At 46.3% G+C, this 142,500-nt stretch overlaps 1 protein-coding gene, 3 long non-coding RNA genes and 1 other non-coding gene across 12 annotated transcripts; 1 reads left to right on the top strand and 4 right to left on the bottom strand.

The window, feature by feature from the left end:
• Window positions 1-22,223: 22,223 nt before the first annotated feature.
• LOC113599469 (uncharacterized) lies at window positions 22,224-31,143 on the bottom strand. Of its 4 annotated transcripts, none has more exons than XR_008293272.1 (3): window positions 30,057-31,143; window positions 25,972-26,052; window positions 22,224-23,803 (listed from the first exon to the last, which is right to left on the bottom strand). It is a non-coding gene; the product is annotated as an uncharacterized LOC113599469 (long non-coding RNA). The 4 variants fall into 4 exon arrangements; XR_008293267.1 differs by having other exon boundaries at window positions 30,389-31,143; XR_008293266.1 differs by lacking the exon at window positions 30,057-31,143 and having other exon boundaries at window positions 22,224-22,859; window positions 23,609-23,803; window positions 25,972-26,857.
• An 11,938-nt stretch (window positions 31,144-43,081) lies between these two features.
• LOC113599470 (uncharacterized) lies at window positions 43,082-64,634 on the bottom strand. Its single transcript, XR_003420335.2, has 4 exons — window positions 64,197-64,634; window positions 63,211-63,278; window positions 44,804-44,982; window positions 43,082-43,656 (listed from the first exon to the last, which is right to left on the bottom strand). It is a non-coding gene; the product is annotated as an uncharacterized LOC113599470 (long non-coding RNA).
• Window positions 64,635-68,122: 3,488 nt separating this feature from the next.
• On the bottom strand, window positions 68,123-120,889 carry RPS6KA1 (ribosomal protein S6 kinase A1). 5 transcript variants are annotated; one of them, XM_053209522.1, is made up of 23 exons: window positions 120,657-120,889; window positions 101,076-101,120; window positions 95,455-95,626; window positions 92,759-92,875; window positions 92,412-92,493; window positions 90,626-90,706; window positions 90,354-90,433; window positions 88,432-88,538; window positions 87,649-87,686; window positions 87,214-87,356; window positions 86,735-86,805; window positions 86,331-86,419; window positions 85,250-85,314; window positions 84,897-84,999; window positions 83,311-83,441; window positions 82,178-82,303; window positions 81,864-81,953; window positions 81,313-81,471; window positions 71,425-71,586; window positions 70,865-70,941; window positions 70,489-70,606; window positions 69,436-69,573; window positions 68,123-69,097 (listed from the first exon to the last, which is right to left on the bottom strand). In XM_053209522.1, the coding sequence occupies exons 3-23, from the start codon at window positions 95,512-95,514 to the stop codon at window positions 68,975-68,977; spliced, it is 2,160 nt and encodes a 719-aa protein (XP_053065497.1). In that variant the 5' UTR covers window positions 95,515-95,626; window positions 101,076-101,120; window positions 120,657-120,889; the 3' UTR covers window positions 68,123-68,974. The 5 variants fall into 5 exon arrangements, with proteins under 5 accessions (XP_053065497.1, XP_014930569.2, XP_026915775.1 ...); XM_015075083.3 differs by lacking the exon at window positions 95,455-95,626 and having other exon boundaries at window positions 120,657-120,888; XM_027059974.2 differs by lacking the exons at window positions 95,455-95,626; window positions 120,657-120,889 and adding an exon at window positions 107,289-107,525.
• LOC113599471 (uncharacterized) lies at window positions 107,950-113,755 on the top strand. The gene is made up of 3 exons (XR_003420336.2): window positions 107,950-108,005; window positions 110,815-110,936; window positions 111,777-113,755. It is a non-coding gene; the product is annotated as an uncharacterized LOC113599471 (long non-coding RNA).
• Window positions 120,890-139,838: 18,949 nt separating the features above from the next.
• On the bottom strand, window positions 139,839-139,940 carry LOC113599655 (U6 spliceosomal RNA). The gene has a single exon (XR_003420572.1). It is a non-coding gene; the product is annotated as a U6 spliceosomal RNA (small nuclear RNA).
• Between the last annotated feature and the right edge of the window lie 2,560 nt (window positions 139,941-142,500).

Below are 142,500 nucleotides of genomic sequence, written 5' to 3'. Positions count from 1 at the left end.
GAAGACATGTAGAGGGGTCAATGTGGCTTAAAGGGACAGGAACTTCTGTGAAGATATATGAGATGACTTAAATCAGGGGAGCTATTCACAAGTTCCATTAACCAATGGCATGGTCCCCTAATGAATAAATGACAGTGAGAATTGTGCTTTTTCTGAGTTTTTATTTAATATTTCTAGCAGCTTTGTGAAGCTTTTAATTCTTTTTTTTAATGTTTATTTATTTTTGAGAGAGAGAGAGAGAGCGGGGGGGGGGGGGGGGCAGAAAGAGAGAGGCCCAGGGATCTGTCAGCAGGCTCCACGCTGATAGCAGAGTGCCCAATGTGGGGCTTGAACTCGTGAACCACGAGATCATGCCCTGAGTTGAAGTCAGATGCTTAACTGAGTGAGCCACCTGGGCACCTTTAATTCTTTATTTTTGCTTCCTTATCCCATTAATTGTGACAAGCACCAATTCTGGTTTGCCTCAGTTAACTCATATTTTCTTCCATTTTCTGCTTCTGCTTTAGGTAAGTTTTATGCTATGTGACGTGTATGTTCATATATATTACTGTATTCGTTTCTGCCCAAACTGCTTCTACCCAGTTAGCTATACTGTCCCATGATTCCACCCTTGGGGTTGGTTTTTTCCCTTGACTTTTTTTCCTTCAAATTTTCAGATTTACAGTTTTGTCTGTCACTTGGCCTTCTGTACACTTACTACCTTTTTACCTAGAAGATGTGAAACATCTCGTGTTCGTTGTGGTAAAGAGGTTTGGGATTCTAAGGGCTCTTCTTTCTTCAGATCCTGCAACCCATCAAAGTTGGGCCCCAAACTCAGTTTAACTAAAAGTCAACTGAGATCAATAATTCACCCTTCAAAGTTTTGCTTTGGATCTTTGTGTGAGGAGGAGGGAGAACTAGGGATGTGGGCTGTGAGCTATGACTGATGAGAGATTCTGAGCTACACTACTTAGACACTCCTGAAATCCTGACCCTTGAAAACTATATGAGATAATGTTAATAATTGTCTTAAGCTGATGACTTGGGGAATTATTTGTTATACAGCAATAGGTAACATACAGTATGCTAAGTGGCTTTCATTCTGCGTAAAATCCCTATAGTCTTTCAAAACACCTGTTAGCATTTCTTCTAGCATTTAAAATATCGAGGGGCGCCTGGGTGGCTCAGTCGGCTAAGCATCCGACTTCGGCTCAGGTCATGATCTCGCGGTCCGTGAGTTTGAGCCCCGCGTTGGGCTCTGTGCTGACTGCTCAGAGCTGGAGCCTGTTTCAGATTCCGTGTCTCCCTCTCTCTCTGACCCTCCCCCGTTCATGGTCTGTCTCTCTCTGTCTCAAAAATAAATAAACGTTAAAAAAAAATAAAAAGAAAACAACACTCACTTAAAATATCTAAATCTATACTTGTTTAATGTCTGTCTATCTCCTTCACTGGGGCAGAGACCACATCTAACTTTTCATTAAGCACAACTCCCAGCATTCAGGAGGCATTCAAATATATATATATATGTAAATAAATAATAACCAATAAAATAAAGAATCTTAAACCCAAGAGTAATTGGCTGCCAACATTTTGTATCCCTAAAACATGTTTATAATGGTGTCTTTTCAAAAATCATCCTTCATGTAGGATGAAAACATTTATGTGCCTCTATTGTAGCACTATCATATCAAATAGGAGTTGTCCATCTGTGAGCTCCATGAGGGCAGGGACTTTAGTTTATCACCTTTGTATTTCCAACATTTGCAAGTGCCCATCACAAAGATATTCAATAAACGCTTGCTGAGTGATAAATTAAGTGATCAAGTGGAATGACTAAAGGTAGACTTTCCACGATATGAGTCAAGACTTGAAATTGTGCCATATCACTTAGTACTGCAGTTTGCGGAATTCTTTGCTTTGTTGTAGTATTATCAGTTACACTGAATTAAAAAATGAAGCCCTATAAATAATGCCTCTTGACCCAACCAAATTTTTTAAAAAAAATTTTATGTTTTTATTTATTTTTGAGAGAGAGAAAGAGAACGTGAGCAGGGGAGGGGCGGAAAGAGAGGGAGGGAGACACAGAATCTGAAGCAGGCTCCAGGCTCCAAGCTGTCAGCACAGAGCCCATTGCAGGGCTCTAACTCGTAATCCACGAGAGCATGACCTGAGCCAAAGTTGGATGCTTAACTGACTGAGCCACCCAGGTGCCCTGACCAAACCAAATTTAATTTTTTTAAATGTTTATTCAATTTTGAGAGACAGAGACAGAGCATGAGTAGGGGAGGGGCAGAGAGAGAGGGAGACAGAGAATCTGAAGCAGGCTCCAGACTCTGAGCTGTCAGCATACAGCCTGACACAGGGCTTAACTCACGAGCCATGAGATCATGACCTGAGCTGAAGTTGGATGCTCAACCGAGCCACCCAGGCGTCCCTGGACCAAACCAAATTTAAATAGGAGGTCCTACTCAGAGAGACAGTAAATCAGAGCAAGGATAGTAGCACCTTTTAGTCCAAATGCCATCCCAATTCAGCAGGTAGAGAGCACAGGAAGTTGACATCTCATAAGACATTTAGATCCACGCACTAGTCAATCGCTGTTTATGCTAAACCAGCAAATCCAAGATTCTACAATTAGAAGGGCTCTCTTGAAAGATAATGCCATTCAAAATACTAGAAAGTTCAAGTGATAATAGGATTTGGATAACTCATGATACATGCAATAGTAAAGTTCAGAGCAAAATGCCTTGAGACTGTATGTAGTATTTACAGTAATACTTATAAATGGCCATGAGTGTAAATACTAATGTGTCCCAGAGCTTACTTAAAAAAAATTAAACTAAATTAATTTTTATTTTATGTTATTGTGAAAACTTACAAAAGAACTATTAAAGTCTTTCTCAAAAAAAATAAAAAAAAAAATAAAGTCATTCTCAGTGGGGGGCACCTGGGTGGCTCATTTTGTTAAGTGTCCAACTCTTGATTTTGGCTTAGGTCATGAACTCATGGTTCAAGGGATCGAGCCCTGCATCAGGCTCTACGTTGACAGCATGGAGCCTGCTTGGGATTCTCTCTCTTCTCTCTTTCTTTCCCTCCCCCACTCACACTCTCTCTCCCTCAAAATAATAAATACATTTTTTTTTAAAGCCATTCTCGGGGCACCTGGGTGGCTCAGTTGGTTAAGCGTCTGACTTCAGCTCAGGTCATGATCTCATGGTTCATGGGTTTGAGCCCCGCATCAGGCTCCACATACTGACAGTGCAGAGCCTGCTTGGTATTCTCTCTCCTCTCTCTCTGCCCCTCCCTGACTTGCATACACAGACTCTCTCGTAAAAATAAATAAATAAAATTAAAACAAAAAAAGTCAATTCTCAGTGGAAAAAGTACATCTAAAGTACATGTTATACCAGAACAGATCAATGATCTGTCCTGACTTCAACTAAAGCTGCTTATACCAATTACATAACCAGTATACATATTAAACCAGTATACTAATTAAACCAGTATACTAATTAAAACTAGCAAGAGTATCAGTTGATTTAGGGATGACTGAAAGTTGCACCAGTTAGTTTTCTTCTGTTACTTACAGTTCTATTGCAGTGGCTTCTAATATAACTTATTCACATTAATGTATCTGTATAGAGTTCCAGCCTCAAAACAATGATGGAATTATCCTTCACTAGTGATCCTTCTGTTGACACCTTCTCATGCCATATACAAAGAAATGCCACAAAACAATAACAAAAATGTGTCTCAAATGGCCAAAGTACCATGACCCTGGTCTATAAAACATAGACCCTGGTAAAGAGTCAAAGACAAAAGTCAACCTGATCTTTGAGGGTACTCCCATGCCACAACATTTTCATTTAGATCACCAAAAAGGGAGGGCATAGTAACACCCACGATGGATGACACAGCTTTGAAGAGGGCCTCCTAACAAAGTCAGAGGAGCCACCAACATATACCTGTGTTCGAATGGAATATTCAAGCACGATGCTCTACGACTGGGCTCTGGTTATATGATGTTGATAGAAAGAATATCTCAGCCCCGACTGTGGCTTGTCACCAAGAGTCTTTCATTGCAGTGGTCATAGGGAAGGAGCTTTGTTAACTGATAAAGCTGACAAAGCTGTTAATTAACAGTTCCTGAGAAGGAACCACGAAGGCCTGAATTACAACTTTCACAGAAGTAGCCAACTTCATTATGTTTCAATTTAATATATCCAATTTCATCATAAATTCTCAAGCTACAGTGGCAATAATTCATTCAACAGATATTTCTTAGGGGCACCTGGGTGGCTCAGTCGGTTAAGTGGCTGACTTGGGCTCAGGTCATAATCTCGCGGTTCACGAGTTCAGGACTCACGTCAGGCTCTGGGTGGACAGCTCAGAGCCTGGAGCCTGCTTTGGATTCCGTGTCTTTCTCTCTCTGCCCCTCCCCTGCTTGTGCTCTGTCTCTCTCACTTTCCAAGATAAATAATAAAACATGAAAAATGTTTTTAATAAAAAACATATTTTTTTAAAGGACTACGATTTCCCCGGTACTGTTTTGGATGTTAGGGATACAGAGGTAAACAAAGTGGACAAAAAACTCTACCCATAAAAACTTACATTTTAGTGGTGGGAGACAGATGATAAAAAAATAATTAAAATATAGGTAGAATATCTGCCCGATGACATAAAACAGGAAAGGGGGAAAGAGAATGCAACGTTAGGCAAGCTTGTGACTTTCAACAAGACAATGAAGAAATACCTCGGTGAGAAGGAAACATGGAACAAAAATCTAAAGTGAGTTTATGAATCAACTCAGGCTGCCATAACACAATGCCATAAATTGGGGGGCTTAGACAACAGACATTGATTTTCTCACATTCTGGAGTCTGGAAATCTGAGATCAGGGTGTCCTCATAGCTGGGTTCTAATGTTTATTTATTTTTGAGAGAGACAGAGACAGAATGCGAGTGGGTTAGGGGTAGAGAGAGAGGGAGACACAGAATCCCAAGCAGGCTCCAGGCTCTGAGCTGTCAGCACAGAGCCTAATGCAGGGCTCGAACTCACGAGCTGTGAGATCATGACCTGAGCCGAAGTCGGTCACTCAACCGACTGAGCCACCCAGGCACCCCTAGCTGGGTTCTGATAAGAGCTCTCTTCCTGGCTGGCAGAAGGTAAACTTCTTGTTAGATACTTACATGGCCTTTCTTGGGTGTGTGCACATGGAAAGAGACAGTGAGAGGACTCTCTGGTATTTCTTCTTACTTGGACACTAGTCCTATTGGATCAGAACCCCACCCTCATGACGTATTCAACCTTAATTACATAAAGGCCCTATCTCCAACAAATTCTTACACTGGGGTGTTAGGGCTTTAACATATGAATCTGGGTGGAGGACAAAATTCAGTCTGTAGCAGGGAGTAAGCAGTGCAGATAACTGGGGAAAGAATGTTTTAGGCAGAGAGTTTGGGCCAGAAATGTAAGTTAGGGAGTTTCAGCATATAGACAATATAGACATAAAGACATCAGGCTAGATGAAATCACCAGTAGAGTGACTGTTGAGAAAAGCAGAAAAGGAGACTGAGAAGGAGTAGCTAGTGAGTGAGGAGGAGAAAACCAGGAGAGTGTAGTATCATGGAAGCCTAATGAATAAAGCACAGTATTTCAAGAAGGAGGGGGTGAGAGGTCAAATAAGAATGAAGGCTGAGTCCTGACCATTGGACCAACAATATGGAGGGTACTGGTGACTTTATCAAGTGCAATTTTGTTGGAGTAGCAAGGGCAAAAGGCTGGTACTTTCAAGAGAGACCAAGAAGAGGAATTCAGTATATTGAGTAAAAGCAACGAAAGAAAAAATGGACAACTTGGACTACATCAAAATTTAAAGCTTTTCATGGCAAATGATAGATGCCATCAAGAAAGTGAAAAGACCAGGCACCTGGCTGGCTCAGTACAGCTTGAGACTCTTGATCTCAGGGTTGTGGGTTCGAGCCCCACGTTGTGTGTAGAGATTACTTAAAAATAAAATATTTTTGGGGCACCTGGGTGGCTCAGTCGGTTAAGCATCCGGCTTCGGCTCAGGTCATGATCTCACAGTCCGTGAGTTCAAGCCCTGCGTCAGGCTCTGTGCTGACAGCTCAGAGCCTGGAGCCTGTTTCAGATTCTGTGTCTCCCTCTTTCTCTGACCCTCCCCTGCTCATGCTCTGCCTCTCTCTGTCTCAAAAATAAATAAAAACATTAAAAATAAAATAAAATAAAATATTTTTGATAGCTTTTCTTTTTCTTATTTTAAAAAATATTTATTTAATTTTGAGAGAGCACAAGCGGGGAAGGGCCAGAGGGAGGGGGACAGAGGATCTGACACAGGCTCTGCACTGACAGGTTGACAGTAACAAGCCTGATGTGGGGCTTGAGCTGAAGTCACACACTTAACCAACCGAGTCATCCAGGTGCCCCTAAAATCTTTTTTTTTTTAAGTTTATTATTATTTATTTTGAGAGAGAGAAAGCACACACATGCACAAGCAGGGAAGGGCAGAGAGAGAGAGAGAAGTAGAATCCCAGGCAGGCCCCAAGCTGTCAGCACAGAGCCAGATGCAGGGCTCGATTTCACGAACCAGGGGATTATGACCTGAGCCTAAATCAAAAGTCAGACACTTAATAAACTGTGCCACCTCGGTGCCACAAAAAAATAAATAAATAAAATCTTTTATTTTTAATGTTTCATTATTATTTGTGAGAGAGAAAGAGAGAGAGAGAGAGAGAGCAGGGGAAGGGCAGACAGAGGGGGACAGAGGATTAGAAGCGGCCTCTGTACTGACAGCAGTGAGTCCAATGTGGGGCTCAAACTCATGAACTGTGTGAGATTACAACCTGAACCAAAGTTGGATGCTCAACCAACCGAGCCACCCAGGCACGCCCCCAAAAATAAAATCTTCTTTTAAAAAAAGTGAAAAAATAGGGGCGCCTGGGTGGCTCAGTTGGTTAAGCATCTGACTTTGGCTCACATCATGATCTCATGGTTAGTGAGTTCGAGCCCCGCGTCAGGCTCCGTGCTGACAGCTCAGAGCCTGGAGCCTCCTTTGAATTCTGTGTCTCCCTTGCTCTCTGCCCCTCTCCCGCTCACGCTCTGTCTCTCTCTCTCAAAAATAAGTAAAAAATGTTTAAAAAATAAACTATTTTAAAAAAAGTGAAAAAATAAAAAAAATTTTAAGGTGAAAAAATAACCTACAACATGGGAAAAATATTTACAAATCTGATAAGGGAGGGATACAGAATATATATTAAAAAGTTACAACTCAACAACAACAAAAAACAAATAACCCAATTTTTTTCAAAGGGACACAGGATTTTTTTTTTTTTTTTAGTGTTTATTTATTTTTGAGAGACAGAGAGACAGAGCATGAGTGGGAGAGGGGCAGACAGAAAGGAAGACACAGATTCCAAAGCAGGCTTCAGGCTCTGAGCTGTCAGCACAGAGCTGGATGCGGGGCTCAAACTCACAAACCATGAGATCACGACCTGGGCTGAAGTTGGAGGCCTAACGGACTGGGCCACCGAGGCGCCCCTGGATACAGGATTTAAGTAGATTTTTCTCCAAATAAGATATGTAAATGACCACTAAACATATGAATAGATGCTCAACATCATTAACCATTAGAAAAATACAAATCAAAACCATAATGAGATATCAAACCACACCCATTAGGAATGGCTATAATCAAAAAAGCAGACAACAAGTGTTGGTGAAGATGCAGAGAAATTGGAACCCTTATATATTGCTGTTAGGTATGTAAAATGATACAGCATTTTAGAAAACAGTTTGGCAATTGCTCAAAAGTTAAACAGAGTTATCTTATAACCTAGCAATTCCACTTTTAGGTATATATGCAAGAGAAATAAAACTGTATGTCTGGGGCAGCTGGGTGGCTCAGCTGGTTAAGGATCCAACTCTTCAGTTTCAGCTCAGGTCATGATCTCATGGTTCATGAGTTCAGGCCCCACTTTGTGCTCTGCACTGACAGCATGTAGCTTGCTTGGGATTCTTTCTCTCCCTCTCTCTCTGCCCTTCCCCCCACTCTCCCTCTCAAAATAAATAAATAAGCTTATATAAATATATAAAATATATATAATATTTATATATATTTATGTATATAATATTTATATATCCAAACAAAAATCTGTATGCAAAAAAAGTGTACATGGATGTTCACAGAAGCATTATTCATAATAGCCAAAAAATGGAAACAATCCAAATGTTCATCAACTGATGAATGGATAAATGAAAGTGGTATATTCAGACAGCAGAATTATTATTAAGCAATAAAAAGGAATCAAGTATTGACACATGCTACAACATGAATGAACTTGAAAACCCTATGCTAAATGAAAGAATCCAGTCACAGAAGACCACATATTGTATGATTCCATTATACAAAAAGTCCATAGAGCAAATCCATAGAGACAAAAAGATTAGTGATTGTGTAGGGTTCTATAGGGTGGGGAGTGATTAAGGAACAGGGGGTTTCTTTTAGGGATGATGAAAATATTCTAAAATCAATTGTGGTGATGGTTACACAACTCCGAATATGTTTAAATCATTGAATTGTATACTTTAAATTAGTGAATTTCATGGTATGTGAATTGTATCAAAATGAAGATATTTGTGTGTGTGTGCGTGCGCACACGCGCGCGTGTTTAATTGCATAACAAGGGCTTGAAGAACAAAGGTATAAATCTCCAGAGACACTCAACATCACCACTTGGGATTCAATTCTAAGTGTGTCTGACTCCAAAGCCTGTGTGTTCTTAACCATTCTTCTGAACTACCTCCTAATGATCATTTCCTTAAGTTAGATTTCCATAAGTAGAATTAATTACTGAGACAAAGGATTTGAACAATTTGTTGCAAGGGTTGAAGGAGTCCGTGTAACCATCTGGGCTTGCCAGGTACATGGCCCCCTTCTAGACAAAGTGATCCAAACTGCTCTTTCCTCTTTAAGGGCTACAACTCATACAACCTGTTTTGAATGAAACAGACCTTGCCATCACAACTGATTAAGACACAAACCAAAGGCAGCTACACACACCCTAGCCAACTGCCACTCAGGCAGTAGTGACAGCTCAGTGTTCAAAGGCAGCACTCAATAGTGAATAATGGCAAGTCAACCCAATCAAATTCTCTTTTTAGGGACATATAAATGCCAGGTGAACAAAGGGAAGGCAAGTAACCGAAGCCTGAACTGTTGAGCTCTTAGCAGCTGTGTGGTAAGTATAGAACATGAATTATTTGTAGAGAAGATTTCAACTGTCATCTGAAGAGTGAACCCAAACACCTCTTGAAAACAAGCTCACCCAACAAGGAACCCACGCACAGCACACTGAAGTCATTTACTACTACTGACACTAATAAACTAATAGTGATACAAAGGATACCACTACTAGTATCATCCATATGATACTAACCTAATCACATGAAGCATTCTCTAAGGAGATTTCAAAGAGAAACCACGTCATTTCATCAGGTCAAATCATTGTGCCAATAAAAGTTTCAAACCAATTGTATTTTGCTCAAGGGGAGCAGAAATGAACAGAAGTTAGAACATCTAATCCAACAAGGCCTCTAAACCTTCTAAATCTTCATCTCTCCCTCAACCTTAACACCCCTTTCCTACCCTGCACTCAGCTCGTGAATTTGCCTTCTATGTCACTGGGAAAATAAAGGCGATGAGATAGGAACTTTCTCGTTCTCTCACCCCCAAATCGACCATCCTATCTCCACCAGCTCTCCTATTCTCTGTCTTCTTTCCTGTGACAAAGGGAAAGTGTCCCTGTTCCTATTAAAGGCTAGTCAACCCATCTGGGCCCCTTATCCCATCCCCTTTAGCCTAGTCTTGGACTTTGCTCCTGAAGTTCTCCCTAATCTCTCTCACATTGCTGATTCCTCCCTTTCTATTGAAAACATGTAAACATGCTCTAGTATCCCCTTACCCATACTTAAATTTTTTTTCTGGGAATTATAAGAAAAAAAACTTTTGTTGGAGCAAGGAAGGCTTTGAAAGTATGATACAAAACTCAGATAAATTCAACTATGTAAAAATTAAAGATTTCTGGAGAGAAAAACAACGTAAATAAGGTGAAAAGACATATCAGCAACTCCTATCACAGAGGGTTAAAGTGCCTGATGTATTAAGAGCTTCTACAGATGAATAAGAAAAAAACCAACAACTCACCAGAACAATGAGCAAGAGGATGGCAGAGACAATTCAAAGAAGTACAACTAGCTTTTAAACTTTTGAAAATATATTCAACCTCACTCAAAATAAAAGAATGCAAATTAAAGAAAGGTACAACAAGAAACCATTTTCACTTACTAGATTGGCACAGATAAAAAAATTTGATAACACACCGAATGGGGAAACGCCTTCTCATCATTGCTGGTAGGAAATATACTGGTACAAATTATATAGAAACGTTTTGCACCATATCTGTCAAACTCACAAATGCACTCACTCTTTGACTCAGCAATTCTAAGTAATTTTATACTACAGATATATATTTCCACACATATGAAAAGGCCCATGTATAAAATCATTCATTGCAGTTTTGTTTGTAATAACAAAAGATTGGAAACCACCTAAATATTCATTAGTAGGATCACAAGGGAATTGAATAAATAAATTATTGTGTAATAACATAATGCAACCATAAATAAAGTGGGAGACCTTTTTGTATATCTATAGAGAACAATCTTCAAGATAAGTAGATAAGTAGAAAAGCAAGGAACAGAAACAGTACGTATAGTGAGCTACCATCTGTATATTTGTTTAAAAGGAGGAAAGGTAGAAAAAAATATATGTAAATATTTGCTTGTATATACAGAGAATATTTCCAGAAGGATTTGTAAGAGACTGGAAACATTGAAATGAGGGAGGAAAACAGAGTGACTGGGGGAAAGGTATGGGAATGAGATTTTCACTGTAAACAAATCATTTTGTACCATGTAATGTAATCTATTAAAAAAAATTTTTTTAAATAGGCTCCACACCCAGTTGGGGCTTGAACTCACAACCCTGAGATCAAGAGTCACATGCTCTGCCAACTGAGCCAGCAAGGTACCCCCAAAATTTTGTTTTTATGTAAAAATTTTTTTTTCTAAGTTTTCCCTGTCCTATCACCCTATTTCTTTATAAAACTACTCAAAGCATTTGTCTCTATTTGCTGTTTCTACTTTCTCATCTCCATTCTCTTTTTAATCCCCTCGAACATAGTTTTTGTCCCTGCCATTCTACTGAAACTACCTTGTCCAGGTCATTATAACCTCTATCTTGCCAGACAAATCCAATGGGCATATCTCTACCCTCATCTTAATCTCTCAACAGTATTCAACACTGTCAACTACTCCCTCCTTGAAGTCATTTCTTTTCTTGGCTTGTAGGATACTTCATTCTCCTAGTTTTCTTCTTGCCTCCTTAGTCACACTTCATCTTGTTGGATCCTCCTCTTCCTCTGACTTTTGAAGATTGACTCTGCCTTTGGCTCTTTTCTGCTCTATCCATACTTTGCCCTAGGTGATCCCATTTAGTCACATAGCTTTAAGTACTGCCACTGACCACCTGATTTATAATTCGGTTCCATTTCTCTTCTCTAAGCTCCTGAAGTCATAATTCTATATTTAGTTTTTCAAGGAACCATTAAACTATTTTCTAAAACATGGCATCGTTTTACATTCCCACCAGCAATATATAAGGGTTCCAATTTCTCCATATTCTTACCAAGAACTGTTATTATCTTTTATATTATAGCCATCCTAGGAGATGTGAAGTGATATCTCACTGGAGTTTTTATTTGCATCTTCCTAATGAATAATTATGTTGAGCATCATTCATGTTCTCGTTGGCCATTTGTATATCTTTTTTGGAAAAAGACTATTCTAGTCCTTTGCACATTTTTTTAATTGGGTTGTTTGGTTCTTGGTTGAGTTGTAGGAATTCTTTATGTACTCTAGATATTAATCCCTTATCAGGTATATGATTTGCAAATATCTTGTCCCATTCTATGGGTTGCCTTTTACTCTGCTGATAGTATCTTTTGATACACAAAAGCTTTTAATTTTGATGTTCAACTTATCATTTTTTTTTCTTTTGTTGCCTGTATTTTTGGTGTCATATCCAAGAAATCATTGCCAAATCCAATGACATGGAGACTTTCCTCTGTTTTTTCTTCTAAGAGTTTTATAGTTTTAGTAGTTACATTTATGTCTTTGATCCATTTTTAGATAATTTCTGTATATGGTGTAAGGTAAGAGTCTTTTGCTTGTGGATGTCCAGTTTTCCCACTACCTTTTGTTGAAAAGACTGTCCTTTCCCCATTGAGTGGTCTTGACAACCTTGTTAAAAATCATTTGACCATATATGCAAGGGTTTATTTCTGGATTCTATTTTCTATTCCATTGGTCATGCCTGTTTTTATGCAAAGTAGACTTTTAAAGATACCATTTTTAACTCTTCAGATTGGCAGTATATCAAAACATTGATAACATTCAGTATTGAAAAGGATGTGAAGAGATGAGGATTCTTACACAATGCTGGGGGAAATGAGAATCACTATGACCTTTTTGGAAAGTAATGTAGAGGTGTCAAAATTTAAGATATTCTTTTAATGCAACACATAGGATCTTTTTTATAGAAATAAAAAACTAGTGCATAAGTATGTGTGTACAAAGATATTTATTGTGGTATCATTCGTAGTGGGAAGAGGCTGAACTGAAAAAGTCAGGTAGCTATTCTCTCTGCATCTTTCTCTCCTTGCAGTCACATGTTTTCTCACTTCTGTTTTCCTCTGTATTCCTTCCTGGACTTGCAAATGGACCAACTAGATCACTGGGTAGGAGTCTCTCTGATCTTACAAATCTCAGTGTTCACCATCATCTTAGTCTTGAGTTACCATTTTGCTCATTTACAAATCTGCTATTTTTTTATGCCACTTTTTATAGTTTCTACTTGTCTGCCAAGTTTTTCAAGTTTGGTTTTTTTATCTCCTTGAACATAGTTCAGAGAGTTGTTTTATAGTCTGTGTCTAAAGATTGCAACATACAGAATCAATCCCTGTGGGTCTGTTTCTATTATTTGTTATTTCTTCTCCTTATTCATGGTGTCTTGTCTCCTTGTTTGCCTGGTTATCTCTGTGCTGGACACTCTATTTGAAAAAAAATTTTTTTTAATAATTTGATGCTGAGGATGACTATATTTTTCTTTAAAGAGGATTTTTATTTACTCTTGCTACTAGCAATTAGGGCCAACTTAATATAAGTTCAGGCCCTGAGATTTTTCGGGGCCACTTAAATGATATGAAGTCAGCCTGCAATATGAGGATTAGTTTCCTTCTGGTGTTCCCTTACACCTACAATGTGGCATTTCATTTTATTTTATTTATTTATTTATTTTTAATGTTCATTTATTTTTGAGAGAGAGAGAGAAACAGAGTGCAAGAGGCAGAGAGGCAGAGAGAGGAGACACAGAATCCAAAGCAGGCTCCAGGCTCTGAGCTGTCAGCACAGAGCCCAAGGTGGGGCTTGAACCCAAAACTGTAAGATCATGACCTGAGTCAAAGTAGGACGCTTAACTGACTGAGTCACCCAAGTGCCCTACAGTGCAGCATTTTAAACTCCTAGCCAAAGCAGAGGGTAAAATGTCAGGGTTACAACACTTTATGGACCCTGGACTCCAACTTTTGTCCCCATCAGCTCCCAAGGCTACCAAAAGTGCAGCTTAGATTGACAGTATGTCTCCTGAACTAGTAAATGTAGTAAATGCTACCAGACAAAAGCAGCATGAGTGCCAGGCTCATCACTCCAAATTTCTTATCTATCCAAAATGTTGGCCCAGTAATTCCTCACTATCTTGTTAGTTAGTTATTAGATGCTTCTGGAGGATGCTTTTTATGTTGCGTCCAGCTGGGTTAGCTGTCTTCAGTAAGAGGGTTGACCTGAATTACATAGTCTATCATCAGTAACAATGGAAGCCCATTCAGTTTACTTTATTTCTGCAAGAGAAAATCTCATTAGCTCCAGTCAAGGGCCTATTCCTACTCTTGTGGCCAGGGTTCTAAGGTCATTTAGTATACAGAACGTTCAATTGCTTTGAGAAGGGTAGGTTCCTAACAAGGGGATATGGGCATGGAATAAATGATTGGCATCTTTAATATACCAAATTACTTGCTGTTCTTTAAATGTACCCTCCTATATCATATTCCTGTGCTTTTTCATGTGTTGTCTCCGCAGCCAGGATTTGCTCCCCTCTGTTCACTAGGCAAACTCTTTTTTTATTTTCAAGACTTAACTCAAAGAAGACTACCTTATCTCAAAAACAAGCAAAGAAAAACAAACAAAAAGACACTTCTTCTTCTATACGCTCTTTGTAATGTGCATAAATCTTTTCATAGAAATGATTCTATCCTAAAGGATATCATTCCTATTATTCTATCCTAAAGGATAGGAATTATTTTTTTTTCACTGATGAGAACTGACATTGTGCCAGGCACATTCAACAAATATTTGTTGAGTAAATGAATGAATGGGAGTAAAGAACAAATGATTCTATAAAATTCCAACTCCAAAAAATAACTTATTTCCACGGTTTGTTATTCACTAGACCTTAATTCTTAGAAAAACCTTTTTCCCTCTCCTGCTAAAAATAAATAATACAGATATGTTTTGAGAAAGAGTAAATAATGATATCATTTTAGAAGCAATTGCCTAATTTCTTTTGCTTTACTAGATTTGGTACTCTCAGATTCTGACTCATTTTGTTTTCATGGTTGGAAGACAAGGCTTCAAACTCATTAGTTGGCTTTATGGCCGTTTCACACTTTGCCTACCTCCCTCTCCATTCCCACAAACAACCCCCCCCTTCCATTTTTATCTTTTCTTCCTTCTAAATTTTCATTCTTTCTTCATAGAAAGGACATTCACTGATCACACAACTGGTCAAACGCAGCAAAAGAAACACACAACTTTATATCCACAGTTCTGTAACTTTTCTGAAAATCAGAGGCCTAAAGCATACATCAAGTTTAATAAGGAGTCATAGCAATTTCTAACAAATTCGGAACATTCATAAGGGACCCCTATCAACCAGTTCTAACAGTTGCACTGCAAGGGGGAAGGAGCAAAATCTTTGTGAATACCAAGGAGATACCTTACCTTCTGAAGATCTTTTTGAGAAAGATTAGGAGGGCAGACAGGCCACACATTAGTAATCACCTTCACCAGCACAAGGGAAACAGAAAGTATCTGTTTAACCATATTCCCAAAAAAGGAGAGACTAGAAGAAATCAGACAGAAACACCATAGTAGCTTTAGAAGCTACAAGCAATAGAAGCAACAAAGAGAGAGTTGAGGTGTGACCAGTTATACAAAACTGGAAGCATACAAGAAAAAAATACCATTAAGTAGTTGTTTCAACTCGAATGTGAAGATATCCACTGTCTTTTTTTCATGTTTATGTTTATTTACTTATTTTTGAGAGAGAGAGAGAGAAAGTGGGGGAACGGCAGAGAGTGAGGGAGAGAGAGAGACTCTCAAGCAGGTTCTGCACTATCAGCTCAGAGCCTGATGTAGGGCTCAAGCCCACGAACTGTGAGATCATGACCTGAGCTGAAGTTGGACTCTTTAGAAAAGAATCAGTAGCCCAAAACTACAAAGCAAAATAAATATAATAGAGTTTTACCCAAAGAATGACTTACAAAGTGGATTTGCTAGGTTTTTTTCGTAAAATATGCTCATTCATTAACAATAAGAAACTTCTGCTATTCCATAGGTACGGATAATTTGAGCCATTTCTTTGATCTGTTGAAAGGCTGCCTTTTCAGTTGTAGCCTCAAGTTCCCAGAATCATTGGTGACAACCTAAGTGGATTTAATATCATTTCCCAAGGCTTGCTTGGGAATTTTCAGCCTGTGATGTTCAAGAATCTCAGGTGCTCCCACCCAATATTTGCATTTTTGTATGCAGAAGAAAAAAATTATTTAAGTTGAGGGGAGGGCTAAAGAAAAGAATGAGTAAACTAATACTTTTTTTAAAGAGGTAACTATTGATGGCATCAGGATGTGAAACCCCAACTATTGGCACCAACCCCACTGCCTCTGGGTTCCAGCATTTTTTATTTTTTTATTTTTGAGAGAGAGAGACAGGGGATGTACAGGGAGAGAGAGGGAGACACAGAATCTGAAGAAGGCTCCAGGCTCCAAGCTGTCAGCACAGAGCCTGATGTGGGGTTCGAACTCACAAATTGGATATCATCACCTGAGCAGAAGTCTGTTGCTTAACTGACTGAGCCACCCAGGCGCCCCACCAATACTTTAAAAAAATTTTTTTTTAATGTTTTTATTTATTTTTGAGACAGAGAGAGACAGAGCATGAGCAGGGGAGGGGCAGAGAGAGAGTGAGACACAGAATCTGAAGCAGGCTCCAGGCTCTGAGCTGTCAGCACAGAGCCCAATGCAGAGCTCGAACTCACGAGCCATGAGATCATGACCTGAGCCAAAGTGGGTCGCCCAACCAACTGAGCCACCTAGGAGCCCCCCTAAAATATTTTTTAGATAATACAAATACTATAAGCAGTAATTAGACAAAACAAATTCAGAACCCCAGTTAAACTCTTTGCTCTCAAAGTTGAAAATTAAGTGAAAGCAATTTTTATAATTCAGAAAAATAAATACTGTGGAAATGTGGAAAATATGGACTGGCTCAATTCTGTAATGATACATGATGAAATGCCATCTGTACAAGTAACAGATAACAGAACAAATCAATGGAAGTGAAGAATAATCTTCAAATGTAATTTAGACATTTTAGTTGCAAAGATGTTGATCTGCATTCATATGTGTTGCTAATTTAAAGAAAGAACTAAGTGGGGTGCCTGGATGGCTCAGTCGGTTGAGCGTCTGACTTCGGCTCAGGTCATGATCTCACAGTCCGTGAGTTCGAGCCCCGCATCGGGCTCTGTGCTGACAGCTCGGAGCCTGGAGCCTGCTTCGGATTCTGTGTCTCCCTCTCTCTCTGACCCTCCCCTGTTCATGCTCTCTCTCTGTCTCAAAAATAAACATTAAAAAAAAATTAAAAAAAAAAAAGAAAGAAAGAACTAAGTAAATGTCTTTCTGGATCCTAATGATAAAAATATAATAATTATTTCAATTTAATTTTCCACTCATTCATTCAAATATTTTTGGAGCACCTGCTATGATGTGGAAGACACTGGGGTTACTATGGGGTGGGGGTGGGGGGTTGAAAATAAAAGGTGAAAATGAGCTCCTAACTTCAGGGTGTATATATATATATATATATATATATATATATATATATATATATGTTTTTTTTTCTTAATTAACATAATTCACATACCATAACATTTATCATTTAAATTTAAAGGGTACAGGGTTGCCTGGCTGGCTCAGTTAGTGGAGCATACAACTCTTGATCTTGGGCTTGTAAGCTCGAGCCCCATGTTGGGTGTAGAGATCACTTAAAAATATAAAATCTTGAAAAAATAAAGTGTACAATTCATCAATGGTTTTAAGTATATTCACAAAGTTGTGCAAGCATCACCACTTTGTAATTCCAGAACATTTTCATCACCCCCAAAGAAAACCTACTAGCAACCACGTCCCATTTCCACCTCCTCCTAGAGCCTGTGGTGGCCACTAATCTACTCTGTCTCTATGAATTTTCCTATTCTGTACATTTCATATAAGTGGAATCATACAATATGTAGCCTTTTTAGACTGGCTTCTTACATTTAACATAACATTTTCGAGTTTTATCCGTGTTCTAACAAGTTTCGGTACTTCATTCTTTTTTATTTCTAAGCAACATTCCATTGTATGATTATACCACATTTTGTTTATCCGTTCATCAGCTGACAGACACCTGGATTGTTTCCACTTTCAGGCTATTATAAATATTGCTGCTATGGACATCTGTGTACAAGTTTTTGTTTGAACAAAGTTAACTAATACAGAATGATTAATCAATGTACTAATTATGTTTGGATTAATGCATCAATGTATTGATACAGAAGTAATGGATAGTGGTAAGCATCATGCAGTGGATTTTTATTGGTTTTGGCTTCCCAACTTCAATTCCTCCTTCCTATTAGTACAGTATCCGTATTCTCTTATGTGTAATAACATAAGGAAGCTTCTAAAGAAGCTGACTTCACACTCAAATCCAGGGTAGCCCTTATCGGCTTAAGTCCAGCACATCCTATCTCCATGGACATTGATTAGTTCAGTGACAGGCAAGTGACAGTAATCCAAACCGATGAGATATGAAAAGATCTTTGCTGGGGCTTCTGAGAAAGATGCTTCCTTGCTATTCTGAAGTAGCTGCCTTGAGAGATGTTCTTTTACTACTAGAGATGAGGGAAGCACATACAGCTCTCTTAGAAACTGCTACAGTCATATTGAGATTGAGCATATTGACCCATACCGAGCAAAATTTAGAAAATCAAAGATTTTGTAAAAGAAATCAGGTCTTTGGTAATATCACTGAGCCTCAATACCGAGGACCAAGTTTCAGGTGACGATTAACAAATTCTCTTAATTTATTTTAATGTTTATTTATTTATTTTGAGAGAGAGAGAGAAAGCATGATGAGTGGGGGAGGGTCAGAGAGAGACAGAGAGAGAGAGAGAGAGAGAGAGAGAGAGAGAGAGAGAGAAAATCCCAAGCAGTCTCCATGCTGTGCTGTTAGCATAGAGCCTGACGTGGGGTGCAATCTCACAAATCTGTGAGATTGTGACATGAGCCGAAACTAAGCCGAGCTTAACCAACTGAGCTACCTAGGTGCCCCTCCCTTAATTGTTTAAGCCAGTTTGAGTTGAGTTGTCTGTTGCTTACAATCAAAAGATTATATCATAATATTAACGGAAACTAAATTTTTATAGCACTTTATAGTGTAAGTCTAAGCTATGTGAATTCAGTGGTAGACACATTGGATACTGCCTGAGGGAGTCATGAAAGTCTTCCTGCAGAAAGTGACATTTGAGTTACAACTTGCAATTTAGAAAGTATTTACTAAGTACAATGGACTAAACAAAATTAGGCAGATTTCTTTTATTGCAAATCTTCTCAGAGACTTTAATATTCATTCATAATATATGCATAATATAAATTAAACATATATTCAAGAGAGGGAAATAATATACCATGTTTACTAAATTTATTTCACTCTGAACACCTAGTAATATCTCAAAGAATCCAGCTGGCTTGGTAAACACTGGTATGTATAATGTGTCAGTGGATGGCTAAAAGAGAAGAAAAGATCATCTTGGCCATCTTATTAGAAAATTTTCATGAAGATGAAGGCATTTGAAACAAATTTTAAGAGATTGGTGAATCCTGAACAAGTAGAATGGATCTAGGTAGTTTCTTGACTAAGACAAGTTCATCAATTAAACCCTTCAGTCAAGAAGAAATCTGAAAGGGTAGTCATCAGCAGTGTCATTCTTTAAAGTTTATCAGGAAGGCTTTTTTTTTTTTTTCTGGAGTCCTGGAGCAAATTCAACAAATAAAGATAATAGCTATTAGTAAAATAAGCTAAAGTGAAAACATTTTAAATGTATTGCCCACTGTATTTGTAGGAAATACTTGTAGAAGAGAGGCATGAGTAATGAGCGACTGATTTCTCTGTATTTGATAAGGCATCTAGTAATCTGTTTGTCACATTTCAGTTTAATTGTGAATGAACCCTGAGATACATACTACATCTTTTAAGCTCTGGCTATCTAACAGGAACAACTGATAGTTGGAGAAAACTCTGCAAACTCATAGGTTATAAACTTAGGGAATTAAGCGTTGTTACCTTATTAAGACAGAATCATTAAGTCTCTAAAAGCCCATTTACAATTATTCATGGTTAACACCATTTACCTCAAATGAATAGTCCTTTCTTTTCTTCATTTTTCCAAATCAGGTCTATGAATAACGGGGTGATTAAAGCTTGAAAAGGAAAAGAGACCAGAGATACTCACATACATATCCATTTTTTATTTTCCGAAGAAAATTGTATAACTTTGCCATAAATTGCTTTCAACAAAGGCTTAGTTTACACATAAAAAGATGGTGGGGACGTGAAGATGGGGGTGGGTTGGGAGATGGCAGTGGGAGATTAACTAATAAAAGAAACCCAAAGACTATTTCTCTGAAAAGCTACATGGCAGAAGGAAGAAAATACAAACATTGGCCTTAGGACAAAGTCTCCATTGACTTCTTACATCCATCCATCCATCAGTCAGTGCTTACCCAAACTCCCAGCTGAAGTAGCATTTTGCATACCACACACCTACCAATAGAAGGTCAATTTATCCTGAAGCAGGTAAAGCACATAAAACCAAATTCCTGGGCTGCAAAGATGCAAATGCTGACAAAATAAGGTGTTGACAGGGAACTTCTTATCAACAGCTAAGTCTTTAAAGGAGAAAAAAAATCTGAGATACTCCTCAAGGTACCAGATCCATACACCAAACATTTTCTTCCAGGTTTTGTTAACTAGGGGCTGAATTGCTAACAGAACTATCTTAAAAATACATAAATTATGAGAAATTATTATTGCCATTCCTCTTCCCTTTAAGAATTGCTACATTAGGGAGCCTGGCTGCTCAGTTGGTAGAGCATGTGACTCTTGATCTCGGGGTAATGAGTTTGAACCCCACGTTGGTCTTAGAGATTACTTAAGGAAATTAAAAAAAAAATCTACATTATTATTAGGACCCAAAGACTTGTTCACTACCCTTGTCTTTCACTTCCTTCTTGCTAATTCTTTTTCTTGATACTTTACTCTGTTCCTGTGAACCTGATTACCAAAGGTCTTTTTGAATAAACAATTCATATTTTAGGAATATAGATAATGGTATTTTTTCAGCAAGTCGAATACAATTCAAGACTCTACTTTTTGGGGCTTAACAAAAGATCACTCATTCATTAACTAATAATATTCTAATTCTTGTCAATTGTTTCCATTGGACTATGGAATTTTTTATGGTAGAGACAGATATTATCAACCACTATTTTTTCTTAAATTATTTTCAAAATACTGTGTAAGTATAAAATAATGCACTGAAGATACACAAATATACAAGGGTATCTTTCATTATCTTAAAATAAAATGATCTCAGCCACTCCCCCATTGTATCACCCCAGGAAGTAAAAATCATGGAATACAATTATTTCTTCACCTTTCACCATGGCAAAAATGACAGAATGCATAAGCTAAGTCTGCTCTGGAATGGTAAAAAGGCAAAACTGAGGAAATAAGGAAGATCCAGGTGATTGAGAATTGAGAGCTAAGTAAAAGATAAGGATAGGAAAGAGAGAGAGACTGACAAATAGACCCAAGTCCATATAATTACACTGTAGGAAATATAAGATCCAGATAAGAACATGGGTGCTGAGATAGAAAGAACAGGGTCCTGGGAGTCAGGCTATTGCATTCTTGCCCCACCTCTCAGATACCAGCGTTATGATGCTAGCTTCTGTTTCCTCATCTGGGGTATAAGGAAATTGAACAAACTGCCTCTGATATTCCATCTTTAACTTTCTAAGAATCAATGGAAGGCTCCCAAGTGGTGGAAGGTAATATAAGCCAAGATGGAAATTTGGAGGAATCTGAAGCCTAGCAAGACTCTCACAGAGGGAGTGAAGACAGGAACAGCCAAAGTAGGAAAAGAAACTGAGAGAAGTTGAAGAGTCAAGAACAGATCCCACATGAACGGTCTCCATTTTTCTACCAACACTCTAAGAGAAGAGAAAATAACCCAATTTAATAACCTAAAATAAATCTAATAATGTACTTACTGCTATTAGGTTGAGCCATATATAAAACTGTTGATACTCAGTTGTGACAAAACTAGCAATTTCATATGGTTCAAGTTAATTATTTTCCATTATCCCATTTGAAGACAAGGAGTCTTCATACCGATGATAATTAGCTGATTTACATAGAAAACAACATATTTGAGCCCTGAATTTCTTTATAAAGCTGATATTAGTCAGTAACTAGTAGAACTATTAAATGACCCACACCAACTACTGTGGTTAGATTACTCTCCTTAAGACTGTAATTCTGAGATGCTATATCCTCTCTTTCTCCCAGCATATTATGCCTTAATTTTCCACCAAGAAAACGGAATCATAGAATCACAGAAATGAAAACATACAATTTTATTTTATTTTTTATTTTTTTATTTAAAAAATGTAATGTTTGGGGTGCCTGGGTGGCGCAGTCGGTTAAGCGTCCGACTTCAGCCAGGTCACGATCTCGCGGTCCGTGAGTTCGAGCCCCGCGTCGGGCTCTGGGCTGATGGCTCAGAGCCTGGAGCCTGTTTCCGATTCTGTGTCTCCCTCTCTCTCTGCCCCTCCCCCGTTCATGCTCTGTCTCTCTCTGTCCCAAAAATAAATAAACGTTGAAAAAAAAATTAAAAAATGTAATGTTTGTATTCATTTTTGAGAGAGAGACAGAGTGCCATCGGGAGGGGCAGAGGGAGGAGACACAGAATCTGAAGCAGGCTCCAGGTTCTGAGCTGTCAGCACAGAGCCCAACGTGGGGCTTGAACCCACAACCTGTGAGATCATGACCTGAGCCTAAGTTGGATGCTTAACCGACTGAGCCACCCAGGCGCCCCCATACAATTTTATTTTTTTAACATTTTATTTATTTGTTTGTTTATTTGTTTATTATTTTTTATTTTTAAGTAACCTCTACACCCAGTGTGGGACTCAAACCCACAACTCCAAGATCAAGAGTTACATGCTCCACTGACTAACCTAGCCAGGCGTCCCAGAAAATATACAATTTTCTTGAGAGTACATAAAAAGACCTTGAGATGGCGTGACCTATGGAAAAAAGTTTAAACAATATAATAAACCATTACTCTATGGGAGAAGGGTTACAAGTAATACCATAGAAAAGAAACCAATTATGTACAGAAAAGGTTGGCAGTAAAGAAAGATGCTGAACCTACAAGAGAAAGGGGTATCCCAACCATAAGCTCAAAAACTTCAAATTGATCCTTGCCTAATCATGAAGGAACTGAAAGAAGCATTTAGTTATGTTACTGTGGTTCTCTAGTAGAAGGAACTAGCTCTAAGGAACCAAGAAACTAAAAAGAGAAGTAAAAAGCGGTGGCTCAATTTTTGCCATCCAAACACAAACACCAAAGGATCAGTTAGTGTTGTAAAAAGAGGACTGACATCTGGAGATCTGAGTTTGGGCCCTAACTCTCGTCACTAACTTGTTGCGATCTTGAGCGAGTCTTCACCTTCCAAAATATGAATTTTCACCTCCTCAAAGTGAGGGGGTGTAACAAATGATCTAAAACAATATAATTTCAAACTGACAGAACATTTCAAGAATAGTAGAAGGAATCTTAACTACAAAGAACACAGTAGGGAGGTGGGTGTGGGGGGATGGGTGAAGTAGGTGCTGGGGATTAAGGATGCACTTGTTATGATGAACACTGGGTGTTGTATGAAAGTGTTGAATCACTATATTGTGCACCTGAAACTAATATTACACTGTATGTTAACTAACTGGAATTTAAATAAAAACTTAACAACAACAACAAAAGAATAGTATGGGGCACCTGGGTGGCTCAGTCAGTTGAGCGGCCGACTTCGGCTCAGGTCATGATCTCACGGCTTGTGAGTTTGAGCCCCGTGGCGGGCTCTTGGGCTGGAAGCTCGCTCGGAGCCTGGAGCCTGCTTCCAATTCTGTGTCCCTCTCTTGCTCTGCTCCTCCTCCGCTCTGCTCTTCCTATGCTCATGCTCTGTCTCTCTCTCTAAGAATAAATAAAACATAAAAAAAAAGAATAGTAGAAGTAACTCCTCTTAAGTCTTTTATCCAAATCAAATTTTATTACCTCTGCTCCATATGCCTTATTATTCTACCTTTATATATATAGACTTATAAATATATGCATTTTTTCTGAACCATTTGAGACTTAGATATCATACTCTTTTACTCCTAAATACTTCCGTGTGTTATTTACTAAGAACAAGGTCATTCTCTATGCAGCCACAGTATAGATATAAAAATTGGGACATTTAACATTGATACAATACTATTATCTAATTCACGATCCATGTTAAATGTTGCCATTTGCACTACAAGCATTTTTTAGGGCTTTCTTTTTTTTTTTTTCCTAGTCCAGGATCAAATCTAAGGTCACACACTACATTCAGTTTTCATGTTTCTTTTGCCTCTTTTAATCTGGACCAGTCCCTCAGCCTTTCTCAGCCTTTCTCTTGTTTCCTGACCTTGACATTTTTGAAGGGTACAGGCCAGTGATTTTGTAAGATGGCTCTCAATTTGGGTTTGTTTGACATTTCCTCATGATTAGATTCAGTTTGTACATTTTTGGCAGGATTACCAGTGAAGCAATGTTGTGTCCTCAGTACTTTTTATTAAGAGATGACACAGGCTTGATGACTTGGTGAAGGTGGTATTAAAGAGGATCCTCCACTATTTCCCCTTTATAATTATTAAAGTAGTTTATGGAGAGATACTTCACCATGCAAATATCCTGCTCCTCATCAAACTTTCACCCATTTTGCCAGTTTCAGCATCCATGAGTGAGTTTCTCACTCCACCATTTCATCTATATTTACTAGTTGTCATCCTCTGATAGGAAATGCTTTCACTTTTCCTACATTTATATAATGATTTATTTACTTCTTTATATCAGTGTGGACTCATAGGCTCTTATCTCATTCAATGGTTTATAACCCGTTACTAATAGTAATTATTTTGATTAAAGCAGGGTTCTTTTTTTTTTTTTTAAGTTTATTTTATTTTGAGAGAGAGGGGACACAAGTTGAGAAGGGGCAGAGGGAGGGAGAGACAGAATCCCAAGCAGGCTCCATGCTGTCAGCGCAGAGCCCGATGTGGGGCTCAAACTCACAAACTGTGAGATCATGACCTGAGCCAAGCTCAAGAGTCAGACATTTAACTAACTGTGCCACCCAGGTGTCCCAAAGCAAGGGTTCTTAATCATTCTTTGTACCATGGACTCCTTTGTCAACGTGGAGAAGCCTACAGACCTCTCGTCAGAATGATGTTTTTAAACTCATTAAATATTTACAGACGACATTACATAGGTTTCCAAATGCAACATATGGAAATAGTGATCAAAATATTAAAAATTTATGATACAATGTGCTTCATTATTAACACAATAAATAACAAGATCTAGTAGTAAAGACTTCAGGGGTGCCTGGGTGGCTCAGTCGGTTAAGCATCCGACTGGCTCAGGTCATGATCTCTCAGTTCCTTAGTTTGAGCCCCGCGTCGGGCTCTGTGCTGACAGTTTGGAGCCTGGAGCCTGTTTCGGATTCTGTGTCTCCCTCTCTCTCTGCTCCTCCCCCGCTCGTACTCTGTTTCTCTCTGTCTCAAAAATAAAAATAAGAACATTAAATGTAAAACAGAGTGCAAACTCTTATCAACAGGTCTGCAGCAACTGCAATGTGATAGGAAATTATCTGTGATTTCTATCAGTGACATTCCCAAGTACGGTACTGCTAATACTGCTATGATTTTGTTACTAACACTGATACTAAAAGGAAGTGCTAAATTTCAATATTAGTGAAAACAAAGATGTAATTTTCTCCCCATCCATGCTCGTGAATTTTATCCTGGATGCCAGGTTTAGAACCCCTGATATAGTCTCTTGGTAATCCCAGCCTCCCGAAGGCCCTACCTTAACATCACATTATTATTCAAGCCCAAAGTTTCAGTCCTCCAACATAAAAGTTATCACACAAATATAGAAAAACTAGACACGACTTGAAGACACTGATTTGAATAAAAGAATAAATTGCTTTAAGAGTCCAGGGCCCTGCAGCACTAAGGCAAAAAAAGTGGCCCCCTGAAGAATGGCCTTGAGCTTGTTGTGGGTCCAGCAAGACCCAAGGTAGAGAAACGGAAGCCCAACTAAGAGGAATGACATACCCAGGATCCCGCAAAGAATGGAGTCAGTAGCAGCAGCCAGAAAAGTCATCTTTAGAAGGCTTGGTGAATGTACTGTGGCTTCTAAAATGAAGAAACAGAACCCTTATGAATTCCGGCTTTCATGCAGGACCAACAATAAAGATATGTTTATGCTAAATGACACAGAGGTGGACAATAAAGGGGAAAACAAGGCCTAAATTCCATTAGGAAAGAGCTGATGACTTGTGTCAATTTTTCTATAGGTTTTAGTCTACAATGTGACTTTCCCTTAAGAAATCAGATAGCGCCACTGTTGTCCCAGATTAGTGATAATAAACCACAGCAGCTTGACTCTACTGTCTATGGGCCACTGTTGCAGGTTATAAGTAACAATACAGTCACATATAAGAATTCTGAAAATGATCCCCAGATTTAATAAAAAGTAGTGCATTCTCACATGTAATGTTTTCATTTCACCTAAGAAAGACTATGTTCCTGAGGTTCTCACAATTTAACTTTGATTTTAAAAGTCAGAAACAAAATGAGATTGGGGTGCCTGGGTGGCTCAGTCAGCTAAGCGTCCGACTCGGTTTCAGCTCAGATCATGATCTCATGGTTAGTGGGATCAAGCCCTGCATTGGGCCCTGCTCTGAGCATGGAGCCTGCTTGGGATTATCTCTCTCTGCTCCTCCCCCCACCCCCACATGCTCTCCCTCTCTCTTTCAAAATAAATAAACATTGAAAAAATAAAATAAAACTCTTAAAAAAAATAGGGGTGTCTGGGTGGTTCAGGTGGTTAAGCATCTGATTTTGGCTCAGGTCAGGATTTCACAGTTTGTGATTTTGAGGCCCATATCGGGCTCTGTGGTGACAGCATGGAGCCTGCTTGGGATTCTCTCTCTCTCTCTCTCTCTCTCTCAAATAAATAAACTGAAAGAAAGAAAGAAAGAAAGAAAGAAAGAAAGAAAGAAAGAAAGAAAGAGAAAGAAAGAAAGAAAGAAAGAAAGAAAGAAAGAAAGAAAGAAAGAAAGAAAGAAAGAAAAAGAAAATGAGATTGAGCTGAAAACCTAGTTACTTATCTTACAGCACCAACCCCCTGAGAAGCATCAGTTTGCAGACCAGGATGTAACTTCAAGGTTGAAGTTGCAGTGAACTCTGGTTACAGAAGCAAGAGCCCAGCAGAAACATAGAGTATGTGAATGGAGCAAAAAGTGGAAAAATCATTTTAGAAGGGCAACTTCGAATGCTAAAGTTCAAATGCAATGCTTTCTAAATTGGTCAAAAAGTACTTTAAGATTTAAGTTACATTTAATCTCTTGGACTATAAATGATTTTCTTTGGGAGTGGGTGGGTAAGTTTGGAGTCTGTTTAAACTAATCACAGGATTCTCCCCTCCTCCTGCTTTAGGAAGTTTGAATTCCACTGCAACCTAGATGTTACCTCTGTACCACTGGTCTTCCTTAAAATTCCTCACCAAATCTATGTATGTAGGCAACGGCTTAAATGCAAGGCTATTTATCCTTCCTGAAATAAAAACTATGTTTGTGAGCATTCATGCAAAGTTAAATAGTACATAATTCCTAATGCTTTCCCATCTTTCTTCAGCATTTAAAATCCAAAGACCCGGACATTCTTACACTTAAATTTCTCTTTCCTGACATTCTTGTTGTCTTTTTTTTCAATATTGGACTGTGCCATTATTCACATTCCCATTAAATCACTGCCCACTCCTGCTCATTTTCTGTTTAGCTCGTTCTTAACTATTCATTGCTCTGTTTCTTGATCTACACGTTCAGAACCTGAGGACTGCACGTGAACAAGGGGAGAGAATTGTGGAAACCACAAATTAATATGTAACTTATGTGTTTTTTTTTAAATAATAAGAAATAACAATGAGTTTTTACTGATTTGAGCCTGTAGTAGTTTTATCTCCACTACTAGATTGCATTTTAAGAATAGCCCCGTCTTAGGGCACCAGGTTGGTTGAGCGTCTGACTTGGCTCAGGTCACGATCTCATGGTTCGATGAGTTCAAGCCCCGCATCCAGCTCGCTGCTGTCAGCACGGGGCCCACTTCGGATCCTCTGCCCCCCTCTCTCCATGTCTGTCTCCCGCTTGCACTCTTTCTCTCTCTCAAAAATATACAAACATTAAAAAATAAAAAATAAAAGAACAGCCTTATCATGTTCAGCTTTATATCCCACAAAAGACCTAGCACATAGGAAGCATCCATTTGGTGAACAATGTTCAGAAAAGTGTTAGCACGCCACACTCTTATCTACTTAACAAAAAAACTCTCTTGTAATGAATCTGGACTGGTTCTTAAGACCACCATCATGATTAGAAGACATCAGCCCAATAAACAATTTAGAAATATTTACAATAGAGGAAAATCATGATAAAAGTGTCATTTCACACAAAATGTAACAAAACAGATCCAAATTTACAATGCTTGGAATGAGACTCTCAAAACATTTGAATCTGAATTAAAAAAAAAATTTTTTTTAATGTTTATTTTTGAGAGAGAGAGACAAGGTGTGAGCCAAGGGAAGGGGAGAGAGAGAGAGGGAGACACAGAATCCGAAGCAGGCTCCAGGCTCTGAGCAGTCAGCACAGAGCCTGACTGGGACTGAACTCATGACCTGCGAGATCATGACCTGAGTCAAATCTGGACGCTTCACGACTGAGCCACCCGGGTGCCCCTAAATCTGAATTAATCAATCTCTAGATATACATAAAATTATACAAGTCTCCTGTTTCCTTCAGTTCCCAGGTATAGCTTTAAAGTTTGTGGTACCAAAAGGTTTACAGTAGTGGTGCTTCTTCAAGAATTCTCTAGGACATCTCTTGTCTCCCAAGGACTTGAGATAACTTTAGAGCTGAAGCCCAGGGAAAAAGTAACTTTGGGAAGAGGGGGAATTCAGGATAATAATATCCAACCACATTAACAAAAAGGAAAGGTTATCTTTATAAAATAAAGTATTAAATTTTTTTTCTAAGTTAATTTTTTTGAGAGAGGCAGAGAGAGAGGGTCTCTCTCCAAGAATCCCAAATAGGCTCAATGCTGTCAGCACAGAGCCCTACAAGGGGCTAGATCCCAAAACCATGAGACCATGACCTAAGCCAAAATGAAGAGTTGGCCGCTTAACCGACTGAGCCCCCCCCCCAGACGCCCCTAAAAAGGTCTTTTTTCTTAATCGAGGAGGCCAATTCCATCAAAATGTTTTCAAATCCTGAAAAATAAAAAATCTCAAAGGGGGGAAGGAATAAGAGAATTACAAGATCTAAGAGAAAACATTATACATCATGGTAAAAAAACGACCTTACATTGAGCAAATAACCTCCATCACCTCTAAAAGCCTGTGTCTTAAGTTGCCGACTTGGCCCTTGGCCCTTCTTCTGACGTAGTAAACGCTACCTAGTTGATTTGAGGTAAATTGTTTCTATGGCTTTTGCTAACCGGTCTGTTGTGGCTTGCCCTAGAGGTTTGAGGGTCCCAAGAGAAAGACTGGGGGACTGACTTTCCAAGGTTGCTTAAAATTAGTGGAAACCGAGGGTGTAATCTTTCCAGGGTCGGGGCGCCTGGGTGGCTCAGTCGGTTGGGTGTCTGACTTCGGCTGCGGGTCGTGATCTCACAGTTCGTGGGTTCAAGCCCCGCCTCGGGCTCTGTGCTGACAGCTCAGAGCCTGGAGCCTGCTTTGGATTCTGTGTCTCATTCTCTCTTTGCCCCTCCCTCACTTGTGCTCTGTCTCTCAAAAATAAATACATGTAAAAAAAAAAAAAAAATCTTTCCAGGGTCAGTTCAGGTTTGATTTGGGGAAAAAACTCGAGGAGTGTTCAGAATCCGGCCAGTCAGACCTCTGGACCTTAACTTCCCCATCTGTAAAATGGAGCAGGCGATCGCCACTCAGAGAGAGGAAGAATCACAGGATCACAACCCATGGCTCCGCCAACGTGAAAGCAGCCATCCAGTTAGGGCAAGAAGTAGGCGGCGCGCACAGAGGAGCGAGAACAGGGCAGTTCGCAGGAAGTGCTTCAGGGCTGGGAGGGGAAATAGAGGGCGGAGGCGGGAATGTGAAAACGGAGCGCTCGCTGCGGAGTTTGTACCGAAGCTCAGGGGAGGCGGGGCAAAGCTGAGGTGAAGGGGTTAGTCAGTGGATAGGCAAGATGGGCCACCTCCCCCGAAAAGAGAGGGTTGGGTGCGGGGGAGGCTCTGAGGTGGCGGCTGAGGAACGTGGGGGGAGGGGTGAAAGCGAACGCTCTCAGGAAAAGGGGCGGGAAGCGCGCGCTAGCGCGCGCATGCGCGCGCCTGGCTTCTTCAGCGCACAGGCCTGGGTTTCTGACCGCGCGCCCCGCGCCGACGGCGCGGACGTTAGAGAAGGAGGAGCCACGCGGCCCCTCCTCGCCGCGCCGGGATCTGAGCGTCCAGCCGCGCGTACCCCGTGGTGGCGGGTCATCACTTTTTTCTCCAGTGGGGGTTTACGTAGCCGGGAAAGGAAACACGTTTGACTCTGTTGCTTTTTTTTCGTCCCCTCCCCCACGAAAAATGGGACGGGAGGTCCTGGGCGTGTCAGGGAGAGTCCGTTCCGGGTTTTCCCGCCCACTTTAACTCCGTGAGCGCTTCGACTGCGCGGCGCTTCACTCCACCGGGCGCGCCCGAGCCCTCCGCCGGAACTCGTTCCGCCTCCCCCACACGTCTTTCTCCGGCAATGCAAAGTGGGAGCTCGGACCTCTTTCCCTGACGCCCTCAGTCCCGCTGTCACCTCCTATCTCTTCGGAGTTGCGACTCTGACTGCCCCTGGCAGCTAGAATTCTCTAATAAGGTCGCTCTGAGGGACTACTTGATGTCTCCGTGCGCTCGGTGGTGCGGCCGCGCTCTGAGCTCTTCCTGGAAACTCCCGCCTCGGGGAGCCAGGAGAGCCCGGCCGGGGGGGAGGGGAGCGGAGGGGACGCGCACGCCCCCCTGTCCCGGGGGAGGGCTCCGCGCCCCCGCCCTCCTCCCCGCGGGGAGGGGAGGGAAGGCGCGAGAGGGGGAGGGGAGGGAGCGGGGCGCGGAAACGGGGGGGGGGCGCGGCTTCCCGCCCCACCCCCCACCTCGAGAACAACGGGTTCCCGCTGCTGCCCCCTGCCGCCCACAGCGCCCCGCACCCCGCGCCCCTCCCCGGCCCCGAGATGGGCGTCGGGGGCGCCGCCGCCGCCGGGGCCGTGGGAACCGGTGCCGAGACTTACAAGAACTGACCGGTTTCCTGTCAGAAAACTTCCAGTTACTTTAGAGAAGCCGGTTGGGCCAACTTGGTTCCCGGCGGAGTTGGCCACATTTCACTACAGCCTGGTGACCTCCCTTCTACTTTAAAACAACGGGGAATAATCTTGGGGGAGGCAGTGGGTTGATAAAACCAAGAGCAACACCACGTTGCACCGCGGCGACTCAAAGGAAATTAAACAAAATACTGACTGTGGGGAATTTTTAAAGGGCTACCCAACAGAAGGAACTCGGGTTTTTCAAGTTGAAGCTTCTCCCCCCGCCCCCCGCAACTGTATGTACACAAAGATGTAAGTCAGGAGCGTTCACCAGAGCAGTACATCAGCTCGTGAGCTTGCTTGAGTTTGTAGTCCAAAGCACCTTCCCGAACTTTTAAAAAGGCGGTTGTTTCGGAATCCAACAGGAAAAAAACCAATTCGAAAGAGCCTGAAAAAGTTCAATTAGAATAGCAGCCACATTTCAACATTTCCCAGATTTTGCAATATTAAACTGTGAGGGTTTGAGCCAAATTTTAAGGCAGGAATTCTCACTGCCAAATTACAAATTTCTCAAAATGAGGGGTGTTCAACCAAATTGCTGCCAGACCCCATAAACAGGCACTAACAGCACTGCTATAATTACACCTTATTATCTCCCTCTCAGTCTTCCTTGATTCACTGCCGGGTAAAAATCCTCATCCCGGGTGTCACTAGCTGGCCTTTTTCTGGGGCTGAACAATCACACACCTCCCGTTCCTCAGTTCACCCGGTGCCTCTTTAGCTGTATAACTGATATGCCTCTATTCCGTTCTTCACAGTCCCATCTCTTCCTAAAATGGAACCCAATCAGATGGGTTCTTTTCACCCCCCCCCCCCCCCCAGCTTCCCTAGGGACTAAGAAATGAAGACGATGAAAACAAATTTATCGGAATTACTCACAAGAAACATTTCTTCTTTGAAGAAAAGGATTTAGGCCAAGAAACCAAATTTGTTGTTTAACTCAAGCCCCCTACAGGGATTTAGCATAGTGGGTTGAATGCAGTTAAACCAGCTTAATCACTTTCTTTGTTCTGGGCTCTTTGCATTTATTTAATGTTGTATTTTAACACGATTTGACACAACCTATACTAATTTCTTCTGTTAGTGTAGAGTCTGCATTGTAGACCGTACAACATAAGCAAACAGAAGTTTCTGCGGAACATTTGGCGTTTTGTAGAATTCGGTACTAAACTGCTATATGACCAAGACCAAAGCAGTAGGGTGGTTTGGGGGGTGGGGGGAAGGGGAGGTGGGAAGTCACGTTTTCATTTTTAAATCCACAGATTTTTAAAGCACAAAAGATTGGCCAAGGTAGACCACTGAATTCTTTGGATAAGATCTGTAGGTCCCCCGCTCTCACTAGGAGTCATATTTACTCATTTTCGCCTGGAAGTTTTGTTGTTGTTGTTGTTGTTGTTGTTGTTTCAATAGCAAGAAAAGAAAGATCATGCTGGATCTCATCCCCGCTAGATTTTAATTCTTCTAGCCTTTCTCCCTCTTAAATAACAATCCTACCCTGCTTCTCACCAGCCCCAGATTGAGGGGCATTCATTCACAAATGACTCCTGAGCCTCTTTCTGAAAGTCTGCTTCCTTATAAAGCCAAAACCTCAATACTAAGGCTCAATGAATTAAGGCTTGTAAAGATGCAGGCGGAAAACTTAAATGCCTGGAGAAATAATCTCCTTTCTGTTTTGGCTTTATCCAACATGCAGGAATATCTGTCCTTTACTATGTGGGAGCCAGACACTGTTCTAAGCTCTTTATATGAATTAACTCCTCACAACTGGCCTAAGGAGTGGGTACAATTGTTGCCATTATTTTACAGATGAGGAAATTAAGACACAGAGAAGTTAACTGGCACAAGATCACCCAGGCTGGAAACTTCAGAGACAAGGTTTGAACTTAGGCTGCTTCCGTTATTCTTCTCATCATCCAAGCTAGTTATTACTTTAACTATCCATAGAGTGAAGGGGTCACTATTCGTTCATCACATTTTGCATTCAGGATGTCCCCTGTAAGACTAAGTCCTGGGCCATGGTGTGTGTGTGTGTGTGTGTGTGTGTGTGTGTGTGTGTGTGTGTGTGTATGTGTTTTAAATTTTTTAATGTTTGTTTATTTTTGAGAGAGAGAAGAAGAGAATGCAAGTGGGGGAGGGGCTGAGAAAGAGGGAGACACACAGAATCTGAAGCAGGCTCCAGGCTTTGAACTATCAGCTCAGGGGCCCAATGCGAGACTGGAACCCCCGGACCATGAGATCATGACCTGAACTGAAGTCGGACGCTCAACAGACTGAGCCACCCAGGCGCCCTCTGGGCCGTGTTTTTTCCTCTGGAACTCCAGTAAAGTGAAATTCGTTGAGATCTGCTCATGAAAAGCATTCCCAAATCAAATTACTCTCTTGGAAGCCAGCCTCAAACTGCTAGCATATGTATTTGTAAATGCTAACCAGGACAGACGCGTCCAAACTCACCGGATTCAGAACATGCCTACCTCGCGTTATAAAGAAAAAAGATGGTTAGAAAGCAATTTGGATTCTCTGATATTGAACTAGGTAGAAAGCAGGAGGTGAAGTGGGAAGAGATAAGGTGATAGAAACCAAGAGAAAATGAATGTAACATATGTGCACATGCAGAGATCAGTACTACACTGCAAGAATGAAGATCAAGGTCATGCAGAAGAAGAAAAGCATGTGCACGTGTTATGACAGAACTAGAAAAGGAACATAAAACCTAAAAACGACATGGCAAGGGGAGGCAGTGGGGAGTCAGGTTGGGTTTTCCCCCATAGGGAGTTCAGATAAATTAAGTAGAATTTTAGGCTGGATTAAGAGAAATATAGCATCTAGAACAAGGGGGGGGGGTGGTGGTGGGAATCCACTTTATTCTGTATTAGACCACATCTAAGTGACGTGTTCACTTTTAAAGGGATGTAATAAAGAGCAACCAACCAAGATGGTGAGGAGACTTGAACCCCTGGGTAATGAGGAAAAGTTGAAGAATTCATGAGTGATAGAAGAACCATGTTGAAATACCTGAAAGGCTACTGAATGAAAAGGAAATTAAACTCATCCTGGGGCTGCCCCAAGACTAGAACTGATGATTAGGAGCTTTAGAAACACATGTTTTAGTTCAGAATATGGAAGAAGTCATGTAATAGACTGTCTTAGAATGTAGCAATCTCCATCCACATCCATCACTAGAAGCATACAAAACGCACGTGGTGGCTGGACTATATATAATGTTCAAGGTGCCTCTCATCCTTGCTTTGACATTCACTTAGACACCGTAAAAAGAGGAAAAACAATATAACGCACCTCATTAGTTTGTTGAGAAGCACTTAGCACACCGTTATAAGTAATAGCACTCACTAAAAGTCAGCTGCTAATAACATCGATGAAGTTCTAAGATTTAGTCTTTATAAATTTATCAGTGGGAGATTATTTAAGTCTTGTGTTTATAGATCACCTTTTTGGCATTATCAATATTATCCTGAATGGTGGCTTGGGTATCACTTAAGCAACTTTAGGATATCCCGATGCAACTAAAACTTATTTAGTAGCATCCGGGGAGCAATCTTGTGAATTCTACACCGTCAGGATCTTACAAGTTGAATTGTAGCACTATGCTGCGATTCCAGAGGTAAACGATATGATAAGATAATGTGAGGTGACTGTTGGAAGGGTGAAGAAAATAAACTTAATAAAATCTGGCAGACGGAGAGAACTCCAGCAGCACAGCTTTGTGTTAATTGTTGAAAAGCAACAGCAGCTGAGGTCAGCCTTACGTTTCACATACGAGACTCAGAGGAAATGGCTCATCTTGAGCAAAAGGTGTCACGAAGTCCAAGAAACCAACTGGGAGAGCTGGGTACAGAGACAAAGACAAGCCATCCAGTGATCTGATTACCTGCTTACCCTGGGAAAGTAGTTCTGTAAAAACGTTGCTATGTCACGGAGAATAAGGCTGACCTCAGCAGCGTCTTCAACAAAAAGAAAACGTGTGTGACTGCTAAGAAGGACAATGAAGTTGTCTTAGCATCACACTTAATTCCTCTTGGTTCCTCCAACCCCAAAGGGAAAATGGAGAGGAGGCAGTACAGCTGTAAAGCAGGACAAAGCTGGGGCTAGATGAGTGACTTGAGCCAATGGCTTTACCTCTCCAGGCCTCAGTTTTCCCATCTGTGGAATGGAAATAATAGCATACATAGCATCATTGTGAGGCTTATAGCATTTTTGTGAGGGATTATAGGATAGGTTACATGTAAAATATACTTAGGGCAGTGTCTGACACATAGTAACTAATACATTATCAGAATACAGTTTTATTGGAGAAGGGAAGAAATTGTGGCCACATGATGGTGTTTGCGATATAGCTTCTGCCATAGAGAGACAGCAACATTATACAAAGGGAATGGAGAGCCACGACCCCCACACACAAACCAACCCTCTCGGCACTAAAGGGCCTAAAGCTTAGAACTTAACATAATTTATAGAAGGCCAGCGGAAATAGAATTGCAAGTGTCCTTGCTCCAAATGCAAGGGAAATAATTTCCCTTCTCCCTCCTTTGGTTCTGTTTTTTTTCTTCATGCTTTAATCATTTTGACACCAAGCTGTACAAAAGTAATTTAAAATTAACATGTCTGACACTTGGTAGCTAGCAGAACCTGATTCTGAACCCTGCCCCCTCTCCAGGGCAGCCAGAAGTCTTCTCTGATTGGCTACTGGTCCTGCAGCAGCTGATGAAGGGCCCAGGAAAACACATCCAACAATTAATTTGCTAATTTAGTTTTCTGTTTAATTTGAAACCAGAAAATCCTCAATCACTCAGGAGCTTGGTTTTCTGGCTCAAGCATTGGCTTCTGAAACTTCTTGTTCAGTAGCGAGCAAAGAAACAGAAGAGAAAGGGAGAACGCTTACCTTTTTAGGTACATGCCATAACCCCATGCCCTTCTCTCAAAATGGTTTTCTATAGGATCGCAGCTCACAAATCTTTTTACAAGAAAAACTGAGAGTAATACATTCATGTTCAACGTAAGTAAACTGCTTCTTCAGTTATGGGGAATTTCCAGACCAATATGTATTCAGGATTTAGAAAACTACCTTAGGGTTACAGACAGACTCTTAGAGGGTTTCTACTCTAAGAGAAAGAAACATTGCTCCGGGGCGCCTGGGTGGCTCAGTCGGTTAAGCATCTGACTCTTGATTGCCTGAGTTCGAGTCCTGAGTCAGGCTCTCTGCTGACAGCTCGGGGCCTGCTTGGTATTCTTTCTCTCTCTCTTAAAATAAATAAACTAAAAAAAAAAAAAAAAAAAGAGGTATTGCTCTGTTGTGAAGCAGCTTTCAGGTTCCCTGGGAACTTTTCTGTTGATTTTGAAAGGAAGAGGCAAAGGCAATTTGTATTGGAGGTAGAAAAAAATTGTACAAGAGAGTTTAGTGAAAAGATACACACAGGTCTTTCTGGTAGTTTTTTTTCCTTTCTGGAGAGAGTTTCAGAATTAAGAGGGGGGCCTAGGGGCGCCTGGGTAGCTCAGTTGTTTAAGAGTCTGGCTTCGGCTCAGGTCATGATCTCATGGTTTGGTTCGTGGATTTGAGCCCTGCATCAGACTCTGTGCTGACAGCTCAGAGCCTGGAATCTGCTTCGGATTCTGTGTCTCCCTCCCTCTCTGCCCTTTCTCCACTTGTACTCTGTCTCTCTCTTTCTCTCTCTCTCTCTTTCTTTCAAAAAATGGATAAACATTTAAAAAAATTTTTTTTTATTAAAAAAAACACACACAGATTACTGGGTTGTCTTCTCCCTGAGATTCTGTTTTGTTCGGTCCAAAATGGGACCCAGGAATCTGTATTTTTTGCAGGTGTTCCAGGTATAGCAGTCTCCTGATGAGAGTTGGAGAATCATTGCTCATAGCAAACAGTGAGTCACTCGACTTGAGTATGAAAATTTGGATATAAACAATATATGTACTTATTTACATCACACAGTGACCTTATCAATGGGCATTGCCACTGCCAGACTTACACCTCAGGGCACAAATTGGAAGGCAGATAACCTGGTTAACCTTTTGTGGCATCTGGTATGTTTGGAATCCAAATCTCCTTTCACCTTATGATTTCTTTGTAATTGCAATTGCAGAGGTCAGGTTGATAGAATTGACAACATTGTAGCTGGTTAGAAACATGGATTCATTTCCCATCCTTTTCCATTTGTTGCAATCTATAGTATTTGAGGACTGATATTTACAGGCAGGGGGTCTTGGGCATGTGAAAAAAGCTGGTCGGATTCTGCCCCAGGCACAACGGGCAAAATTGGTAAAATGTTCCTGCCCAGTCCTCACCCCATATCCTAAATCCAGCTCAAGTGTTAAATGATGAAGGATTAAGCTGTGATCCCCTCCTGAGGTACTTGTGTTTCAGAGAGAATCCTCTGGAAGTGAGAGGAGAGGATTATCTTAATGACTCCCAACCTTACTTGATAGGCAGAGTGCCAGATCCCAAGATTTGGGGGAGCATTTTCTTAGAAGATGACCCCCTGAGTACCTCTTTGCTACCTCAGTACTCTACCGTCCTCAGTAAACAATGACCATGAAAGTTTCCAGTCATTATTCTCAGAGCTGAGGGAATGGGAGCCTTTTTGTTTAAATGTGGACATGTTGGTCTGCTGTGGCTGGTGTCAGAAGAAGCATCTAGGTCACAGAGTCCCATCGCCGTTTTGTCAAAATGCCATATTCTGAATTTTCCATATTCTTACACTACTAAATTCAAAGAGAGAACCCATGAAGTGTTTTTTTTATTCATTCAACAAATAAATTTATCAAGTGCTATTTTTTTTTAATGTTTTAATGTTTATTTTTGACAGAAACAGAGCATGAGTGGGGGAGGGGCAGAGAGAGAGGGAGACACAGAATCTGAAACAGCCTCCAGGCTCTGAGCTGTCAGCACAGAGCCCGACGTGGGGCTCGAACCCACAAACCGTGAGATCATGACCTGAGCCAAAGTTGGACGCTCAACCGACTGAGCCACCCAGGCACCCCTCAAGTGCTATTTTGTCCCAAGTACTGTCCTATATTCTAGAGATACAACAATGAACAGATAAAATTCGTGGAAGCTACATTATAGTGGAGGACAGGGATGAGGAAAGGACAAGATGTAAACAAAATAAATAGTTATATGGTTTGTTGAATGATGAATGTTGTGGAGAAGAAAACAGTCATAGAATGGAAATGAGAAGTGTTGGGAGGGGGGAATGTTTAAATTTTAAACTGAATAGGCAGGGAAGCACTCACTGAGAAGGTGTCACTGGAGTAAAGACCTGGAAGAGGTGAGGGAGCAAGCAAGCCATATAGATATCTGGTAAAAAAAAAAAAAAAAAAAAAAAAAAAAAAGGAATTCCTGGGGCACCTGGGTGGCTCAGTTGGTTAAGCTTCTGACTTTGGCTTAGGTCATGATCTCACAGTTCATGGGTTCGAGCCCTGCATCGGGCTCTGTGCTGACTGCTCAGAGCCTGGAGCCTGCTTCGGGTTCTGTGTCTCCCTCTCTCTCTGCTCTTCGTTTGCTCATGCTCTGCCTCTGTCTCTCAAAAATAAACATTAAAAAAAAAAAAAAGAGTTTCTGATAACTAGTTTAATACCTCTCAGAGCATAGGTTAAGAGTTAGGACTTGCAAATTCTAACCTAACTCTAGTATCTTTGCTAAATGCACAATAATTTCCCCTTTGAAAGTTACTCAACCCTTAAAGCTATGAAGTCTTCTAAGGCTTCGTTGAAATTTTCATATCAAAAAGTAAATTTTATTTTTTCCCCCTGAAAGCCAAACAGTACTACTGTAGTCACTTAGAGGTATGGAAATCCACCCAAAAAACAAACAAATAAAACTTCTTGCAGTTTTCAGCCCAAAGATTTTCATTTTGTAAATTTACTTTAACTTAAAACATTATTCACATAAATAATTAGACATCGGACTTTAAATGGATCATTTGTTTAAAACATAAAAAATAGTTTCTTTCATTCGGTTCTCAGAACAAATTGTGAAATGTGCAAGACTAGTATTATGCTCAGTTTACATAAGAGAATGCTAAGGCTCAGAGAGATTAAGTGCCTTGCCTTAGGTCACACAGCCAATAAGTGGTTGAGCCAGTGTTAAAACTCAAGCCTTTTGACTTTAAATCCCATGTTTCTTCCCTCTATCATAGCTGCCACTTCGGTTCCCAATTTAGGAAAACAGCTACACCACAGTATTTACTTACAGAATTTAAGCAGCCTCTAGATGCCCTGTGAAACCACATCTGTCACATAAAAAAGAAAAATATCAACAGTATATTGGAAAAGCTAGTTGCGAAGTTAAACTAAAAACCAAAAGGACAGACAGCTGGCACCAGTTCCTAAGGCCTCAGTTTTAAAGGCTGGAAGTCTAAATCACAGAAGAAATATTATACCTTTCTACCACTGGGCTCTGGTACAAGGAATGCTTTCCACCTTGGTCAGAAGAGATGCTGAGAAGCAGCATAATGTTCCATTAAGCACTAAAATTTATCAATACCCTAGTTCAGGCAAAAGGAGATATAGATAAAGAAGTGGTTATATTTCTGGAATTTGGTTCTTTCCCCCCATTTCCAAAACCACTATAGTCAGGACCCTTGTCACTTATTCCTCACGTTTCTGTAAAAGCCTGCTATCTGGGTTTCCTAACTCTGTTTCTCCTTTTTCTCTGACCTGTTTCTCAAACCTTTATTGTACATTCTCCAGATTAAGCTTCCTTAAAGTACTGTCATCCTTTTGCGTGAAAACCTTTAATGACCCTAAAATATAATTAATTTCAATAAAAGAGGATTCAGTCTAGCATTCAAGACCTTATCTAATGTAACTTACTAAAACTGACACAAGATGAAAGAAAAAATGTGAATTGCCCTATCTCTATTAAAGAAATTGAATTTGTCATCAATTATGTTCCATAAAGAAAGCTCTAGGCCCAGATGGTTTCACTGGCAAACTCTAGCAAGCATTTAAGGAAGAAGTGACATCAATCTAACACACATTCTTTCAGAATATAGAAGAAGAGGGCATATTTCCAACTTGTTAGAACGTCTCTAGCCAGCCAGATCTTTGACACTGTGGTCCCAACCACCGAAAATTTTGTGTTCTCTAATTATCCTACACACAACATGTGGCATGCCTTTGCTGACACTTTCCTTTTCTTGGAATGCCCTCCCCACTCCCTATGCCTCTACAAATACTTTGGATGGATAAGATTCTTGGATGATTTGAAGCTGAGGTCTATTCTTTTGTGTCACCTGCCTGTAAAGACAAATACATCCTTAAGAAATGAGCGCAAAAAAATTGAACCCATCAGTGTTAGTACTATATATATAGACATTAAGCCCAGCATAGTGTACAGAAGAAAAGAGTCAAGGGATTTTCTGATTCAACAGGGAGAAGTGTTTCCACTCAGCAACAAAAGGCACTATAGAATTGTGCAAAATGCAAAGAAAGTGAGATTTTAAAAAAAGAAAAAGAGGGGCACCTGGCTGGCTCAGTCGGTGGAGCAGGTGACTCTTGATCTTGGGGTTGTGAGTTTGAGCCCCACATTGGGTGTAGAGATTACTTAAATATAAAATCTTTAAAAAGAAAATTAGAAAGAATAGCAGCAGAATACCAATAAAAGCCTTTTATGTCACTCAGCCTTTCAACAAATATTTATGGAGAGCCTACTGGGAGCCAAGCATTCTGCCAGGCATTGAGCACACTCTTGGGGGTCCCTGCCTTCATAGAACTTACCGTCTAGTGGAAGAGACGGACGATACACAGGAAAACAGAATTATAAATTGTGATTAACTTTCCTGAATGGAAAGAACAAGCCCTGAAAAGAAAGAATAATGGTGGGAACCTGGGAACCTGTTTTTAAATTGATGGTCAGGAAAGGCCACTCTGAGGTAGTAGTTTCTCGCAGGATCAGAAGGCACCAGCCATCTGGGTGAGGGCCATTCCAGGCAGAGAGAAGAGACTATGTGATAGTTCTGAAACTGGAAAGTTGTCAAGTTCTTTATCAGCCAGATAAGAAGGTCAAGGTGGCTGGTGGGTTGGACAGGTAGGTGAGGCTCCACCATGAAGTGTCTTCCTGGATTTGGAAGGAGTTTGGATTTTATTCAAAATACAGTGGGAAGCCAGGTTATACGTTACAGGTTGTAAGTTAACGAGAAAAGTATTGAGAAGACGCGAGATTCATAATATTTCAAAAGGCATCATTTACTCCCAGGATTCAAGGGACGTCTGTTGAGTATTGCTCTAGTAGGTATTATCCTAAGAATTTTCACATCCCATTCAATTCTCACCATAGACCTGTGAGAGAGTTATTACTATCATCATCATCACTTTCTTACTGAAGAAACAGATGCTCAAAGAGGTTCAGGGACTTGCCCAAGATCACAAAACCCAGAAGCCATGGATTTGAGATTTAGTTTCCCCTGATTCAAGGCCTCTGCTCATCCCATTAGATTAATCTAATAGTTACTCAGGCCCAACCAACATCCACAATATACTTGACTCCTCTCTGTTTCTCAAATACCCCCGTCATGTCCATCAGCAGTTCCTGGCACCTTTACCTCTAAAATCTAACCACTTGTCACCATCTCCATTGCTGCCACTCTGACCTAAGCCGCCATTGTTTCTTGCTTAGATTCCTGCAATTGCCTCCCAAATGTTGTTCTCCTTGCTTCTGCCCTTGTTCTCCCACCTTCTGTTTTCTACCCAGCGGCCAGAATAAAGCTTTTAAAACATAAATCATATCATAAAATATGTCATTTCTCCAGTAGCTTTCCATCTCAGAGTAAAAGCCTACAGTGACTTACAAGTCCTTACAAAGCCTGCCCCATGCTCTCCCACTTCCTTGACCTGTATCCTACATCTCTCCCTTGGCTCACTCTCTTCAACTACACTGGTCTCCTTCAAAGAGGGAACTCCTGCCTCAGGGCCCTTGCACTTGCTGTACCCTCCGCCTAGAATTCTCCTCCCTGTCATATTTGACTTTCTCCCTTCCTTCTTTTATGTCTCAGCTCGGGGAGTCCTTTCTGTCCATCCTTGCTAAACTAAAAAGCTCCATTCAAACCATAATCCCCATCTCCCTTAACTCTCCTCTCTGATTCTTTATAATCCCTTTTACTATTTTACTTATTTGTTTATTGTTTGGCACCCCCCCCCCCACACACACACACCCTTTAGAATCTAAGTCCCATGAGGACAGGAACTTTATTTTCTGTTCTTAGAACATGGTTTTCAGCTCCTAGAACACCACCTGGCACATAGTAGGTGCTCAATGAACAGAGGCAGATGACTAAAGAACAAAGCCTATTTGTTCAAAGACTAAGGAAACAGAAAGTCAAAGTCAGTCTTCTGAGGATGGGAAATCACTTTGTAAATTAAGTAGTGTGGAAGTTTCTTTCTTCCTGTTGGTTCTTTGAATTCTAAGCCTTAAGAACCACTTCTGAAATCCTTAACTAAATTGAGTGGACCCAAATGATCTTGGTTTATGCAATGCTGCCTTTTGGTAGGCCACCAACTACATAACTGATATTGCCAGGGAATCCTGTCTTGCCCTCCTTGCCTTCACTGGAAAGCCAGCAAGGACCCCTTCTCTTTTCTAAGGCACCCTTGCATGCCTTTGGAGTTTTAGAGTTTTTATTCTGGGCAATGGGAGTGATGGTCGATGCTCTATCTGTGGTTGGGATTCTATACAGGGAAAGTCATTCAATTAAATCAAGCAGTATTGAATTCTTAATTGACACAAATGAGACAGACAGACAGCTGGAGGAGTGGGGGAGGGACAGGGAGCAGGTGCTCTGCATAATGGAGAAAGAGGAGGGGCAGAATATAAATTCAAACTGATGTTGGAGAAGCTCATTTGCGAATGTAGATTTTGTGTCACAAGAAAGGTAAGTTTTGACACAGCTTGCTTTACATACAGCAGAATGGATCAGGTGGTATCTTTGCCAAGGATAAGACAACAGGTTTCAAGTGCTCGTGCCATTTGGTGCCCCCATGGCCCAGTCTGCCTCTTTTCAGGTACTGTCATTTGTGAGAATCACTCTGGGTAAAACCTGGGTTTTGGTTTTTGGTTTTGTTTGTTTGTTTCAAAATAACCTTATCAGATAATGTTTGAATAAAAGAGACCACTTTTTAAATTCCATTTCTCAAATACAGGGATCCTTAGTGCATGAGTTAGGAAGGTAAAGGAAAACCTGTTTCCAGATCTTCAAATGCCAGATATATGGGGCATTCCTGCAGAGAAGGCATGTCCCTAGACAACTCTGGAATTTCCTCTGAGAATGTTGGGGGCATTTTTCCTCTCAGCACCCTCTCGATCAGAGCTTTGACTCCCCAGCTTAGACAATTCTTCTCTGTATCCATGGGAATTGCTCCCATAATTAGCAGTGTCTCCTGCCTGGAACACAGACAAGTAAATGTTCAAACCTGGCAGCTGATCCTGGGAAGGAGAGCTGATTAAATCTTCCCTGTTGAGAGGCACCTCTTTGATTTATATGTGACACCTACATCCTCCACCTCAGGTTTGTCTGAGGGAAGCAGTTTCACCCACGTCTTCATAACCAGGGACCCTAATATTTAAAGACATTGAATCTTGGGGGCGCCTGGGTGGCGCAGTCGGTTGAGCGTCCGACTTCAGCCAGGTCACGATCTTGCGGTCCGTGAGTTCGAGCCCCGCGTCAGGCTCTGGGCTGATGGCTCGGAGCCTGGAGCCTGTTTCCGATTCTGTGTCTCCCTCTCTCTCTGCCCCTCCCCCGTTCATGCTCTGTCTCTCTCTGTCCCAAAAATAAATAAATGTTGAAAAAAAAATTTAAAGACATTGAATCTTAAATGGAGACTACTGGTTTCTCAAGTCAACTGACTTAGGAAAATGCATAGGTGATTTTTCCCCTCTCCTCGCCCCTTCTCCACTAAACACCACCCTGCATTTGCTGTGATGAAAACTCCTGCTGCACAGGTATCATCAAATGCCAGGGGACTTGAGAAATAAAAGGAGCTCAGAACACCACTAAGTACACATGAGTATTAACTACAAATGGAAGAGTGAAGGAGTGGGCAAACTATTTCTTTAGAAGTTTTAGTAAGACAGGCTGGAACCGTCAGGCCGCAAAGTGAATACTCTTGGTGGTATTCCATTCCAGGAAAGCTTTCTGCGGGAGGAGGTGGATTCTTATCTGGATGTAGCTAGGATTATGTGCTCCCATTCAAACATGTTCAGGAGAGACAATATCCATTTTCTCCTGACATCAAGGCAGCCTTTTAAGTTTATCCAGATTTATTTTGGTTAGTGCAATAAAAAAGCCAGGTTGGAGAGTTCTAACAAAAATAAAGCCATTGTATGTTTAAAATTTCCCACTGAAAGCCCGCTTTTAAAGCAGTTTGCTGCTCTCCAGCTCCAGCCAACTCGCAATACTTGCGTTCAGGCAGGTTGGCTGAGAACAAAGCAAATTTGCTTCGCACACAGCAGCCTAAACCTACACTCTTAGGACAAAAGTTTTCCTTAGCAATGTTTTGTACATGGCTCTGGTTAAGGGCCATTCACTTACCTCCAACCTCTTTCTCCTAGGAGACAAAGGCACCTTTGGGCTGCGGTGACATGGGAGAGTTAGAATCAGATTTGTTATCGGCGTTGCAGCCTTCAATTTCAGTAAGAGGCTAAATGTGTCTATTCCGACTACAGGAAGGCAGTCTTTAGAACCCCTGGAGCACTTGGCCAATTATGCACCTGCAAATATACCATACAGGACATTTCAGGTTCCTAAGCACTTTGAAAACCGATACTTAAACCGTCTCAAGGGATCCTATCACCCACCTCGAATAATAGCTGCTTTGGAATCTGTTGTTGGCACCAGAAAAAGAAAGAATCCTCTGAAGTCATTCTAAAGCCATTTTTATTGTGCATTTTCAAACAAAGAACCTCACCAAAAGAACTCGTTACAAAATCAGGGTAGAAAGTCAAACTCATCTCATCTAAGAGTCAATTACCCTGGCAATTTTGTGAAGGGATGGGAAATGAGTGCTAGCGGAGAGAATTGTGGGGAGAGGGTGGGATTGGCTTTTAAAATCCCCTGGGTGAGGAGGGTGTTCCCACTGACTCTAAACTCTAACAATTACAACAGGAGGGCCTCTGTGACTTTCTGGCTATAAACTTTTTTTTATGATTATTAACTGGGCGAAATCTAGAATATGTGGAATTTCAACCTCCGTTTGCTTCTTTCTGAGAAATTTGTTTCTGTACAGAGTACAATATAACCTAAGGCTCAGAATTTATATCGGCTACCTTGATATTCCTTGCTGAAAAGCCACCTTCTTACATGTCTTACTTCCAGTAAGGAGGCAGATGCCCTACTTGCTGTTTATCTCAGGAAAGAAATACATGTGGGAAAAGAAGCAATTTTCTCCTCATTGCAATTAAATTAAGCCATGACCACCTGTTGTGGGATTATCCTGCCATCTGCTGGTCAAAAGAGAAATAACAGCAGACAAACGAGATGGATGAGGTAGAATGTCCCTCAGCTGATTGAAGGCTTTTGGCATAGCTAAAATCTTCCTTCTTTTAAGAGTATCACTCTCTTTTTATTATTGTGAGGTAGCAAAAATGGGATTCATAGCAGGAATACTTATGGGGAGTCCAAGAAAGGTCGGTATAATCCTTTTTGAAAACAACTGGCAATATTTTATCGAGAGTGGGAGAACGTTCTTCACCTTGACTTCGTCATTCCACTCCTGGAAACCTGTTCTAAGGGATGAATTCAAAATTCAGAAGAAGCCGTGTGCGCAAAGCTGTTCATCACAAAGATCGTTTTATGTTGGAAAAAATGTTTAAAATATGCAACCCAAATATCTGCCAATTAGTAATTAGTCAAAACAATCCACTTGGAATATTCTGAAGCTGTTAAAAATAATTATATTAAAAAATTATCACTACACGATGAAGTGCTTATATTATAATACAACATGAAAAAAAAAAGCAGATTGAAACCTAAGCATGGGGGTGCCTGGGTGGCCCAGTCGGTCAAGCGGCTGTCTCTTGATTTCGGCTCAGGTCATGATCTCACGGTTGGTGACTTCAAGCCCTGCGTCGGGTTCTGCACTGACAGCTCGGAGCCTGCTTGGGATTCTCTCTCTCTCTCTCTCTCTCTCTCTCCCTCTCTCTCTCCCTCTCTCTCTCTCCCCCTCTCTCTCTGCCCCTCCCCCACTCATGCTTTTTCTCTCTCACTCTCTCTCTCAAAATAAATAGATTAAACCTAAAATAAGAATCCTAAGCATGGAAAAAAAATTTTTTTGGGAGGGGGGGAAGCCACACCAAAATATTACTGGTAATTCTTTGTGAGGCCATAAGGGGCTAAATATTTTTTCCTAGGTTTTAGTCTTTTCCAAATTGTCTTTAACAAGTATATATTAGCTTGTGTAATGGAGGGAAAACTCGTTTCCCCTAAAAGATGCCAAAGTTCTTATTCATTCCTCATTTTACTAAAAAACATTTAAAACCCCCACAAATCCTGCCTGACCATCACAACTCACTTCAGCTCTATAGGGCTCTAGCCTTTTATCTGTCAATTGCTTCCCTCCCCTCCCAGGGTTGTTCAAGGATCAATCCAATAATGGATGTGAAAGTACTTTGAGGAATGTGATATTCCATATGATTTGTTATTAATAATTAATTTTGTCTACAGGTTCTCCCCAGTCTTATCCATTACCCTGGTTTCTTGTCTGAAATCAATAGGGAAAATACAAAACCTTTTATTTCCCCCCTCACTCTTGGCAAAATAATACTTTGTAATCTTGATAAAAGGCACCACTCTCCATTCAGGAATCCAAGTTCTATGGGTGCCTCCCTTGAGCTCTTGATTTGGCTATTCTAAATGTCTCCTGTCTGATCTCCCTGTCTGGGGTGTCTCTTCCTCCACGTTGTTCACACTAGTGGCAGCCAGAATGATCACTCTAAAATGCAAGGTTGGCCAAACCATTCCCCAGCTCAGAATCCTTCAGTGGCTCTCACTGCTTTATGGAGTTAAGTTTAAACCCCTAGTCTTGGCATCCAAGATCTCCGTGTTGATCCTTCAAGTCTGATTTGTCAGGCTATTTCACACGTCTTTGATTTTGCTTGGGCTGTTCCCTCTGTCAGGAACGCCCTTTCTGGCTGTCTGCCTGATAAATCTGTCCCCATCTTTGGGAAGTCAGTTTAAGCATCAGCTTCTCTTGAGACCTTCCCTGAAACCCTGCCCCTTGATTGAACTGGCCATACCCTCCTTCCTACCAATGGCTCCCTTTCCCCACCATGCTTTAATAATGTCACTTATCATAGAGTTAGGTAATTTTTGATTTCCTTATCTGACTCCTTCACTAGATGAAAAGCTCCTTAGGAATTACAAATCTTGTACTAAGTGGCAAAGCTAGGACTCAAGCCCAGCTTTTCTAAAAGGAGGGAAAAAACCCAAACCCTGTAGTAGATATTATTATTATTCTTGCTCATCCCAGATCCTCTCAGATCTCTTACCAGTCCATCCCATCCCTCCTTTGGTTGCTGTTTGCTTTTGCTTCTACTAACCAGTACCTGAGGCTCTTCTAAGGAGGATGGTCCTCAGGCTACCAGAATGGCTTTGATCCTTCCCTCGTCTTCAGCAAATGACTAATTGGATGTGATGTGAGAGTTTGAATGAGAGCCCAGTTTACTTGTCTCCAGTAGAATTTATACTCCTGAGTTCCCTGAGGGATTAAGCTGTGCTTTTTGCAACTGCCTGAAATCTCGTTTGCTTGGCTGCTGCTGCTTCTTCCCTGTCCCACTTTTCCTACACCCTTACTGACTTGGAATATTTCTTTAAAAACATTTTTTTTTAATGTTTATTTTTTGAGAGAGACAGAGACAGAATGCAAGTGGGTTAGGGGCAGAGAGAGAGAGGGAGACACAGAGTCCAAAGCAGGCTCCAGGCTCCAAACTGTCAGCACAGAGCCCGACGCGGGGCTCGAACTCACGAGCTGCGAGATCATGACCTGAGCCGAAGTCGGACGCTCAACCGACTGAGCCACCCAGGCACCCCGGAACATTTCTTTAATAAATCTCTTATCCAGGAATCCTTGTCTCACAGTCTCCTTCTGAGGCTCCCCCGGCATCCACCTAAGCCTGTTCTCAGTTCCTACTATATGCTAGAAACTCTTGGATGTTGTATAAAGCTTGGTTATTTGTACCTCACAAACTCACTATGAATAAAGTGTATGTATTTAACTTTTTTACACCTGAATAACAGACTCAGAGAGGCTGGGTAATTTATCCAAAGTCACACGGCAATTGGAAGAGTCAGAGTTGAACCTAGTCCCTTTTACTCCAAAGGTATGTCTGGGGCACCTGGGTGGCTCAATGTAGGAAGCGTCTGACTCTTGATTTGGGCTCAGGTCATGATCTCACAGTGAGATCGAGCCCCATAGTGGGCTCTGTGCTGGGCATAGAGCCTGCTTAAGATTCTCTCTCTCCCTCTCCTTATGCCCCTCCCCATCTCATGCTCTCTCACTCTCTCTCTCTCTCTCTCTCTCTCTCAAAAGAAGAAAAAGAAAAAGAAAGAAAGAAAAAAGAAAAAGAAATAAGAATAACTACCCTATAGCATAGGTTACACTATTACTACAACTGCTACTTATTCAACAGGTTATTCTCCAAAAGGCTGTTGATTAGTCCTCCTGTTCGTATGTGCATTATAATGCTCAACCACAGAGACTCAGGATGGGCAAAACACTAACAATGAACCACTCACATAAGCCCTGGATGCGACATACTAAGAAGGAGCCGCTGATCAGATATCAATATTGTTATTTCCACGTGGGTAGATAAAAAATATTGACTTGTTCTCACAGTTCACAAGAGTAAATTCCTATTCCCCCTTGCGGCCATTCCTAGAATTACCACTGCCGCCTAAGTCCTGGACCTTACGGGACCAGACTTGTAACAGTTCCTAGAGACCACATTGAACTCAGAGGCTACGGAGCTGGAGTCCCAAACCCCTACCTGTCAGAGAAGGTGCTAATGAATATTTTCAGAATTTCAAGAAAAAAAAATCTAGCTAAAATCATTCAATTACCTGCGATGGGAAAACATTTAACTCTTTTAATCCTCATAGCAATCCTGTCAGTAGGTATCCCGTTAGGATTCCCTTTTTACAGATAAGGAAAAGGATTCACGGAGTAACTTGTCCAAGTGACAAATAGCAGAGATGGGTTTGAATCTGGGCAGTCTGGCTCCAGGGCCTTACATGTATCTCCCCTGCTGTGTGGTTGCATTTATTCTAGTCCTATTTCCCCAGCACCTTCTATGTGCCAGAACTCAAACTAAGGTCACACCACATGTCCTCACAACTGAGCTGCATTTTGCAAATGAAAAGGCTCAGACTCAAAGGGGCACAAGGAAGTTTTTGGCAGGGGTGGGGGTTAAAGAATGCATTCATTATCTGTTTGTGAAGATGGTTTGACAGGTGTATACAAATGTCAGAACTCAACAAATTGTTCTCTGTGCAGTTCATTATTTATCAGTGTTATCTCAATAAATCTGCTTTTAAAAACAGCATGGAGATATTAGGTTATAACCTTAGACTGGCAAAAATTAGAAAGCTAGGTAATGCTAAGTGTTTGCCAAAATGGGAAGAATATAGGGGCTCTACTGGGAATGTTAAATTAGTGCAGCCATTCTGGAGAGCAACTGTCACTACACGGTCAAATTCATTTTGACTATAGTCTAGGTCCCGGTAATTCTATTCCTGGGTCAATATAAAAAAGAGAAGAATCCCATCATAGTGAAACTGCACAAAATCGAAGAAGAGAAAATACAAAAAATGTACAGGTGAAGCAGACTTAAGCTACCTGATATCAAGATTATAAAGCTATGGCAATTAAACAGTGTGGTATTATAAAGACATATAGACCAACAGAATAGAGTTTGGGAACAGAGGCACACGCATACAGCCAATTGGTTTTCAGCAAAAGCGCCAAAGAAAGGATGGTCTGTTTCAAAAAATGGTGAGGAAGCAACTGATGTACATAAGGAGAAAAAACAAATTTAACCCTTATCTCATGCCATACAAAAAATAATAATTTGAAATGGATCACAGACCTATGCATAAATGCTAAAACTTTTGCAAGAAAACAGAAACTCTTTGAAACCTTGGATGGAAAAAGTTTTCTTAAAACAAAACAAGAACATTAACTATAGAAGAAAAACTTGATAAATTAGACCTTAATTTTAAGATCTTCTGCGCCTCAAAAGACACCATTTAGAAAATGAAGGCAAGCTGCAAACTAGGGGGCAATACTTGTAATATATATTTCTGACAAGGGATCTGTATCCAGAATATGTAAAGAATTCATCAACTCAATAATAAGAAAACCCAATGAGAAACAGGCAAAAGATTTGTACAGACTCTTCAAGAGAAGATACAGGAACTTCTAATAAGCACATGAAAAGGTGCTCAACATTTATTAGGCATCAGGAAAATACAAATTAAAATTAAAATGAGGGGTGGGGTGCCTGGGTGGTTCAATCGGTTAAGAGTCCGATTTCAGTTCAGGTCATGATCTCACGTTTCATGAGTTCGAGCCCCATGTCGGGCTCTGTGCTGACAGCTCGGATTCTGTGTCTCCCCCTCTCTCTCTGCCCCTCCCCGACTTGTGCTCTGTCTCTGTCAAAAATAAATAATAAATAAAACATTAAAAAAATTAAAATGAGAGGTGCTTGGGTGGCTCTGTCCATATAGCATTCAACTCTTGATCTCAGGATTATAAGTTTGAGCCCCATCCTGGGTATATAGATTACTTACCTTTAAAAAAGAAAAGTGGGAATGCAAGCTGGTGTAGCCACTCTGGAAAACAGTATGGAGGTTCCTCAAAAAACTAAAACTAGAAATACCCTACGACCCAGCAATTGCACTACTAGGCATTTATCCAAGGGAGACAGGTGTGCTGTTTCGAAGGGACACATGCACCCCCGTGTTTATAGCAGCACTATCAACAATAGCCAAAGTATGGAAAGAGCCCGAATGTCCATGGATGGATGGATGGATAAAGAAGATGTGAGATATATATACAATGGGGTATTACTCGGCAGTCAAAAAGAATGAAATCTTGCCATTTGCAGCTACGTGGATGGAACTGGAGGGTATTATGCTAAGTGAAATTAGTCAGAGAAAGACAAAAATCATATGACTTCACTCATATGAGGACTTTAAGAGACAAAACAGATGAACACAAGGGAAGGGAAACAAAACTAATATAAAAACAGGGAGGGGGACAAAACAGAAGAGACTCTTAATATGGAGAACAAACAGAGGGTTACTGGAGGGATTGTGGGAGGGGGGATGGGCTAAATGGGGAAGGAGCATTAAGGAGTCTACTCCTGAAATCACTGTTGCACTATATGCTAACTAACTTGGATGTAAATTTAAAAAAATAAAAAAGAAAATTAAAAAAAAGAAAAGAAAATCTTTTAAAAAATTAAAATGAGATATCTGTATACCTCCATCAGATAGCTATAATTTAAACAGAGCAATAATACCAAGTGTTGGTGAGGAAATCGAACAACTAAAACCTTCAAATGCCACGTGGGACTGTAAAGTGGTACCTACAACTATTTTGGAAAACAGCTCTATAGTTTCTTATAAAATGAAACATACGCTTAACTTATGACCCAGAAATTCCACTCCTAGATGCTTACCTGAGATAAATAAAAGCATATGTCTATAAAAAGTCTTGTATATGAATGTTTACAGCATAAACCTAGACCCAAATTGGAAATAACCCAAATGTCCATCAGCAGGTAAGTGGATAAATGAATTGTGGTATAATAAAACGAAACACTACCCAGCAACAAACGAAACTGATTTCTGCAGTAATATGGATGACTCTCAAAAACATTATGCTAATGAGGGAAGCTAGAAAAAATGAGTACATACTATATTATTCCCTTTACATGAAATTTTAGAACAGGCAACCCTATGTAACATCAAGCATATCAGTGATTTTCTGGGAGTGGAGAGATTAACAATAAAGGAGAATGAGAGAATTTGGGGACTAATATAATTGTTCCATATCTTGGTTGGGGTGTTTATTTTATTTTATTTTATTTTATTTTATTTTATTTTATTTTATTCTCTCTTCTTTTCTTTTCCTTTCTCTTCCTTTTTTTTCCTCTTCTCTTCTTTTCTTTTCTCTCCTTTTCTTTTCTTTATTTTAAAGAGCCCCAGTGGGGGGAAGGAGCAAAGAGAAAGAGAGAGAATCTTAAGTAGGCTCCATGCTCAGCACGAGCCCAACAACACCCCCAACTGTATACTTTAAATGGGTGTGTTTTATTATATGAAAATTAAAACAGTACATTTGATTTCAAAAATTAAAAGAAGGATAGAAAGGAAACAAAAGGAATAAAAGGGTATAAGGGAAGAGGAAAGAGGAAAGGGAGAAGCAGCATCACTCAGGCTCAGAAAGGGAAAGCGATTTATTTAAGGTCATACAGCTAATGAACTGTGGATTTGAGATCCCAACCTAGATCTAACTGACTTCAAATCTCGTCCACTCCTTCCACTCTCTTCCACTGCTCCCATCAGCAAATGTGGTTTGACTGTAGTTCACAGGGTTTGAAAAGGAAAAAACAACCCGAAGGGGGCTTTAGTGGTTTTCAAACAAACAGAACCATTGGTTGGGTTTTATTTTTTTTTTAATTTTTTTTTAACGTTTATTTATTATTAAGAGACAGAGTGTGAACAGGGGAGGGGCAGAGAGAGAGGGAGACACGGAAGCAGAAGCAAGCTCCAGGCTCTGAGCTGTCAGCACAGAGCCAACGCGGGGCTTGAACTCACAAACCGCAAGATCATGACCTGAGCCGAAGCCGGACACTTAACCGACTGAGCCACCCAGGCGCCCCCATTGGTTGGGTTTTAATCCCTCATTTCTCTGGACAGTGATTTGCCCAGTGTCACATAGCTGGTAAATAACAGACTGGGATAATAACTCTGCTTCTGTGTTCTGATGATTTCTCCATGGGACACTGTTTCTTCTACTTCACTCCTTCATTTTTCTCTGTCTCAAAGAGTTAAGAAAAGTAGTTCACAGAGTTAAGGAATAGCAAAGAAGAATAAGAAAAAAGATGGAAAAGCAATAGTGAAAGGAGTGTTGCAAACAACAAAAATAAGAGGCGATAAGAGCAAGCAATTGGACTCAAATGGTTAAGAAAGGCTTTCTGGAGGAAAGCCTTCGATGGAAACCTGGAAACACAGCCATAGGAGGTTTGTGAGCAAGAGAGTTTAGTTACCAGGGAGCAGGTGGACTTCACAGGAATATGGCTTGGGAGGCACCCCACCATCCCATTCAGAGTTTTTTCCTTTGGAAACCTGCCAACGTCAAAATGTTATCATCAGAGCCTTAATTTTTTAGGTGGAGATCATGTCTCCAGGAGTCCTAGGTCAGAGTAACTGTCCAGCACACTGAATGCAGAGTTCAGTCCTTGGCTCTTCTATCATTTGATAACTGGTGTCTACTTAGTGGTGATGCAGGGCATGAAGAGGTCTGGGGTGAGCAGTACTACCCTGGCCAGCCCCTGTGTGTGGACTTCTCAGGACCACAAAGACAGGACCTGTGATGCTTGGAGCCTGGGGATTGCCAACAATGAGAACGGACCCTTCATTGATCCCTTACCAGTAGTACTTAGTGCTAAAACAAACCAACCCACAAAACAAGTTTCTTTCTTGCTAACATAAAATCCAAAACAAGTGTCCCTGATTGACATGTGACCTTCTTTTTAGCAGTGATTCAATAACCCAGGCTCCGTCCACCTCATGGCTCTGCCCATCTTCACTGCATGGCTCCCAAAGTGCCCAGGTTCTTCAAACCACAGGAAGAAGAAAGGGCATGGAGAGGGTGATTTGGCAGACAGAGAATGTCTGTTCACATCCCATTGGCTAGAACTCTGTCACATGGCCACACCTAACAGCTAGGGAACATGGGAAATGTAGTCTGGCTGCCTGCTTGTTCAGGAAGAGGAGGAAATAGACTCAGGTGGGACACAGGCAGAGGGAACATTGCCTACAGCACCTAACAAATAAAATAATTACCATTGATTGAACAACTGCTTTACGCCAAAGATGGTGCTGGGCACTTTATTTAATTAACTTGGTCCTCTGAAACACCTCTGCAAAGTAGGTGTAATATAGAGGTGATGATAGGGGTGCCTGGGTGGCTCAGTCACTCTCTCTTTCTCTCTCTCAAAATAAATAAACTTCAAAAAAAACCTTAAAGCAAAGCAAAACAAAACAACATAAAACAAAACAAAACTAAGCTAAACTAAATCTCAGAGCTGTTGGGCGGCTTGCCCAAAAATCACATTGTAAAAACAAGATTTGGAGTGCTTGGGTGGCTCAGTTGATTAAGAGTTAGACCCTTGGTTTCGTCTCAGGTCATGATCTCACAGTTCATGAGTTCGAGCCCCGACTCAGTTCATGAGTTTGAGTTCTGCATCAGGCTCTGTGCTGTCAGCTTGGGATTCTCCCTCTCTCTGCCCCTCCCCTGCTCCTGCTCGAGCAGCACTCGTGCTCTCTCTCTTAAAATAAATAAACATGGGGGGGGGGGGAAGAATCATTATTTTAAAATAAAAAATAAAATAAAATAGAAACAAGATTTGAACCCAGGTCTTCAAATGCTAAGACCAGTTCTGGTACCAGAATTATCATTTTCCAACAGGATGACCTTCAGTAGGTAATTTAACACACAGATAATTTAACCTCATACTCATAAGTAAAATGAGTATAATCAAAGCCTTCTCTCCATAGGTAAGTAAGTAAAGGCATTAAATACTAATAAAGCATTTGGTGCAGTGATTGGCACTCAGTAAACGTGAACTATTGATTAGGGGATTTAAGTTCTTTTATACCATTTGATTAAAGTTCTCTGACATGCCAGTGTTTTTTTCATATGTAAATGGAAATAATATCTCCTTTGCTGTTTTTTTAAAGTTTATTTATTTTTAATTTTTTTTAACGTTTATTTATTTTTGAGACAGAGAGAGACAGAGCATGAACGGGGGAGGGCCAGAGAGAGGGAGACACAGAATCTGAAACAGGCTCCAGGCTCTGAGCTGTCAGCACAGAGCCCAACACGGGGCTTGAACTGACAGACCGCAAGATCATGACCTGAGCCGAAGTCGGACACTTAACCGACTGAGCCACCCAGGCACCCCTTTAAAGTTTATTTTTGAGAGAGAGAGAGACGGAGACAGAGGGAGAGAGAGAGAGAGAGAGAGAGAGAACACGTGCATGTGGGGGTGGGGCAGAGAGCAAGGGAGAGAAAGAATCTCAAGCAGGGTCCGTGCTGCCAGCACAGAGCCCCACTTGGGGCTCCCTCTCATGCACTGTGACGTCATGACCTGAGCTGAAATCAACAGTTGGACGCTTAACCAAGTGAGTCACCCAGGGGCCCCATCTTTGCTGTTTTTTTTTTTTTTTAATTTTTAAGTAATCTCTACACCCAATGTGGGGCTCAAACTTACAACCTGGAGGTCCAGAGTCACATACTCGAGCACCTAGATGGCTCAGTCGGTTGAGTACCCAACTTCGGCCCAGGTGATGGTCTTGTGGCCCATGAGCTTGAGCCCTACATCGGGCTTGTCCTCAGCCTGCCTGTCAATGCAGAGCCCAGTTCAAATCCTCTGTTCCTCTTCCCCTGCTCCTTCCCTGCTGTACTCTCACTCTCAAAAAAAAAAAAAAAAGAAAAGAAAAGAAAAAAAAGAGTCACCTCCTCTGCTGATTGAGCCAGCCAGGCATCCCTCATTTGTGTGTGTGTGTTGTTTTTAATAATTAAATGAGTTAAAGCCTTTAAAGCCTCTAGTAAAGTGCTTAGCGTGTGGTAAATGGGAGGAAGGAACAGAGATTGCCTTTTAAGAAATACCAAACTAAAGTCATATTTTTTTCCTCCAAAAAATTCGCTGTTGTGTAGGTGCCCATTTGTTGACTGACAAATGAGCAGATGCCAACATCACTGTAATGTACAGCATAATAAATTTCATTTTTCATTTTTTTAAATTTCATTTTTCTAAAACACGTTGCTTTTTAGGCAATCAGAACACTTGCCTGTCCCTAGTCAGGCTTTCTAGCTTCTTAGTTGGGGATCAGTAAATCATTTTCTTTTTGCCACAGTGTCCCTACAAAGGCTGTGGGGATTAGTCAAGACTCTCCTTTGAGATCCTGAAAGAAGGAAAGTGGCTCTATGACTGTGGTCATAGGAACAGTCAGCTACTTCTGAGTCTCCCTACCTCTTCAATTCTTAGGACACGTACTTAGGGCACACACAATTTTTTTTACTTAGGAGTTTGTGGCTTTTTTTTTTTCTAGATTCGTAGCTTCATTTTAGAAAGTTTGTCAAGTATTTAAAAAATACAAAGAATCACTGTTAATATTTTGTTGTCTATCATTTGGGTTTTTTTTTCCTATATGTATAAAATTGTAAAAATAAATTAATCTTATACTGTATTACACTTGCTTAAGACATTATATCATAAATATTTCCCCATGTTCTTAATAGTTTTCCCAAACAAAATTTTGTGTCTGTATAATATATCATCATACAGCTAGCTATACCATAATGCATTAAAAATTTTTTTAATGTTTTATTTTATTTTTGAGAGAGAGAGGGGGGGAGAGAGAGAGAGAGAGAGAGAGAGAGAGAGAGAGAGAGAGAGAGAACACAAGTGGGGGATGGGCAGAGAGGGAGACATAGAATCTGAAGGAGGCTCCAGGTTCTGAGCTGTCACTACAGAGCCTGACATGGGGCTGGAACCCAGGAACCTCGAGATTGTGACCTGAGCCGAAGTCTGATGCTTAACTGACTGGGCTACCCAGGCGCCCCCATACTGCATTTTTTGCATCACTGGTGTATATTTAAGTTTGACCAATTTCCCACCAATAAAATAATGGTGTGGGGTATAGTTGTACATAATTTCTTATTCTTATTCCTAATTTTTTCTTTAACATAAATTCAGTGGTATTCTGGAGCCTATTTGTACTGGCTCCTGAGAGCCAGCTGTGGGCATTGCTTCACAACTACACATTTATGTTAGTAGCTTCAAATTGGCCATTGTGGGAACATTTATATCACAAAATCAGTAAAGGCTACAAATCAAGGGCTGCTCTCCCTGCCCTTGTCAGTTGTTATTTTCCAGTATCCTAGTGTATAAATTCCTCAAAGTAGTATTTCAGAAGCAAAGAATGTGCGCATTTCATACACATTTTAAACATTTTGTTATTACCTTATTGCCCTCCAGAAAGGTGAGGCATTTCTACTGGCAACTTATGAGAATGAAGCAGAGTTGGTGTTTTAGTCAGCTTCCAGTGGAAGTGCAGATTTTAAGAGCAGAAATCAATGAAACAGACAATAGGAAAACAATATAAATCGTTGATTAAGCCAAAACCTACTTCGAGAGTATCGGCAAAATTGATAAATCTCTAGCCAGACTGATCAGAAAAAAAAAAGAGAGAGAGAAAAGACATAAATTACTAATATCTGGACTGAGAGATTTCAGGGACCTGACTCTAGATACCACAGGCATTAAAGTAACAGTAAGGGAGGGGCGCCTGGGTGGCTCAGTCAAGCGGTTAAGTGGTTAAGCGTCAGACTCTTAGGTCATGATCTCTCGGTTCCTGAGTTTGAACCCTGCATTGGGCTCTGCACTGACAGTGTGAGGCCTGCTTGGGGTTTTCTCTCCCTCTCTCTGCTCTTTCCCCGCTCGTTCTCTCTCTCAAAATACATAAATAAACTTAAAAAAATAATAAGGGTATAGTATGAACAACTTTATGCCAGTAAATTAGATGCCAACAACCTAGATGAAACGGACAAATTCCTTGAAAGACACAAACGACCAAAGTTCACTCAAGAAGAAATAGATAACCGGAATAGCTGTGTATCTCAGTAATGCAATGTTGGTTTAACATCAATCACTACATCAAAAGACCAAAACAACAAAAACAACAAAAAACATATGATCATCTCAATAGCTACAGAAAAGGCATTTGACAAAATCCAAAATACATTCATGATCAAAACTCTCAGCAAACTAGGAAGAGAAGGGACTTTAGCCTGATAAAGGACATCTAGGAAAATCCCACAGAGAACATCATATATAATGAGGAAAAATTGAATGCTTCCCCCTAAGATTGAGAATAAGGCAAAAATGTTTTAAAATTTAATATTGTTCCAGAGATTCTACCAATGCAATAAGCAAGAAAAACAAAGGAGACACATACAGATCAGAAAGGAATAGATAAACCTATCTTTATTTGCAGAGGACAAGATTGTCTATGTGGAAAATTCTAAGGAATCTACAAAAACAGCTATTAGAACTAGTAAGTAAATTAAGCAAAATAGCAGAGTACATGGTCAATATATAAAAATCAATTGTATTCTTACAAAAATCAATTGTATTCTTAAAAAAAAGCAACACACAATTGGTCATTGAAATTTAAGAAACAATGCCATTGACAACATTATTCAAAATATTAAATTCTTAAGGATGAAGTCAACAAAAGATATGCAACACTGATGTCTACAGAATTAAATAAAACCTCAACAGATGAAGATACACTGTGTTCATGAATTGGAAATATCAATATTGTTAAAATATTAATGCTCCTCAAATTAAGCTTTAGATCTAATGCAATCTCAATAAAAACCTGACAGATCTTTAAAATTTCCAGAATAACCATCACCTGGGTTTGAAATTATGGAAGTCATAAAGTAGTAAATGTTAGGAGCAGAGAATTCCAAGATAGATGGACCTGAATTGAATCCTAACTCTGTCTCTTCCTAACTGTGGGCCCTTGAGTAAATTATTTAATTTCTCATTGTTTAGGTTTTCTCATGTTGTTAGGTACAATTTTCATTAAAATTATGGGTTTCCCTGGGGCATCTGGGTGGCTCAGGCGGTTAAGCGTCTGACTTCGGCTTAGGTCATGATCTCATGGTTCATGGGTTCAAGCCCCACATCGGGCTCTGTGCTGACAGCTCAGAGCCTGGAGCCTGTTTCAGATTCTGTGTGTGTGTGTGTCTCTCTCTGTCCCTGCTCTGCTCGCACTCTGTCTCTCTCTCTCTCTCAAAAATAAATAAAACATTAAAAAAAAAAACTTAAAAAAAATTATGGGTCTCCCTTAAAAGACAACTTTGTGACCACTAGACAGGTAAAACAACAACAACAAAACTTTTTGGATACGAAAACATGAAACAAAATTAAAATTTGAGAAATGAATTGTAATTTCACCAAAATTAAAAACTTCTGCTCTTCAAGTAAAATGTCAAGTCTCAGATTGGAATAGTCCCAATACGTGTATCTGACAAAGGTCTTGTACCAGAATATACAACAAATCCTTTACAATCGACAACTTAATTTTTAAAATAGGGCAGAAGATTTGAACAGATGAAAGAAAATATCAGAATAACTGCGAAGCCCGTGAAAAGATATTCAGCATCACTAGTCATTAGAGAAATGCAAATTAAAACCACAAAAGGAAACCTCTTCCCACTCACTAGAATGACTAAAGCCGAAAAGACTAATAATACCTAAGATACCTGGAACTTTCATACATTGCTGGTCATAGTGTAAAATGTATTTTGAGAAGCAGTAATTTTTTGTTTTAATTAAAGGTTCTGTTTTGTTTTGTTCTTTGAGAGAGGGAGAGAAAACACAAGCAGGCTCTCGTATAGAGCCTGCCGCAGGGCTTGAACCCACAAACTGTGCGATCATGACCTGAGCCTAAGTCAAGAGTCAGATGCTTAACCGACTGAGCCACCTGGGCACCCCTGGAAAAAAAAATTTTTTTTATGCAGTTAAACGTACACCCACTCTGTGACACAGCAATGCCACTTCTATATATTAACCCAAGACAAAGAAAAATTTTTCCACACAAAGATCCTACATGAATATTCCTCTTAGCCCAAGACTGGGTGGAAAAGTGCCCATCAACACATGAATGGATTAAATCAATTGTGATATATTCACTCAATGGAGTACTTACTCTGCAGCAAGAGGGAATGAACCACTGATAACACGCAACAGCATGGATGGATCTGCACAGACATGATGCTGCACAAAAAGAAGTCAGACACAAAAGAGCACCGGCCGTTCTGATTCCATGTGTACAAGTTCTAGTACAGGCAACACTACTTCGTGGTGACAAAAATCAGAACAGTGGCTGTCTCTGACATTGAGGGAGATTGAGAAAGGAACACGAGGGAATTCTCTGGGTTATGCAAATGTTCTAGATCTCGAGAGTGTTATGGACTTCACCAGTGTGTTTGTCAAAAGTCATTCAACTGTACAAAGTGTGTGCCTTTTACTGTAAATCAAACCTCAGTATGGTTGATATAAATACACATGTGGAATTTCCTCTTGGTCTGTCAGCCTGCGGTGGAGTTTAGGAAGGGAACCCCCCCCCCCCCAGACAGCTCACAATAGGGCTGTTTACAGTCAATGACCTGCCACCCACAGGCAGCTCCTGAGCAACCCCCCACCCCCACCCCCACCCAGGTGTGCCCCTAGCCTCAATCTGGCTCCTTCCTGGTATCTCCAGGGCTTTTCCTGCTGGTCTCAGGACCAGAGGGAACTCTGGCACGCAACAGACATGGAGGGCCCTCTACGGAAACACACAGGGGCTGGCTTTGCAGTCAGAGATTTGGGGTTCCAATCCTAACAGCGGGGTCCAATCCTGACAGTGGGCTTCCTTCAGAAGTGGGTGACCTTGGCTAACCGACTTAACCTCTTTGACGCGCAGTGCTCCAGAAAGGCAAGGAGGATTTATCTTTGTATCGTCAGTGCCCAGAACATTCATGTCTTCTGCATGAACTCATGCCCAGTGCTGGGACAGAAAGTCTGTCCTGAGCACTTGTAAAGTAAAAGTGCTAGTTATGTGCTCTCCTGGAGGCAATAGTTGTTAACATTTTAGGGGGTCACAAACACCTTTCAAAATCTGAAAACCCTGTACCCTCTCCTTCCAGAAAAATACCAATATATATGCTGTTTTACGTATACATATAATTTCCATATTCCTGGGAAGCTTAATGGACCCCAAGTTAAGATCCTCTGGTTCTGGAGGGTCTCACCTAGCTCTGCAGGTTCTATCAAGCATTCTTGCAACTTGGCTACCCTTTGCTCTACACCTAATCTCTGTCAGAGCCTCGATTCATATAACCCTTTGAGGATGGTTTGCAGATGAGGAAAATGAGACTCAGTGGCCAAATGACTTGCCCAAGACCACAGAGCTAGTCATGGCTGGTGTTAGGTTTTTACTTCAGTCTTGTGCCTTCTGATTCCAACCCTCTACTCATGCCTCCAGGTGAGAATTTAATCCCCTTCGAGGGCTCTCTGAAGCCCATGGAAATAGTCTGATTACTGTAAAGCTGGTCGTGATGGTAGGAATGAGTGACTCCAGGCCCATCACAAGTACAGCCCTCAGGCCCAGTTCAAGTATGTGTCATCTGCCCCTCAATTTCTCAATTTGGCCCACAGCCTGGGCAGTGGGTGTGGAGCAGAAGAAGGAAAGAGAAACAGGAAATTATTTAGAATAAGAAGTTTCAGACTGAGTCACACACATGAAGTATAACTCAGAGAGAGGCGCTGGGGTGGGAGGGGAAAAAAGAGAGGGCTCTATCCTCTCCCTGGGGGGCAAAGATGCTTGGATGGATGGTCCTCTCTCCAGGCTTTGGGCGTGGCTCCCTCTACTTAAAAGGGTGATGGGGACAGGGAGAAAGAGAGACAACTGAGGGGCTCTGGGAGGAGGGAATGGACAGTAGTCAACAAGCGTTAAGTACTTTAAGTAATTCGCATGTGTCAGGCCCTGGGCTATATGCTTCCGATGTATTACCTCATTTTACCTTAACCAAGGAGAAGACCCCACTGTCGATCCCCACTTTAAAGATGAGAAAAAATCAAGGCAGAGAAGTTAAAGGACTTGCCCAAAGTCACACAGATAAGCGGTCAAAATTGGATTCTAACCCAGTACTGCCTGTATGTCAAGCAAACAGTTAAACAACAAAAACCAGGATAGCCTAACCCCAGAGTCTGCACTTAACCAGAACACTAGACGTTTTGGTTGCTGTTTGCTTGTAACTGAGAAGCTTGTAACTGGGAAGACACTTTACACACCATCTTTTAATGCTCACAATAGCCTTTTGACAGTTGACAGTTGAGGGAACCTCAGAGCAGTGCAGTGACTTGCCCAAGGTCACAGGGCAGGTCGGTGTTGGGGCTAGAGTATGATTACAGGTCTGACTCCACATCCAGTGCTGTTCCCACTACTAACTCGCTGCTGCTTTCACAGATGAGTTGGGCAGGAGTCAAGGCAGGAGGGAACAGGTGGGGACCCACTGCATGGGCCTGAGGGCTGGGGGTGGAGGGATGGCCCACGAGGCCCTCTTGCTCACCTCACAGGGTCTTTCTCTTACGGAGACACAGCCTTAGCGCCGACCTTTTGTCTGCTTCTGTAGCTACTGCTCTGGGGGTGAGCAGGGGTGCTCATTTAGACTTCTCTCCTATTACTGTTGAGTCATTTCTCCCCTGAGTCCCTTGGAGGTAGTGGGAACCCCCTCAAGACATAGAAGCTACTCAGAAGACCTCAGTCAAAGTGGAAGAACTTTCCAACTGTGCGGGGACTGCCTTGTGATGTGGTGGGGTCTCCGTCACTGGGGGTATTTGAGCAGAACAGGATAACCATCTATGGGAGATTCCTGTAGTGGGCGGAGCTTGGGTCTAGGTCTTCGAGAGCCCTTTGACTGTGAGATTCTGTGAGTCACTGTGGGATGAAGTTCAGCCTGTGCATCAGGGTGGTATACTATGAGATCTGGGGCCAAACAGACCTGGGTTCAAAACCTGACTCAGTCACCTCCTTGCTGGGGGACTGTGGGCAAGTTTTCTCTCTTAGCCTCATAAGACGGAAATTTCAATACCTACCTCATGAGATTGCTTTGAGTACAGGGTTCCTCCACTATCCGAAAGTACGAATGTTTCTATGAAAGCTTCTGTAAGCCAAAGTGACATGTAAAGTGAAGAAACAATTAACGTTAATGTATATGGAATTTTTTTTTTAGCTTTCCCAGACCCCAAAAATAACCTCTTAGGCTTCTCTGATACTGTAGGACCCATCTTGCTAACGGATACACAGAACAAACCGAAATCAAGCACAGATGTTCACAGACCCAGTTCAAAGCTATGGTAGCTTGTGGGAGCCTGGCTAGCTCAGTTGGTAGAGCACGCAATCTTGATCTTGGAGTCCTGAGTTCAAGGCCCAGCTGGGTGTAGAGCTTATGTAAAAAAAAGAAAAAACAAACCTATAGTGGGTTGATGTTGAGTGTAGCTCCCCTGGGAGGAGTTTGGTGGGGCTGCTTTGGGGTGAGCACTGCCTCTATAAGAGCTCACTGCAAACAAACAGTACTATTTATTTTCACTTTTCGCCTTTTTCGAATCGGTGAAAATCCTCTTTTGAAAAATGGGGGTAACTGCCTGTGTATGTCGTGCTCCGTGTAAAGAAGGAACTCAATAAATCGTTCCTACTATTATGGCCATTAAATGAATGGCCAAATCACAGATTGGCAGGTCCTTTGGCAGTCTTTTATGAGGGCTGGGTCAGAGAAATCCAAGCGTTAACCAAAGTACCAAATGTTTGGATACCTAACATATGTAGGAAACCACCCTTTTTTTCTGAGGCTGCCTGTCTTAGAAACAATCATGGAGAACATGGTACATAAAGGGGGTAAAATGCAAGAAACACTCAGGGACTTTGATGTTTGTGCCAACAGTTGAGAATGTGGGTCCCTGACTCAAGAGGAGACACATAGGCTATCTAAACAGTCCCTGGCTGGGAACAAAAATCTCCTGTAAGATCCTGACAAATCTCATTAGTTCTCTGTGTGAAGCCCAGGCAATGGGGAACTCACTACCTTCTGAGACCATCTGTAGGAAACTCCCCACATTTCCCAGCGTGTTCTCCGTTGTTTTGCCAGCTGGGAACTGGAACTAACAACTACATCCCCTAATTGAGAGCCGACCCCATATCATAGGAACGTTTATGATCACATGGCTGGCTGAGGGGAAGAGTGATGACCAGGCAGATCTGTGGAACATTTAGACTTTGAACATTCTCAGAAGCACAGAGGTGGGACAGCACACTCTGGTGAGAGTTTCAGAATCGCACAGACTCCGATTTGAGTTCTGCTCTGCCACTCACCCGTGTCCTTGGGCAAACTACTTAACCTCCAAGCCCCAATTTTCCCGTGTATGAATCGGAACTGATCATATCTCCTTCACATGAGGAGGGAAGAGTGCCTTTGGAATTTAGGGACATATGGATTCACAGTTTGTTCCCCCCAAGCCAGGTTATTTCTATCAGTGGGCTTTGCCCAGGGAGTCAGCACCTCAGAGAAGGAAATTCCTGGCTGAGATGCTGCTGGTGGCGAACTGTGTTTCTGGAATCCACTGAGGTCCTGGGGAGCTGTCTTGACCTTGGTAACATTAGAACAAGCTTAATGGTACAAGCTACACTTTTCATTTCCTAAACGTATGCATATTCATTTGCTCATTGATCTTCAGGTGGCATGGTGAGATGGACATGAATTATATCCCATTTAGCAAGTGGGGAAACTGAGGCTCAGAGAGGCGAGTTATTTTGTGCTTTAGAGTTTAGCTGCTAAGTAAACACCTATGGGCTCCCATCCCACCCATCACCAATTCCTGGTTCTTGATTCTTCCCTTTGGTGCCGGGGGCCAATACGGACTGTTTTGGGCCTCAGAGCACCAGCTTCTCTTCCTCGTCCCCAGATGTAGTTCCAGTCTCCTGCAACTCTGAGGGCATAGTTTCTTTCTTTCTTTTTTTTTTTAAGTTTATTTATTTATTTGGAGAGAGAGAGCGAGCAGGGGAGGGGCAAAGAGGGAGAGAGAGAGAGAGAAAATCCCAAGCAGGCTCTGCACCAACAGCACGGAGCCCGACGTGGGGCTCTAACCCATGAAGTGTGAGATCATGACCTGAGCTGAAACCAAGAGTCAGGCATTTAACCGACCGGCCGCGCCACTCAGGCGCCCCAAGGACATAGGTTCTATGCTTCCCCCAGTCCCACCATCAAGTCCCTATTCCTGTTTTCTCTTGTGCTCACCCATTCAACAAATGCTAGCTAAGGACCAAAATATTGTGGGCCAGCCCTGATGCTTGGTGCTTGGGGTACAGAAATGAACAAAACACGTCCACATCCTCAAGTTCACAGTCTGATGTGTGTGTCTGGTGGGGGGAAGACATCATCAGCTTTTTCCAAACAGTGTGATGTACAAAGAAATGGAGCATGATGAGCGTGTCTGGGGATCCCAAAGGAGGATTACTGGAGTCTGTGGGGTTCTTGGAAGTGTCATTCAAATTTTCCTAAAGAATGAGTAGGAGTCAACCAGAACATGTCACAGCGGAATCCAGGGGAGGCAGGAGCATGGCAAGTTCAGGTTCTGTGAGCAGCCGAAGGGCAGGTTCTGAGAGCTGATGCTCAGCAGGGGCCAGATCCCACAGGACACTGTCAGCCTGAGCTCCATCTTGTGGACGATGAGGAGCCAATCCAGGCAGTTGCTGGGTCAGATTTGTCATTCTAATTGTTATTTTTTAAATGTTTGTTTATTTTTGAGAGAGAGAGAATGAGCAAGGGAGGGGCAGAGAGAGAGGGAGACAGAGGATCTGAAGCAGGCTCTGTGCTGCGGTGCTCAAACTCACAAACCAGGAGATCACGACTTGAGCCAAAGTTGGATGGTTAACCGACTGAGCCACCCAGGTGCCCCCAGATTTGTAATTCTAAATGGAGGGTGTTGGGGACACAAAAGACTGGAGGGAATTAGTAGGTTGTGGCAAAGAACAAAAATATGAGGAGGGGGAGGATGGAGAGGGGGAGATAAATCCCCCCCAATATTCAGGAGACAGAATTGATGGGGTCAGGGTGCAGATTGGATGGGAAGTGGGGGAAGGAGTCAGGGATGATGCCCAGGATTCCAGGTGGGGCGAGGGGGTCCAGGGTGAACAACCCTGGGTGGTGGGCAGGACAGGGAATGTTGGTTTCACTGCACAGTTGGGGAAACTGAGTCTTAGGGGAGTGGAACGTACCCAGGTCAGGGGCTCAGCACTGTGTGCGTCAGTGGGTGCTCAGAAGGGTTCCTCAGCCCCTGGGACTCCACTACTGCCTTCCCTGCTCCTATGGGGAGGTGGCTAGCTCAGAATCCGCATGCTTAGGCCAATTCTGAAGCTGGGCTGCTAGGGTCAGAAACTCCTTCTATCCTAACAGGATTTATTCACTTCTATGGCCCTGGTTTTCTAACCTGCAGAGTGGGAAGGCTGAGACATAACAGGAGCAAAAGCCCTGGTTCATAAGGCTTCGAATCTTGCCAGACTGGCAGGTCTCGCTCGCTGGCTGTCTCCTCTGCTGGCTCTCCCTTCTCTGTGCCGCCCCGAAGTGCTAGCATGCTCCAGGGCTCAGTGGCGGTCCCTTTTCTTCTCTGCTCTCAGTCCCCAGAACAGCACTTCTCAAACTTCGGTGTGCACACAAACCATATGCGGATCTCGTTAAAATGTAGAATCTGACTCAGTAGGTCTGGGGATGGGCCCGGGATCCTGCCTTTCTAACAAGTTCCCAGATGCCGCCGCTGCTGGTCCGTGAGCCACTCTTGGAAAAGCCCGGCCTCTTGGCTCTACAAATTTCTTCCAAGCTAACGACTCCCAGATTTATAATTCCAATCCAGACCTCTCTCCAGAACTCTGACTTCTGGTTACGACTCTTAGGTGACATTTCTATTTGGAGATTTTAAAGATATCTCCCACAGGCGTCTCAAGCCTATTCCTCCACAACTTTCCCCTCAGTATTCAACTGCTCCAGTCAGAAATCTGGAAGATCTCACGAATCTCCATTTTCTCTTAGCCTCTCTACCCAAACTGCCAGCAAATGTGGTCTACTTTACCGGCAAAGCATATCCTACCTGCCCACCTCCTCCCCATTGCCTCTCTCACCGTCCTAGTCCAGGCCACCTCATCTCTTATCGGAGCCACTGTAGTAGCCTATAACCTGCTTCCTCTTGGAACTAAACCCTAACTCCTTACCCTGGGCCACAAAGCCCAGCATGACCGGCCCCACCTTCCTTTCCAGCCTCATCTCATGCAAACCTCCGGCCCTGATAGCACAGCCATATCGCCTTTTCTTTGGTCCTTCCCTGAACATGCTCGGGCTGTTTCCCCCTTGGGGCGTTTGTCCCAACACTACCCTGTCTCCCGGTCTTGGACAGCCCCTTATCATTCAATCTCAGCTTCTGGGTCACCTCAGAAGACCCCAGGGAGGTCTTCCTGATCATGCCACCTCGCATCCCAATGTAATTCTGCATACGTCTTATCCATAGCTGACCTCAGTTTGCCCATTTCCCCTGTTAGGAGAGAAGACCCACGAAAACAACGAATGACCTTATTTTCTACCTGGTTCGCCAGTGTCTGGAGCAGGGCCAGGGCAGGTGCTCAGAAAATACTTATTGTGGAGAAAATGTCATTCTCCTCTCTCGGCCCGTCTCCCCATCTATAAATGGAGATAATGAAAGAAGAGCATTTACCTCACAACATTAAGATCAAATGAAATATACACGTGAGACCCAGGCACAGTGCCTGACACTTGGTCACTGGTGGCTAATAACACCGTCACTATCGCCAATACCATAATGGGAATCCCCGGTGGGAGTCCCACCTGCTCCCCAAGTGACCTGAGCTCTAAGCAGCTGGGCTCGCTGGCCCTGGCCCATTGTGGCTGCAAAGTCCTCAACACCCAACAGCAGAGAGGGCAAATTCAGGGATGAGAAGAGAGGCCAGTGTGCTTCAACTCAACTGAAAGTTTATTAGAAAGGCCATGGACAGGTAAACCCTGAGATACCAGCTGAGGAAGAAATGAAAAAGAGCCCCTGCCTCTCTTGGCCAGCCCCACAGGCCTCCTGCGAACTCTGTCCTGTAGCAGACTCCAACACAAGTCAGCCAAAAAGTGCTTTCTCGATCCTCCTCCTGGGGCTGCCCAATCTCACTGCAGGGAACCCACTGGCAGGGCCGGTGTAGATGCTGGTGCCTGGAGCTGGGAGCCACGGAGTCTTGGTCCTCTCTTCTAGCAGGAAGAGGTTTAGACCCTTCCCCTGCCCCAGCAGAACAGAACGGAAAAGATGCTGACTGCGGATAGAGCAAATTCTGCTAAACAGCCAAGGGCTTTGGAAGGTGGTGCTGGACTGCCTTGGAGGTATGTGCAGATGGCTACAGATGGCCAATCGTGGGGTTCCCCGGGGGAGGATGCCAAAGCTCTAAGGAGTCTCAGCCACAGAGAGCCCTAGTATGACTCAGTGCCCCTCCTGGGGCCTCACTGGCTATTTCTGCTCCCAGAAAGGCAAATGGATCTTGTAAAAATCCATGGCAGTTTGATGCCACTTTTCCCTTAAAAAAAAGGTAAGAGTCTGTACAGTGAATTGATTTCAACCAGCAGAGCACGAGCCGAGAAGAGTCTATCCCGGGGAAGGAGAAGGCACTTCTCACACCCTCATTGGGGGTGATCCAGGCTGGCTGCTTCCTGGGTCCCTCGGGGGCTCCGCTTCCTCTGGCCCCGTGACTCAGGCCTGCTCCCTCTGGGAAGTATGCTGCCTCCATCGAGCTAGCACCGCCCTGCGGCCTGGACGCCCTGGCCTCTCACAGGGTGGTGGACGGAAGCTTCCTCACCCGCCGCTGGGCCAGAATAGAGGACTCGATGGGCTTCAGCTGGGGGGTGGGCTTGTTGCTGTTGAGAGCAGAGTACGTAGCTGCCATGGCTCCCTGGGAGAGAGGGTGGGAGGTCAGATCACAACGGTGGGAGGTATAGGCGGGAGGGGGGACGTGTGCTCCCCAGCCTCTCTGTGTTCCACACCCGCCCAGCCATCTCTTAATTCAGCCTTGGCGTTCCTTCATGGTCATTAGTCCTGCCTCCTCCACCACACTGGAGGCTTCAGAGTCAGAGCCTATGCCCCCCAGAGGACAGCTGACACTCTTGCACGTTAGACTGGGGCTCCCTGAGGACAGACAGATATGACACCTCCTGGCTGTGCCACCCAAGTTCTTACCCATGGAACCCTGGCCTGGACCACCAGATGCCCAGCAGCCCGGAGTGGCCATACCTTCACGAGCTGCAGGTCTTGGTGGGACAGCTGGCTCTGGGGGAGCTTGTCTTTCTGGGTGATCCATGGATGCTGCAGCACCTGCTTAGCTGTGAGGCGCTGGTGGGGGTCCACATGCAGCATCTTGGACACCAGGTCCTGGGGGGGCACAGCAAACAAGAGGGCTGGTGGGAGGAGCTGGCAGGGGAGCCCAGGCTGTGTCCCACTGGTGAGAAATGGACAAGGCGGCCATCTCCCACCATCTCCTGCCTGAACCCTTGCAGAAGCCCCTGCGATCCATGTTCCAGATCATTCCAAGGCCTCCCCAAGCACATGCCCTTCTTTGGGACTTCCTGGAACATCCTTTCCTTTCTCTTTCACCTTCTAGAAGCCACGCAGGAAGGTGGGGAGAACCTAAGACTGGGATCAGGTAGGCTCAGGTTCAAAACTTGATTCTTCTGCTGATCAACTGAGTATCCTGGGCAAATTACTTCAACCCTCCGAGCCTCAGTTTCCCCTCTGAGAAAGAGGGATAACAAATATCTGCCTCATAAGTTTGATGTGAGGTACCATTGAGTAAGGGCTTAACCCATTGCCTGGCACAGAGGCTCCCTTAACTGGAAACTTGCTAATACTGAGGGCTCAAATGTTCCCTCCTCTGAGAAGGCCTCTGTGCTTCACCTGGTCAGTAACTCTGCTCCATGCCTTTAATGCCTGCACCCCTGGAGGAGGGCCTGCCTTTCTCTGCTGCCAGACATCTCTGCTCCTTGTGTGCAAGCCCATATCTCTCCGCACACCAGGGTCCCACAAGGCAGGGGCTGCGATTATGCAGCCTTCTGTCCCCCACAGGGTCAGAACATGGGAAGGGCCAGTGATGATCACCGAGGTGTCCAAACAAGGCAGGAGGGCAGTCCTCCTGGGAGTCTTCCACTTGGAGAAATATAGCAACAGGGATTTATGGAACATTCCACTTGGAAAAACCAGGTTGCAGGCCATCTGTTCATGAACTGCTAAAACACCCTAGGATGGGACCCTGCCTCCCCATCCCAGATGAGCTGGGCCTCACAGACTTACCTTGGCTGTCTCTGAAACTGTGTTCCAGTTTCCCCCACTCAGGGTGAACCTCCCACTGCCAATCCGGGACAGGATTTCCTCTGGTGTGTCACTGGGTCCATTGGCAAATGGCGTGTATCTGGAGAAAGGTCCACCCAGTTTGGGTCTAGCCTCTGGCCCCCATCCTGGGGCTAAGGGTGGGATGGGGGGGCTATGTCTCCCCCCCAGGCTGAGTATTCCCCAGGGCGGTATCTTCCCCGTCCAGGTGAGGCTCCTGAAGGCAGGGCTACATCTGTATCTTCAGACGTTCCTGAGCAGAGCTGAGTCTCTCCCATCAGACCACCCCAGCCTGTGCACTAGGGCTGGAGGAATGGGCTGGGGGGAAGGGGACACTCACCCCGCCAGCATGGTGTACAGCAGAATGCCCAGGCTCCAGATGTCACAGCCTTCATCGTAGCCCTGGCGTTTCAGCACCTGGCAGGAAGGTAGGGGAGGGTGATTAGTCAGACGTGCAGCACCAAGTGGCCCCGAACACTTGCGTGGTCCCCACAGAGGGTAAGACAAGGATCCCAGCCATGGGCTGGATCCTCTCTCTCTCTCTTTTTTTTTTAAAGTTTTATTTATTTATTTTTGAGAGACAGACAGAGAGAGTGGATGGGGGAGGGGCAGAGAGAGAGGGACAGAGAGGGAATCCCTAGCAGGCTCTGCGCTGTCAGCACGGAGCCCGATGCGGGGCTCGAACTCACACGCCGCGATATCATGACCTGAGCCGAAACCAAGAGTCGGACTCTTAACCAACTAAGCCACCCAGGCGCCCCAAGGCTGGATCCTCTCTTGGTACCTAAGCCAAGACCATACAGACTAGAATCCTGGATAGCGTGGGGCCTCTGTAAAGGGCACGAGGCTTCCTGTGCCAGGGCCCCTCACTCTTGCAGGTGAGGAGGCTGGAGGGCTCACCTCGGGTGCCACAAAGTTGGCAGTGTAGCAAGGTGTCATGAGGAGTCCATTCTCAGCCCGCAGCTGCTTGGCAAAGCCAAAGTCACAGATGCGCAGGCACTCAGGGTTCCCAGACTCGTCCACGTACAGGATGTTGCTGGGCTTGAGGTCCCTATGAACAACCTAGGGGCAGAGGGTCCGGTCAGTTCTCCATGTGGGCAGGCTGCTAGGGGCCCAGGTCAACTGCCAGAGGTGAGAGAGTTGAGAGTTACGAAGACGGGCCCAGAAAGGGATAGAAGGACCCAGAATTTGGAAGGAAGGGGCTGGAATGGGGCCCTTAGTGCTGCTGGTACTGCCGACTTGAATTTCATGTCAGTGTCCGCGAGGCAGCCCTCATTTCACCTGTCCACCCCCGAACTCTCCTTATTTCTCCCTTCAGATCCATTCATCACAGTTTATCCTAAAGACAGCTCCATTGATACTTCCCATTGCTTGGGTCGAAATCCTAAGAGTCATTCCCAATTCCTCTTTTTTTCTTATATTCCTCAATCAAGGCATCAGCAAATTCTGCTGTCTCTACCATTAAAATATATCCAGAGCTGAACCACTTCTCAACCCCTCTACTGGCAGCAGTGATCCCAACCAGGGACCCTATCGTCCCTCCCTTGTATGACAGCAAACACCTCCTCACTGGTCTCCCTGCTTCTGTCCTGCCTCCTACAGTCTGTTCTAAATACAGCAGCCACAGTGAGCCTGTTGAATATAAGTCATATCACGTCATTCTGGCTGCAACCCCTCCAAGGTTTATCGTCTTAAGAGGCAAAGTCCTTACAATGGCCTAAGTGGCCCCACCTGATCTCCCGTGCCCCTCACCCACGTCTCTTGCACTCTGTTGTCCTCTAAGCACCCTCCTCCTTGCTCAATCAGCTTCAGCCACACCAGCCTCTTTGCACATCCTTCAACATGCCAAGCACACTCCTGTCTCAGGGCCTTTGCACTTACTGTTCCAGCTTTTAGGAACATTCTTTCCTCAGGCATCTGCCTCGCTTATTCTCTTGTTTCTTTCAGGTCTCAGCTCAAATGTCACCTTATCAGTGAGGCCTTCCTTGGACCATTCCATATAAGATACGAATCACTAACCAGTACTCCTTAGTCTCCTCACCCTACTTTCTTTTTATCCATAGCATTTACCACCATTTGACATATTTATTTAATTGTTTTTCTGAATCTACCCTCTGGAATATAAGTTCCATAAGTGATTTTGCTCACTGCTATATCTCAACATTTAGAATAGTTCCTAGCACACAGTTGGTATTCAATGAGTATCTGTTGAGTGGATGAATGACACTTTTTTTTTTTTACTTTTTTTAAATGTTTATTTATTTTTGAGAGGCAGAGAGAGAGAGAGAGAGAGCATGAGCAGGGGAGGAGCAGAGAGAGGGAGACACAGAACCTGAAGCAGGGTCCAGGCTCTGAACTGTCAGCACAGAGCCCAACATGGGGCTTGAACCCACAAACCACGAGATCATGACCTGAGCTGAAGTCAGACGCTCAACCGACTGAGCCACCCAGGCGCCCTGAATGACACTTACTTCTGAGACCTGAAGCAAATGAGTCCTCCGGCTCCCACCTGCTCTTCTGTAATCTGAGGGGGCTGGACCACACTCCACTTTTCATCCTCCCCCCTCCCTTGGTATGGTTCTATGTATAGCCACTCTCTCAGATCGCTGACCCTAGCCCAGAACTTTCCTGAGTCCAGACTCATATAACTGCTTATCAGATAGAAACCACTGAATGTTCCACAGACCTTCAAACCCAACACATCCCAGACTAAACTTGGTCTTACTCTCGTGCTCCTCCTCCCATAAGCTAACAGGGCACTGTCAAAAACCTTCAATGGCTCCCTACGACCTGCAAGATAAAGCCCAAAGTCCCCTTCCTGGTGTGGGAGGCTCAGCTATCCCTTTCAGCCTCATCGTCCACGATATCTCCTCAAGTGTTCTGAGCTCAGGCCAGCAGAGGATCCTTCAACCACAAATAACTGCATCTATCTATGGAACCCCTGCTCACCTCCAGCACCCAGCACAGAGCGAGTGTTAAGTGAACTTTGTGCAATGAATAAACAAATCACACCTCTGAAACACACAGAGATCTCGCAGGTTACATTAGTTGACTCTCACAGATTAGTTGGCTTTATGAGACGATGCTTCCATAGTCCCACTTGAGTCCCAAGCCCTCTAGCAGGTGCCTGTGGGGCAGGTAGGTTGGAGGGTAGACATGGCCCAGGATAGTCCACTTCCCCAGAGGGAACAGCGCTAGATGAGGAGGACAGCGCTGTGTTGGTAGGGTGGTCCCAGCTACGTGCTGCAAAGCGTATCCAAACCCATGGGAAGCCCCTTCCTGGGCAGTGCCTGACCAGCTCCTAGGGCTCTCCTTCCTAATACAAGTCTGTGACCCCAAAGACAGGGCCCGGCCTCAAGGATGTAGACTCTCTTCCCTGTGGAGGGCCCAGCCAAGCTTCCCAGAGGTCCCAGAGCCAAGCTGAGGACACGGACTATCCTGTACAAGTGGTCTTCCTGGTTCACAAAGCACTTTCCTGACCATGATCTCATGGGGGCTGCTGGTTACACCTATGTAAGTGGGCAGAGCAGGGACTGCTGGCTTCTGTTTTACAGAGAAGGAAACCGGGGCTATGAGAAGAAACTTGACTTGCTCATGTACGTAAGAAGCAGAGGTGAGACTTGAACCCGGTTCTGACCTTCATTCCACAGCCTTTTCAGTTTAGTGTGACACAGATGACACTTTCGGGAAACAGGGATAAGGAAGTTTTCAATCTTTATCCCGCTCTAACACAACACAGAGAAACAACAAACTCCTTCAGGTGACCGTGGCTCACTATGGCAGGTAGCCCCACCGGTGACTCTGACACCTGTCCCCTAGGCGTTTGTGCAGTGGAAGGGGTAGCAGATGCTCGCATCTCTCTGCACTGAAGAGCACAACAGGCTGGGCAAGCAATGAGCGAAGCCAGGCTGAGATGGAGCCATGCCAACCAGTCTAAAGGGGCACCTGCTACTTACTCCAGCTGACAGTCACCCACGTAGCAACTCAGGCCCAGGTTTCAAAAGCAGCCAAACTACCCAACTCAACCAAACCCCAAACAAAAAACCACCCGACATTTGCAGGCCAAACAAAACATGTATTCAGGTCAGATGCAGCCCCTGAGTAACAGGCTGTGGCCTGTGGCAGAGTTGTGATTTCAGTCACTCCGGAGTGTGAATCCTGGCTCTACCGGCAGTAGCTATGTGACTTTGGGCACGTCACTTAACCTCTTGAGCCTTCGGTTTTCTCACCTGGGGTTCAGAAATGGGGTTGGTGACAGTGCTGAGGCAGGAAGGAGCACATGAGTTACGTACCAGGGATATTTAGCGCAGGGCCTGGGAGATGACAGCTGCTGTCATAGTAACTCCAGCACTCGCTGGGCTGAACCCACCAGCATGCTGGACAGAAAGATGCAGTGAGTGCTTGTTGAGAAGCACTTACAGGGGCGCCTGGGTGGCTCAGTCGACCGAGCATCTGACTTCGGCTCAGGTCACGATCTCCCAGTTCGCGGGTTCGAGCCCCACGCTGGGCTCTGTTTCGACAGCTGAGAGCCCGGAGCCTGCTTCGGATTCTGTGTCTCCTTCTCTCTCTGCCTCTCCCCCCACTCGCACTCTCACTCTCAAAAATAATATGTAAATGGGGCGCCTGGGTGGCTCAGTCAGTTAAGCGTCCGACTTCAGCTCAGGTCACGATCTCGAGGTCCGTGAGTTCAAGCCCCGTGTCGGGCTCTGGGCTGATGGCTCAGAGCCTGGAGCCTGCTTCCCATTCTGTGTCTCCCTCTCTCTCTGTCCCTCCCCCATTCATATTCTGTCTCTCTCTGTCTCAAAAATAAATAAATGTTAAAAAAAAATTAAAAAAAAAATATGTAAACATTTTTTAAAAATTAAAAAAAAAAAAAAAAAAAAAGAAGCACTTACAGATCAGAGGACGTCAATAACAGGATAGGGAAGCCAGGTTAGCTGTGAGACTTTTACTTACTTCCGGAGCCTCAGTTCCCTCACTTGTAGAGTGGGCATAGTAACAATACCCACTTCCAACTGTCGGAACAGTTAAGTGAGTTGACCTATAAAGGGCTTGGACGTGTCTGGCCTGTGGGAAGTGCTGTGTGGTGCTGGCTACCAGAGCAGCAGCCCCTTTTGTTTTCATCACCATCACTGGAGGATGTGCATTTCGGTGCCTCTGACCAGCCACAAAAAAAAAAAAAAAAAAAAAAAAAAAGCTTTTCTGTGTAAATCATCTGGTTAAACACAGAAGCCAAAGTGTGACTCCCTACTGAGTTCTCAAACAGGGTGACAACACGAGGGAAGCTAGGCTTAAAAGGGCTCCGTGTGTGAAACAAAGAACGCTGGCCAAATAAGATGAAAAAGGCAGACAACCCGATTTTTAAAAATAAACATAAGACTCGAACAGGCATGTCACAGAAGAAGCTGCCCAAATGGCAAGAGCCACGCGAAGAGGTGCTCCACTTCGCTGGCCCTCAGGGAAAGGCAATTTAAAACCACCGTGGGGCGCCTGGGTGGCTCAGTCGGTTAAGCATCCGACTTCGGCCCAGGTCATGATCTCACGGCTCATGGGTTCAAGCCTCACGTCAGGCTCTGTGCTGACAGCTCAGCGCCTGGAGCCTGCTTCGGATTCTGTGTCTTCCTCTCCCTCTCCCACTCCCCTGCTCACTCTCTGTCTCTCTCTCCTTCAAAAATAAACAAACATTAAAAAAATTTCAAAAATAAAACCATTATGAGAAAAAACGCCACATCTATCAGAATGGCTTGACTAAAACGACACAAAAGCCCATGCTCTGGAGGGGTGTAAGCTGGCAGAACAGCTTTGGAGAACTGTTTGGCATCACCCACTAAAGATGAACACACACACACACACACACACACACACACACACACACACACAGCAACCTGGCGGGTCCACTGCCAGGGGCGCACACAGTGTTAAAACCCACATGTGCGGTCACATGTCACAGCAGCATTATTTGTCAGAGTCAAAAACTGGTAACAACCCAAACGTCCATTAGCAGAATAGACAATTAAAGTATTGCCTGTTCATACAGCAGAAATTACACAGCAATGAGGATGCACGAACTGTAGCCACACAACGCCGTGGATGAACCCCGGAGAGCCTGTGGCATGGCAGGGGCCACGTATAACAGAGTATATTGATATACGATTCAAAGACAGGCAAAACCAATCTAAGCTATTAGCAGTTAGCTTAGAATGGTTATGCTTGGGAGGGGGCAGGGAGTAGAAGGGATTCTTGGTCTGGGTGCTGATCACCTGGCTATATCCACTTTCTGAAAATTTACTGACTTGTACATTATGATTTGTGTTTATATAATACTTCACTAAAAAGGCAACATTAAAACAAATAGGAGGTCCCAGTGGACCCTGCTCCTGGTCACCCCCTTCCCGTCCCTCTATGAGATTCCCAGCTTCTAGACCACAGAAACTGCAATTCGTAATTAGCCCAAAGAATCTCCCTCCAAATACCTCAGTGAGAGTTTCCCATTTCCTCATCATCTCCCCTGGTATTTGGAAAGGGTCAGAAACTTTATTTAATAAAAAAAAATTTTTTTTTTTTTAACATTTATTCATTTTTGAGAGCTGGAGACAGAGGGGGAAGGGCAGAGAGAGAGAGGGAGACACAAAATCCAAAGCAGGCCCCAGGCTCTGAGCTGTTGGCACAGAGCCCGACGCAGGGCTGGAAGTCACAAACCGTGAGATCAGACCTGAGCTGGAGTCGGATGCTTAACCAACTGAGCCACCGAGGCACTGAGGCGCCCTTAAAAGGGTCAGAAACTTTACAGACCCATGGACTCATGGCTTTGGGGAAGAGACAACTTTCTCCCATCACAGTACCACCAAGTAGTTGTCTGTATTTGGAACTTCTTTGTCCCTAGTAGAGGGGGCAGTTCTTACACTAGAAAGTCCTTCCTCGCTCTGAGCTTTAGGTGACCCACTGGAAACTCACTGCTTTGGCTCTGTCTTCTAACCCTTCTTGGAGGGTAACTTTAACAAGCACTCACTTGAGAACAAAGCAGGAAAAGGAAACATTTACTATCTGGCCTGACATATTTAAATATTAGTCTATTTGCACTGGCCATTTCAGAAACCAAAACCATTTCAAATATGACCATTAAAAACGGTACATGTGGTAATCAAATTGAGGCTCTGTTTCTTTTTTACAAAAGAATCCTCCCTAATAAATCCTCCCTAATGTCTGATTAGACAGAATCAGACATTGCCATTTTTGCAAACCCTAATGAAACGATTGATTCAGGCAAAGATCCTGAAAGGATGAAGTCATTACCCATCCCTAGACTCTTACCGCCTGAGAGGACTAATGACTAAGGGGGGCACAGGGACACTGTGCCTGGGGATGTGATGTCATATGAAGTACACTGCACCTCCCATGAAGTGGTTTTTTGTTGTTTTTAAAAATTACGGGGCGCCTGGGTGGCTCAGTCGGTTGAGCGTCTGACTTCGGCTCAGGTCACGATCTCGCGGTATGTGAGTTCGAGCCCCACGTCGGGCTCTGTGCTGACTGCTCAGAGCCTGGAGCCTGTTTCAGATTCTGTGTCTCCCTCTCTCTCTGACCCTCCCCCGTTCATGCTCTGTCTCTCTCTGTCTCAAAAATAAATAAACGTTAAAAAAAAAATTAAAAAAAAATGTCTATTTATTTAATTTTGAGCATGGTGGGGGGCGCTGGGGAGGGGCAGACTGAGAGGGAGAGAGAGAATCCCACGCAGGCTCCGTGGTCTCAGTGCAGAGCCCGCCACAGGGCTTGATCTCATGAACCCTGAGATCATGACCTGAGCCGAAATCAAGAGTCAGGTGCTTAACCGACTGAATCGGGTGCCCCTGCCACATGAAGTCTTTTCTAACTCTCCACTCCCAAAAATAAGTTGAAGCAGAATATAATTAAGACTTTAGAAATACAGGCGCCAGAGAAACAACTAAAATGATGCCCCAAGAAAGCAGACACATTCCGAATGTGGGGCATTCCAGTGGCACAGAAAAGGGAAGCTGGGGTGCCTGGGTGGCTCAGTCGATTAAGTGTTCTGCTCTTGGTTTTGGCTCAGGTCAGGATCTCACTGTTTGTGAGTTCGAATCCCACATTGGGCTCTATGCTGACAGCACGGAACCTGCTTGGGATTCTCTCTCCTCTCTCTCTCTCTCTCTCTGCCCCTTCCCTGTTCTCTCTCAAAATACATAAATAGAACATTTAACAAAAAAAGAAAAAAGAAAAGGGAGGTTTTACTATGGAGGTTATGTAGATGTACACATGTAACAAAAAGATCTACTGTATGCAAATTTTTTATCAGTATTTTTTTTTTTTTTGAGAGGGTGAGAGTATGCACACGAGCGAGCTGGAGGAAAGGGGGCAGAGAGAGGGTGAGAATCTTTTTTTTTTTAAGTTTATTTACTTATTTTGAGAGAGAGAGGGCCAGCATGAGTGGGGGAGGGGCAGAGAGAGAGGGAGAGAGAAAGAATCCCAAGCAAGTTCTGCACTCTTAGTGCAGAGCCGGGCACAGGGCTCGAATTCACGAACCATGAGACCATGACCTGAGCTCATCTAGATCAAGATCATCTAGATGCTCAGCCAACTGAGCCACATGCCCCTGAGAGGGGGAGAGGATCTTAAGCAAGTTCCACGCTCAGTGCAGACCCGACGTGGGGCTCGATCCAACAACTCTGGGATCACGATCTGAGCCGAAATCAAGAGTTCGAAGCTCAGCCGACTGAGCCACCCAGGCGCCCCTTATCTCAGTTTTTGAAAAGAGACTTAAGGGATTTAACAAGTGATTGAAAGGAGTAAATCCTGCAGAGACTGGGATTCCAATACACTGATGGCAAAAAGATTTTTTGAAAGGACAACAGGGAAATGTGTCTGTTGATTGGGTACTATGTGAACACAAGTAATTGTTAATTCTGTTAGTTGTTACGAAAGAATGTCTTTTATAGAGTCACAGATACACAGCTAAGATTATGTGAGGTCTGAGATACGCTGTAAGACACTTTAGGGGTTGTGAGATGGGGACCCACCTCAGGCTCCACACTGAGCGTGAAGCCTGCCTGGGATTCTCTCTCCCTCTGCCCCTCCCCCGCTCGTGCTCATTCTTGCTCTCACTCTTTCTCTCTCTCTATAAAACCCTTTAATTAGAGGCATTTATGGGTCAAGGGTCATAATGTCTGCAACGCTTCTCAGTTGCACCCATAAAAAATATATATTTATATGTAGATAAGGGTATAGAGATAGAGGCAAAGACAGAGAGAGAAAGCAAATGTGGCAAACTGCTAAGATTTGGTGAATTTGGAAGGGAAATCATTTTCATTGTAATATTCTTTTAACTTTTCTATAGATTTGAATGTCTTCCTCAGTAGAAAGTTGGGAGAGATACTTCAGCAACAACAAAAAAAAAAAAAAAAAAGAAAGAGAGGGAGAGAGGGGACAGAAGAAAGGAGAGAAGGAAGGAAGGAAACAGGGGAAGAAAAGGAAAAGAGAAGGAAAGAAAGAGAAGGAAGAAGAGAGATAAAAATCTCAACAATTCTTTAATCTGGGAGATGGGTGTCTGAAGGTTCATTATACTTTTCTCATAGCTTTGCATATGTTTAACATTTTTGATAAAAAGTTAATTTAAAAAAAAAGGCACACCTGGGGCACCTGGGTGGCTCAGTTGGGTAAGTTTCCAACTTTGGCTCAGGTCATGATTTCACGGTTCGTAGGTTCGAACCCCTCGTCGGGCTCTGTGCTGACAGCTCAGAGCCTGGAGCCGGCTTCGGATTCTGTGTCTCCCTCTCTCTCCCTCTCTGCCCCTCCCCTGCTCATGCTCTCTCTCTCTCTCTCTCTCTCAAAAATAAATAAGCATTAAAAAAAAAAAAAAAAAGGCACAGCAATGATCTGGCCCTATTTCCCTTGAAGTTTGTGCAGCATTTCCCACAGGGCTGCCCCGGCCCACAGTTCCCTCCCAATCCACCCTGCGAGGTAGCAGCTCCCTCGATCCTGAGTGTGCAGACGAGGAAACAGCTCAGAGGTGAGAGCCCTTCCCAACCATATACACAGAACTTGGACACAGCCAGTCGGATTCCAGAGCCTGGATTCTTAACCCCCACAACCATCTGACTGGAAGCGCCCCAAAACATCATCTCGTCCAGAAAGAAACTCATGCTAACTCTGTTTCCAGCTTCTATACACCATCAGGAAATTTTCCATCTCCATCCTAGGCAATGATAAAGGCCAAGTCCTCTCATTTGGACAAATACCTCTTCTGTAGCACCTGCTGTGTCTCCAGCAACATTTACTCCTGCATTCACTTCCTCTGTCCTGGCAGCTGAACCCACAACCAGATTCACCTCCCTGCTGACCCTGCTGCTTCCCAGCTCAAAAACCCACTCCCTGTCTGCAGCTCCCTAACCACATCCCTCAGTGTGACCTTGGGCAAGTGACCTCACATCTCTGAGCCTTGGTCTTCCTGCCTGTAAGGGGGGGGCCCACAACAGCACCTACCTCATAGGGTTGTTGTGAAAATCAATTGAGGTAACGTAAGGAAACAAGTTGGCACGGTGCAGGGCATACAGTAAGCACGGTGTAGACACTCCTTGTCACAATCCAGCCTCATCTCTCGCTGTTTCCCTTCCTCGTATCCGTCTGCTCACCCACCCACCATCCCTAGTCTCCCTAGGGATGGTCTGGCTGGTTGAAGACCGCTACTGCCTGGGCCAGCCCACGGTTCGTGCACTCTACTGCTGGTATGACCCCTGGCGGCCCACCATCCCCACCGGGCGCCCCCTACCCCAGACTTACCCCCTGGGAGTGCAGGTACTCCACGGTCTTGCTGATGGTGTGTAGGACAAAGCTGGCCTCCCGCTCTGAGAAGAATTTCTGCCGCAGGATCTTGTCCAGTAGCTCCCCACCCCGCATCAGCTCTGTCACCAGGTACACATGTTTGCCATCATCGTATACCTGCCAGAGACCTCACCGTCAGGTCCCTCCCCTCCGTGCCAGGCCGGGGGCCCTCAGCTACCGGTTCACTGGGCCAGGAAAGAATAACATGAGCCTTGGACATGGGTTCTGCTCTGTGCTTCCATGGTCCTGGCAGGGCCTTCATCTATATGGGCCTCTGTCCTCCCCCTAGACGGGAGGAGATTGGCACTGGTCCCCCGAGGGTCAGGGAAGCTGTCAGAGGATGCCTGAGTCTGAAGTGGACGGCCATGGGGCATCACCAGACCTGAGGCACAGAGATCCTTCGCTCCCAGGAGCAGAGGAAAATCAGAAATCAAAGGAATGACAGTCCTGAGATAGATCCCGGAGTCAAGTTCCCAGCCCCCATCTCAGTCTCAAGGACCCCCACTCACATCTTTCAGAGTGATGATGTTGGGGTGCTGCCCATACCGCAGAAGAATCTCAATCTCTTCTGAGGGATCCCGCTTGCTCTTGTCGATGACCTGAGGAAAGGGGGTACATGGGAGATATCAGGGGGACAGTCTCCAGAGTCCCTCCCTGCCACGGAGCCCACACTGCAGGGCTTGGGGGTCTTAGCCACATGCCTTCCACCCACCCACAGAGCCTAGGGCACCAACTCATCCCTCAACTCCCACCGAAGGACTGAGGCTACAGTGGCCTCCCCCTGGCCCAGCAGCCTAGGCCGAGACGTGGTCAAGAGGCCCACCTTGACAGCATACTCCATGTTGGTGGCCTTATGGACACAGCGCTTGCACACGGAGTAGGACCCCACACCAATCGTCTCCTTTACCACGTAGCCATCGCTAAAAACCAGGTTCTTCCCATGGAGTTGCTGCAGAAGACCAACAGGTGGGGCTGGCCCTCTGCTCTAGAATGCAGGGCTCGTCCCCCAGTACCCAAGGCCTTGGCTTCTGGGCCTCAATTTTCTACTCTATACGGGCACACTCACTGGCTCCCGCACTGTGGTCAACGGAAACGCAACACACGCATCGAGGGGTCTGTGGCTCTGAGAAAGCTGGGTAGGCCTGAGACACGGGAGCCCTGAGCTGGGTCCCGGCTCTGCCACATCCTGTGAACTTAGACGAGTTGCCTCCCCGCTTCTGGGGCATCACAGCCCACGTCATGACGTGTCTAAAAGTTCTGAGACATTAACAACAGCAAATGCTTCTGTGGTGCTTATGTGCGGCAGGCACTGCTCTCAGCACTTTACGGCAGGTGACCACACGCCATATGACAGCCCTGGTTTACGCCTGTTGTCCTTGTATCTGGTCTGGTTTAATATTTGTCCCAGACAAAGATGTCCCAGTTGTAGAATAAATTACACAGTCACCTTAATTTTACACATGCAACAACCTATGGAGAAAAGTTCTATCATCACCCCCCATTTACAGATGAAGAAACTGAGGCACTGGGAAGGTAAGTGTCTCGCCCAAAGTCCCTTACCTTGGACAATGGGCTCCAGAGTCTACCCTCATGCCTCTGAATTCTAAATCTCCCATGGAAAGTGTACTAATGGGGGACAAGTGTGAGGACACACGAGCCCTCTGCCACCCGTCCCCGTCAGGGATCTGACAGCCACCCCACAGCACCACCACCCTGGGCACCGCCTTGCATTTATTTATCCAGACTCCACAACGTCCCTGGCTCTGTGCTAGGAAATCTGTTATATCCATGTTGCCATCCCTGTTTTACAAACGGAAAAAGTGGGGCCCAAGGAGGTTTGGAGGTTCAATGGGCTACGCGGTGGCAATCAGAGGTTGGACTCTAGAGCCTGTGTTCTCTGCCTTTGTGGCTTCTGGGTAGAAAAGACAACGGAGCAGCAGTCTCCTGCCCCCTCACCTGTACCACGGAGTGCAGGGGTGCCTGCGTGGGCCGAGGCTTGCCATCATCCTCCATCAGGCCAGTGGCCACGAAGCTGAAGCCACGGAACAGCTGATGGGCGCCAGCGCTGGGAGGGATGCCTGGGGAGTCTGCAGGGGTGGGAGGGGGATGTGACCCTGAGAAGGTGCCCTTGACCCCGAAGCAGCCCAGAAAAGGGAGACCAGGGCTGTGGAGAGGGCTTGGGCAGGCCTCTCATGCCAGACCTCAATTAGGCCATGTGTTCGTGTGCGTTTAGACCAGCCCAGCCCTGACACACAAGAAACATAAAAGACACCCCACGATGGGCATTCGGCCCAGGCCAAGACACTTCATCCCTTTCTGGAAGCCTCCCCCTTGCTTCACTGCCTCGGGTCTGCCCCTTCAGGTCCATCTTCTGCCCAGGCAGTGGGAGGGATGGTCCCAGCTGCAAATCTACCCCCTGCCAGGACCCTTCAAGTGCTCCTCTCTGCCCCAGAAGAAAGCCCAAAAGCCCAACTTCTCAGCCTGGTGACTGAGGTCCTTATGATCTTAGCCTCCTCTCTTCCCACTCTACAGCTCAGCCACGCCAGACTTCCCAGATCCTTAAAGGAGACCCTGAGCCACCGCACATGCCGTTCCCTCTGACCAGATACTCTACTGTTTGTCTGTCCTTCACGGTTCAGCTGGCACACCCTCCTCTGAGAAGCCTTGCCTGAGCCTGCTCCTCCAACTCCTCACCCCTATGAAGCTGCACTTGCCACACCGCCCAGTAGAGTTTTCACACCTCTCCCCCGACCACAGTCTAGGCCATAGGAGGCGGGGCAATCCCCTCATGGCTGATCAGGGGCACACAGTAGGAAGCTGGTATGTACTGTCAGGTAAGCGAATAAAGATGAGACCAACTGCTTGCGAAGTGCTAAGCTCCCTGTCATCAGAGCTGTGCAACCTGCAGTGAGAAGAGCAGCCCCTCTGCTAAAACCCATCCATCCGGGAAGCCTTCCAGAACTAACACTAACCCCCGATATCTGACCAGAATATTGGGATTTACCAAACTCCCTCCCAGAAGCCCCCTCCTTGGCTTCTTGCAATAACCCAAGGGACTGAGGGGGTCTGTGACCGAGCCCATGTTCTAGATGAACACACTGAGGTCCAGTGATCAGAGCAGCCAAAGGCGTTTCCCACACTTGCCCCTGACCTGTGGGCGCTGTCACCTCTGCTCTGACAGACTGTCTCCACCTCATGTTTTTGCTGGGTCAGATTCTTTAGCCCTGACGTGAGTGTGAGCCCGATGTGTTTGGTCTTCCCAGTGGGCTGGAAGATGCCCGGGGCAGGGGGCCTGACTTTTCTATTGTGGCCTTAACCACCCACTCCCCCCACCCCCTCACTCACATACAAAGAGGCCCATAGAGCCCTGGAGTGGGAGAGTCAGGCAGAATGAGATGGGGACAAAGAGTCAGAGACCCACCCTTCAGTCTGCCCACACACCTGGGCTTGCCAGAGTCCCTGACCACCCTACATCCCAAGGGGTCCCTGACTCCCTGCTTCCCTCCTGTGCCAGCCCAAGACAAGCCAGACAACTGACATACCCTTGGGTGTGCGGGACGTGAATTCAGTGTCAAAGTAGAAGGTGTCATCAGGTTGTGCCACGGCTGGCTTGAAGGGTGGCTTGATCTCGCGACGGTACAGCTTCTGCAAGGTGAGGTGGCCACTCCGGTCACCACGGCCCACCCCCAACAACCCACCAGGAGCCTCAGGCAGGAGAAGGTAACTAGCCCTGCCTATGCAGGCTATACAGATGGGGGGCATAATTGCTTGCCCGGGGGAGGCCAGCCCTTGCTTCCAAGGCCATGCTGTCACCCTCTGCTCCACATCGGAGGAAGCCCCCTCCCACCACCGGTGAAGCCCTGACTGAGGCTGTGGGGTGGACAGACACACTCACATTCCAGTCAATGGTAGAGTAGAAGACATGCCGCTTGATTTCCTCTGCCCCATCAGGGCCGGAGCCTGAAAGAGCCCAGACGAGGGGTCTGCCCCTGGATGGTCCAACCCCCAGACACCCACCCTATCTGCTGAGTGACCTCACCGTGGTCTGGGACCAGCGGCTGCAGCTGTCTACTGGGAGCAGGGGGGACGATAGGCTCTCCCCGCCCCAAATCCACCCAGCCGTCACCCCAGAGGCCTTCTGCCCACTCAGCGTTTTCCACTTTCTGGAGACTGTTATGATCAAGCTCCAAATGTACTCATGGAAGAAGAAAGGCCCAGAGAGGTCAGGCAACTTGTCCAAGGCCACAGAGAACAGAAATCAGACTTATTCTGACATCTGCAGGGGACTCCCATCTCCCTCTCAACCCAGGCCTCATCTCTATCGCTTTTATCCATCCCATTGCCCTTCTCAGCCACCAGGCAGACTCTCACTCCATTCGACCCCAGGGACCTGAACTGGGACCTTACAAAGCTGGTCATGGTCCAGATGAACCCAGGATCCAAGGGGCCGAGACATACTGAAAAGCTACTACATGCCAGGCATGTTCATGCAACTGCATTCAGTCAAGAGGGATCTGGATCATCATCTCCTGTGGAGACGAGGACCCAGAGCTCCGGGAGGTGAAGTCAACTGCCTTGGGTCACTTAGCTCATAAATGGCACTCACTCAACAAATATTTATGGAGGAACCACTGTGTGCAGGGCGGTGAGGACCTGCCATGGGGACAGGATTGGGACCTGAGCCTTCTGACTCCTGAGCTCATGCCTTCTCTTGTGCCAGCAGCCTTGGCGGACCTGTGTGGGGGCCTCTGTCCTTGTCCCCAGGGGGAGTAGGGATGACTCAGTTCCTGCCTTCCCCCTATACACAGGTCACCCCCCCCCGCCGCCCCAAACACCACACATGGAGCCAGAAAGCAGGGTGGCCGGCGGCATTGTCTGCCCACACAAAGGACAACGGCCCCTTTCAGCCCCAGATGTGACGCTGTGGCCTAGGCTGCAGCTGTACCCCGCTCCCCTCCCAAGCTGGAGCTGCTTACCGAGACGGTTGGCAGGATTCCGCTTGAACAGGGCCCGCAGGAGGCTCTGGGCTTCTGTGCTCAGAAACTGGGGCATGCCTAGCTTCGCCCTAAAACAGCCCCCAGGTCTCATCAGGGCTGAGCCCGCCCCAGAGGCCCATCTCCCCTCCCCGCTCTGTCCAGGTCTAATTTCCAGCTCAATCCAGACAAACCATCCACTAACTCACCTCCCAAAGACTTCAGGGATTCCCCACCCACAGGCCCTGATGGATGAAAAGGGGGCCCCAGAAAGCATAATGCTTAGCCCAGAGGAGGGTCTCATTGATGGGGAAATCTGAGGCAGGTACAGGATATTATTCTGGCCCCCAAACCGGGGCCAGACATCAGGGGAGACCCTGAGGTGTCAGGGCAGGGCTGGTGCTTACTTTAGAATCAGTGTCATGGTCTCTTTCCGGTCCTTCCCCTGGAAGGGCAGGGAGCCCGTCAGCATCTCAAACTGTAAAAGACAAGGGTCTGTTAGGCTCTGGTCTCCATCTCCCATGTCTCCCACCTCCTCCCACCCAAACCACTCAGCTTCACTCCCAGGATTCCTGCTGGCCTGTGGCAGGACCACCTGGATCGAGAATTGTGACTGTCTCTGGTTCCTTTGTCAATCAGAACACCGAAAGCAGGACTAGGGGCCTGAGGCTGAGGAGAGGCCCAGTCCTGGGGTGGGGGCAGCCCAGGTGGGGCCAAGCCTGGAATCTTCCTAAGGAAGGAAACTGCAGCTGGGTGGACGTTGAGGCAGCTTGGCTGGGAGAAGACAGGAGGAAGTCTTAGAGACTATCAACCCCCTCACTGTTCAGATGAGAAAACTGAGGCCTGAGGCATGGGCTGAATGCTTTTCCCCTGTCTGGCCACTCACCATCAACACCCCATAGGACCACCAGTCTGCACTGTGGGTGTGGCCCTGGCGGTTGACGACCTCGGGGGCCATGTACTCCACCGTCCCGCAGAAGGAATAGGCTTTCTTCTCATGGTCAATGGCCTCCTTGCTCAGGCCAAAGTCTGTGGCAAGGAGGGCAAGAGGACACATCTTTAGGAACCCCCCCCCTTGCCTTCCTCGCTGCCAACCCCTGCACACCCAAAGCCCCCTGCCCACAGGCCTGAGGGCATCACTCCCATGGGGCTGGGGTTCATACCCAGGCCATCCCAAGTCTAGGGTCTGGGCTTTTGACCACTTCCGAGTGCCTGGCACAGCCTCTCGGGAAGAATGGATCCCCTAGTGCTCAGCCCAGGCCCGTCAAGAGCCCATCCTGACCTCCCCTGGGAATTGAGGGGGCAGGTGCCTTCTACTCACCGGTGAGTTTGATGTGGCCCTCCTCATCCAGAAGGATGCTGTAATGGAGAGATGGGAGTTGGGGCCCCTCAGCTGTGGCCCCTTGGGTTCTGGTGACACCAAGGGGGCCGTGGGGGTTGGGCCCAGCCCAGAGAAGGCGATCCACCCAGATCCATCCGGTAAATGGCAGGTGGAGCAGGGTGGTGGTGGTGCCATGCAGATGTGTGGCCTGTGTTCTTTGCTAATCCTCGGAACAACTGGATGAGGTAGGTGCTATTATGGCCCTATTTTAACAACGAGGAAACTAAAGCTCAGGGAAGTCAAGCAACACCCCACGGTCACAGAGCTAAAAGGTGACGGAGACAAGATTTGAATTCAGGTCTGCCTAACTCTAAAGTCAGATCTCATTTCAGCCCAGCACCTGCCCCTGGCTGTCAAGTTACCATTTGAGGATGTTTAGATATTCAGGAAAATTCTAGAGAGGACCGTATCAAACAAAGAATGACCTTTAGTGGTGGCATCTCAGACATCGCACTGGATTAGCAAAAAAAAAAAAAAAAAAAAAAAATGTAGGCAACGTACCTGCAAGGAGGTGTCCAGCCCTTTTAACGGACACTGGTAATTAGGCAGACCCCTAAGAGGGCCCTGCTGCCACCACCACCCGTCCCACCCACCTATCCACGGGGCGGCCACACACAGGGAGACTTTGTTGGGGAGAGTTACACCCACCCCTGTCAGGAGAGACCCCAAGGCCTGCCTCTGCCCTGGCTAGGGAGGCTGGGGCGGAGCTGGGGCTTCACTCACTTTTCAGGTTTGAGGTCTCTGTAAATGATGCCCAGGCTGTGCAGGTGGTCCAGGCCCAAAGCTAGCTCAGCCAGGTAAAACTTCACATCCTCCTCTGTGAACATAACCTACGACAGGCGGGAGGGGACGCCAGCTGCGATTGCCTCTTCCTCAGGAGCTCAGGTACTGCAGTCAGCAGCTTCCTGGTCTCGTCGGCCCACCTCGGGGAGGACCCTTAGACACCCCAGGGCCACACACCATGCTCTGTATAAAGGGGTACGAGGGGCACCTGGGTGGCTCAGTCGGTTAAGTGCCCGACTTCAGTTCAGGTCATGGTCTCGCGGTTCGTGGGTTCAAGCCCCGCGTCAGGCTCTGTGCTGACAGCTCAGAGCCCAGAGCCTGCTTCAGATTCTGGGTCTCCCTCTCTCTCTCTGTCCCTCCCCCACTCATACTGTCTCTCTTTAAAAATAAACGTTAAAACAATGAAAAAATAAATAAAAATTAAAACAATATGTAAAGGGGTTTGAGGTATGACATGATTAACATATGAGTCACTCATTGAGGCATTGTTTGGAAATAGCAAAAGGGTTGGGCAGAAGACTGGGATAAACCATCTCTCCCATGTGTAATGGAGTGCTATGCAGCCATAAACTAGAACAAGGAAACTTCCATGTTCTGATATGGATCCATCTCCATGATCTGCTATCTTGAATAAGGCAAGATATAGAACAGATACATAGATTAGCATAGATTAGTACTTTTTATGTAAGGAAATGGGGGTTGGAATTCAGAACATGTATCAGAATGGGTTGTATTACCAAAGAAACATGGGGCGCTTAAACAAGAAATCAGTAGAAGTGTTTACCTATGGCGGGTAGAGGGACTGGGGTGGGAGGAAGGTTTCTCAATGGCATTTTTCTTTTCTTTTCTTTTTTTTTTTAATTTTTTTAACATTTTATTTATTTTTGAGACAGAGAGAGAGAGAGAGAGCATGAACAGGGGAGGGTCAGAGAAAGAGGGAGACACAGAATCCAAAACAGGCTCCAGGCTCTGAGCTGTCAGCACAGAGCCCGACGCGGGGCTCGAACTCACAGACCGCGAGATCATGACCTGAGCCGAAGTCGGACGCTCAACCGACTGAGCCACCCAGGCGCCCCGACATTTTACTTTTCAATCATGTGAGTGTATTGCCTATTCAAACATTAAAATAACATTTAAAAAATTTTTAGGGGTGCCTGGGTGGCTCAGTGGGTTGAGTGTCTGACTTTGGCTCAGGTCATGATCTCACAGTTTGTGAGTTCGAGCCCCACGTCAGGCTCTCTGTGCTGACAGCTCAGAGCCTGGAGCCTGCTTCAGAGTCTGTGTCTCCCTCTTTCTCTGTCCCTTCCCGCTTGCACTCTGTCTCTCTGTCTCTCTCTCTCAAAAATAAATAAACATTAAAAAAAAATTTAAAAAAATTTTTTTCTTTTAAAGTTTGTTTCTCTTCTAAAGTTTGACTTGTATTAATGGTCCCATTTTTATATCTGGCTCGAATTCTTTTATGTCAGTTAAAATCCTTTTGGTTAACACATGGGACATAATGTTAAAATATTTAGCTTTCTGGGTGGATTTAAGCTTCTGCCCATCTTCACAGTCCTGCCCAGGGCAGCCTTGGAAGAATGGAGGCAGAGAGATGAAAGATCCCTTAGCTCCTGGGAATCAAGGAGACCCAGGGCCTGATCCTCCTCACCCATCTTGGGAGGAACGAAGGCTTTGCCAAGCTGTACACTCTGTCCCAGGGTGACACTGGGTGTCAGTTCCTGGGCCAGGGACTGCTAGGCAGGCCTGGGTGGTCCCAGGTCCAAGCCACACCAGACAGGTTGTTCACAGGGCTCTGGGATAGGATGCCTCGTTGTCCCTCCAGCTCCATCTCGGGGCCCTGGGGCAGTGGGGTGTTAGCTCACCTCTTTAGAGAGCCGTGTGAAGAGGTCCCCGCCTCGCAGGAAGTCCAGAATAAGATAGAGCTTTCCCTCAGTCTGGAAGGCTGGGGAGAGGGGAAAAGGCGATGGTGGAGCCAGCTGGGTCCTGGGCCCTGCCCCTTTACTCTAAGCTCCCTTGGCCTGCTGGGGGTGGGGGCAACATACGGGGAAGGCAGTGGCCCACAGGCAAAGGCAAAGGCTGGCAGGCAGGGTGCAAACTCAAGTAGGCTGCGAACTCAAGTGGACTGCGGTCTCACCATAGTGGAGCTTCACCACAAACGGGTGGTTTACATCAGCTAGGATGTCTCTCTCCATCTTGGTCCGAACACGGTCACGCACTGGCCAGAAGAGAAAGACAGTCACTAAGAGTCTAGCCCCTGCCCCTAAAGAGTCAGCCCCAAGCCCTAAGAAGGGCTCTCTTTTCCACGAGTTCCTCACATTACATGGCAGTACTCAGGGCTGGGCCCTTAGCCCCCTGCCCATCCCTCTCGCCCTCTCTCTCCCCCCAGCCCCCATCAAGGGCCATCCAATCCAGCCAATCTCAGCAACCTGTTTTGTCCTGTGTGCCCTTAGCCTCTGCCCCTGAGGCTCCCCCTGGGATGCCTTTACCAGACCCTTCCTCACCTGGCACAAAAATCCCTAATTCCAGTCTGGGGGGATGGAGAGAACAGTCACTTGGGAGCTAGTTAGGCAGAATCATTGGGCCTAAAATTCAGACTCGTGTGTCTGAGCAGACACCCCCACATACTTTTTTTTTTTTTAAACGAATGAAAGTCCCTAGGCATTCTGATCACCAGCAGGTTCTTCTTTGACTCAGCTTAGGCCTCGTCTCCTCCAGGAAGTCTTCCTTAAACTGCCAAGCTAAATTAGGGCCCTCTCTCCTGCAGGGCTCGTGCTTGCCCCTTCAGAGCACTTTTTGCCTTCTATTTTAATTTTTTCGTTTCCCTTGCCAGGTGTGGCATGGACCATGCTGGAGTTAACTATTCCTGCCGCTGTTGGCCAAATATACCTTACATTTTTTACACTTTTGCTCGGGCCAACAGCTCCTCCTTCCTGGGGAACCCTCCCTCTACTATTTTCATTCTGGAGAACTCCTCACTGATCCTTCAAGGCACAGCTCAAATGGCTACTCCTTCGGTGAGGCTGCAACCCACTCTCCCCTGGGCTTCTCACTCACAGCACCAAGTGCACCACGCTGCAGGGTCAACACAGCCACTCCCGCCCCAGCCTGGGGACCTTCACAGCAGTGACCAAGTCCTTCATCCTTTTCCCTCATGGCTCCCATCACCCTGCTGGGGAATGATTTCTACCCCTACCAGCCTGGCCTTAGGGCACCAAAACCACAGTACCCCACAGACAGCACTTTATGGGCCACATGACCCCTAAAGTCCCTAAGGGCAACACTTCTGATCCTCCCTCCCTCCCCTCAGCCAGGGCCTACTCCACCTGGTCAGGGTCACTGCCAGCCCAGAGTCCACTACCAACCACAGCAATACACTTTGTGAGCCGTGGAATTCTAGACCTGGCCTTGGGCTCCCTTCTGAACCTCCCTGCTGTCCATCTCTGTGGCCCTGCCTCAACTCACTCTCTCCTGCCTGCCCTAGCTGCTTGCCTGGACTCCCTGCCTCTTCCCCAACACCTTTCTCCACCCTGAGAGGTCTCCCTCATGAAGCAACTCTGCCCAAGTAACCTGAGTACCAGGGGTGTGAAGGCCCCTGCCACAAACATACTGCACTCACCCCCTGCCTCCTTCCAGACATTCACCTTCAGCTATGGTAATTGGTGGCTGGCTTGGGGGTGGGGGAGGGGAAGGATGCGGTTATTCCCCAGAAGTCTTTTCTTCTAAAGGGACCCTGTCTTTGCAATGGGGTGGGATAGGGAGTAAGGGGTGGCTGAGGACAGGCCTGTTTCTCTACCTTCAGACCAGGTACTCCTGGAGATAGAACTGCCTTCTCTGTCAGACCCAACACCTTGAGAGCTGGGCTGTCTCCCACAATCTTGGGCCCAGTCTGGGCTCTGCATGGGGAGGGGACCTCCACTCACCTTTCAGCGTTGCCTTCTTTAGTACCTTCATGGCATACAGGTGCCCACTGTCAGGTCGGGTGATCTTCCGCACCAGGAAGACCTGAGAAAGCAGTGGGGAAAAAGCAGAGGAGAAGCTGGGGAGGGGGGCCGAGCCCATCAGCTTCCATCCTCCAGGGCACAGGCTGACCTCTGACGTCCCCGAGTCCCGGGTTGACCTTTTGCCCTCCCTGGGTACCAAGGTGACCTCCTGTCCTCCCCTCAGACCCACCAACCCTTGCCCTCAGATCCTGAGCCCCAGGGTGACCCCTCATCCCCACCTCTGACATGACCAGTGCTGCCCTCCCAGTTGTGGGCTCAGAACTCACTTTGCCAAAGGATCCCTGGCCCAGAACCTTGAGCAGCTCAAAATGGGATGGGTCGGCCTTCTCAGAGCCAGCCTTGACGTGGTGTGTGATGGAGATCTCCTTGAGGATGCCCTCATCCTGATAGAGGGATAGAGCTGGTGGGCATGGTGGGTTTCATCCGGGCCGGCCGGGGGAATGGTCCCCATCCAAGCCCGCTCCCACTAGACCTCAGCAGACAGGGCCCTGCCAGCAGCACCAGACAGCTATGCTGAAGGGGCCAGCCTCCTGGCTCATCAATACCAAAAGGGCCTCAAGGGCCGGGGAGGGTCAAACTACCAAGGTGCTGAGTCAGGTGAGGCACTGCTCCTCTTGCTCCAGCTGTGCTGGCCTGGAGATGCCCAAAGGGATGCCCAGGCACAGCCAGGTGGAGCCAACCCCAGGCTCTGGCTGATGCCCAAAGCTCTGCGCAGGCCCTCCCTGTGGGGCTCCCCTCCCCGGCTGCAAAGGTTTTGGTTCTGCCACAATAGGAAGTAGAGTTTGTGCTCAGACTGGGGAGGTAGAGCTGGGCTTTTGTTCCTGGTCAGAATGGATGACAGGACCCTTCTGGCCAGAGGGACAGGGCTGAGACGCACAGGGACCCAAAAGTCACCAGAGGCTCCCCCGGCCAACCCAAGTGCCAGTCTTGGGTAGAAAGGAGCAGAGCCCAGAGACTCCACGATCCACCCATAGAAACTTCCTTCATAGAAGTCTACTGAAAACCCCTTGCCCGGTCTTAGCTGTTCTAGGACCCTTCTGCCCTCCCTCCAATCTGCTGGTATTGCCCTAGAGCCCCGAAGTGCCTCCTCACTTCCCTAGGAAGCAAACCTGGGCAGGGTCCAGTCATCCAGCAGGGCCAGGCCTGGGCTTGGAGAGTCCACAACCAACTGGGGCCAAACTGGCTGCCCAGGGACCTGCTCCAAGGGCCATAGCCAGGCCAAGACCAGACATCTGGGCACACTCACCGAGTCCTGCCTGGGGCCAGAGCCAGGGCCAGGGGCAGGCAGAGAGGTTTGGCTGATCCTGGGCCGCTGCTTCCTGGGCAGCCAGGGGAGCAGGGCCCAGAGCCGCAAGCGGGGCGGCTTGGGATCCTGCTCCATTCGCCCGGCAGGGCCGAGGCACCATGGCAGGAGCAGGCAGCGTCAGGGGCTGCCTCGGAGGTGGCCAGGCCCAAGGCGGATGTGCAGGGTGAGGGCGGGGGCTGGGCCCTGCTCAGGGCCGCCAATCACTCAGGGCCTGTGGTTTCCCAGCTCCAGGCCTACAATCTCACCACGTTCCCTTCCTCTCTTTTCCCCCCTCCCCACTGCCTGAGGGCTGCCCTCAGGCCCTTCCCCCCAACCCTCCTTGTGGGTCCCAAAGGGAAAGCCCCAGGCCAACCCAGCTGCTGAGGGGTAGACAGGTACCCAACAGGCAAAGACAGACACCCAACATGTAGAGGAAGATAAACAGGGTCACCCAACAGGCAGAGGCAGGCATCAATAGGTAAAGACAGATGAAGGTGGGCATCTAACAGGCAGAGACGCATGCCCACAAAGCAGGGATGGATAGGGACACATGCCCAGCAAGGGGAGGTAGGAAGAATACATATCCAACAAGTACCCAACAAGCAGAGGCAGGAGGGAACTCATATTTAACAAGCAGAGGTGCATGGGGACACATATCCAACAGGCAGAGACAGAAGGGGATACAAACTCAACAGGCAGAGACAGATGGGGACCCAACAGGCAGAGGCAGATGGGGGCTTGCATCCAACAGGTGGAGACAGATGGGACACGTACTCAACAGGCAGAGACAGAAGGGGACACAACCCAACAGGCACCCGACATGTGAGATGTACCCAACAGGTGAAGATAGGCACTCATCAAATGGAGACAGAAACAGGAACAGAAGCAGGTGGGTGGCAGAAAGAGACAGTGAGGCCCAAGTAGACTGACAGATACCCAAGCCATACGCACAGGCAGGAAAGACATGCAGAAAGTCAGACCCTGGACTCAATGGCAGAGCTCTGGGTTCTTGCTGGTCTGCCAGGGGGTGGGAAAAGAGGTGCAGAGACATCACCTGCAAACACCCAGCGCTGGGGGGGACAGTCCAACATTTGTGGCAGACACACCTCTGAGGTCTCTTCCTATGCCAGGGCCCTGGACTAAGATAGTGGACTGAGAGGAACATCTCCTGAATGCAATCCGATGGCTTTGACTCTGATCCCAATTTCCCAAAAGCTGTTATCCCCATTTCAGAAACAGGAAACCGAGGTCAGTCAGAGCCATGCCCTGCCCATCCAAGCCCACCCCCTCCCTCAGTACTGGGGTCGGTCCAGGGACTTCCCATTCTAGGTCTAGACCCTGATAGACACAGCCCCATCTTCAGGGGACCTTGAACAGTCACAAAAGCTGCAGCTCTAAGAAGCTGCATGCTAATCAGGCCCCTGAGTATAACCCTGTGTGGGACAGGCAGAAAGCCTGGCTCAGAGAGGGGCTGAGGTGAGCCAAAGCCACACAGCAACCCGTGCCCACCCCGCCCTGAGGTTTGAGCCTCCACTTGCCTGTCTGCCTCTGAGAACACTCCCTCGGGACAGAAGCAGTCACCCGGAAACCCCAGGGGACAAAGCCACTCCCAAACCCATTCCTTGCCCAGGGTCATGGTGACAGACGCTGCTGGAGGCAGGCCAACCCTCTGCTCACCTTTCTGGGACAGGGGAGTGAGTCTCTCTCAACCCTGGGGAAATCTGCCGGGGTCTGCATGGTGGGGCTCAAGCCGGTGGCCAGAGGGCCCTGTTACTCGTCTACTTCTGCTTTTTCAGCCTTCCCGGCCCAGAAGGCAGGGTCCCTGACCCCCTCCTTCTCACTTCCCCCTCTGCAGGGAGGAGGGACAGAAGATGGGTCAGGCTCCCCTGCTGAGGAGGGGACATTGTAGACCCCAAGCCCATGACTCCGGGGGGGCCCAGGGATAAATCCTTCCTCGACTCCTCTGATCCTAAGGAGGGGAGACTAGAACACAGATAAAAGTCACAAAGCAATGAGGCAGCGACACATTGGGCATCCCAGCACCTGCAAACATCCCCTTGAGAGAATGTGGGGCAGAAGTCAGCAAGGCCACAGACTCTGAATGCCCCAGCCCAGAGTGCAGGAGCTTCTTCCCCCCATAGTGACCTTCCTATGGCTGGGCCCACCCAAAATGGCAGCCCACAGCACAGGCAGCACTGCCCCCAGACCTGCCTTGCAGAAGCCCACCGGTCCAGGGCCCTGGGATGGGTGGGGGGAGGGGGGAGTGGGCAAAAGGGCCTAGCAAGGACCTCACAGAAGTCTGAGAGAAGGAGCAGGTAGCAGTAGGGCAGGGGTTGACCAGGCCCAGCCCCCTTCCACGTGGCCTGGCCGCACCAGTCCCACCAGTACACCCACAGGAACTGGCACGCCCACAAATATAAACAGGCTGATGATCGGAAACCATTTCCACAGACATGTGGAAACACACGGTCCCACGTACACACGGACTTCCCCTTCCAGTCCTCAAAGGGGCTCCAACGACAGCCTGATGACGGCCTGCCGCGGGTTGTGAAAGACGTCTCCTTAGACAGCTCACTGCACCCAGCTTCTGCAGGCAGGGGTCTGGGGGATGGGACGGCCCTGGGAGCCCCAAAGTGCTCTGGGCCAGAGCCAGCTGGGCCCCCCACCAACCCTCAAATCCCTCAGAAGCAAAGGAAGACTCTGTGGCCAGCAGGGTACAGGAAGGGGCAACAGGAAGGAAACAGTCTCAGAGCTGCCTTCGCTGAAGGGTATGTGCTGGGGCTGTGAGGCCTCTGGTGGCAGGAGTGGGGGAGGACAGGCACCAGACCACATCCCTTGGTCCCTGCCCCATTCCCCCCTATAGATACTTCCTCTTATCTACTTCCTCCCACAGGGCAGCTGGGAGAGAAGCCCAGAGCCCCCTGGCCTGATCCCTGGTCCCCAGGGTCCCCACCCCAGGCCTCCCTCCACCAGCTGGAGCCCAGCTGCCAATTCTGGCTGTAACGGACACCCACAGCCCCTTCCCCGGCTGGCAGTATAGGCAGGGCCTCCCAGGCCCGCCCCCTCTGGGAGGACAGACAGCTCTGGCTATGTCTCCTAGCAGGCCTCTGGGGAGGTGAGGAGGGGGCCACAGTTCCCGGGTGGCCTTGCTGCACTGGGCCAGGCCTGGCATGAGTGACGACGAGAACTGTGCTCCTTACAAACTGAGCAAATTCTGCACCAGGGTCATCCTTTCCTTCAGCCTCTACCGGTATGGGTTCTGCCAGGCCCTGTGCCTTAGCTCCGAGGGAGATACTGTCACCCCATTCCAGAGATGCGAAAACTGGACTCAGAAAGTGACTTGCCCAAGGCCACATAGCTAGAAAGGAGGACTGAAGCCTACACTCAAGCGTTTCATTATCACCCTCCCTGCGAGCCTATTTCCCCTTTGGGCATCACTCACAGATACTGGGCTCCTGCTCGGTCCCCAAGCCAGGAAGCCAATCGGAGGAGGGGCACAGACTCAAGCCTTGTTCTCAGGCAGCTCTTGAAAATATATAACAAAACACAACTCTCAGGCTGCAGTGGAGGTGCTGTAGGTGCCCAGGGGCAGTAACTATCTGCCTAGGGTGAGGTCCCAAAGTACCTTCCACAGAGAGGGCGGTCCAGCTAAACCCTGAAAATGAATAGGAGTTGGCCAGGCAGAAAAGAGGAAAAAAAGACACTCCATGTAGAGAGGCACCAGCATGAAGAGGCTGAGGCCAGGAGTACAGGGTAGGAAGTTAAGAACTGTCCACTCATTAGCTGAGTGCTACCAGGCAAATTCACTTCCCTGTCTGAGCCTCAGTCTCCCCCTCTGTAAAGCAGAGGTTAAAACTAAATGTTCAACCCTTGGAAGGCTGTTGCAAATAAAGCGGGCCACAGAGACAAAGGGATGTTGTAAACAGGACTTCTCCCTTGATAAGATGGGCAGTCTTCCTGCTGCAGAGTTCCCTTGGGCAGTCCGAAGGGACACAGCCCGGCCACGTGGTTCCAGGACCTGGGAGGGTGGGCTAGCCTACCCTGGCCAGTCCAAGGGAAGTTCCCCCCCAACACCTGAGGCTTCCAAGGCTCCCCGAAGTCCACAGTCACATCCTGCTTGTGCTCCGGCCAGGGTAGCATGAGGGATCCGGGATGGATCAGGGTTTCATAAACAGGAAGAGAGGAGGGGAGGGGGGAAATGCTCAGCTCTCAAAATAGACCTGCAGGCGCTTCAAAGGGGTCCAGCTCCGGAGATAGCCGGGGGAGGGGGCCTGGGATGCCTGGTCCACCGTCATGGAGGGAGGGAGGGTGAGCGGAGCCCCAGTGTGCCTGAGGGCACCAGGTGCGCAAGGGCGCGGAAGGGATCTGGGGGCTCTTGCCCTAGACTGCTGTGTATACTATGGCTGCTAAAACCCCAATCCCCCTTTCTGCCTAAACTAAATAAAATAAACACGCATTACACCAAACTTGGGGGGCCTGGCTGGCTCAGTTGGTGCAGCGGGCAACTCTTGATCTCGGGGTTGTGAGTGAGAGCCCCATATTGGGTGTGGAGATTACTTAAAAATAAAATCTTTAAGGAAAAAAACAATCACACCAAACTTTGTGGGATTAATTTATGCCATGTCACATTCCCTCCTCCAGGTGGCCCTGAGGGGTGGACCCTATTCTTCTTTTACAGGAAAAGCACCTGACCCTCAGAAGGGCAAATCACTTGCCCAAGTTCTGCAGCAAACAAGAAAGAGGGGCAGGATTCTGACTTCAGAACACCTGACTCCCAAGTGCCTCTTCTCGTCTCCTCTCTGCCTGGAAGGCCCAATTCTCTCTGGCGCTGCCGAATCCTGCTTTTCGAGGCCCAGCCAAGTGCCAGTTCTGCAGGGACGGTGGCCTGGTGCCCTACAGCCCACCACAACTCTCCTTCCTCTGCCACACACAGCAGTGACCATCCATGTGGTCCATGCTCAGCCCTGAGCGCAGATGCCCCTGGCTGGGCTCCCCAGGACGTGCTCATCTTACCATGTCACCGGGAGAAATGTGGGTACCTGGAAAGTGCCCAAAATGGGGCCTGGCACAGAATGGAGATTCTCTGTGCCTACGATCATGTTCTTCCCCATCACAGTGCCCACCATACAGCTTTCCTGTCTGCATCCTCTCCCTAAGTCTGCAAGCTCCCTGGGGCTGGGGGTATTAACCTCATTTTAGGGTCCCCAAGTGCCGCTGCAAGGTGCACCAAAAGTCTGATGAAGCAAAGGATAAACTGGCCTGCTGCCCCTTCATTCCACTGCACAAAGCGATGAGGTCCTGACCACAGGCTGAGCGCCCCCTGGTGTGTGGAGCCCAGAAGTGGGCAATGGGGATACTGTGAGGTTCTAGGGGCAACAGAAAAGATAGATGAAGCAGATGCCTGGAAATGGTGGAACCTGGGATCACAGGGATCCAATATGCCCCCTCTTCAGCACGCAGCGTTCTCTGGGCTGGGAGAAGTGTGAGCTCTGTGGTCAAGCAAGACCTGACTCCATTGCTCACCAGCTATGTGACCTTGGGCCTCAATTTTCTCATCTGTAAAATGGGGACGGTAACAATTTCTGTATCAGGGGTGTTGTGAAAACTAAACGCAAAGCTCCTGGTATGGGTTAAGCTCTTTCTATCCCTTAAAGTGGCATTCAAAGCTCTCCTTGCCTATCCATCTCCAGCCTTGTCTCTCTTCCCATCCCGGGGTCTTCTGCCAGAGAGCAAGGGTCATAGGCTTGGGATCAAATGTAGGTTACCTGGCAGGGTAAGCTCCCACTCTTTCCCAACAAGTCCCTCTAGCTCCTGAGGTGAGAAGCTATACTTACCCCCTGCTCCCCCAAAGCTGCAAGCTCTTCTGCAACCCCCAGAACTTAAGCCCCAAGATCTGAACATCCTGGTTCTTCTTTGAACCCCTTCATTTTGTTACTAAGCAACTAGCAAGCGCTACTTTGTGGGAGGAGATTCTCCAGACATGGGGCCGAGGCAAACCAAGGGACCCAGTCCCCTACCACTTGGTCTGGCCTCTGGTGGCCAAGGTGGCCACAGTAACCATCAGAGGAGGGGGAAGAAGCCTACTGATCTTACCTTGCCCTATCCTGGGAAGCTCAGCTCCCTTATCTTAGGAGGATGAGATAAGACAAACATCAGGACCAGCCCTGAGTCTATTTCAAAGGTCAAGCTTACGGCAGGTGTAGTGCCCAGGCCAACCCAGATGTAGAGGGTGTGGCCACTGGAGGGAACTGAAGCTGAGTACTCACACTGCTGGTGCTGAAATCAGTGTGCCAGGCAGTTACTACCTCATCTGTCCTTCCCATCACTCTTGTGAGGTAGATACCATTATCCCCAATTTACAGATGAGGAAACAGAGACTCAGAAGGGAGAAGACCTCTGGCCAAATGGTGAGGGTGGAACCAGGACTTGAACGGTCTGCTCTACTGCCAGAACCCATCCTCTGTCCTGCCCAAGCAACTTCCAAAGCACCCCTACCCCAGCCAGTAGTTCTGGAACCTCACAGCTCCTGAAAACTGGGCACAGAGATGAGAAAGCCCAGCCCAGAAAGCACAAAGGACCCACCCAAGGTCACACAACTGTCACCCAGCCCCTGGTGCTTTTGTCAACACACAAAACCAGGAACAGGGGTTGAAGGGCTAAAGGGAGGTGCCCAGGGAAGCAAAGATAGTAGGGGTGAGGGAACCAGCCTAGGGCTGGGAGATGGGAACCCAGAGAAATGGCCGATGGGCCACAGGCCAGGCACTGGGCCCTGGTTAGACATGAGAGGCCACCAGATTCCCTTCCTTCATGTACCAGCACCATATACCCAGATGATTCCAGGCCTTCATGAAAGCCCAGCTGATCTGAGCCTCTCCCATCACCCCTTGAACCCTTTCCTTACTTCTGTGAGTGAATAAACCAAGGAAGCGGCCTGAGTAATGAGAAGGCAGAGTTCTAGCCTGGATTCTGCTCTTGACCCTGTCTGGGCCGCAGTCCCCTCACCTAAGAAATAGGAAGGTTGAGGGGCACCTGGCTGGCTCAGTCGGTAGAGCATGTGACTCTTAATCTTGAAATTGTAAGTTCAAGCCCCACGGTGGGTATGAGATTACTTAAAAAAATAAAGTCTTAAAAAAAAAAGAAAGACAGAAATAGGAAGGTTGGAACAAGTGATCTCTGTGCACAGGGTCACCTCGAGGATTCCGTGGGACCAGAGAGGAAGGCTGAGCTGGGCAGGCCTCCCTCCTCCTCCAAAGCCATGCAAATGGTCCCTTGCTCAGGGTGCCTGCCTTGGTCCTCACCTTGGACGGCTGCAGTCCAGCTTCTTCCCCCGAGGCCTGTCCATTCTGGAAAAGAAAAGGGAGATAGGGAAACATTACCAGGACTTACCAGTGTGGGACAGAGCGAAAACAGACCCTGCCAGAACCCATGCTCATGGCTGCCCCCAGTAGCTAGGGAGGCCATGTAGGCAGGGGCCCTCTACCTCCATTTTCACTGTAGGGGCACAGGTATCAAGTGCCCTCCTGGGACAGTCCCTCACCAGCATTTCCCAATCCTCCCCCCCTTGTGCTCTCTGCCTAGCAAACCCCTCATCTTTGAAGACTGAGCTTAAATGTCACCTCCCCCCAGTGAGAAGGAAAGGACGTGTGTGGCTCCCAGCTCTGCCGGAGACAAACTGCGTGATTCTGTACCAAATAATCAACAGCAAGAGGCCTCAGTCCCCTGACCTGTAACATGGGGATAGTCACACCCACCTCCCAGAATTGCTGCAGGGATGTAAGGGGACAAAGTCTGGGAAAGTCCAGCCTGGAGATGGTGGCTACCCTGTCCTTGCCCCACTCTGGGACTCCTTCCCTGTCCTTGCCAGGCAGAATTGCTGCTGCCCCACTGTGCCCCTGCGTTCCTTCACTGTACCATGTGCCACGCTGCAGGGACTATTTACACATAGGCTCGCCCTTTCTAATAAACGGGGAGTCCTGGGAGGACAGAGATTAGGACTTGGTGCTAACAGCTGCTCTCTTCTAAGCCCCTGCCACATGCCAGGCCCTGGGCTCGCTGCCTCACACCTGTGGTACCGTTAAATCCTCATGACCTGGGAGGTAGGCCCCGGCCCCATTTGGCAGAAGAAGAAACTGAGGTTCAGAGGGGCGTATGATGGCACCTAAGGTCACATAACTGGTAAGTGGGGATTTAAAATCTGGTCTCTGACACCCAGGAGGTGCTCAAAAAAAAAAAGGTCTGCTGAAAAGGAGCCCACACCCCAGTGGGGGAACTACCTGTAAAGAGGCAGGCAATGGGCCACTTTCTAGGTAGTCCTGCTTTTTCCATCCCCTAGACTTTGCCCTCAGGGGTACACCAAACCCAGCCCATCCCTTTCCTGTGTGATATGAGGTGAGTAACTAGGCCTTGGGAACAGAAAGGAGCTGTCCCCACCCCTCTTGGCAAGCAAAAGTGTGGTGAGGCAGACAGAGGCTCCTACCGGTAGCAAGACCCAGCCTAGGGCAGGTCAGGACTTTGGAGCCAGGGGCTGGGTCCACAGGGCAGCTGTGGCTTTGCTTGGCAGAAGCAGGCACAGCTGTGCTCTGCCCATTACATAATCTCCCTGCTCCTGGAGCAGCTCCTCCCTGCCGCTCCCAGGACATCCTGCCCCCGTGAGCCTCTTTAATGCCCCCAGTCCTCCCCAGGGACCACTGTTCTGCAGGCCCCCCCCCCCCACACACATACATATACATGCTGTCCTCTCTCAGCGACCTGGGGAGAGGGCTGGGTTGATCAGGGCCAGGGAGGAGGGGTGGGGTGCACGGCGCATTTATATATTGAGTTCCATTTCACCCAGCATTCTAGACTCTTGACATAATTCCACAATTATGGAAATGTGGAATCCACAGATGGTCACAACAGCCTACATGCACACCAGCCCCCTGCCTTCCCCATTCCAAACCCCTATCCTTCCTAAAACTCAACTGTGACCCTTGCACTTGAGCAATCAACTCTCTTGGTGATTCACTCCTTACTGAGAACCTTCTATGTACCAGGCCCCAAACCCTTCCATGACTTCTCACTGTCTATAGAACAAAGACCCAGCTTCTTGGCATGACATCCAAGGCCATCATCCCAACTGCCCAACACAGGTGATTAGTATGTGGGTTCTAGAACCTGACCTTCTGAGTTCAAATTCTGGCTTCTACTGCTGCATGACCCTGAGGTTATTTCATTTCTCAGGGCTTCAGTTTCCTCATCTGTGGAATGGGGATAAAAGTAATGTATCTCACTGGGTGGCTATAAGAAGCAAACAAAATAATGCCTATAAATATCTACACCTGACACATAACTGGTTCACAAACAACAGCCATTATTATTACTGGGCCCTCTTCTTGAGCTTAACTGAATGACCTGGGACCTTGAGAAGACCAGCTTGTTTCATATCCCCAAGCTATCTTCATGGTGGCTCCTAATACCAAAAAAACCCTTCCTGTCTTGTCCCTTTGGCAAATTCCTGGTCTTCTTTCAGGACTCACTTCCAATGTCCTCTTCTCTGTTCACAAAGCCTCAAGTCCTTTCCTCCCTCCTCTGGGCCCCACAGCACCAAGCAAGCCATAGGTTAACTCAGGAAGAAGCACAGTTTATCCATCATTACCTCCCTAGCACCCAGCTCAGGGTCCAGAGCACAGTTTGTCAAATGAAAGCTCGGCTCAGTAAAGAGAGCAAGAAGGCCAGAGCAGGGTCTATTACTCCTATTTTTCAGATGAACTCAGAGAGTTAAGGGACTTACATGAGGTCCCTTGGCTAGCATGTGACAGACATGGGGCCATAACCCAAAGTCACATGACTGCAAGTCTAAATCCCCAATGAGGGGTGTGATGAGGTCCATGGATGTACCCAGAAGTGTGGGCTTACTGAGCAGTATCCTGCATGATTCAAGGAACCCCACAGGCCCTGTTTGGCTGCCTCCAGCCCCAGGGTCTCTGGCCTGGGTGTCATCCTCATGGAACCCCATGCCTGTAACAGCTGATGCACAAGTCTTCTAGAAGGGGATAGGCAGCCCTGGAGAAAGGACTGGGAGTGCAAAGAGACCACAGGTGAGTATCCCCCCCCCCCCCCCCCCAGAGCCAGGGTCCTGAGAAGGCAGGGTCCAAGTGCCTCTCTGGCCTTACTACTGCACAGACGGTGGAGAGAACACAGTTCTGCAGCAACGAAGACATACTGCTAATCCCAGCTCTGCCAGCCACACACTCTGACCTTGGGTCTGTCATATCACTTCTCTGACCCTCAGTTTTCTCATCTGTATTATGAAGCCAGGTCTGTCTTGTTCACAGCCGCACTGTTGCTTAGCATAGAGCTTGTCACGTGACAGTACTCAATAAATATTTGCTGAATGAATGAGTAAATGAATGAAAGGGGACGATGATCTTGACCTTGCAGAATACTAATGAAAGACCTTGTCTAAAACATCTGGTATAGGAAGGGTTCTCTGACCTCTCCCACTCTCCCTGCTCTTCCTCAGAGAGCACTGCTCATAGGAGTGCTCTAAGGCCCCCAGACCACTGTGCCCCCTCCCCAGAACTCAGAGATGGATTCCAAAAGGCATCCTTCCTTCCCACGCAAGCAGCTCTGCCTTGAGAAGAGGGGCCCAGGGCAGCGTCTGGAGAGGCCGGGCAGCAGATGGACAAAGACAGCACGTGCCCCACAGGCAGGAAGCAGCCCCAGGAGCTGGGTTCAGAGCCCAGCACTGGCAGCCTTGCACGCTGCTGGAGGCTGGGGGCCAGGTGCCAGGGCTGGCTGGCACCACCAGCCCTCCAAAAAGGCTGGACAGAGGCCCTGCGGGACATGGGGAGTCTGCCAACATCCGGAGCCTCTCCTGGAGTACCTTCCACCTGGGCCAGTGTGATCCCAGCCCTTCCCCAACTTTGCCACCCTCACCCCCACCCCCACCCAAAAAAACTTGGTGGAAGACAGTGAGAGATCTGGGTTCCCAGTCTGTCTCTGCATTAATTCACAGGCAAGTTCTTCTCCGAGTTCAGCTGTTCCATATGAAAACGGGGGTAATAATCCCCCCCCCTTTTTTTTTAAGAGGCTCTTCACCTAACACGAGGCTTGAACTCACAACCCTGAGATCAAGAGTCGCATGCTCTACTGACTGAGCCAGCCAGGCCCGGCAATAATCCCTACTTCGAGAAGTTGTTTCAAGAATTATTTTATTTTAATGAGGTGACATAAGTGAAGCAGGGTAGGTGGCACACACGGAAGCTCTGTGCACAGCAGGGCTGGGCCTAAACACAAGGTTACTGCTTTCAGCAGGGCCAGGGAAGGCCCAGGCAGAATCCTCACCCACACTTCCACCTGGGCCAGGCCCTGCCTCCCAGCAGCCCATTTTCGGCAGCGTCATGGGGAGGACAGGGCAGTCCAGATCCCAAGCCTCTGCCAAATGCCCCCACCGGCCCCTTGCCTGCCTCATTCCTGGCCGGGAGCTGGTGGCAGCGTCTGTACCTGTAGGTCAGGCTACTATATCGCTTACATGTCACCTGGCTAAGAACAGCGAGGCCCTGTTCTCCAGTGAGAACAGTCCAACCGGTGCCCTGGCTGCCCCATGGCTCCTATTACCCAAACAATAACACCCAGTCGCCTGGCACTTCCATGGAGTGGGGGAGGGGGAGAAGAGGCAGCAGCGCCCAGGGCTCTGCACCTCTCAGGCCCAGGAAGCATGAAGCTAGAACCCAGCCCTGGCCACTGGAGGAACAGAGGTGCAGAGAAGCTAAGGACCAACTGAGGGTCACACAGTCTTCCCAAGGTGAAACTCTGAGAAATCATGACCTCCCCCCCCCCAATCCTAGGAAGCAAACCAGGCTTTGCCTCTTACATAGCTCAGGTGCGGTAGTACTCAAAACTGAGTTGACTTTCCTATTTAATCCTGGTTAAGCTGGCCCCTGCCCCAGGATTCCCCAAAGGGAAGCAGGAAGTAGTGCCCTGCGCTGGGAATCAAGCTCCTGGGTGTCTGCCTTCCTACTAGTATAACCCAAGGTAAGTCCTTGGGTTAAGTCCTTCCCGGCCTACCTTCCTCTAGGGAGGCCTAAGTCTCAGGGGCATGCCAGGGCAAAGGAATACACCTTGGAGCGCCCCCCCCCCCCAACCTGGCCCTTATACCCCAGGGCTGCGGGGAGGGGGGGGGGTACTGCAGAGGGCAGTGTTCCTCACCTCAGAGGGTGAGTCAGCGAGAGAACCTCCGAGAGTCGTGCAGGGCCTGTAAAAACCCCATGGCAGGGATCCCAGAGCAATTTACTCCAAATTGCACCTTCAGGTTGGTTACCTAATCCTGCCGCGCCCACCCTCCAATAGCCAGTGTCAGCCATGACCGTCCCTTTAAAGGGGTAGCACACCTGGGGTGCTGGGGACCTGGGGTCCTCAATCTGATCACAACCTGTGGCCCTGAGAGGCAGGGTACTTGGTGGTTGCCCCAGGTAAGAGAAGGCAGAGGAGTGGAGCTAGGCAGGGGCTAGGGACCAAAGCCAGGAGAAAATCACCTTGGCTCCTGGGCTCACTGAGGTCTTCACACCCTCTCAGTATACCCCCCACATCCCCTCTGGAAAAGGAGTGTCGCCTGCCTCCTTCCCAGCATGAGGCTGAGGGGAAAGTTTTCTCAATCTGCTGGTTCAGGGTCTTGACCTTGACCCTGAGGGTCAACGGGCACAGGAAGCACTGGCCTTCTGCATCCCAGGGCCTGGCACCACAGAATCCTCAGAGGAGGGCAGGAGCTGCTTCTGGTAGAGGTTAGGTGACAGAGGCCAAATGCCCCAGGGGCCCAGCCCTTCCTAAGCGAGGGCTCCCAAGAAAGGAGGCAGGCACCGAGGTCCTCCCTGACTCCAGGAAAATCTTCACAAGGTCTAAGTGCTTTTCCCCACTCTCTTCACAGCCTGGGGTAGGGGATACAGGTGTCCTCTGGCCCTAGCCTCGGGGCAAAGAAAACCAAGTTTCAGCCCTAGACGAGTGGTGTCACCCCACATTCCACAACTGCCAAGGGTCAAGAGGGGTAATCCTGCTAGGGTCAGCAGCGGAGACGAGGGAGCTCTTGGGGTAGGGCACTGGGAGACGTCAAGGAGAAGTGGGGTTCCCATGACCCTCTTCTCTTGGAGAATCCCAGACATCTGGCACCTCAGCCCTGCCCATCTGCTCTGATAGTGGAAGCTCCGACAGTTCCCGGTACGGGTCCTAGGTGTGTGGGGTGAGGTGGGCAGATCTCACGGCCCCGCGGGATCTTCTCTCCAGGCTAAAGGGGTCCTGGGCGCTTGGAGGAACTGTCCCTCGCGCGCGCGCGCGCGCACACACACACACACACACAGAGACACGCGCGCGATATGGAGGGGGCGGGTGGAGCCGAAGAGAAGGCAAGTGATCGGAGTGCACTCGCGCCCTCGCGGGCGCCCGCCAGGCTGCAGCGGCTCCGCAAGCCGCCCCGCCCCTGTGGGGACCCAGGCTCGCCGGCCGCCCGCCGGCGCCCATCCTCCGCCCCGCTCACTCACCTCCGGGTCCAGCGGCACCAGCTCCATGAGCGGCCAGGGCTCCTTGAGCTGGGCGAGCGGCATCGCGCCGCCGCCGGGCCGCCCGCGCTCCTCCCGCGGCCCGGGCCGCACCGCCTCCCGGGTCCCAGGGTCCCTGGCTCTGCGCCCTCGCGCCCCCCGTCCCCCGGCGAGACCCTCACGCTCGGGCAGGGCCGCCCGCCGCCGCTGCCGCCGCGGCACTCGCACTTCGGCTCCCTCCGTCACCCGGCACCGCCGCGCCCATTGGCTACCTGCGCGAGGGGCGGGGCCGCCTAAGCCCCGCCCCAGCCCCCGCGGCGCGGCTTTCCCGGAGCGGACCCCCGCCCCCGGCGCGCGGGAGCGTTGGCCCCGCCTCTACCGCGAGCCCCTGGCCGGTGCTCTGCTACGCCTTAGAAGAGGCCTTCCTGACTCCTCCCTCCCAAACCTTGTCCTTCCTTACGGACCACGCCAGGGTCATTTGTTTCCCCTCATCTGTTAGTTTGGGATCATGCCCCAGATATTCCTTCTTCCTCCTGAGGGAGAGAAACCCCCTGTTCCCCTAGCTCCCATCCACCCCCCCCCCGCCCCCACCACCACCACGCACTCATTCACACACAATGTCCCCGGGCCTGACCCAGGCAGAGGCTTGAAAAGAGCCCGGGCCGAGATCCCCCTACACGGAAGCCAACACTGGATGGGATCTTAGCGCCCCAGCTCCAGGTAGGTTCCTATTCTTCTGTTGCCACCATCAGTACCCACAGCCTCCCCAGGGTGATTTCTTAATACGCGTTTTTTGTAATCTGTGCTTGAGGGGGCCTCTTTCAAGCCATGTCTCCCCAGAATCTCTCCAGCTTCAGGCCCAGCTCCGCGTTGATTTGTGTTTGTGCCCACTCTGAGGAGGGCAGGGACCAGACTCCCAGGGTTGACCGACACTTGGGCTGCACCTGGAGTAAAAGGCCAGGGAGAAGGATTCCTCTTGGAGAGATTCAGCCTCCACCTAAAGAGCTGTTAGGGGTCCAGGTGTGGTGAGATTTATTCACAGGTGGGGCCGTGGAGGGATGGGCTTGCAGGTTTCATGGGTGGGGAAGAATGGCCAGTTATTTGCAAAGCTCTTCTAAGGCAGGGGGATGGAAATGATTGTTTATCCAAAACCTGTGAACCAGCTCTATCGACCTGTGATTTCTTTGAATTGTCACCACCACCTAGTTTACAAACCGTAAAACAGCCTCCCAAAGATGAGGTGATTTACCCAAGGTCACACCACTGGTCAAAAACAGATTAGGCAGACTAGGAATTTTTTTCTTTTTTTGAAAGAGAAAGAGAGAGAGGGAGAGAGAATACCAAGCAGGCTCCGAGCTCTGTGCTGAGTCCGAGATGGGGCTCGATCCCATGACCGAGAGATCATGACCTGAGCCCAAATCAAAAGTTTGACGCTTAACCAACTGAGCCACCCAGGCACCTCTACACTCTGATGTTTTTAAAGTCCTGATCTGTTCTTGGGGTGCCTGGGTGGCTCAGTTGGTTAAGCGTCCAACTCGATTTCAGCTCAGGTCCTGATCTCTGGGTTGGTGAGATGGAGCCCCGAGTCAGGCTCTCGCTGGCAGTGAGGGGTGTCTCCCCCTCTGTCTGCCCCTCCCCCGTGCTCGCTCGCTCTCTCTCTCTAAAATAAACAAAAAAAATCAAAGTGTATGAGGATTTCTCCTAAATCCAGATGTTCCCCTTATTCCATGACTTTCCCAGGGTAGCACGTTATTGAGTTTTCAGTGGAAAAGACTATGGAACCCAACAAATTTGTTTTGAAGTAGCCCCACACCCAACATGGGGCTCGCACTCATGACCCGGAGATCAAGGCTCACATGCTCTACAGACTGAGCCAGCCAGTTGCTCCAGAACCCAACAGATCTTGATTTGAATCCTAGCCCTATCACCTGCTTAACATTGGGAAACCAACTCACTTTATGTCTCTAAACCACAGTTTCCTTATCTGTGAAAGAATTATAATGCAAATCTTTCAGGTATATGCTGAGGACTACATTCATTTTAATTCAATAAATACGTATGGCCATACATTACATGCCAGGCCCTCTTCCTGAGCATATATTGTATACCAGGTCTGCTTCTAGATGCTGAGGATATAGCAATGAACAAAACAAAGTCCCTGTTCTCGTGGATTTTACATTCAGTCTGGTGTGGTTAAATAGATTATCACAGCTAATATGAACCTCTTACTGTGGAACAGGCACTGTTCTAAGCACTTTACCTGTCTAAACTCATTTATTTAAAAAAAAAATTTTTTTTAACATTTTATTTATTTTTGAGACAGGGAGAGACAGAGCATGAACAGGGGAGGGTCAGAGAGAGGGAGACACAGAATCTGAAACAGGCTCCAGGCTCTGAGCTGGCAGCACAGGGCCCGACACGGGGCTCGAACTCACGGACCGTGAGATCATGACCTGAGCCAAAGTCGGCCGCTTAACCAACTGAGCCACCCAGGCGCCCCCTGTCTAAACCCATTTAATCCTCACAACAACATTATGAGGTAGGTGCTGTTACTGTCTCCAGGGTACAGATGAGGAAACTGAGGACAGAAGTTAAGCATCTCAGACCCGGAGAAGGGATCTCTCTCTCTCAGGTTGCATAGCTAGAAAATGGCAGAGCTGAGAGACAACTCTGGCAGCATGGGCCCAGACTTTGTTCTCTTGTTCACTCATTGTCCACCTCCCCGATGAGAAAAGGCTGGGGCTAAACCAGAGGCAGCTTGGACCAGGGGATGGCAGCCATTATTAACATCGGTGTAGGTGTCAGTTCGGTTGCCTGGAACCAGTTTGCAATGCCCTAGGACCTGCTGCTCTGGGCTAACATTGTAAAATGTGGACTTACCTAGACTAAAAAATTGTTGCTGTTTATCTGAAATTCAAATTTAACTGAGCGTCCTGTATTTTGATTTGCTACAGCTAGTAGTCCTACTCAGAGTACAGAACAGATGACACACAGGTGCCAAATATCTGACCGCAAGCCAGGAAGAGACACTGAGACCCAGAGCATTAGGGCAAAAGACTGGGTGAGGGAGATGGAGTAGATGGGCAGGGGTAGAGGAGGTGAGGGGAAAGCAGGAGTCATTTTGTCTTCTGTCTGCCCCTTTCCTGGGACCCCTGGCCCTCTTCCTTTCCCTTCTTAGAGGAAAGGATTCCCTATCAAGTGCATCATCTCCACTTGAGGACTGAGTAGTGATCGTGCTTTTCTGTGAATAAGTTTCACTTCCTGTGTCCCTCTCCCAAGGGTATTGGAAAGGCAGTGGTGGGTCATTCTGGAAAAGGGAAGCCCGGAAGACACCCGGGCCCTGCCTGGGCAGCTTGGGCAGGTCGGCTTGCCTATCTACGTCCTAGTGAAGCAGTCACTCAGCACAGAGCTATGGAGACCTAACCAGCACCTACAAGGTAGTGATCCTGCCACAGCCTCAGCTCACAGTTGTCACTATTTCCCTCTAGACTCCAACCACACTGACTTTCCTTCAGTTCTCTTGCCACAGGGCCTTGGAACATGCTGCTCCTTGCTCTTCTTCAGACCAGCTTGTCTCCACAATCGCTTCCTCCAGGACATCTTCCTTTAGCTTCCTGTTACACACACTCATAGCAATGGATACTTCTCAAGGTTGTACCTTTACATGTGTTTTTGTGATTATTTGCTTAACACTTGGCTCTTTGGTTAGTAAGCTCTGAGAGGGCAGGAGTCACGTTTCCTTGGTTCTTCATGGTCTTCCTGGCACCTGGCACACTATGTGGCACATAGTAGGTACTCTGAGAGGCTAAGTGATACTCTGGAATCGTCTAGGTATGAAACGGTAAATGCAGGACTCAGACCCAGGCAATGCAACCCCATGCTCTGAAATGCTGCACTCTGAGTAGTGGATAAATGCTAGCTATTATTATTATTATTAATAATAATAATAATGGGGTTAGAACAGGCTGTTCTGGGCGGTCACTTGAGGTGTTTGTTAAATGAATGACTCATGAAAGGGCTTTGCTGGACACAAGTGAGGTTATTATTTTGTATCCTGTTGAAGAGATTTTTCTGGCATGGAGCAGGGGGGTGAACTACAGGGGCTGAGGACCAGGTTTTGGGTCTTTCGAATGCATCCTTGCACATATAGCATGTGTTTGCTACAATGTTCAAGAGCAGAGCACAGGGCAATGCCGCAGGAGGACAGTCTGTCCATATTCTTTTTTAGCCTTTCAGTAGAGGAGGGTCTTGGCATCCGTGTCTCCGGGCAGCAGGTGGAACACAATGAGAGGGATAATCATAATGGTAGTTGTCTTTAACAAGTGATTACAAAAGGCCAGAGCTTGGCTAAGAATTTAAATAATAATCACCAGCCATGAGGGCTTATTGAGAGAGTACAGTATGGCCTGCCTGGAGCTGTTTTATGGACGAGAGCTCGCGCAGTCATCCCAACACCACCGAGAGATAGAAATTATTATCCCTATTTTCCAGATGAGAAAACTGAGACTCACACAGGGACAGGATTGCCGGTGGTCAGATAGCTGGTAAGTATTGCAGCTGGTCTGGGAACCCAGTGCTCAGACTCAAAGCCAGTGCTCTTGATCACTTCACTACACTGTAAGCCCAGAAAGGGGCCCAGGGGTGGACGGGGCACAGGCAGTGAGTAGTGGTGAACAGGTGAGGGGGTGGAATCTCTAGTCTCCCTCATCCAGGTCTGGGGGACAGGGGTGGCATCACTCCCCTGCTTGAAATGCTCCTGTGGCTCCCCAATCACATTTTGAACAAAACCCAAAGATTGCTGGGCCCCCCGGGACCCAGCCCCCTGCTCCCTCAGGCATCTCCTCTCCTACCGTTTGTTCACTGCCTTCCTGCCACCAGGCATCCTGACTGCTCACTGACATGCCAGGTAGCTCCCATCTCAGGCTTTTGTTCCTGTCCTCCCCTCCACATGGAATGTTCTTTTTCCAGCTCTCAGAGTTCGCTCCCTCACTACAATCACACCTCCGCTCAAATGTCACCTCTCCAGAGAGAACTGGCCCTATCTAAACTAGCTCCCCATCAGTGGCATCACCTATGCTATCCTTGCTTAATGGCATGCCTCTACCAACAATCATATTGCCTATTACCTGTGTTATTGTTTCTCCCAGTAGAATAAAGCTGCATGAGGCAGGACTTGTCTGCGTTGTCTACTGCTGTATCCCTGGATACATCTGGCATATTGCAAGCCCTCAAAACATACTTTTGAATGGAGCCACACCAACCTGGGCTCTAATCCCAGCTCTCCCACCTCCTAGCTATGTAACTCTGAGCATTTAGTTAACCCCTATAGCCTCAGTTTCCGCATCTGTAAAAGGGGTGGCTGTGAATATCAAGTTATATCGGGCAGTAAAGATCTGTGTGGTGCTTGGCACATGAGGGTGCTCAATAGAAATTAGCCCATCTCTCTTGCCCCCCAATTCTTGCCCTGGGCAAAGGAGGGGAGGGCAGGAGACTCGGACTTGGAGGATTCACTGGGTGGACTCTGTTGGTGTGAGAAGAGACTTCAGTTTAAAGGAAGTCGCATGACTGTGATCACAAGGCTGGTAAAGAATGAGGCTAAATGAGGCTAAAGATGTAGTGGTCAGAAAGGAAGAGGAGGGACAAGCGCCTGCAGATGGGACAGCCCCAAGGCTGCTGGAGAATTGGCCAGTAGTCTCCTCCACTGACCTGGAGTCTAGGGGGGATGCAGAAGCTTGCTCCTGTCTGTTAGAGAGTGTGGAAAAGGACTCGGAGGTCGAGGGACAGAAGAGGAAGCATAGGTCATCAGTAGGTACTTATCGGGCACCAGCTATGTGGCAGGCACTGGGGATACAGCAAAGGAATAGACAGAGAGGGTGTCTGCCCTCTAGGATGGGGGTGGGTGAATTAGGGCCCATGGGCCAAGTCTGACCTACTTTTATTTGACGTGTTATTATTATTACTTTATTTTGAGAGAGAGAGCGCAAGCATGCATGCAGAAAGGGCAGAGAGAGAGGAAGAGAGAAAGAGTCCCAAGCAGGCTCGGCACTGTCAGCACAGAGCCTGATGCGGGGCTAGAACTCACACACCTTGAGATCATGACCTGAGCCGAAACCAAGAGTCGGGTGCTCAACCAACTCAGCCACGCAGGCGCCCCTGATCTAGTACTTTTGCATGCCTGCGAGCTAAGAATGGTTTTTACATCTTTAAATGATTGAAAAAATTCAAGAGAAGAATATTTCATGACATGTGAGAATTATATGAAATTCAAATTTCAGGATCCACAAATAAAGTTTTATTGGCACACAGCCATGCTCCATTTACGCCATCTAGGCCTGCTTTGCACTACAACAACAGAGTCGAGTAGTTGCAACACAGACCATATGGCTTGGAAAGCCTAAAATGTTTACTAGCTGGCTCTTTAGGAAAAAAGTTTGTCAAGCCCTGCTCTAGGAACTTGCATTCTCTTGGGGGAGACAGTTAAACAAGCAGGTAAGCTAATTTGGGGATGCTTCTGAAGAGAAGAGCCAGCTGGCATAAACATTTCCTCCCACTCTGCTTTTACCTCAGCCACCTACCCCCTGAAGGGAAATGCTCCATCCAGCTGGGTTACATTACAGGCACAGAGGAGCTGGGGTCATTGTGATCAGCTCTCTGCTGCTGGACCAAGAGGAGCGAGCCTTTTCCTAAAAGGAAAAAGTCACGCTCAATGATTTGCGAAGTTCAGCACCCACTGGATCCCCTTCCCCTCGCTCAGATCCTCAATGTAAGAACGACTTCTGCATAACTTCAGAGGAACGTCATCGCCTTTGTCATCAAGGCCTGCCACGGGTCCACCTGCCACTATGTGCAGTGCCTCCCTTTTTATAAAAAGGCTTCTTCCACCCTCCCTCATGGAGCTCTTACAGGGATAAGTCACAGGTTGGGGTTATTCCCATTTCACAGAGGAGGAAACTGAGACTTAGAGAAATTACCTGAATTACCCAGGGTCACACAGCTTGAAATAGCTTGCAGATCCAGAATTAGAAAGTAGTGGAGTGTCAGCTTTGCAAGGGCCTTTGGGACTGTCTTAGCGAGACATGGAAAACTGGTGGCCTGGGGCTGAGGTGAATCAGGTAAGGGTGGTGGCGAATCTTCCATGTGCAAGAAATAAGGCGTGCATTGTCTGTGAAGAATTTGAAAACATTAATGAAACTGGGTAGGTCTGCTTTTTATTGCTATCACCATGCCTTGGCAACTCTACACAACGTTGGTGATAAAATCCTCCCTCCTGAAGAGATCTTTCTGTCAGTCTAAGTTCTAAATAATTGCTGTGCTTATTACGAGTTTTAAGAGTATAATATATATGTAGGCTTCAGATTAGTACATTTACGTTACCTCACCTTTGAGAAATAATCTATATTACGTGAAGGCTAAGTTGGAGAGCTCCCAACTACACAACTGGGCCCCAACATATGCCTTCAATTGGCAAGTTCATAGCAGGTCAGAGTCATTGGGGCTCACCTCAGGAGCCCCCCATCCCTGTGTGCAAACAGCAGATGTGAAGTCAACAGTGGTGGTATAGTGATTGTAAAAACAAAGGAACGAAACTCGAGTGACCACAATTCTCTCGCTCTATGCAAATCCTCCTCTGAACCCTGCCCGGCTGCCTCCTTTGGAGGCACTTCCTGGGCAATGTGTGTGCATGTTCCTTTTTGTAAAAAACAAAAAAACTTTCTGTACCTAAAAACTATTGGTCCATTACTTTTTTTCTCTTTTGTGTTGTAATTTTTATTTATTTTTTTTTAAGTCTTCATCAGTCTGAGTGTGTAATACGAAGTCCATAAAAGGAAATTTTTACTGTGTTTCTTTTCTGGTCATTATTGTTTGTTTTGTTTTAATTTTTCTTCATGTTTTATTTATTTTTGAGAGAGAGACAGCGCTCAAGTGGGGAAGGGGCAGAGAGGGAGAAGGAGACACAAAAGTAGAAGCAGACTCCAGGCTCTGAACTGTCAGCACAGAACCTGAAGCAGGGCTCAAACCCATGAACTGGGAGATCGTATCCTGAGCTGAAGTCGGATGCTTAACTGACTGAGCCATCCAGGCGCCCCTATTATTTGTTTTATTTCATGATTATTATTGAAGATAATTCTGTCATGTTGGGGTTAAAAAATGATCCATTCTGGCTGTCAGATACACGAGCTTTACCACTGACCTGAAGACAGGACAAGGCCCACAGACAATGACATCATCTTCTCAACCATAATCATCATTATTATTTTACTGAGCACCTACTTGGTGCCAGGCCCTGTTCTAAGGTTTGACATGTATCATCCCCTTCTTTGTGTGTGTGTGTGATTCAACAAACATGTATTAATATCCTACCACATGTGAGGCACCATTGTAGGTGCTGGTAATATGTCAGTGAACAAAGTCAAATGCTTGCTGTCTCTTACCCTTGAACCACTGGGCCTGGCGGTGGGATAGGTTTTCTCCTTGTGTGCCATCTCACTTTAAAAATGAAGACAGGATGGGGCGCCTGGGTGGCTTAGTTGGTTGAGTGTCCGACATTGGCTCAGGTCATGATCTCATGGTTCGTGAGTTCGAGCCCCACATCAGGCTCTGGGCTGACAGCTCAGAGCCTGGAGCCTGCTTCCAATTCTGTGTCTCCCTCTCTCTCTGCCCCTTCCCCGCTTGAGCTCTGTCTCTCTTTCTCTCAAAAATAAACATTAAAAACAATTTTTTTTTAAATATTGGGTCTCTTAATTGTTGAGTTTTTTTTGGTGTCCCCCTTAAAGTTTGTACCCAAGGTGATTCCTCATTAACTTTACCCTATTCCCATCTTTGCTCATCTCACCCTCACCGCAATTGAGTGAAGACGGTGCAATAACCCTCCCCATCTTACGGATAAGAAAAGTGAGGCACAGAGAGGCTAAATGATTTGTTCAAGGACACACAGATATTAAATGGTGGGACTGGCACACGAACATCTCTTACCGTAGAGCCCATGTTCTTAACCCTGCTTTACATCTCTGTTTGGTCCACCCACGTTGCTGAATAACTCCAATAACTTGCCATAGCTTTAATTTAAAGTTAAAAATATAGCTGTCCAGCCTTTTTAAAGTCTGGCAACCTGGGCTCACATTCGTGTTTTGTAACCATCAGCAGGGGGAGTGGCAGCCCTTCTGAAATAAGGCAAGCTCATTAGATAGCCACAGCCCCCACCAAACCCTATTGTCTCAGCTTCTCGCCCACTTCACTCTGTTTACCAGCCTGCTCCTGGGGACATCTGGAGTGGGACCCCTGATCTAGCCATTTCACAAGTGGAGGAATCCAGGCTCCAGAGAGGAAGAGGCTTACCCAACTCAACATTGCACTTTTAGGACAAAGCTGGGCTCCAAGCCACGCCTCACACAGCCCCTCAGTGACAGGAGACAATTCGTGAGTGACTTTACATTTAAGGGAAGTTCGGAAAGGGAGCTCCTAGACTCAGATCCGGCTACCACTCCTTCCCTGAGCACCTCCCAATGGCTGGCACTGAGGTGGGCGTGCCCATGTCCACACACATGACTCCCAGCAACTCTGGCAGGTTGACCTTGATAATGTCCATCTTGCAGAAGAGAAACTGTGGCTTGGGAGGTCAAGTGACTTTCTCAGGATCTCACTGCAAGTTTGTGGCAGACCTGCCTAACTTCAGTTCACTAACTCTTGACATAAGACCAGAGGAACTTACTTCCTGCTCCCTCCCTGCAGCCCCCTCTCTCACTCTTGCTGAGATTTTCTTGGGCTGAGGCTGTAATCACCCTGACTAAATCTACTCTCCTCCAAGCGGATGTTACCACGGAGCCCCTGAGAAGCAAGCCTGAGTTGTCAAAAACACCTGCTATATGGGGGCACCTGATTGGCTCAGTTGGTAGAGCATGCAACTCTTGATCTTGGGGTCATGGGTTCGAGCCTCACATTGGACATAGAGTTTACTTTAAAATTTTCTTTTAATTAAACCTTTTTTTTTTTTTTTTTTTTTTTTTTTAAAGACCTGCTAGGGGCGCTTGGGTGGCTCAGTCGGTTGAGCATCCAACTTCAGTTCAGGTCATGATCTCACAGTTCATGGGTTCCAGCCTTGTGTCAGGCTCTGTGCTGACAGCTCAGGGCCTGGAGCCTGCTTTGGATTCTGTAGCTCCCTCTTTCTCTCTCTGCCCCTCCCCTGTTCACGTTCTGTCTCTCCTTCAAAAATAAATATTTTTTTAAAAGTTAAAAAAAAAAAACAAAAAGACCTGCTATATGCCAGGCATGTGTTAGATGCTTTTCACAAGGCTTATATTCCCTTCTTTGTGTTTATCTGCATCCTCCAAGTCTCCTACAATGAATACATTTTACTTCCAGTACAAGGAGTTGCTTGATCTAGGCCTGGAAATGATTCTACTAAAGATTTGGAGAAGTTAGAGATCAGAATCCCCAGTTTGCAATTAAGGAAACCGAGACTCAGAGGGATTGCCCAAGGTCACACAGGTTAACAAGTGATGGAATCATGATGCTGTCGGAGTCCAAGGCCTGGGCTCTTTCCACGCCACTGTTCTGCCTGCCTTTTTTCCCACACTTTGTTCCACAAAGGAGTTCAGGCAAATTATAAACATACATAAGAGAAACCAAGCATTTATCCTGTCTTGTATAAACTGTATTTCAAGAATATCAAATAATGAATGAAGAAAATTTCTTTAGGGAAGAATTCCAAGTAATGAATGCAAAAAGGAATGACAGACTTAGAAAATTACCTTTTGGGGGCACCTGGCTGGCTCGGGAGGTGGGGCAGAGCATGCAACTCTTAATCTTGGGGTGGTGAGTTTAAGCCCCACATTGGGTCTAGTAGAGATTACTTAAAAATAAATAAAAGCTTTAAAAATATATTTTAAAAATAAAATTACCTCTTTGTACCATTTAATGAAATGCTGGATCATAAGTGGATGCTCAAACTAATAGATTAAACGTTGATGGGGAATTTTGTAATGAAGAGAGCAGGCCAAGAGCCCTGATTGACAGATCAGTCAGTAACAACGTTTTAACTAAATATTATGTGCCTCCAGATGTGCCTTAATAATAAGTACACAGCACAAGGGTGCCTGGGTGCTCAATCAGTTAAGCATCCGACTTCACCTCAGGTCATTATATCCCTGTCCATGGGTTTGAGCCCTGCGTCGGGCTCTGTGCTGACAGCTCAGAGCCTGGAACCTGCTTGGATTCTGTGTCTCCCTCTCTTTTTACCCTGCCCCCACTCGTGCTCTGTCTCTCTCCATCTCTCAAAAATGAATAAACGTTAAAAAACTTTTAAATGCAATAAGTACACAGCACCATTGCCAATAAGTTATTCCTGCCCAAACCATTAAACCTAATATAATCAAGCCACTAGAGCTAACTGTTAGTTTACTGGAATACAAGTGACAGAAGAACAAGTTAAACTACACCATCAGGAAGCAATCAGCCAAATCTTCTGTGACTTGGGAAACATTATGGGACAAATGCGCTGGGGGTTTTTTGTTTGTTTGTTTGTTTTTACAAATAAATAGCATTTTTTTTAAAAAAGGGAAAGAAAGGTGGAACTGTTGCAGATTAAAAGTTACTTCAGAGATATATATCAACAAATGAAGTGTGAGGGGCACCTGGGTGGCTCAGTTTGTTGAGTGTCCAACTTCAGCTCTGGTCATGATCTCACGGTTCATGAATTCGAGCCCTACATCGGGCTCTGTGCTCACAGCTCAGAGCCTGGAGTCTGCTTTGGATTCTGTGTCTCCCTCTCTCTGCCCCCCCACCCCATGTTCTGTCTCTCTCTCTCTCTCTCTCTCTCTCTCTCTCTCTCTCAAAAAATAAACATTAAAAAAAAATTTTTTTTAACACAAAAAACAAACAAGCAAAAAATGGAATGTGTGAACCTTATTTGAATCCTGATTGGAACAAATCAACTATTAAAGTTTGAATATGAACTAGGCATTAAGTGACTTTAGGGAATTCATATTAGCTTTGTTAGCTATGATAGTTATGTTTGCAAAAGCCCTATCTGTTAAAGATATATGCTGAAATAATTTGGGTGAAGTGATATGATGTTTGGGATTTGCTTTATAATACTCCAGAGAGAGGGAAAAGCGAGGAGGTAATTGAAACAAAACTGGCAAGATATTGATAATTACTGAAGATGGGTGATAGGTACATAACAATTCATTTTATTCTATTTTTATGTATGTTTGAAGTGTTCCATAGTAGAGAGGTTTTTTTTTAAAGGCTAAAAGCAAATAATTAAGAAAATTGGGACAAAGAGAAAAGACAGATGAAGAAATAGAGAAGTTCTGAGCTTTTTAGCAGCCAAAGCAGAGAGAGAAACAACAGTCATGCTAGCCAAGTATTGAGAAAGGCAACCTCTTGCCTGCAGTCTTTCGATCCCCACTCAGGCTCTATAAGAACGGGCCATAGGACTGGAACACTTCCTAACTAAGAGATAAAGAGCCCACACAGCTTGTTCTGGGTTTATCACCTTGTGTGGGATTATCTTTCCTTGTCTTAAGTGCAGTGAATATTCTTTTGTCTCTTCTTAGAGTGTGCACATCATATGGCGACTGGCCAACTGCACTGCTCTGTCTGTTCTCTGGAAGGGGACAAGCCCCTTCCACCACTGCACGAGAAGAGTGAGCATAGGCAAATTGCCCTGTGTCCACCGCTGGGAGAGATCCGCTGGCCATACGGGACTAATGCCCCAGATTGAAGGTGATCTCACTCTATCTCTTCGCTATGTGAGTGAAGCATTGTTCCATCCAATGCTTGACTGCATGCGTTTACTTTGGTGACTCAAATACCAAGACTCAATGGGTTAGAGGGTTTAGAGTTCTCCCCTGGGATTCATAACAGGTGCACAGTACTCTGCTCTCTTGGGGTTGAGAACTACTTCTCAACTGGTGCACCGTACTTTGGTCGACACCAAGAGATTTAGAAAACCACCAATCCAGCACAGTTTCTTACAATAAAAAAGATTCCAGTGGTGGCAAAATTACCAATTAACATGGCCTACCAACCAGGTCATCAGTAGGGGGGCCGGTCACCTGTCCAGACTTTGGCTATAATGAGGGACTTACAAAGGGGTGGGCCTTAGAGAATGAGGGAAATGGAGAAAGACAGGGGAGAGGCGGGGTATTCCAAGTGGAGGGCACACAGAGAGCAAGGGCAGACATGCTATTCCATTTTTGTAAAAGAAAAAAATATCATACAAAATGCATGTGAACCCAAATAAAGCTGGACTTGATTGTTCCCTCCTCACCCAAAAGAAATTGATCCAACTCCAAAAAGCAGTCAGAAAACAAAAGTCTTCACCAAAGGTCTGCAGAGGACATTGCAAAGGAATTACACATCACATACCTCACAGCAAGACATCCTTTCAGAATCTCCAAAATCTCTCTTCCTCAACATTCCAAGCTATCAGAGTAGCTCCCCAAACCTCTTCTTTCTTCCTTTTTCTTTTTTCCACATTCCTGACCACCCAAATTCTGCCAGCTCACTCCCTTCCCATCTCCCAGGAGCAGCTTTTCCTCAGTGGGATGGGAGGAAATTTCACGAGGTTGCTCCACTCTTTTGCTTAGGTCTGTTCCTCTCTCTGCCCTCCTCACAAAGACTCCTTAGAACTAAGTCTGGGAAGGAGGAAAAGCCATGAATATTTACATGCAACTATTTTTGTCCTGTTGCATAGAAAAAAGGTTGGAAGGAAATTCACCCAAATGTGAACAGAGACCAGCAGAGCCTTGGAACCAGATAAAGTTGGGCCCAGGTCCTGGCTCTGCTGCTTCATAGCTGTGTGACCTTGGGAGAGCCTCACTGGAGATATTTCTGCAACCCTCAGATTGCTGTTCTGTGAATTACTCACATGGTATCTGGCATATAGTAATTTTTCTGTAAAGTGTAGCTTACAAAGTAAAGGCGTTATTTCTACCTGGTAGGAATATGGGGAACTTCATTTTATCTTCATCACTATTTTTTTTTTTGCGTTTATCGCTACTTTTTAAAAATTTAACTTTTACTTATTTTAATATTTATTTATTTTCAAGGGGGGAGACAGAGCGTGAGCTGGGCAGGGGCAAAGAGAGGAAGACACAGGATCGGAAGCAGGCTCCAGGTTCTGAGCTGTCAGCACAGAGTCCTATGCGGGGCTTGAACTCACAGACCGCGAGATCATGACTTGAACCCAAGTCGAATGCTTAACCGACTGAGCCACTCAGGCACCCCATATTTTTAAAAAATTTTAAATGAGCACATATTTGTAACTTATAAAACACCATCAAGATTATTATTAACATAGGGCGCCTGGTTGGCTCATTCGGTTAAGGGTCAGACTTTGGCTCAGGTCATGATTTCCCGGATTTCCAGACCGTCGTCGTGGACATGACTCCAAGACTCTCCGCATCGCAGTCCTCTCTCTGTGCGGTGAGCTCCAGCCACTACTCGGTTGGCAAGAAGGGGTTAACGGCAGCACCTTGTCTTCAGCCCTCAAAGTCCACCCTAGCTAAAGTCCTCTTTTGCAAGGGCTGCAACCGAAAGGAGCCAGGTTGCTCCTTCCTTCCTCCCGATGGGGACCGCTCAATACCTCCGCTATGGGGGGTAAGATTTGCGGGAGCCGTGAAGAAGTCTGGGAGAAGAGAAGGCCCTGGGGCTTGTGGCCCCGGAGACTTCCGTCCTCCCTGAATCTTGTTGAACTTGAAGAAGGGGGAGGGCTCTGAAGGTACAGCTGGGCGTCGCTGGGTTCTCAGGGTAGGGCCCGCCCCTCAGCGTGTGAAGGGAGGGAGCCGTTAAGTCCTCAAACACTTGGGGGACATGCCTGAGCAGTTCCTGGAATGCAGGGGAAATGAGTGCGATGACACACCGGGGGACCCTTATCAGCGGGCTCTATTAAACCCTCGCCTCCAGATCTAGCCCCCAGATTGAGTCCCAGGATATCCTGGCTGTTTCCAAGAACCCGGCCCGGAAAGTGGGTGGGGTTCCTGCCTCCTCCACTCCCCCTTCTGGCCCTTCTTGCATTTTGGCTCCAAACCAGTCCAACCCCACCGCCAGCCCATTCACCTCCCAGTTCTACTCGACCGCGCGCTCCCTCAAAACACCACGGGTGCCCGCCCCGCCCGGGGCTGACCTCTGCCCCGGCCCCCAGTCCTGCACCTCCCCCCACAACCCCGCGCCTCATTTCCGCATAGTTCCCGCTCCCGGCACCCCGCGCGCGCCTCGCGGACTCCGAGGTCCGCTGGAACCTAAGCCCGCGGATCCCGCCCCAAGACCCCGCCCCCTACCAAGGCCCCGCCCCTCCACGTGCCCGCGCGTGCTCCGTCAGGTTCTCTGGCCTGCAAGGCGACCCCTTTGGAAGTCAGTCCTTGTGTCTGTCAGTCCTCAGAGCCCACGTTCGGCTGGTTGAGAAGGAGGGCGTTCTGAGAAGCTCGGAGAATATGCATGCCCGAGGCGGAAGCAGAGGGTGGAGTTGACCGAGGTCAGGGCGGTGAGGGCCGCAGAGCTCGAGCCCACGCCCACCTCCTTTCCTCCGGCCGGCTCAGTTGGGCCCGGCAGGCACCGGGCCCGGGTCTGAGCATGGATTGGCTTGGTCCCCGCCAGGTGCGCTGAGCGAGTTGGCAGCGAGGCGGGGCGGACCCCGGAACGCGGGTCAGGGTGGAGGGCGAGTCACGTGAGCTGGGAATGTCCGATCAAGGATATGGAACCCAGAGCCCTAAGGGAGGTATAGACGTGAGCTCAGGCCCAGCGGCTCTCTCATCGTGAATGCGGTGACCTGCCCTGGCGGGATTGGGGAATCGGGCCCAGGAGGCCCAACTGATGGGGCGCTGCCTCTCCAGCGCCTCCCAGGTATGGGGGAGCTCGGCTCTGCGCTGCCACCGTGTGGCCGCAGGGAGCAGCGCCCGCCTAGCACGCGGAGAGGACTCCAGGTTGAGAAAACAGATCCTGCTGACCAAGGAGCAGGCCGCCGTCGGGGGAGACCGGCTTTCGACACCCCGCCCGTCTCGAACCGGTTTCTGGGAATGGGGTTGAGGTTGCCTTGTCCTTCTTTCGGCCACTGTGAATCCGGATCAGGACCTTGTGGGACTTGGGTGTGGATATCCCGAGCCCGCCCCCATCCTGCTCACCGAGTATTTGTGAGGAAGAGCAGGATCCCTCCCAAAGGCAGCAATGCCACCAACAACCAACCAGCTTTTCCTAAGCGCCTGCTATGTGAAAGACACACAAAAATATATAATTAAAATAAGTAGAGGGGCGCCTCCGTGGCTCATTCGGTTAAGCCTCCGACCCTTCATCTTGGGTCAGGTCATGAGCTCAGGGTTTGTGAAACAGCCCAGCGTGGGGCTCTCTGTGCTGCCGGTAGAAGCCTGCTTGGGATTCGCTCTCTTACTCTCTCTGCTCCTCCCCTGCTCTTGTGTGCTCTCTCTGTCCTTCACAAAATAAATAAACATTAAAAAAATAATTAGAGAAAGCCCTCTCAAATTCGTGGCTCTCCATTCTCACGAAAATGAACAGGTAACATTTAAGGAGGGCTTTGCTGTGTGCTATGCACTTACTGGGTACTTGTATATGCATGAGGACATTAAAATCTCACCACAGCCCTCTAAGGCTAAGCTATTTAACAGACGTTCCTATTTAACAGATGAGGAGTTTGGGGTTCAGAGAGGTCAAGTAATTTGTCCAAAGTCACACAGCTAGCTAACGTTTAAATTTCTGAGTCTTGGCTTTTTAAAAACAATTTTTTAATGTTTATTTATTTCTGAGAGAGAGAGAGAGACAGCGCAAGTGGGGGAGGGACAGAGAGGGAGACACAGAATCCAAAGCAAGCTCCAGGCTCTGAGCTGTCAGCACAGAGCCCAACATGGGACTCGAACTCATGGATTGTGAGATCACAACCTGAGCCGAGGTCAAGTCAGAGGCTTAAGTAACTGAGCCACCCAGGGGCCCGCCCCCCCCCCATATTCTTTTTTAAGCAAAAATTAGACATACACATGGTTTAAAGAGGTTAACAAGTATTAATAAGGTTTTCTATGAAAACAGAAGGCAGCCCATCACACTCTTCCCCCATTTCTACTTTCCCTGAAGCACCTATTTTCAATTCTTTCAGCTGACTGTATTTTACATTTATCTCCATTATCTCTTAAGTAGCATGCTTGTTTTGCTTTTTTTTGGTGTTTCAGTTTTAAAGCACTATCTCTTGATTTTCTACCAAGGAAGATAAAGTTTTAACTCTTTCGCCATCACGTGCCTCACCATACACATAATCCCACCTCCCCAAACGGCCAACATTTTGGTTGGTTCAGTAATCCCTGTGTACGTTAGTGTATGTAAGCTATGATTACTTTCCCTTTTTGTACAACTTGTTTTTCTCCCCAGTTAATAATTGTCCTGTTTTGTCACTTGCTTAAGTTTTTATGTATCCCACTCTCCACCTTATCTAAATCTCTTCCCAAAATGTTCACACACATCAGGTGCCTCAGGTTGATATCTCTGGGGGCGGACGGGGAGATAGAGATGTTTATTTGGGATCAACAGCTGGGAAAGGAAGTGGGAGGAAGCAGGATTGGGCAGAGGGATATGTGGGACTTTGGTGAGGCCTGGTAAAGCCTCCCCCAAACTGGCAAGGAGCTTTGGAGCAAGTGTTGCCCATCAGAGTGTCCCAAGCCCGGCTGAAATGGTCAGGCCCTTAGACCCTGCGTGGCTCAGTCACATCGTGGGGGCTGCCCCAGGGAAGAATGCTGTCTTGGGCAAGGCTGCTCTGCATCTGGGGCTGACCCTGAAGGAGTTGACAGTTGGGAGTAGTCTGCTGTCCAGACCTCCTGCTGCTGGGCAGCAAGCCCTTCCTTGAAGTGGCCTCTGGGGACACATCTCTATCTCTATCTACCACTTCATGTATTCTATTAAATCCATCTCCTTGAGGAAACTTCTCTTGAAGTCTTCCTGGAAATTTCTGTTCCAATCTGGAGTGTTTTCTCTTTACACCTGGCGAACAGTTAGCACTCTGGGCAGGGCAAGATCTGGAATTTGTAAGGTTTCAAGTTTTAAAGCTTCTGCAAGCTGGGGACTCTTCAAAAACAAGAATACAAAATTAGGTATAATTTATTTAGATTGATAAGATAAACCAATAAATCCCTGGAGCTTTGAATCCCTTAGACACTCGGGACCTTTTCTTCTGCGATCTCATCAGACAATCTAGCAGAAATGCTTTCTGATTACAGCTTGGCTTCTGACCACCCAGAACACTCTACAACCCCCAGCCCTCACAGGGCCCCAGGGAAGTGCAGGAACCTGGAGCTTAGGGTATAGGAGCTTCTCAGGAAGTTCTCCTCTGATCCTGGGATCTTCACAATCATCCCAGGGACTGGGCTCACCTCACACCTATGTTGGGTTCTCCTGCAATCACTTCTTTCTAGATTTACTCCATCTTCTTGCTGGAACACCCATTCCAGTAGTTTCTTAGGAAAGAAAGAAATGTCACTTCTCGGGACCTTGTATATTTGCAAATAACTTCATTTTACTTTCACCCTTAATAATATGGCTGGGTACAGAATATATTTTAAAAAAAACAACAACAACTCTTAGGGGCACCTGGGTGGCTCAGTCGGTTAAGTGTCTGACTTTTGATTTTGGCTCAGGTTGTAATCTCACGGTTCGTGGGCTTGAGCCTCATGTTGGCCTCTGCACTGACAGCACAGAGCCTGCTTGGGATTCTCTCTCTGTCCCTCCCCAACTCGTGCTTTCTCGCTTGCTCTCTTAAAATAAATAAACTTAAAAAAAACAACAACAACAACAACAACAAAAGAAACACCTTTAGAACAGGACCTGACCATAATAAGTACTATAGGAGTTTTGCTATCACTATTATAAAAAATTCTAGTTGGAGATTATTTTCTTTAAGTGTTGTTACTGAGAAGTTCAAAGGCATCCTGATTCCTGGTGCTTTGTATGGAATGTCTTTTCCACTTTGGAAGGTGTAGGATCTTCTTTGTTTCTCCAGGGTTCTGACAGGTCACAACAGTATCTTGATACTGGTCTGTTTTCATCCATGCACTGAGCACTTTGGAGATATCTTTCTTTTCTTTTTTCTTTTTATGTTTATTCATTTTTTGAGAGAGAGAGACACACACACAGAGCACAAGCAGGGGAGGGGCAGAGAGAGAGAGGGAGACACAGAATCCCAAACAGGCTCCACGCTCCAAGCTCCTAGCTCCTAGCTCCCAGCTGTCAGCACAGAGCCCGATGTGGGGCTTGAACTCACAAGCTGTGAGATCATGACCTGAGCTGAAGTGAGACACTTAACCAACTGAGCCACCCAGGCGCCCCTGTTCTTTTTAAATAACATCCTGCTCTTGCTTCATGGATGCACGATATTCTCTTCTCTCTCTGAAGATATTAACAGTAGGTCTTTTTGGCCTGGTCAGATTACCTTTGAGAAAACTTTTTCTGATCCCCTGCCTGGAGAGCAAAGTCTTGGCTGCCAGCTTTCTGGGGGGGCCAGCTGGGAAACAGGGTTGGGGGGTGTCCAGCATTCACAGCATATTCATTCATGTCACCGCCTGACTTGGGGAGGACGCTCCCGCCCTCCCCTGCACCTGCAGTTTCCCCATTCCGGTGAACCTTTTTCATCCTTTCCAGAGTAAACCTCCAGTCTTCTGCCAGGATTCGGGAAGGAACCTGACAATTCTGATCTTTTTTTTTTCCAACTTTTAATTTAAATTCTAGTTTATTAATATATATGGTAGGAGTGGTTTCCGGTGTAGAATTCAGTGCATATAACACCTTGCATATAACACTTGCATCACTTGCATATAACACCTAGTGCTTATCACAAGTGCCCTCCTTAATGCCCATCACCCATTTAGCCCACCCTCCACCCACCTCCCTTCCGGTAGCCCTTAGTTTGTCTTCTGTAGTTTTATGAGTCACTTATGGTTTGCTTTCCTCCCCTCTTTTCTCCCCCTTCCCCATGTTCCTCTGTTTTGTTTCTTAAATTCTACATATAAGTGAAGTCATATATTTGTCTTTCTCTGACAAACTTATTTCGCTTAGCATAATATACTCTAGCTCCATCCACGTCATTGCAAATGGCAGGATTTCACTCTTTGATGGGTGAGTAACATTCCATTGTATATATATATATATATACCACATCTTCTTTGTCCATTTACCAGTTGTTGGACATTTGGGCTTTTAACATAATTTGACTATGGTAGATAATGCTGCTATAAACATTGGGGTGCATTTGCCCCTTCAAATCAGCATTTTTGTATCCTTTTGTAAATACCTAGTAGTACAATTGCTGGGTCATAAGGTAGTTCTATCTTTAACTTTTTGAGGAAACGCCATACTGTTTCTCAGAGTATCTGTACCAGTTTGCATTCCCACCAACAGTGTAAGAGGGTTCTCCTTTCTCCACATCCTCACCAACATCTGTTGTTTTCTGTGTTGTTGATTTTAGCCATTCTGACACGTGTGAGGTGGTACCTCACTGTGGTTTTGACAATTCTGATCTTAAAACGGTTTCCAAACTCTTTTCATTTCATACCCTGCTATATTTAAACAGGTACCTGTGTGTGTGTGTGGGGGGGGGGTGTCTGTGATCCTTCTTCCCCACATCCAGCGTAGGCTAAGATTTCCTTGCATTTGCTGTGTAGTTATTCCCCAACCATCTGTTTTCCAACTTCCCGATGCTATGCTCTGGTCTCTTCCCTCATTCTCCTCGTCTTAGTGAGTTTGTGCCTTAAACAAAATCTCTTTACTGTAGTTTTGGCAGGGTTTTGGGAGGGCATGATGACATTAGGTCCACATGTTCAATCTGCCATAATTTTCAGAGCTTCCATTTTTCCTAAACCCGTAAGCAGGTTAATAATTACAGACTGTGAAAGCTACCGAGGGAAACAAACCTGAGGCCAAGATGAACACAGCAGGCAGGAGGACTCAGACTTGAGAAACACAGATTTGTTTCTTCAAACTACTTCCCTCGTTCCTGTGAAGAGAAGAGGCCATCCAGGAACACGTGTGCAGTCGGCGCAGGTGAGGAAGCCACCGTGAAGATCAAGGTGAATGCAGGGTGGTTTGCAATGGTGATGGCTATAGGGCTGGAAGGAGCCATTTGGGACAGGTGCCATGAGGGGAGACACCGCGTCTGTTTTGTGCCCTGCTGTGTGCATGTCCAGAGCTTACCAATGTCCCTAGCTACCAGAGACACTTTATAAAATATTTGTAAATGGACACAGTGGGGTGAGGGGGAGGTGAGGAAGGGAGGAGATGAGGACTAGCAGGTTTCTCCTGCTAGTGTAGACCTTGGAGGCCAACTATGGGCTGTGCAGTGTGTGGCCAAAGGGAGCCACAGATGTGGGAGCAGGGGAATGACCAGGTGAGAGTGGGTCTCTACCTGCACACAGGACCAGTGTCACCATGCACCTTCCCCTTCCGGCCTGTTTTCCTTTACACCCTTTCTACTCTGATCACTCCTGCTGCTGCCTGACACATCCTCTCCCCAGCCTCACCTCTTCTGGCCACTCCTCACCTGCCCCTCCCCCCTCCCCCTTCTCCCCATCCCCATTGGCCCCAGTCTGATCCTTCAACCATATTCTTTTTCTGCAGACTCTTACCTCAGTCTGCAATTGTGGCCATTGGTGGGATCCCATTTAATGTCAGATTCCCCCATAGAGGGTGAGTTTGCAAGGGAGGGAATCTGCCTCTTTCGCTTGTCATTGTGTCCCTAGCACTAGGACTGGGCCTGGCATGCAGAAGTGGGCTCGGCAAATTTTTAAAAAAATTGCTCTGGTGTCTTATTGAGATACAATCGATTAGAACGTCGGATTGGTTTTAAAGTGTACAACATAATGATTCCATACTTATATATATTACAAAATGATCGGGGCACCTGGGTGGCTCGGTTAAGTGTCTGACTTCGGCTCAGGTCGTGATCTCACAGTTCGTGAGTTTGAGCCCCGCACTGGGCTGTGTGCTGACAGTTCAGAGCCAGAAGCCTGCTTCCGATTCTGTGTCTCCCTCCCTCTCTGCCCTTCCCCCATTCGTACTTTGACTCTCTCTCTCTCTCTCAAAATAAGTAAACATAAAAAAAAATGATCACAATAAGTCTAATTAACACCCATCACCACAACAGTTACAGTTTTGCTTTATTTTTTTGTGATGACAACTTTTACCATGTACTCTCTTGGCAACTTTCAAATGTACAGTACATTATCGTTAACTATAGTCACCTGCTGTACGAATAATTATTGAAAGAACCAGATGAAAACAGGTGTCATCTTGCCGAGATGGTGGGACAGAGAGGTTGAAGGGGAGACCATGGACAAGGTATGTGACCTGGGAGGGAGAGGATACAGCCTGTGCACAGGCGAGGGACAGAAGTCCTGAGAGAGGAAGTGATAGGTCTCAGGGCCTGGTAGGGCTTCCGTTGAATGAAGCCGTCCCTGAGCCTTTGCTTGGCGCTGGGCCCTGGGCCTGCCCCCGAGCTCTGCAGTCTTGGGGGCGTGTGAATATCTGTTTGGCTCTGGAGTGAAACAAGCTGTGCGCTGAGCTATGGGCAGGTCACACCTGGTGAGGGCATCAGGGAGGGCTTCCTGGAGGAGGATGCCCGGGAAATGGATTTTGAAAGCTGTGGGGGACACGGCCTGGATGGGGAGGAGTGATTTGAAGGCCTCCAAGGTTCTGAGTCTGATGAGTGGTTGACTAGTGGGGCCACAGGCAGAGGCAAGGGACATGGGTTTCAGATACACTGATCAGTCCAGGGTGTTGGGGGATGCTCAAGGACCTGTGAGGGGCCAGAGTGAGAGGCAGGGTGTGGCACGCACCTCAGGCTCACTCCAGGCCACCGAGGACACCAGGCCGTGATGGTCCCATTCCCCACCTTACTCCCAGCCTCTCCCCGGGTGGCCTGCCCTCATCTTCACTCAGGAGTTTCTTCCCCTCACTTCAGCTCCCCTGAAAGTCCTCTAGGAATTTTTTGTGCTGGGCACTTTTCCAGACCTCTCTCTTATCCCCTAGTATTTGGTCATATACCCCAAATTTTAAGGATAGGTGAACTGGGGCATTGGGCTGGCTCAGTTGGTAGAACGTGCAATTCTTGATCTTGGGGTTGTGAGTTTGAGCCCCACATTGGGTGTACAGATTCACTTAAAAATAAATAAACAGGGGCGTCCAGGTGGTTCAGTCGGTTAATAGTCCGACTTCTGCTCAGGTCACGATCTCAGTTTGTGAGTTTGAGCCCCGCGTCAGGCTCTGTGCTGACAGCTCAGAGCCTGGAGCCTGCTTCCGATTCTGTGTCTCCTTCTCTCTCTGCCCAGTTATGTTCTCTCTCTCAAAAATAAATAAATAAGCATTTAAAACAAACAAACAGGGGTGCCTGGGTGGCTCAGTAGGTTAAGCATCTGACTTCGGCTCGGGTCATGATCTCACTGCTCATGAGTTCGAGCCCCGTGTCAGGCTCTGTGCTGACAACTCAGAGCCTGGAGCCTGCTTCCGATTCTGTCTCTGTCTCTCTGCCCCTCCACTGCTCGCTCTCTCTCTGTCTCTCAAATATAAAAATAAAACAAAGTAATTTTAAAACAAACAAACAAAAAAACAAACAAGGTATAACTGAGCTCACAGAGGAGAAGTGACTGCCCACAATCAGTAGCACTGATCAGGGAGTTAAATCTGGGTCTGCCGATTCTGAAGCCTGCTCTCCTCACTGCACCCTAGAGGCCAGGCAGGCAGGAAGCCTTGGGGATTAAGGGTGCTTCTCATAGCCAAAGCTCTGGGTGCCCTGTGTGTGTGTGTGGGGGGGGGGGGGCGCGGGGGAGGGGTCATATTGTACTACACAGAAGAAGTAAGAGCTTGAGGGACAGTGTGGTACAGTGGTTAGAAGCATAGACCTAAGGGCCAGAGTGCTTGGGTTCCAGTCAGATCTGCTGCCTCCTATACCTCAATTTTGCCTTCTGCAAAATGGGATGATAATAGTACTTACCTTATTTGGGTATAGGTAAGTGTTATCATCTCCTTTCCTGAACTCCCTCTGCCCAGTGGGGGTCTGCTGTTTCTCATACTCTGGTTGGTGGTGATCACCAGGGAGTGGGGGTTTCCTCTCTGCTCTAGCCTGGAGCAGGAGGAAGAATACTTTCGTATCTCCATTTTACTAATGAGGAAGCCAAGCCTCAGAGAGGTCATACAGTCAGGGACAGAGCCGGGATTAGAAACTGGGCCTGCCCAAACCCCAAGCCTGGCATTTTCCTGCTGCACCAGCTGCGTCCCCAGCATGTTGTTGACCCCTCTGCGGGCAGGATGGAAATGCTTTCTTCATTAGGAGACCCAGAATGCTCTTTTTCCAGATCTAAGGTATGCATAAAACTCCTTATCTTCAGGAGTGAGGTTCAACCCCTACCACATCTCCAGTGCTGGTCCAGAGCTACTGACAGACCTACCCCCAGCCCCATCCCAGTGGCCCCTGGGGATGTCCAGACATGGGCAGTCAGGGCACAGAAGGCAGGCCCAAGCTGATAAGAAGAGTGGACCGCGGGTTTAAATTCAGCTCTGTCACAAATTTACCGGGTGACTAGGCTAGATCACTTCATCTCCCTGAGCCCCATGTCATTCAGCTGTAAAATGGGTGAAATAAAACATCTTATTAGGGCTCTTGCAAGATTGTTGTCTTGAGGTTGGTGCCAGTAGGTGCTCAGTACATGTGTGTTGAGTGACCCAGCTGACTGATCAGATGCGTATAAAAGGTTTGTTAGCACAGGGCCTGGCTTGGAAATGGTGGCCTCTGAGGATCGGCTTCTTGATACCTGGCCCTGTCCTGTGCTGCCCCTTACGTGCAGCCTCCTCTCCAGTCCTTTTGTCCTACCTTGTGTGGGTCCTCAGCCTGCCAGACCACCCCGCACCCCCAAACCCTGTTTGTGGTCTCTTTCCAGACAACCCTTCCCCCAGCTTCTGAACTTGACAGCTCGGAGCCTGGAGCCTGCTTCGGATTCTGTGTCTCCCACTCTCTCTCTGCCCCTCGCCCAGTTGCAGGCCCTGCACATCTCTGATCCTGCTTATGACCTCAGACCTAAAGCTTGTCTCTTTTGGTTCCTACATAGCCCGCAGTGGTAAAGGCCAGGTTGAATAACTTACAATACATTAATACCATACAATACCGGGTATCCATGGTTGTACAGGATGGTTGCACCTGTGGATGCACTCAGAATGCTTGAATGCTTGAATGCTTGAATGCTTGAATTCTTGACCTCTTATTTGCTCTGAGACTTTGGGGAAGTTATTTAACTTTTCTCTCCCCCAGTTTCCTCATTTATAAAATGGGATAATAATAGTATGGGCCTGGTAAAGTTATAAGAAATTAGCAAGCCAGCATGGAAGTTTGATAAGAGTGGGATTTGGGTCTGTTTTGTTCATTGCTGTATCACCAGTGCCTAGCCCAGTGCCTGACACATATATGCTATTCAACAAGTATTTGTTGAACAAATCTATGGAATAGTGAGATCATGCATATAAAATAGCACTAGTGTCTGATAGAAATATAGTGCAAGCCACTTATAATTTTGAGATTTCTAGTAGCCATGTTAAAAAAAAGTCAAAAGAAAAAGGTGAAATTAATTTTAATAATATATATTTTATTTATTAAAAATATTTTAATGTTTATTTATTTTTGAGAGACAGGAGTGTGAGTGGGGGAGGGGCAGAGAGAGCAGGGGGGGCACAGAATCCGAAGCAGGCTCCAGGCTCCAAGCTGTCCTCACAGAGCCCGACGCAGGGCTTGAACTCAGACCGCGAGATCATGACCTGAGCCAAAGTCGGACGCTTAACCGACTGAGCCACCCAGGTGCCCCAATAATATATATTTTAACATAATGTATCCAAAATATCGTTGCAACATGAAATCAATATAAAAATTATTACTGAGATTTTTTTAAAGCAGTCTCTATGCCCAACGTTGGCTTAATTTCACGACTCTGAGATCAAGAGTCACATGCTCTACCCACTGAGCTAGCCAGGCACCTCTGAGATATTTTGTTCTTTTTTTTTCCTACGAAGTCTTTTTTTCTTTTTAATTTATTTTTTTTAATATATGAAATTTATTGTCAAATTGGTTTCCATACAACACCCAGTGCTCATCCCAAAAGATGCCCTCTTCAATACCCATCACCCACCCCACCCCCCCCCCCCCATCAACCCTCAGTTTGTTCTCAGTTTTTAAGAGTCTCTTATGCTTTGGCTCTCTCCCACTCCTACGAAGTCTTTAAAATCCGGTGTGTATTTACTGTAGCACATTTCAGCTACATAACAATAATATCGTAAAGCCATGTCCTACCAAAAAGTAAAGCTGTATTTAACAGACAAATATTTTTGTTTTTAAATTTAAAATAATTAAATAAAATTTGGGGCACCTGGGTAGCTCAGTTGGTTAAGTGTCTGACTTCAGCTCAGGTCATGATCTCACAGTTCCTGAGTTCGAGCCCCCAATCGGGCTCTCTGCTGTCAGCACAGAGCCCACTTTGGATCCTTTGTCCCTTTTCTCTGTGCCCCTCCCCCACTTGTGCTCTCTCTCTCTCTCTCTCTCAAAAATAAACATCAAATAAATAAATAAATAAATAAGATAATTAAGTAAACTTAAAATTTTGGTCCTCCGTGGTACCAGCCACATTTCAAGGGCTCAGGAACCTCATGTGGTTAGTGGCTACCAGATTGGGACAGCACAGATATGAAGTGCCCGGGGGCACAAGTTCCCAATGAAGTTCAGCTATTCTTATTAGTGATCTGGAAGATATCTGTACTTTGGGTTGAGTGAAACAAGAAAGTCCCTGAGCACTGTGTACAACATGATTTCACTTGTGCAAACATAGAAACCCTCCGCCCCCAAACTATTTATATATGTTAAATATGTAACCCAGATGTTAACAGAAGTCTCCTCCCCTTATGAGAGCTCCAACCCCAATCCATGAGAGCAGCAGGAAAAAAATGAAATGTGCCACAGATGCCTGCTCAGGAGAGTGGGCCTAGAACAATGGGAGGCCTTTGTGTTAGCTCCAAGAGGAGTCTGATGGACTGAATTGCTTGGGTTGGGAAGGGAGGAGGATTTTAATTTCCCCAGTCAGGGAAGAACGGGTAAGGGCCAAGGTGGTGGAATGCATGGGGCAAAGGGCCAGGGAGCACTCCTCCCCAGGAAGGAGGATGGCTGAAAGGATATGAACCCATCACAGAGATGATGCTTAAAATTGTTTGCTACCTTGGGTACAGTGTGAACACTTTGGGGACCCCCGAGCCCTCTGTGAAGTCTTTTTGACTGACCAATGTCTGTGTGCATGAGTTTTAGGGTAGAATCCAGAAAGAAGCTGAGCTTTTCATCTGGGTCAGGGAAAAGAAGGGCAGAAGCAAAGGCCAGGGACTGAGGAGACCGGACACATAAGGGTCCCCTTCTTTTTCCCCAATGCCATTCTTGGGACTCAGAGAGGTGACTTTCAACCTCCCATGATTCATAGAGGTGGAGGTGGGAGCCCAGCTCAGTTTGTCCGCTATATCTCAGAGGCAAAGAGGCCTCAGAAGACATCTGGACTCCTCTGTGTTTGTAAATGCCCAGGAAAAATCCTGGAAGGGTCCACATCAACATGACTGTGGGTGCCTTTGGGAGGAGAGTGGGTTTGGAGAGGTGAAGAAGATTTTCACATTTGCCCTCTATATGTCTGTATTGAGTTGTTTCAAAACATGTTTTCATAGCAAGCGGGCAAGACCTTTAGGTTTAGAAGGAAAGGAAAACACCGCCCCCGCACCTTCCTCCCAGCCCACCCAAGGAGTACCTGGCTAGTGTGGAAAATTGAGAATGTGCAGGCAGGTAAGTAGGAATAAGAAGCAGAAGTCATGAACTCACTGCCTAGCAGTGACCACTCTCCCAGTCGCTGCTGAAACTCTGGGGAAATGTCTGGCTTCTGGGCTGGCCCTCTGCAGTGCAGGCCCTATCAGGTCTCACCATTTTGCCCCAGCCCCAGAGTAACCGGAGATCAGAGTAGCCAAAAAGGTTGTTTTAGGGCCCGGGGCTGTGAGGGGTCTTAGCCTTGTGCCTGAAGTGCCCTGGTGGAAAATGGGGCCTTTGCTTTGGCATGAGGCCTGCTGTGGGCCTTGGATGGGTCTCAGTTCAATTTGGGGGCTATGCTGGGAACATGGGCGCCCCCCTGTGGTACTGAGAACCCTGACTTCTCGTGGCATAGAGGTCAGGAGTTTGGCCAACTTACTGTGATCAAGTTACTTAGCCATTATGGGCTTCAGTGTTCTTTTGTGTGAAATGTCGTGAGGGTTCAAAATGAGATAATGTATGCCATACAATTAGCACAAAGAAACTTGGGTAAGAATAAGGATATTCTAAGAACCAGTCTTTGCTCAGCTGAACCCTGTAGCCCTCATGAAGGAGGTGAGAGGGGATGAAGATTTTTCCTGTTAAACGTAGGGAAATCGGGGATGGGATCCCAAGGGCCAGTGTTCTGTGTGGTTGGAGCAGAAAGAGACAGTCATCTGAGTCCCTGTCTTGGGGCAGTGGCAACTTCCAGAAGTTGAGTGGTAGAACAGGGTGGGTAGAGGGGTGGCAGTTGGCAGCTTTAAGGGCTGGGGCATATCGTGGGGATCAGACCAGTGTGGAGGCAGGGGTGGCTTCTAGTCTCCATTCTGCCATTGGCGTGGTCCAGGGCACGCCACGGGGCCTCAGAATGGTGTGGAGGTTTCTAGTGCATCCTTCCTTCAGGCTCAGCCCATCCAAGTTCAGATCAGGTGTAATCGCTTGGCAACTATGTGATTTGGGGCAAGTTACTTAACACTCCGGTGCTTCAATATCCCATCTGTAAAATGGGAGCCACGACGACACTAGCTTGTGAGAAGGAAACGTGATAAGTCAAATAAATTACTTAGAGGGGCGCCAGGCTTATAGTGAGGGCCCGTTAACGAGGCAGACCTGCTGGTATTTCCTGTCTGTGTTGTGGATGTGGCAAGTGACACCTGGGGGTTCTTTCTGGTTTTGGAAGTCCTCCTCTCTCATGACCCAGCTTCTTAGAGGGCAGTGTAAGGCCAGCCCCCTTCTGTTCAGTTGTACCTGAAGCCCTGAGGAATGACAAAGCTCTTGAATCACTGAGAACAGGGTCCCCGACCCTCGGCATTTTGTGTGGGAAAATGAAGGGAGTGTTTCTGCCGTGGTCAGTCAGTAATGCTTCAACCTTTCAGTCCAGGGCCCTGTGCGGACTCTGATGGTTTCCATTCACGTTTTCAAGCCCAATTCATTAATTCACACAGCAAATACTATCTGAATATTTGCAGAACAGAGTCATGGTTCACAGAGTGGGCCCTAGAGCCAGACGGGCCTGGACTGGACTCCTGGCTGGGCCACACTGGGTCTCCAAGGCCCTGTGTCTTCACTTGTAGAATGGAGAAATTAATTCCCACTCCTAAGTTAATGTGAGGATAAAACCACACCATCTATTGAGTCATGGGGGGCTGTTTTTAGCTGCAAGTAACAGATTACCTGACAAAACCAATAAAGGCGTTTCATTCTCTCACTTAAGTGTCTGGATTTGGTAGTTCTAGACTCGGCTGGGCAGCTATCTCAGGCTCTTTCTGCTCTGCCATCCTCAGTGTATTAACCTAATGATCCCAAAGTGGCTGCTGCAACCCCAAGCAGGAAGGGTGGGGGGTGGAGGCGGCAACAGGCCTTCTCCTCTGGAAACTCCTTTCCTTCCTCAATCTTTCTCCAACTTTGGTGGGTGCAAGAATCATCTGAACAGCTTTTAAAGCCAGAGTCCTGGGCCCCTTCTCCAGAGATCCTCACTCCGTGAGTCTGGGGCAGGGCTCAAGAACTGCCCGCTAACAAGTTCACAGGGATGCTGAGGCGCTGGTCCCAGAATTATTGGTGCCTTGCATCTTACCCTGGTGCTAACTTCGGCCCTCAAGAGAGAAGAGGCTGAAGAAGGGGTTAACATGCTGGTACTTTATTTGGAAGGTGCAAGCCCAGGGCGCCGAAGGCGAGGAAGGGAAGAGGCAAAGCAATGAGATGTGGTGCATTATGTCCTGGCTACTGCTTCTCAACAAGCTGCAAAGAGACATGGTAGGTCACTCAGCAAGTGGATTAATTGGTACAAAGATTTTTCTGGAAAAGTGAAAGGAGAACTTTTGGAGAAAAGGAAGAGGCAGTTAGCCTAGTTCCCTCCCTTTCCATCCACCATTTCCTATTTTTCAACGTTTATCTCTGGGGAGCTAACGTCTCCACAGTTCTGGACTGAATTAGCCACTTGGCTGCCTCTGAGGAAGCCACATCTCATGTCCCTAGGAAATGGTTTTTCAACCAAGTGTGAAAATGGAGGTGTGACTTAATGCAGGTGGGGCCCAAATGAGAGCACTAAAGACGCAGTTGAGGAATCTACGGGAACCCATAGGATTTGTCATTCATTGCAGGTAGGTGGCAACTTGTTGGGTCCAGAGCAGATTTTAAAAACTGAGCCAAGAGGATACATTGATGGATTGATAATGGAGTGTGAGGGAGAGGGAGAAATTAAAGGTTTGGTGGATGATGGTGTTTACTTAGATGGGGAAAGCTTGAGGGGAAGTTACTTTGCTAGGAAAATTAATTTTTTGCCCATGTTAAATTGGTGAAGTCTATTAAGTGGTCTAACTCTGGATCTGAGGGGTAAGGTTCTATCTGGAGATCAGAATTTGAGTTACTGCCACATGCATGGTATCTAAAGTCAGAATACTGGTTTTGGACACCTAAGAAAAGAGGTTGGGTGAAAAGAGACAGGAGTAGGGCACCTGGGTGGCTTAGTCGGTTGAGTATCAGACTCTTGATTTTGGCTCAGGTCATGATCCCAGGGTCATGGGATCGAGTCCCATGTCAGTCTCTACACTGAGCATGAAGGCTGCTTAAGATTCTCTCTCTCTCTCCCTCCCTCTCTGCCTCTGCTCCTCTCCCTTGCCCTCTCAAAAAAAGAAGAAAACAGAAAGGCAGAAACTTTGGCAAGATACACACCATTGGTGGCCTGTTTAATCGATGGTGGGGGCAAAAGCCTCCTTATCTGGGTGAGTGGAAGAGAGAATGGAGGGTTGGAAATGGTGATGGACAATATGCTTCTTTGGGGAGCTTTGCTGTAAAGGGGAGAAAAGAAATGGGGTGGTGGCTCAAGAGAGCCAAAGGAAGATGCTTTTAAGGTGTTTGCAGGTAGGAATGACCCAGCAGAGAAGAAATGGATAAGGCAAGAGAGACAGGGGACAACTGCACATGGGTTTAGTCTCAGAACTGAGAGGGATGGGTCCAGATCACAGGTTGAAGGCTTGGGCTTAGAGAAGAGAGAGGGTCCCCCCAGAGTGGGAGGGGATGTGGGTTGTGGCCACACTACACTGTAGGTAGTAGAGGAAGAGGAAGACAAAGTCACTCCGTTCTGACTGTGTTGTCTAGAACTGAAGTTTGAAGGGAAATCATCGAAGAGGGTGTTGGAGACGGGAGAGAAGATGAAGGTGGGAAGTAGGTTATCCGGGCGGAGAAAGGGGAGTGTTTCAGGGACACGTAACAGGAGAGCTTGGCGGCGCCAAGGGCCCACTTGAAGTGCGGTCCTACCCATGGTGTGAGTCGGGTTAGCCTGGCGGTGGGTGCTCTGCAGTGTTGAGCTGTGTGGGTGCGGGTGCCGGTGAGGTGCCGTGAGTGTGAAGAAGAGGAGGGAGCAGAGCGTGGCTTCGAGCCAGGCAATGAAATCTGAGCTGAGTCAGAAAGAGGAGAGGTGAGAGAAGAGGTGGCTGGTGGGGAAAAGGTGAAGAGGTAGGGTCAGTGAGGCTGGAAGCAGTGGCTGTTATTCCATAAAGGCAGTAATAATATAAAGTTAACCACTGGATGAAAACACCCAAATCAAACAGCTAAAAGAAAAACAAAAAGAGAAAAAATAATAGACAACGTAAGGACTATATATAAAAGACACGGAATACATGTAAATATAACACGAAACAGTATGATGGGTAGAGGCCAAACATAGTTACCATTTTGCGTTGCTGTGTAAGAACTGAGGAATGTCCACGTCTCTCCAGCACACACTGTTGAGTGAATAAGGAGGGTGGAGAAATGTATTGTATGCTGTCTTTATAGAAAAAAGGGGAACTATGCCATACTTATTTGTTTAAATTTTTAAAAAGATGGGAATGATTAAATCGAACATAGCAGGCCACTAAATGGGAAGGGAGGGCGTAAAGTGGAGGACAGAGGAATAGAAATTAGACTTTGAATCGATCTTGTTTTGTAGATTAGACTTGGGACTATGTCAATAGTTTACATAATTAAACTGAAATTCTTTTTTTAATTCTGTAAGGAAATGCGAGTTGACATTTTCTCATTTCTGAGATCTGTAGAAAGGACGTATTTGCGTATAGAATTTCCAGGTGTAACTCAGCTTTGCTCACATGTCACAAAAGGCTTTACAGGAATATTCTCACAGTGAGATATCACATTTTCATTATTCAGGGCCACACGTTGTACTTTGACTCTCATCATGGCCCCCGAGTTAACCCACAAAGGGTGGCAGGACGCTGGAGAGGTGCCCGAAGTATGGAAGCTTTACGAATTTGCGTGTCATCCTTGGGCAGGCGCCGTGCTAGTCCCCTCGGTAGCGTTCCAATTCTAGTATATGCTGCCACTGAAGCAAGTGCAAGAAACTCTTAAGAAATGGGAAACTAAAACAGGGAGGTTAATGTAAATGCGTGTCCAGTTAGTGGCAAGCCACACAGAGAGGAACTATAGCAAGTTTAATTTTTTTTAATGTTTATTTATTTTTGAGAGAGAGAGAGAAAGAGAGAGAGAACGCGCGGGGGAAGGACAGAGACAGAGGGAGACATAGAATTCGAAGCAGGTGCCAGGCTCCGAGCCTGACACGGGGCTCGAACTCACGAACTGTGAGATCGTGACCTGAGCTGAAGGTGGACACTTAACCTATTGAGCCCCCCAGGGGCTCCAAGTAAGTTTAAAACACAGTGAACTGTCCCCCAAACAAAGAACCACAAACAAAGCCTTAAACTCCCTTTTGTTATTCTGATACTGTTGTGTGATATGGGTTTCACACCTGAATAACTGGGATAATCTAATGTCATAATTCAGGTTACAAACGAGAACTGGGATTCTCAATGTTGAGGAAACAATACATAAGATAGTAAAGAAAAAGCTTTTAAGTCTTCAATTTGGGTAGAAAGTATGAACATGTGTTATCTTAAAAAGAAAACGGGTCCTAGCTTTGTATCCCAAAGGCCTAGAAACAACGACCAACACAGCAGCAATGGGCATTCTAGAGCCTAGATTTTGGTCGTGCGATACCATTCACCACCAAAAGGAATGCAGGATTTTGTTTTTTTCTTAGAAATAGCTGACTCCAGGTCTGGAGCAGAAGATATACAAGGTAAGGCTGGAACATCCTATCATACTAGATAACAAGCAAGTTACCAAATGCTACCTAAACTACCAAAGGATTGTATCAGAAGGGCTCAGCAGCCACTTGAAGAGGTGGCCTGTTGGATAAAAATAACAATTTGAGCATCATGAAGTTGAATAAACGCAATGAATTTAAACACATAAAATATGTTTAATTCAGTGATCATGATACCTAATGATGCTAAAAAAACAATCCACTGGTCACTTTTGGAGGATGCTGGTAAACCAACTTGTTACTTTGAAAACTGGCCAAAACTCGTTACTTTGAAAACTGGGCATTGTATCCTCTTTTTCCAGTATGAACTGTAATTCCTAGTAACCAAATGGCAGACGAGTAAAAGTTTCTCTTTACAACAATATTTCGGGTATTATATGAAGAAGGAATGGCAAAACTAGAATATCATCATTTGCAACCCGTGATGAATTAATGAATCTACGTATTATGCTTCAATGGCTACAACATACAGAGACACCCAAATATGATACGTCTCTTGATGAAAGCACACAATGCTGAGGTTTTCTTATCACTGTATCTGAATCCAATCATACCTCCGGATCTATTCCTATTTTTAATAGGATATACAAAGGATAAAGAAACCTATGAAATGACACCAGAGACATAATAGCAAAATCCAGACTGGGAAACAGAGATGGAGGGAATCTACACGCTCCGAGATTACAAGAGTATGCCAACCATTTACCCCACATAGACCCCATTTGGATTCCCATTCAAACAAAAAAACTACTGAAGAAAAAAAGCAATTAGAAATTTGAGAATTTAAGTATTTCATAATATTAAGGAGTTGATGTTATTTTTTGGTATGCTAATAGTATTATGTTTTAGAAGTTCCTATCCTTTAAAGACACATATAAATATTTATGGATGCAATGATATATCACCTTACTGTAAGGGGGAGGAGCCAGTGTTATAAATTAAGCAAAATTAGTTAGGAGTGTATAATTGCTGAGGCTATGTGATAGGTACATGGGGTTTTGTGGTCCTTTTTTCATATATTCATATATATATATATTTCCATATATATATATGGCAGCAAAAGACTCCATTTTTATAAGTTTATTTATTTATTTATTTATTTAGAGAGAGCACGCCTGTGGGAGGGGCAGAGGGAGGGAGAGAAAGAATCCCAAGCAGGCTTCCCACTGTCAGAGCAGAGCCTGATATGCGGCTTGAGTTCACAAACCGTGACATGACCTGAGCCAAAACCAAGAGTCGGACACTTAACCGACTGAGCCACCCAGGCGCCCCAGGCTTTGTCACCTTATTCTTTTGCACATATTTGAAATTTTCCATGACAAAAAAAATTTTCCAAAGCCAAGTCACCACGATTTAGGCTCTCACTGGAAATGTATGATGATGGGGAGGGAAGGAAGTATCTGTCGTAACTTTCAGGTTTCTTGCTCGAGGAATGGAATGGGTGGTGGTGTTTTACCAGATCTAGGAAAAGTAGGAGAGGTGGGTTTGTGAACAAGAAGAGTTCTATTTTGATCATGTCGATTTGGGGTGCCTGTGGTATATCTGGGTGGGACTGCACAGAAGGTTGGTGGAAATACTCGAGAGATGTGGGCAGGGAATGAAAATGTGAGTCACTGGATGACATCATAGGGAGAAACTGTAGAGAAGGGTGCACAAAGGGATTTGAGGAGTGGTCAACTAGACTTACAGTATCTTAGAAACTGGAGGGCCCCAGAGAGGTCTAGAACAGCTTATATATATAATTTATTTTGAGAGAGAGAAGGAGCACACGAGTGGGGAGGGGCAGA

Source organism: Acinonyx jubatus, chromosome C1 (genome assembly GCF_027475565.1).
Source record: "Acinonyx jubatus isolate Ajub_Pintada_27869175 chromosome C1, VMU_Ajub_asm_v1.0, whole genome shotgun sequence".
Classification (NCBI taxonomy): Eukaryota; Metazoa; Chordata; class Mammalia; order Carnivora; family Felidae; genus Acinonyx; species Acinonyx jubatus.
Note: the sequence above shows the minus strand (reverse complement) of the source record. Positions and strands in the feature narration are given on the sequence as shown.

Coding starts and splice junctions, on each gene's coding strand:
- RPS6KA1 (XM_027059972.2), bottom strand. CDS start 93,898: ATGGTGCCTCGGCCCTGCCGGGCGAATGGAGCAGGATCCCAAGCCGCC. Junction 87,687..88,431: donor AGAGACCTCAAACCTGAAAA/GTGAGTGAAGCC, acceptor TCTCCATTACAG/CATCCTTCTGGATGAGGAGG. Junction 86,806..87,213: donor GGTCCTATGGGGTGTTGATG/GTGAGTGGCCAG, acceptor TGTCTTTTACAG/TTTGAGATGCTGACGGGCTC.